Source organism: Aptenodytes patagonicus, chromosome 13, assembly GCF_965638725.1.
Source record: "Aptenodytes patagonicus chromosome 13, bAptPat1.pri.cur, whole genome shotgun sequence".
NCBI classification, from domain to species: domain Eukaryota; kingdom Metazoa; phylum Chordata; class Aves; order Sphenisciformes; family Spheniscidae; genus Aptenodytes; species Aptenodytes patagonicus.
The window spans coordinates 10166427-10304793 of NC_134961.1; the positions used below are offsets into that span (position 1 = coordinate 10166427).

Here is a 138367-nt window from a genome sequence, read left to right on the forward strand (position 1 = left end):
GGAGCCCTGTCTCCAAGCGGCACCGAGGCTTTTGTTTTTAATTACTTGCTCCGCCACGTTCAGAGTGTGACAATGTAGGGGAGCCTGCCAGGACCGGCTGCTGGTGCCACTGTGCTCATACCACAGTGGCTGGGAAAGCTAATAGGAGTTGGGATGTCTTGGGCCAAGCATCTGTGGCACAGCGCTGGGTCAAAAACAGAATAAATGGGTCTAGCAATGAGCACAGCTCTCCACCGTGTCCTGGGAAGCGAGCTGGATCACATCCTTCCCTATCGTGATGCTCTGACAGAGGGAAAGCATGGCCAAATCCATCTGTACGGCCCCAACGTGTGGCAGGGCAGCCCCCAGACAGAGCAAGGAGCTGCGGGGAATGGGGCACAGCCGGCTTTCGCCTCCCTCCCCATGCCGCAGGCTATCTCCAGCCTCCTGTTAATGTTTACAAGGTAGGTCTGGCGTCGTCTGTCCAAAGACCAGATCCCTCCCCGGCTCTCCCTGGGATCCTGCTTCCTGCTGGCCGGGACAGGGCCGCAGGACGGTCACAGGGAGGAAAAACCCGGCTCCCCACTGCCTCCGTAACACTATCGGCCTCGCTCTCCCTCCAGCCATCTCTGGCTCCGCTTCCCTGCTTGCGGGCACAGGTACGCTGGGGTGAGCTCCTGGGACCTTGCCAGCACGCCGCTGCCCCGGGCATCTCCACTTACAGGCGGCTCCTGCCAGGCGGAGGTGGGGGGGGGAAGGTATTTTTAGGGCTGTTGATCTGACACCAGCTGAGTTTCCTCTGCTGTGAGGTTGGGGTTCGGGGAGAGGGCAGGAGAGGAAGCCGCCGGCTGAGCTCCTGCTTTGGGTTCCGTGTTTAATTGGACCGAGGTCATTCCCTACCCCTCTTATCTGTGGCAAATATTTTCTTGCCTCGCACCAGTTCATGCTTACAGTTTTACCCCTAGGTGATAGTTACCCAGCAGCTAAAATCTTTGTTTATTAACAATGCACCAAGAAGCATCTATATTGTTAGAGCTCTGCTTGCAGGTTGTTGGGTTGTTTTTTTTAAAACCGCTATTGTTACACTTGGGAAAAAGCAGCTTTCCATAGATTAGCAGAAATAGAGGCCAAACATGGCAGTTTATGCATCTGTTGGCCTTGAGATATGAAGCTGCCCTATAAATAAGAGCGTATTATTAGGTTGGTCCTTGCTGTCTGGAGCTGCGGGGTACACGGTGCCCATACGCCCTGGCCACCATCTGCACTGGGAATGCTCGGTGCCTTGGGGAGACCGGCTTCAAGGAGGGCAGACCTGTCGGGGAGATGCTGGAGCACTTCAGCATCCCCAAAGGGCAGTAGCTCTGCCTGCTCTGCCTGCAGCATGGCAGGCTTGCTCCCTTGTGCTTAATTCGGGTGCGGGAGGGACCACTGGTTTCCCTTCAGTTCTCGGTATTGGCATTGCTGGCACACTGAGACCCCCATGATCCCGAAATGGCCGAGGCTGGCCAAATGCCCTGGGTGATGCCAAACCTCTGGCCTCTTGGGCAGCCCTGGGGTTTGCCCCCAGCAGGCCACGCATGAGGAAAGGAGCCAAATCTGGGGGGGGGACCACAGGGATCCCAGTGTTTTCTGGGGTCCCGAGGAGGACATCAGTGTCCTGATGTCCTGGTAAAGGGCTCTTTATTATCATGGGTGAGGGATGAGTTTAACCCCTAAGTCTCTGGTTCCTGATAGAAAAGGGTCCTGAGCCACACGTGTGAACTCACAGGGACACAAATGCAGGCAGGTCTTTCCCTTTCAAGCAGGATAGTGACCCCTGAGGAAACCAGAAGTAGCAAGGCTGGGAAGGAGAAGCGTGTGTTTTGGGGGACATAGGGACTGCATACACCTCCTGGGAGAAAAGAGGGTCCACTCTTGAAGAACGTTTGCATTTTCCTGCTGGGAGAAGCAGACCCAACCATGGTGAATAGGCTGGTTTGGGTGATGGATGCCCTGGAAAAAGCCTGGGGAGATTAACCTCAAAGGAGGTTTGTCCACACTGCGTGTGCTGGGAAATCTGCTGGGAGCTTCCCCTTCACCAGCTTACCTCGGTCCTGCCTTCCTGTGCCGCTCCCCTTGCCTCTCTCTCCCTGCAGATGAGTAATGCCACACATGCCTTGCCCTCTCCCATGGCGCCCAGCGCCTCGGAGCCCGGCACAGCGGCCAGGCTGGCCTCAGCTCCCCCATCCTCGGCCCTCATCCTGCTCACGGCTGCCCACAACGACTCTGAGGATGGCCGGCAGCTCTTCCTGACCACGACAGCGGCGCAGGTCATCTCTGGCATCTTCGTGTGGTCAGCGCTCATCATCACCTTCTACCAGGTACAGGCTGGAGCGGAGATGGGGCTCAGCACTGGTGTTGACGGAAGGGCAAAACTATCGATTGCCCCCAAGTTCATGGCAAATCACTCAGTTCCGGATAAATATTTCCTCCTGTTGCTGCCCGGAGGGGATATCTCCGCTGTCGGGAGCCTGGTGCTGGCAGCTCGGGAGGGTGGACTTTGCCCACGCACTCCCCAGGCGGCTGCCAGAGCCGGGAGAGGCTACGGGGCATCGGCACTGCCCGGAGGCAACACCCAGCGGGGTTTCTCATCTGGCACGCTGGGGTCTGTGCCTTTGGGGTGTGTGCCGCCGGCTGCCTTGAAATGTACTGCCAGTGGGCATGTTTTTGGGTGCTGCATGGATCTGTGCTGCTGAAGGCAGCCCTGGGGCAAGCTGGTGCCTCCGAGCGCTGGGACATGGCTGTACGGGGGCTGGCACAGAGGAGGGCACACTCCTCGCACAGCGCCAGGGAAGGGACCCAATTTCCACGTGTTTTTGTGGAAGGGATTGCTCTGGGGACCAGGATGGAGCCCGTCTCACATGTCTGTTCACTGCGGTGGGTCTGTGGTGGAAAGCCAGCGGTGCTCTCATCCCCGGGAGGAGGGTCAACATGGGACAAGCCTCCTGCAGCCCTCTGGGCTGGGGGCACCTCTGGTTCCCCTCCTGAGCAGTGGTAGCCACAGCTCTGCATGCTGGGCACTTTGCAGATCTACACGCACCTGAGGAACTACACCATCCCCAAGGAGCAGCGCTACATCATTCGCATCCTTTTCATTGTGCCCATCTATGCCTTCGACTCCTGGCTCAGCCTCCTCCTCCTCGGCAGCCACCAGTACTACGTCTACTTCGACTCGGTGCGCGACTGCTATGAAGGTGAGCGCAGCCTCTCCTTGGCAGGGAGGCTGATGGCAAAGCAGGGCTCTCATCCTGCTGACCTGTGTCTCTGGAGTGTCCTGGATTGCACAAAGTGGCAAACCTCCATCTCTTTCACTTCCCACTCTCCCTTCCTCCGTAGAGAGGTCTTCCCCTTCCTTCTCCATCGGCAGCAGGGAGGGGATGCCCCACGGGTGGGGGGCACCAAGCTGGTGCCTTTCTGCCGCCTGCCTGCAGGCTCAGAGGGACCCCAGTGTCATGCTCCTGGGGAAAGAGGTTTTCTGGTTGCCTTTGGGGTAGAAATGCAGCTTCTCTAAAGTGGAAGGTAGATGTACCTAAGAAATTGGGGAGTTGGGATGTTTTGAGGTGCAGGGGAAGCTCATCAGGGTTGAGGTTGCTCTTCTACCTTGTTGCTCTCCCCCTGGGGAACAGAGGGGTGTGGGCACGTGTATTACTTCAGGTATTACTTCAGGTTTGGAGTGTATGAAAAATAAGTGATGGGGATGTTCAAGAAAACTGTTCAAGACCTGCTTCTTGCTGGCCACCAGCCGCTTGTGCTGCCCCTTAGCAATTTTGAGGTCCTTCCATGCAGACGGTCCCTGGCCATTGCACTCCTGCCTGGGCTTGTCTGGGTGTGCATGGAGGCCAGCTCCACGAGCACTGCTGGGACGTCCAACTGCTGCCACATGCACGCAGGAGCTGCTGTGTCTGCAACAAATCCTGTGCACATGGTGCGGTGCCTCTGACTCCGCTTGGAAGTCAGATGGATTTGACCTGCTGCTCCTCTCGCTGGGCTCCCACCCACCAGTGTCCCAAATTCTGATGCTGTGCCAGGGTGGATGAGAAGACATCTGAGGAGGAAGGGATGTAAAATGTAATAACACCCCCCTCCTGGATCTCCATCAGCCCTGCTGATCATGTCTGCCCTTGCCTTGCCAGCTTTCGTGATTTACAGCTTCCTGAGCCTGTGCTTCGAGTACCTCGGAGGTGAGAGCACCATCATGTCAGAGATCCGAGGGAAGCCCATTGCGTAAGTCCCAGCATCCCACAAGTTACTCGGCCCTCCACCCGCCTTCCCTATCCAGCAGCCCCAACAGCATCTCCTCGGCTTCTGCTTCCAGGTCCAGCTGCTTTTATGGGACCTGCTGCCTTCAGGGTATGTCCTACTCCATTGGGTTCCTGCGCTTCTGCAAGCAGGTGGGTACCCGATGGGGTGCATCAGCTCTGCTCCCCTCCAACGAGGGTTCTCCAGGCAGCAGGTCCCTTCCCCGCTGCCCTGCCGAGAGGGCTCTGCTTCGCTGCTCTCCCGAGACGCTCTTTTTGTGTTTTTTTTTTCTCCTCTGAGAGAGGCAGCTTACCCAGCTCGCAGGCACCTGGCCAGCAGCAGGGTGCAGCGCTCGCTGTCCTTGCCTCTGACTCACTGCTGAGTCAGGGTCTCCTCCCACTGCAGAGCTGAGATTGCCATCTCTGTCCAGTCCCAGGTTAGCCTGGACGGCTCTCTAACTCTCCAGGGCTGCGCTGCAGGCTGAATCCTGGCACAGGTCTGTCCCCAAGCCACCCGGTCCCCACCCTCGGAGTGGCTACGCTGCCTTTCAGGAGCTGCCTTTTGGGAGCCCTGCTCCCTCCTGTCTGCAGACCTTGAGCTGGTTCATATTTCACCCTGCAGCATTGGTCACTCCTGTGATGGAGAACTGCTCTCTCCTCTGTGTCTCTGTCCCCAGAGCAGAAGGGTTGGCTCGTGTGGAGGGGCCGGGGGTGGCAGGAGCTGCAAGGAGAGCAGTGGGACATCCCTGCTGCCCCCGGGGTGCACCATGTCTCTCCCCTGTGCAGGCCACACTGCAGTTCTGCATCGTGAAACCCCTCATGGCGATTGTCACCATCATCCTGCAGGCGTTCGGAAAGTACCACGACGGGGACTTCAAGTGAGGATGCTGGGTCAGGCTGGGGAGGGTGAAGGGGACAGGACGGGTCCCTGCTCCATCACAAGGGACAGGGTGTCCTGCCAGCCCCCTGCCCCAGAGAGCTGCTCCATGGGTAGTGAGAGCACAGGGAGCACGAAGCGCCGGGGAATGGAGACTCACTGCCCCCAAATAAGAAAGGGACAAAACTCCTGTGAGCCATAATAAAAGAGGTCGCACCAACAGAGGAAAAGCTGAGAGCGGCCCCCTGCTCCCCCCTTTCTCCCTGCCTCTCCTTCCCCTCCTGGGCTGTGCTCTCCCCCGTGGCAAAGCCATGCACTTCTCCCCCTCCATTTCTTCCTTCTTTGCCTCTGGTTGTACTTGCTTCGCTTCCCGCAGCCCAGGGCAGCACCTTGCTCTCTCTCCCCGCAGCGTCCAAAGTGGCTACCTCTACATCACCATCATCTACAACTTCTCTGTCAGCCTGGCACTTTACGCCCTCTTCCTCTTCTACTTCGCCACCATGGACCTGCTGCGCCCGTTTGAGCCGGTCCTCAAGTTCATCACCATCAAGGCAGTCATCTTCCTCTCCTTCTGGCAAGGTGGGTCCCACGATGGACAGCCAGCACTTCTCCTCCCATAGCCCCACCCGACCCGGGGATGCAGCACCAGAGCTGATCCCTCTCCCTTCCCCTGCACAGGGATGCTGCTTGCAATCCTGGAGAAATGTGGGGTGATCCCTGAAGTTCAGATCATCGATGGGAAGGAGGTGGGAGCTGGGACAGTGGCTGCTGGCTACCAGAACTTCATCATCTGCATTGAGATGCTCTTTGCTTCCATTGCCCTGCGCTACGCATTCTCCTGCCAGGTGTACAGAGAAAAGAAAGAAAACTCAACAGGTAAAACTCTTCCTCTCTTCTTCCTTCCTTCATCGGTGAATAAGGAAAGAGGAGGCACTCCCCCTTATAGCATTACCAATGGGATGCTAAAAGCCATCAGAGGAGTTTCCTTCTCCTGTGCTCCACGACTCCCTTCTCCCTCTTCCCTCATGATACCCACAAGCCACAGCGAGTGGATAGGAAAAGATACCTTGGTGTGGATGGGCAAAATTAGGGGATTATGGTATTACGGCACATGCTGCTAGAGAGGTTTCATCCTCTTTGAAACATGGAGCTGGAGTTGCCTTTCTTCTCCTTGGCGCTCGCCACCACAAGCTGATGTGGCCCATGATGAGGCCCTGATCTTGAATTTCTAAGGAAAAGTGTCACACCAGTCTTGGAGCGCTTGAGCTTGTTGCCTGTCTACCCTCCTGCTCTCCCTGTTTTTCAGCAAACCTTGCCCCGATGCAGAGCATCTCAAGTGGGCTGAAGGAGACCATAAGCCCCCAGGACATTGTGCAGGACGCAATCCACAACTTCTCGCCCGCGTACCAGCAGTACACCCAGCAGTCGATGCAGGAGGCAGAGCGCAAAGCGCCGGGGGAGAACGGGCATGTGGCCTCCAAGGTGGAGGGACCAAGCGGCAGAAAGAGCAAAAACATTGAGAAGAGAGTGCTGATCCTGTCGGATGAGGAGCTGTAGGAGATGTCAGAGGGGACGGTGACACTGGAGAGGTTTAAACCCATGCAAATGGGAGCTGTCTCGAAGCCAAGACAACCTGGTCTAATCAGAGTATCGAGAAGCCAGGAACTCTATCCAAAAAGCCAGTCTCTCGAAGGGAAGATGCAATAACCCAGGGAAAGGTTAAATCAAATAGTGCCAGCTTCTGCTGTCCCATCTCTACTGGTGTTAGGGATGAGGCTGTCTTTGCGCCGGTGACTAAGCAGCCCTCAGCTGTGGCCTGGGCTTTGCTGCCCCACTGCCAGCGTCTTGATGCCAGCCCCTTGTCCGCGCCCACGCTGGGGGATGCCAGGCATGGAGGGGAGCCGGGCTGCAGGACAGACCAGCCGCCCTCGCCCTCCTCTTACCTGCAAGCAGTGCTGAGGCCTGAGAGAAATGCTTTTCTCAGCACGGTTCTGCTCTAGTTTCTCCCAATTTGAGTAAAAAAAATTATCTCGAAGGGCCCCGTGGAGAAAACCAGCCCAGGAAGGTGACTTCACTTCACCTCAAAACCCGGTAACGATTGAAAGACGTCATTCCTTATTTTTACATCTCTTCCCCTCTCCTTCCCCCAGAAAAGCCTACATAGTTGTGCAGAAGACCTCTACCAGGGAGGAAGAGTAAGTCCTCCTCTTCTCCCTCCAGCTGGGGATGCAGCTGTCTGAGTAACTCCCCCAGGAGCAGCAGCAGGACCTCACTCGGGGCTAACATGGGGTCTCACAGCTGCATTTCTGAGAGCTGCCGGTGACAGAAGCACTTGTTTATGTCTAAGCTGACTTATCTCTGAAAGGATCAGAAGTTAAAAGGGATTCCAGCTTCCTTATCAGAGTCTTTATTAGGGAACCAGACTGTGACTGGTGGTGGTAGGAATGCGCTTATTGGGAACTGTCTGTTCCTCCTAACCCCTTGCTATTTACCGTCCCTGGGCTTTGCCCAACCTGTGGGAAGGCAGGCGGGAGCTGAGCCCGGCTGGGTGACGGTGGCAGGGATGGAGAGGAGCTGGGGTCTGCTGCCGCTCGGGGCTGGACCACTGGCAGAGGAAGATACTGCATGGAGGGATTTTCCCCATATCAGTGATGAGGAGTGCACATCCTTCTGTTAAACTTCCTGGTTTTGTTTTGGTTTTTTTTCTTAATTTTTAGTCCAATTTCTATTCCCCTGTTAATCAGATGATCCCTGGGAACTTACTTAGGCACTGGCTGGGCTGTTGTTTGGGTGTGGGAGCTGGGTAGTGAAAGAAGGAGGGCGAGTCTACAGCCTCAGATTTGCAGTCGCGTGGCAAACAAGGCTTAGAGCCATTTTACACACAACTCCTAGCGTGTTTTTTTTTCCCTGCTCTTAAGCTGCAAAATGTAAATCACAACATGAAATTATTTTATTTATGAATTTTTTTTCTAATAAACAGCAATTTCTATCACAGAGTGAGCAAATGTTTTCACTTAGCTCAGCAAGCAAAGCCCACGATCTGCCTGTTCCTGCTCTAATGCTGATGCTCTTAAGCTCAACGCCCTCCTTGCCCCTCGATGCTGGCCCAGCAGAAATACCTGCACACGCAGCATCCTGCACATTTTGGCATTCCCACGGGATTTGTGCCCATCTTTTTCACTCCACAAAGAATGTGTGTGTCCCCCGTTTCCTCTCCTTACAGTGCACCTCTTCCAACCCTCGCCTAAGCTGTGGACGCAGCAGTTCAGAGCTGCTGGATCTGCTTTAGCCCAGCTAAGCCCAGACCCCAGCAGCAACAAGACAACCTCTATTATTATTAGAGAAATCTTACCGTGCTGGAAGCCCAGACTCCACACGAGCAGCCTATAGCTCAGCCAGTCTTGCAAGTCCCTCTGCTCCAAAGCACCGCTGCTCATACCTGCTCAGCCGGTGAGACCACTGCCACTTTTCCTGCAGTGAGGTTCATAAACAAGAGCCATACGCTCTGTGCATCCAGGCATCCATCCAGGGTCCTGTGCATCCTGGGAACAGGACCCTCCTGCCCGCCAAGTGCAGCCTCGATGCTCAGGGACGAGGCTGCCTGGCTTTGTAACACAGCCAGCACTGAAGCAGGGACATCTCTCACCTGAACATGTTGGTCTTCTCCACCGCTCTGGGAGAGGGCCGGCCACAGCTGCAGAAACAGAGGCTGCTCCAGCTCCCGGGGCGAGGACAGACTGCAAAGGTGATGATGGCGCATCTGTCGGCGAGCTCGCGGCTGCTGAGATAAAGACTTGCACAAGAACACAGCAAGAAACGTAGTTGTACTTCATTGCACAAATGATCAGCTCTGGTGCATAATGGGCTGCATTCATTGCTCTTGCCAGCAGGTGCAATTCCCACTGCAGACAATAACATTTGCCTATTTATGTCAAGCCCTGATTACTGTATTGTATGTAAAACAGGTCTTTCTTGCAAGCAAAACAAGGGGGGGGGGGATCAGCTGTGACTCATCCAAGTCAGCAGTGTGATACCAGCCTGAAGGAGCCGTGCTGGGCTGGACACCAGCTGGCTGCTGCGTCGTGCAACAGCAGGCAACGCTCCCCTCTCCAGCAGGCGTGAGCTTGGCCTCCTGGTCGTCCTTTTTCTTGGAGAGGGGAGAGAGGCAAGAACTCACAGCTCAGGCTGGGCGCCGTCACGGCCCTCAAACCATTATGCTGTCAAAACGCATCCATGGGGAACAGAAATACCGACGGTGGTGTAGGCTGAACGCGTTCCCCAGCAGACACAGTCCTGTGCTCCTCCGCTAACACGTCCCCTCCACCTCTTCAACAAGGACGCGGGGAAAGCTGGCAGCAAGCACACGGGTGACCTACACAGGAGCCCGGCTGTGCCTGGAGCCACGCCAGCAGGCAGCCTGGGAGGAACAGGCTTTTCTCGCTGCCAGCAGCAGGCTCCGGTGGTCGGCAAATTTGTTTTCCAGTTGTCGCCTGTCCTCAGGCTTTCCCCAAGGACAAGGCTGGGCTACAGCTATCCGTTGTCCCGGTGCTTTTTGGGCTTGGGTCAGGCAGGTTTACAACCTGCTCTTGTTGGGGATGCATCCTCGCAGAGCACACCCTGCCACCGCACCCATGAGAGCTGGGGCCAACCACACTTCCTACAAGCGGAGGGGAAGGAAGGTGGCCGCTAGCGCTGCAGCGGAGCCAGTGCTGTCACGCACAGCTGCTTGCCTCACAGTGCCCGGTCGGAGGCAGAGAGGCTTCTTTTTTTGGGTGCTAGCACCTACCAGCAAGTCGCTGGGCCCAGCTGCTGACAGGCAGCAGACCGCCAGACCTGCATCGGAGAGCAGGATTCATGCTTTTGCAGCCCTGCTCAGAGACCCTTCTCCCCCCAGCTCTAGGACTTTCTCCTCCCCTAAGCATGGCGAAGATTGAGTTTCCTTTCACTGCTGAACCTCCACCTGGCCTATTCCTGGTGCCCTTTTCCTCCTAACTCCATCCCTCTGATAGACACAACTGGCCCACCTCCCTCTCTTCTCCCCTCCATCGTCACCAGCTCCTCCCTGCCGTCTCTCCAGGCAGGAGCTGAAGCAGCTGATGATGACTTTCTTGCTCAGCACAGCAACTGCAATCGCCCCCCAGGCTTCACCCATGTTCCTGCTCAGCCAAGCCTGCCTGGCCCCACCTCTGGCACCTAATGACCATCCATTACCTGCTGACACACAAAGCCCTTTCAGCCCTGCTTCTCTCCACTTTGCCCTACCTCTAATTCCAACTTTGGCCAACGCACCCGTCTGCCTCCAACCTATTGCCTCAAGCAGGCACAGGCCAAGCATTTTCCTCCTTCAGCTGTCCCCTAAAGAAAATCTACCACTTGGAACAGGGGATTAAAGCTAACATGGCCCCTAGGAGCTTACTGGCACAAGGTACCTACCACCTCTTTAAAGCCCAAACAGGGAAAAACAGAAAGATGAAATATTGATGTAAGGGGTTAAAGCAGTTTATTCACAAGCAGTCGCATAGGAAAGCAGTGAAGGGATATTTCACAACCCAAAGGAGAGGAGAGCGTCTCTCTCCAGCACTGCAACCTGTCTCACAGCACACGGTCTCCAAGCCAAGAGTGGCCTTGCGCAGCCAGCTCTCAGCATCACGACTGCAGGCAGGTGCCTGCTGCGCTATCGGTCCCCGCTTCTGCTACCAGAAGTACCCACTGATTATACACAAAGGTGCAGCCTGGGTTAGAACAGATAAACTGGTCTGAGCATGGGATCTACCTGACAAGCAGCTTGGACAAGAGCGATCCCTTGAGCATGTTCCAAATACACCAAGGAAGCACCACAGCAAGGCTGGGAGATGGGCGAGCTGGCTACACCAGGCTGGGTCAGATGCTTGCAAAAGCCTGAGCAGCCGTCACGCTCGCCTTAGCCCAGCCTGCCTCCTAAAAACACATCGCTCACCAGCAGCGCCGCAGCCGACAGTCAGCTGTACGCTGCACCAGGGACAAGCGGGCAAAAAACCCCGAGGAAAACACTCCACTGAAGATCAATGCAAGCTCCAAAATGCTGACCATAGACCAGGGCAAGTCTGAAACCAGAAAATGCTTTATTGGAAAGGTACAAAAAAACCAGTCACTGCAGCTAAATTTACAGCAATAAATTACGTTGTGGCTGTCAAGAGAAAGTAATGGACACATACACAGGGCTATCCGCCTTACAAACAGGAATCCACATTGCTTGGTATATCAATAATTTATTTTATAATAAAAAAGCAGCACAAAAATAAATATTGAAATGAAATTACTGAGTAACCACAGAGGATAGAATGAGCTTGTGATAAAAAACAACTTAAAACAGAAGACTTCTATCATTAAAAAAATGAAAGCAAGTATCCACCATCTACGGAAACACCCCAGCAGACTGAAATACAGACGAAGGAAAACAAATCCACTTTACAAAAGTTTTTTGTTTTTGTTTTGTTTTTTTTTTAAATAAAAACAATCATGACAATGAAGTTTAAATGATTCGAGAGAGAAAAAAAAATGCCACCTTCTCCTCCTCCCCGGGTCTGAGCCGTCCAGTAGCCTGACCGCTTCGCACTCCTGTGGCATCATGCCCAGCCCTGCCACAGCTCACCTCCGCACCGCCTCACCCGCCAGCACCTCGTCCCCTCCCCGGCTGTCCCCAGAGCTGCGGTGTCACCCAGGTCTCTAAGCTTGCGCTTTGCGGTCTCCTCCGGCAGACGGTAGAGTTGGGCAAGAGCAGAGACGCTGACTTGCTTCAAAGGGATCTGGAGCTGCCCTGGAGGGAAAGGTTCCCCACTCCCAATAGAGAGCACAGCAAACACATCTACAAGAACAGAGATGTCCCTCCCGGTCCCTGCCCAACGCTTTCATCTTCTCCTGCCTCCCACCCAGCCCGCGGTTCCCTCGTCACACTGCGGATGGGGAGCAACCAAAGAAAGGCCAGGCCCAGGGGAGAGGATCCCAGCACTCAAATCCAGAGCCCCTGCTCCTCAGTGGGGCCGGGGGGGACAAATTAAGAGGGGCAGAGAAGGGAGCCCCGGCATCCAAACTACTGCAAAGAGACAAGCAAGAGGTACAGCTGCAGGGGAGCGCTGCTGAGCTGCCCGGGGAACTCTGCAGGCAGCAGCCAGCTCCCCACACAGCGCTTGCCCTGGGTGTCAGGCTTGCAAGTGCAGGACGGAGAGAAAAACAAAACAAAACAAAACAACAACAGAAACAAACCAAACCCCAGAGGAATGCAATGCGACAACCCCAAGCTGGAGGGCCCTCCAGGGCGGAGGGTGGAGGAGCTGGGTCTCCAACGCGGTCAACAGCTTTCGGGTCATTCCTCCCTCCACATTACCTTGCAATTCTGAACCCTCTGTGGAAGTTTAGCCAGGACATTTCATTCCCCTCCAGGTCACCACCCAGGGAGCCCTGGACTGGCAATTTCTTTTAATAAAGATTTACAGTATCAAACTTGGAAAAAAAATTATTTTTTTTTTACGAAAAATCTGTACGATAAAATGTATATAATTATATATTTATATATATATTTCTCTCTCTTTAAATATTTCCACGTGGTCCTTATGGATATCCAATATGGATTACCTACCATGGCTATGGTATCAACAGCTTTAACAACACCCAGGCCTCTTGTTCTTTATCGAGTGACCAGAGATTTAAGTGCCTACCAGCACTAAACTAGCAATCACTTGGACAAGCCTTTGGCACCCTTCCAAGAACTGGAAAAAAAGGAATACTTGGCCGCAAGGGAAGTGCCACATAAAGATATGTTTCTCAACTCATTCCAACAGCAAGAAGACCCCACGGAACAAAGTTTGACCTCCGTCCCCCTCGGTGCAACTGGTCTGATTTCCCCAGTGGTGGGGTCAAGGGCAGCCAGAGGGTGTTCTATCTAGCCAGGAATGTTATGGAGCTCTGGAGCTGTTTTAAAGACTGGAAGCATTTGGGCATTTTCAAGTCAACTGGCCTTTTTCATTAAAGTTTTCATTTAAAGCCCCAACAGTGCCAGGAGTCTCCATTTTGCCTGTTTTTGGAGGCACCTGTAAGGTCTGGGAAAGTTTCCAATGTCTGTGAGCTGGAGAACATGAGAGGACCAGGAAATGACAGTAACATCTTTCTCTTCCTCAGCTTCTGCTGTGGGAGTCAATAACTGGTACTGATACACAGGACATCGATCTGCCTGTTTGGAGATAGGGAGGGAGTGGAGGAGAAATGAGGTAACGCTAAGTGTCATCCAAACTCTACGTGTTGGAAAAATCACTTGAAGGAAACTCCCTGCTCCCCTCCATAACACGTGGATCTGGCAGGGGTAACGAGCCTTCAGGAAGCATTTCACTTACACCCTTTCTGGCTCAGTAAGGTCACGGATGTCGATGTTGAGGACTGAATGAGAACCAAGTCTGAGGTTTCTCTTTTCATTAACCTATTTCACAAAGGACCCTCCTGGGATATCCAGAGACTCCGATGACAAGGTGAGAAAAAAAAAAAGAAAGAAAAAGCAAGCTAACAACTTCTTCCAAAGACAAGTAGGGCTTCACTAAATTTCTACAAACTTACTGCCATTCAAGGCAAGACAAAGCCTCAAACAACAAATTATACTGTGTGTCAGATGCCAGTTCACTGCCCCCTTTGCAACAACAGTAGCACTTGATTATTCTCTTTCAGTCCAAAACACTCGTGAATTCTCTGTGATCTTTGTTTTCCATTCTGGAGCCCAAATCCTCTAAGCTCTTCTCCTCATCTTAAACTTCAGCAATCTCATTCTCTTCTCACCTGCATGACAACAGGCATCGTCCATTCCACAAGTCTCTGACCTGCCCTGCAAAACTCACAGTCCCTTTTCTTTCCTACTTCAAAAAGAAAAAACAACAACAAAACACACAAACACCAACATAGCTATTTTTTTTTTTTTTTTTTTTTTATACAGTGACCTGGAAACATTCATCTTTTCAGCACTGCTGCGCAACAGCAGAAATCTCTCCTTTTGGCTTCCCACCTCCTGCCCATTGCTGAGCCAGAAATCCCTCTCCCAAACCACTGCTCAAAGCCATACGAACGACTTCTCGATCCCAACTCTTCCGTCTCCTACACACACACCGATATTCCATCCTGCCCTCCATGTGTCTCTCGGGATAATTCACCCATTCCCAAGAGAAAGTGTCAAGTTTCAGGGTCACATTCACACAGGTTGTCTGAACACTGAGGGTTGTTCACTGTACTCTTTGGATCCCAACTTCAGCGCCTAACATGCTATGGAGAGGAAAAGACTCTTCCAGCTCCCATCCGACCTCCCCATAAGCCCTTCTCTGGTCAAAGACTGGTGAGCCCAGCTCTCCGGCTGGGATGTTCATTGCTAACCTACCAATGCTTCTGTCAAAGAGGAGGCTCTATAACTTCTCTCCTCCCGTCTGAACGCTATTGCCCTCTAGTTACACTTCAGTGCTTTAAAAACGTCTTTCCGAAATACTCTGCACAAACCCCTTCTCATAGTGCTGATCCCAGCAGAACTGTCCCACCTTCTCGCAGCCAGTTCTGCCTCCACCTGGTAATACTCGCAGCATTTTTCTTCCTCGCCTCCCCTTCTCCTCCCCATCACACAGCTCTTCACAGCATTTACTGTGCTTCCTTCCCTTAAGCTTCAGGGAATCCAGAAAAAAAAAGCCGCTACTTCAAGACTGCGGATCATTTGGAAGAAATAAACTGCATAAATATACCCAATTCACAGACACACCTTAGGGAAGGAGCTATCGGGAAGCTTGGGCTTGGAATAAAGGAGGCTGCAATGTAGTTTTTATAGGCCACACAGGTAATGGGGCATATTAAAATATGTAAAATACATATTTTTCCATATTTTAACAGCATGGATTGAAAACAAAAGGTTATTTCTAATGGGTGTGGTCAGACCCAAGCATTAGTCTCCATCATCCTCCCACTCCCATCCACTCATAGCAGGATGAAGTCTAATCCAAAAAGCCTATATCCCTGCCCTCATAATATCAGATGGAAGTGGGGAAGGTAGGGGAGACCCTTCTTACAGGGAGTAGGATGCCACTAAAGGAAACTCTTTTTTCCATACATTCATCTCACATGATGATTTCTATGGTCCACCTGTTTCCTGGCTCTTGAGCATCATTCAACGAAGACTCCGGAGACTCCTCAGATATCTTCTCCCAGCTGGAAAGCTGCCCACAGCTGAGAAGGGTTTGGGGAGGCAGGGGGAAAGGAGGAAGCAGATCTTGCAACTTGTACTGCATACAGAGCTCAAATCCTGGACACGAGAGGTTGATGGAGCCACCGAGTCCAGATAGAAGCAGCCAGTTAAGTTCCCTTTGTAGGTTTGGGGGTTTTTTTTTTTCTTTTTTTTTTTTCCTCTACTTTTTGCACTTTTGGAAGAGAATTGTTAAAATGCCAATTCTTGACGTGACCAAGGACTCCGGAACAATGCATAAGAGCCTTTTCCCCTCCCCTCTGAAAGGCTGCTAGTTGCCCCCCCCGAGGGCACTAGGATGCTGCTGAAAACGGCACAGAACTGGATGAGATTTCGGCTGATTTCACAATGGTGATGACACTGGTGGTGGCAACTTTGGTCGGGGTAATAGGCCCTCGCGCCACAGTACGAGCAAAGGTCTGGAGTGCTTCGTACTTGGAGCGCAAGGCGTCCAGCTCTAGCTTCATGCTGCTGTTTTCTCTGGCCAGCTTCTCCACCTCTTGCTGCAGCTCAACCCGCTGCCTCTCTAGCTCCTCTTTCTGAGTCACGCGCTTGATGCGGCAGCTGGCAGCGTAGCCCCGGTTCTTCAGCGTGCGCCTCCGCTGCTTCAGACGGATGACCTCCTCTTTGGTGAGACCCCTCAGGTGCTGGTTCAGCTCCCGTACGGACATTGACACAAGTTCATCATCACTCAGCACTGGGGCATTCTCTCCTGACTCCTCCTTTACCTGCAAATACCAACAGCACAAGGTAGCAGCAACCCTTACGTGAACAGCTGTTCTGGACAGCGAAAAAGAGCCAGGCCACCCCTCAGCAATGTGACACCTGGAAAACACCCCCGAAGCACTGTAGAGAGCACATGCTCCACTAAAACATCTGGGTAAAACATGGCAGAGATCTGAGCACTGCTGTTGTCTGGGTTTGGGTAACCCTCTTAAGCCAGAGAAAGCAGTGAGCCTTACATACCCAGTATGAACTGAACAGCAAGATTTTTAAGGAGATAAATGTAAAGCAGACTGAAGCCCTTTGTGTTCCTTTGTCAGGACCCAGAATTCATACTGAATGCTAAAGATGACACCTTTTCCCAGCATTATGCTGGGACACCAGTGAAACATCTCAAAAGCAGAATAGCCACTTGTATGCAGGGTTTAATTCAGCATTTTGTGGCTTTTCGTTGAAGACTGCTCATCCAAGTAGTGAACAAAACCAACCCTGCTTGGCTTCAAGGACCACAGCCTCATTTGGTTTCCCTGGTGCACAGGCCAGACTCCGAAGTTACATGAGAAAGACACCAAGGCCTTGTGCCTTTTTCTCAAGCAGGTTTGCTGCCACAGTTATTTTCAGAATCACAGAATCATTTAGGTTGGAAAAGACCTTTAAGATCATCGAGTCCAGAACCTTTAAGACATCATCCTTTTGTCTCTTCAGAGACTGCAGGACATCTGGAATGAAGAGCTAAGACACTGGAAAGAAACTGCAACAACGTATGCACAACCCCACGCGCAGAACACCGCCAAGCCGGTATGTCCGAGACATTTACTGTCTCACGGATCTGAGAGACACCAGCTGAACATGTCCCTTCCCCAGTGCCTCCCAGTCCTGAGAGTAGAAGTACTTCATTGACAGGCCTGGGAGCACTGGTTTCAGGATGCTGCCCCTACCTGCTATAGTCAAAAGTCTCTTGGATAGCAACTGGGACACTCTAGCCTCCATGCCGTCCCAGAGACTTCAGACTTCCTTCTGGGTATCGCCGGTATTCTTCTACCCTAACCTTTCCTGTAGATAGTGGGAAACTGTATAGGCACCCATTTGTAGAAGTTTCTCAAAATGAAAAAGAACAGTCACGTACGACCGACATCACACGGAGCATGGTTCTGCGACAGCCTCCCCTGCCACCCAGCATCGCCCACTCAGCCTTCTTCCCTACCTTTAATGCCTTGTTCGGTTTGGGATTAGTCGTCATAACCTGAGCACAGTCTTCCGGACAGAACCGCTCAGAAATTGCAACTGGAAAAACAAAACAAGATTTGCAGGTTACAGTAGTCTCAGAGATGAAGGTAGGAAGATACCCAACACACAGTCCAAATCCCCAACTCGACCGCCATTAAAAGAAATAACCACACAGTTGTTTAAAACACTGGGATGGATTCAGAGATCAGTTTACCCCATTCAGATACAAGAAAGAGAAATTTGTGTTGATAAGTGCATTGCTTTTTTAACGCTAAAGATCTCATATTTTGCTATTAACTATGCTAAGATTAAGCAATGAAGACAGGGCAGGGAGGGGGGGAAGGACACCAGCTCCCGTCTGTAAACAAGTTAGGCTAACCACCATACACCACCTTGCAATATGCCGCCCCTTCTCAAAGGGAGTGCAGAGTGCGGCCTCCCAGGCCCAGTCACTCGCTCACCTCCCTCCAGAGGAATCCCAGACACTCAGAATGGCCTATTAGGAACTGAATTAAGAGTTACCTCCGCTCATAAAAGGCACTGAAAAGCCACAAGACAACAACTCCCTTCATTCTTATTTTGATTATTATTAACCCGGCTCAAAATTGAATCAGCAACCCAGAAAGAAGCTGCCTGGTTTGTAAGCTGCTTTCAGTGCCGTCCCCACCCAAAGGAGACGCTACCAGAAAACCCAAACAACAGAAACAAAAGCCCCCCGATAACAAAGCAAGGCAGGAGTTCACCTCTCCCAACGCACCAAGACTGTTGCTTCCCAATCCTCTCGGCCTCAGGCTGAGAGCTGACCTGCCTGATATTTCTAGTGATGTGGAGGCATGTCCACCGACAGAGAGACCATCCCCTGCCGAGATGCTGCCCTTCACTCTCACCTTAGCCGGCGACTACACCCCTTCGATCAGCGCCTTGCAGAAAATCCACCTGCCCGCACCTCCACCCAAAACCTTCACACCGCGGTGACGGCAGCACGGTGGTCCATCAGGTACCTACCGCGAGAGAGGCGACCGCAGCCGTGCCACCATCACAGTCTCTGCCTATCGCTCCCCCAGCGGGGAGGGTGCGAGGTGCCGGCCCCCCCCGATGCACGGCGGCGGGCGGCTTCGAGGGTTGCACACCCAGTGGCACCGCAGAGCGCGCAGCCTGTCTGGCGGGAGTCCTCTCTCTCTCTCTCACCCCCCCTCTCCAGCCCAGCCCAAACCCTCCCCATTTCCACGTCTGCATCGTGTCACACATCCTAATCATTCATGAAAAATCCAGCCAAAGCATCCCAAGCATGATTCCCTTCTGATAGTTGCCATGGTGACCTTGGGAAAGTAGCCAACCCGGAGACAGTCGCCATGGAAACAGAGAAGCCCAAAAGCAATAATGACTTCAGGTCATGTCTGTGCAAAGACATCACGAGGTCGTCGGAGAGTAAACAAACTCATTCATATCTGCAAACAGGGGGTGGCGGGATTTGGGGGGGCACAAAGGTGGGGTGCAGGGAGCAGCAGGAGCCGTGAGGGTGAAGGTGCTGGCTCAGCCCGCGCTGCTGTCACTTGAATTTTATCAGTCAAGACACCTCACTGTCACATGACTTACATAAAAATCAAGATGAAGAGCATGGGGGGCGGAAAAAAAAAAAAATCCTGTAAGTGCAAAGCTGTGAGATACTATCCTAGATATTAGGGAGTGTATTTAGGCGCCTCCTCTATTTTTAAGCCTGAGACGGCACAGCACTCCATGTCTGGAGGAGGGACAAGGACAGCCACACAGCACACAAGCCAAGATGCTCCGTGATGAATGGACCACTTACAGCAACTGGTGTGCGCTACGTTTTCTAGAGCATCACCGAGTCCTTCCCTCCTCTCCTCCGGCACCGAACCCCACCCCGGGCACACCTCCAGCAGCCCCTGCCTCACCGGGACCACAGGAGCAGGCTAGGCATGGGGCAGGAGAGCAAGTCCCAGCTCCCAGCAGCTGCCTCTGAGGGACGGGGATGCGCCTGACCTCTGGCTGCTGCCACACTGCGTGTTTTGCACAAGGGCCGACTGCAGGCAGGCAGGCGGGCAGGATCTCCTGCGAGCACAGGCACCTCTTCAGACCCCAGCACTGCCCTCTCGCCGTCCATCGCTTCCCCTCCGCGCCGGGCGTTTGCCGCCCACCCCTACCTCCAGGCCGGAGGCGCAGACGTAGGCGCTAGCACGGAGGAGGAAGGAAAAAGCTCCACGTCTCAGCCAAACGGTCCCAGCAAGTTCAGGAGAGCAGAAGCGCTGCCAGTGCGTAAAGGAAACGGCCGGCAGCCCCCTCCCTGCAGACGCACAGCGCCGCGGGCCGCGCAGGCAGTTGGTGCCATAGTTATGCAGTGAGTCACCAGCTGTTTACAGAGTTTGAGAGCTCACATTCCCACAGCATCAGAAACTCTTCCTTCCCTCGGCATCCCCCCCCCCCCCCGCCCCTCGCCGCCCCCATCCCTACAAGGAAAGGGGCACGCTGCCGTCCCACCCCACTGGCGGCACTCCGTGCTGCTAAAACCGGAAAAGGAAAGTCAAAAAGGAGGGGGAGGACGACGACAGACCCGTCACACCCACCGATTACACAAAAACCCTTTTGATCCTCACCCAGCGCGCCTTCAAAGCGCTTTCTACACCAGCCGATGGAAAAACTGAACAGGGCCGCTTGGCTGCGTGGAGATGGAAAGAAATGTAAAATATCATGGAAAACAAGAGCCGAGGGGTGAGGTTGCCTCTGGTGGGGGTCAGCGTGCGGGCTCACCTGCCATCCCGAGCAACGCTCCAGCTCCCCGTGACGAAACCCCTTCTGGTCACCTGTTGCTCCACGTCGCCAAAGCAACATCTCCTTACCCTGCACATTCCTCGGCGGATGGCACAGATGCCTTTGCGCTCAGTACAGGGTCTTGTGCTGCACGCCCGTCTCCCCCTGCACACCAAAGCACCCTGAATGGGCCGGCATCCCTCCGAGATAGGCTGGGATCCATCCTATTGCACCAGGGGCGATGTGCCAGAGGCGCTGTTGGCACAGAGATGAGCAAGGAGGTTCAGGGCACCATCAGAAATCGCAACGCTGGGCCCTCTTCAAACAAGGGTGGGAGATGGGGCTCTGCCCCAACCCTAAGGGCAGGATTTGGTAGCTCAAGTAGAAACACTCAAACAGGCTCAAGTCTCGCACTCAGACACGAGTGCCAGGGTGAGTCTTATCTCTGCACTAGGTGAACCCACAGGTGTGGTCCGGGCTCCACTTGAAACTGATACAACAACACTTGCAACCCTCACCAACAGTCCTCCAGGGCCTCGGGCTCCGTCTCCATCTCCCCACCTACAAAATCCTTCCCATCAGGACTATTTGGGACTATTCAGCTACCAACAACAAGCAACTACAATTGGCATGGCATCTCCCACAGTTAGAAGACAAAACCCCATGACAGAATCGTAAGCCATCCTGCAAACATGTCATATCCAGCAGCGTCCCCTAAACATGCCGCACAGGGGTCTTCTGGGACCCTGCCTGCGATTTGATTACTAGCACCCTTTTAGTCTTTACCCTATTCCTGCCCTTCTTTTCTTAATTGCGTTTGCTGCATCACATCTAAAATTAGGAGCTCAGCTTTTTGGAACAAGGACCGCATTACATCTCTATTCTGTAAGCTGTACGACACACTTTGAACACTACATAAATAAGGCAGCGAGTAGTAATACACCAACTGTAAGGGGCAAAGGCTCTTCCAGCGCAGCTCCATGCTTGTATTTAAAGCAAGTGTTTTGATTGCGGGTTACATAAAGAGCCCTTGTAATCCTGCAATAAAGTTACCCATTGACAGCCTTGCCAATGCCCTCTCCCTCTCTCAGACGATTCCTATGCCCCTTGCAACATCCTCCCAAAAACCTGGAGGTCTCCGGCTGACGTCCCAAGCCTGATTGTCTCAGCTTGGACCATCTAGAGATCCCCAGCTCCTTCGCTTTTAAAGGGGAAGACAGCAGAAAGCCTGACTCAGGCAGAGGTAGGACAGAGCTTTCCATACAAGGCTTGCAATTAAGAAAGAAAACACGCCAGAATGAGATTTCAGACTTTCCACGCTACAGGGCTTTCAAAGCGCATTACGCATTAAGGAATTACTATAAAGTCATTGCCGACACCCGACAAGTGCGGATGAACTCGAATTTTAAAACTCTTTCTACACTGAAAGACAAACCCTGGCCAGAACATGAGTGCCTGGCAGACAGCCCTGCTGGTGTTTAGCTTCCATCCTCAGACACATACAGCAAACTGAAAACATGCAACCCTCACCTTCAGCCAGGCCAGCGATGACTTCCAGAGGGCAGAAAAACAGCATAAGGTTCAACCAGCGATGGGGATCTCTGCCATCGCGTCTCAATTCAGCACCGACAGTTACGCAGGGAATGCTCTACTCATTCCCAAACGCAGTGATTTAACTCCCAGGCAGCCGTTTTAGTAAAGTTACCCAAATTTCTCATTTATCCGCAAGTTATTCCCAGCTCCAGAGCGCTAGCCAAACAGATGTGCCCACCAAGGATAACATGAGAGCTGACAGGTGAAGAGAACTACAGATGCTTAAATCTTCCTTGCCGTGCCTCTGCCACTCAGAGGCACGACACGGATTGCCAGCACATTGCAGCATGGTAGGCAGAGCACCATCCCTCTCCCCATCATTCAAAGAGCCATTCTCCTGCTCTGACAATCTTCACACATCCTGTAAGGCAGACTGACACTTGTCACTCATTTGTAATGAGAGCGGGGAGGGACGGGCTGATGGTATGAATCAGAGAGTAGAAGCATATGCGAGGCAATATATTTGACAAGAAGAGAGAGAAGACACAAGGAGGGGGTGAGTCACTGTTTACTGTTCTAGAGGAGCTCCACACAGCCCTCGCCCAGCTGGCCAGCTTTCCATTTCCCTTATGGATCGGAACCAGCATCCACCAGCAAGGAGGAGATTCAGAAACCTTCAGAGCACATTTGAGAGCTGCCAGGACACGGCTCTCTGAGGCACTCTCTGGGGAAGCCTGGACACGGATCAGACAGTCTTCAATGGTTTGGTAAACAACCTAGTCAGATGCTGCAGAGAGCCTGTGGTTAGGAGCAGAGGGTACAGAGTACCAGGAGGGTACGCTTGTGTGTCACCTCAGAAAATTCATGGAGGAGGTGGCTGAAGGGGAAAGGTATGTGGCAGACAGCCCCGGTACCGACAAGCATACAGCACTTTTTCCATCACGTGCTTATAAAACGCAGTGACAGAGCTACACTAGAATTACACCTCAGCATCACTAGTCCAGAGATGCATCTCACCCAGACAGCCAAGCTGAACCACCAAGCAACAACGTGCTTAGACACACAGACAGATCCTGGGGCAGAGCTGGGATTCCTGACTTCACTGCTCCTGACCCCACATGCCAGCCACCGAGTCAGACGTCTTCATCGACTGCTAATAATGGAACATAATGGCATCGCTACTCAGGGTCCTGCAATATTGCAAAGCAGCGGGATTCGCTACACAACCTGTCCCTCCGCTCGGGAGCTTAGCAGCAGCGTAATTGCTCTCATTACTGCCTTTTCCCCCCCCTCAGTTCTCGTGTTGATGGTCAGAGCGCTGCATCGCTTTGTGCTTGCTTCATGCTTGGAAGACTCTCTGCCCGAGTTTGAAGATAGCCTGAAACAATAGCTCAGACAGAAGTGGAAACTGCCTGTTCATCCCTACAGGGTGCTGAGCCTGAAACTTCCTTATAATTGAAAGTGCTAGCGCAGCTCAAGTATTTCACAGCTGGATGTTTACAAAGATGATCAGTGAGCAAGCTTATCCCACAAACCCTGACTGCCGCGGGGGCCAGCGCTCCCAGCTGTCCTTTCTTTGCTTCCCAAACATCTCACACAGCTAGAGATTTTCAATACCAAGTTCTGCAGCATATTCCACGCCATTAATCATCTTCCAATGTTAATGGAAATAAGAGTGTATCAAGCTGATCTGTATTTTTCCCTTTCAGGAGGCACACAGCGGTACTGAACTCCTTGCCGCAACAGATTGCCGAGATTGGCGACGGCGCAGAAATGAGGTAAAACATGACAAAGCATGCTGCCCTTGACAGGCAAGCAAAAAAAAAAAAAAAAAACAGCTAACAAATTTCTGCCTCTGGTTCAGAAACACTTGTGAGTACAAGCCTGGCATAATACAGCCAGGGACATCTAACACAGCTCAGGTGCAAAGCCCTGACAAGCTCAGAGCCCGCAGAAGCGGGCAGGGTGTCCTGACAGTGAGAGTCACCGCATGCCCCAATCTTGCGGCAATCGCCCCGTTGCTGCCGGACCACCATCCAGCACCTCCGCCGGGTACGAGCAGAGTTAACTCCGCTGCCGCGCAGCCCTGCATGCTGCCATTGGGCAACCGCGGCATCCATCACCTCTAGGAAGTGACTGCAGGAGGAAGGCTTCTCCGCAGGCAGCACCGCGTACACACGGAAGGAGAGGGGAAAAGCGGAGGAACGCGCACCCGTTTCATCAGTGAGAAAAATCACAAGGTAAATTCATTTGCTGCTAAAACCCTGACAGTACCATGGCACAACGTGCCGGGCTAGGGCGCAGGGCTGCGCTTCTCAACGTACAGGGCTTATAAAGACTGAAAGTGCAAGAAAAAGGCGTGAAGCTTTCCGGGGAAACACTTTCCTCTTACCGGCTCCCCCCGCCTCCGCAGTCCCAGCTCAGCTTTAGGACTACACTGGCGAAGGAGGGGGTGGCCAGGCGAAAGCGAAAATGGAGGCCTTTCCCTTTTCTGTAACAACTTTGCCCAAAGGGGGCTCGTTCCTAATTTGAGACCTCATGGCCTGCTTTTGGCAGAATCTGTAAAATAAATCCTCCGCGGAGCAGCCCACGAGGGAGGGGAGCGGGCTCTCAGCCTGAGGAAGAAGAGGAGGAAGGAGGTCTTTCTCAAACAGACCCTGACACACAGTGAGAGTTTGGAGATCTCAGTTCCCCTCGCTCGTGGCCTGGATGTTTCCCCAGCTCATGCCGCTGCCTTCACCGGGAGCTCGTTAGAGGTTCCCCCACCCACCCCGTTTCTGACTAAATCCCCAAACCGACCGGCACCCACCAGACAGTCACGCGGCACCGCCCGCTCCCAGAAAGTCACCGTCCCCTTTCCTCCCACCAGCATGTCCCCGGCAGGCCACGGAGCACCCCGTTTTCAGGGCTTCCCCCCTGCACACACATCCCTCCCCACAGGCTCCGGGACCAGCCCCAACACACCACGCGCTTCTCCCTCTCTCAACCCAAAAAGCAGCCGTGCTCGGGGGAGATAAGCCCCCCCTCCCCTTCCCGCCGCAGCCCCGACCCCCCCCAGCCCATCCGACGGGGAGCGAGCAGCCCGGCCGGCGTTTCCCACCGGCGGCTGCTCCCGCCCGATAACGCGGGGCGGAGAGCGGCTCACCGAGGCCGCCACCACGCCTGGCCGCCACCGCACGCCGCTGCCACGCTGCCCGTCACCGGCTGCGCCCCGGCTCTCTCCGTACTACAAAAGCAGCTATTTTTAGACGGCGGAGCGCGCGGCGTCACAACAGGTTTCCTCACATGTATTTTAAGAACCATTCAAAGGCAGAGGCAGGCTGCGCGCTCATCCTTGGGGGGAAAAAATAAAAATAATAACAAAGAGAGCGGAACGCGTCACCCAGGCGCAAACCCGCCGTCCCCTCCCGAGGGGTCCCCAAGCCCCGCGTCCCCAGGGGCGCGGGGGGAGCCGCCGGCCCCGTCCCGCCGGCGACTGAGCAAGGCTGGCCCCGCGCTGGGTTTGAGGCGGCGGGGAAGGTGCGACCGCCGGTCCCCGGCGCCCGCCGAGCCCCCGCCCCAGCTCCCCGGGCGCTTCGGGGCGGCCGGGCCGAGCGGCCGCCCGGCAGGCGAGGGCAGCGCTCCCCCAACGCGGGGCGGCCGCCCCCTCACCGCCGCCGCCGCCGCCCCGCCGGGGCCCACGTGCGCGCCGCCCGGCCCGGCCCGGTGCGAGGGGCGGCGGCACCACGTGCCCGGCGCGGTGGTGACTCAGCACTTTTACCTCAGCCGCCCCGCCCGCCCGGACCCGCCCGGACCCAACCGGACCGAGCCGGACCGGACCGAGCCGCCCGCCCGCCCCCGCCAATCGGCGGCAGCGCGCGGCCGGCCGCCCCCCCCCCCCTCAGCTCCAGCTCCAGCTCCAGCTCCAGCTCCGACACCGGCCCCCCCGCCCCCGCCCCGCCGCGCCCGGGCGGCTCCTCACCTGCGTGCCGGCGGGAGCGCGCGCGCGCGCCCGGGGCGGGGGCGGCGGCGGGGGGCGGCGGCGGCGGGGGGCGGCGGGGGCGGCGGCGGGGGCGCTGCGCGGCTCCCTCCCTCCCTGCCAGCGAGTCCCGCGGACAACAACAAGCGCGGGGCGGCCCCCTCCCCCCCGCCGCGCCGCCGACCAACCAGCGCCCCCGCCGCTTCCGGCATGGCGCGTCACGCCGCGCGTCACCCCTCCCGGCCCCGCCCCGACGGCGACGCGTCACCCCCCTCGGCCACGCCCGCGCGGTTCATTCATGGGGAAGGGCGCGGGGAGGGGGGCGGGGCGTAGCCGCCGCCGTCACGTAGCCGTTCCCCCCGCCTCCCCCCGCGGCGCGCAGCGCCGAGCACCGCGCCCCGGCCGCCCCCTCCCCGTCGCCGGGCTCTCCCCGGCTCCGTGCGGGCCCCTCTCCGAAAGCTCCCGCTTGCCCGGAGCAGCCCCGATGGAGGGGGGCGCGGCGTGGCCGTGGGGTTTTGCACCCCCACGGGTGGGTGGGTTTGCAGTGGGCCGGGGCAGGCGGCGGCGGCGGGGGAGCGTGTCCTGGACACCATGAGGCTCTCGGGAGTGATCGGAGGCTATTTTGGTCCCCGGGTTCCATGAGGCGGCTGCTGGCAGGGCTTGCCCTCTTCCACCGGGCACCGGACCAGCCTTCGCCCCCGCGCTGCTGGGTCCCAGAGCCCCCCGAGCGCTGCTGGAGGGCCAGATCCTGCCCCAAGGGCCAGATCCTGAACCCAACCCTTGCTCTTTGCTTGTGCGATTGCAAGAGCTACTAACAGCACCCTGGCCCCAATGGCATGAGAGGCGTTTCGGACCCCAAGAGCATCCAACAATGATGAAAAAAACTGCCTCAAAAAACTGTAATAGCATGGCTGGTTGATCAAACCCGACTGCCTCCATCGAAACTGGGCTCCCTTTGCTTTTTTGTGTTCGTAACTATATTAGAAAGTCTGTGTCAGCCCCGTGCAATTTGTGCTTCCCAGCCTCGGGGCCAAATATCCTCGCTGGAGCAGATCTAAGGGCCATAGTTGAGGCTTTGAGTAAGATCCCATCTTTTGCTGCTCCCTGTGCACAACACGAGCTGCAAAACACGGGGAGCCCCATGTCTGGCACAGCCCCACGGGTCCATGCGGCCGGAGCGAGCCCTGGCTGAAGCGGGGTTTGGGCAGGCGCACCTCCCTGCTGTTAAGGAACCCCTAGTTTTAATTGGAACTGAGCTAATGAGGTTGGTTAAACCTCCCAGGCGGTGGCATGAAGCTGCCGCCTGGTGTGACTGCAACAGTGTTGGCCTTCACCTCTCCCAGATTTGCAGACTCGGGTTGAAAACCTGCCCCAGGTGCTGGGACGGGGTGAGCTCAGGGTTGGAGCGCAGATTTCAGCCATCCCTGTGGTCCCCGCTGATGCCTCTGAGGTTTGTCTCCAGATCTCCTTTATGTCCTGGGGGGGTTCTGGTGGCTCAGAGAGATGAGACAAGCAAGGAGAGGGGTGCTGGTGGTGGGAGCCTTGGGGCCACCGACGTCCCGAGCACGGCCACCCACCCCCATGCCCTCTCCAGGCCGTAATAACCAGGAGTGGCCAGAGCTGTCCTGCATCATCCGAGGCTTCTCCCTGAGACATCCATGAGATGGTGGTCCCCGACGGCAGGAGGGATGGGCTGGCTGCATCCTGGGTGGGGGGTCTCACGCTTCATGGTGACAGCCCCACGCATGGGGCACACCAGAACTGAGGTATTTTCCCCTGTCTCTGCAACAACATGGGTTTGATGGATCACATACGGCATAGGGGGGTCGTGTCGCCTGAAATTCTGTTTCAGAGTGAATCGTCCTGTTCATAACAGCTCTTACTTTTGTTTTCATTCCCTGGGGAAAGCAACTCTGCTCCAAAGGTCTGTTGTCCTTTGCTGCTGACCTTTAGACTGCAGTGGCCTTCGATAGTAAACAACGAGCAGCTCTCCAGTCCCAAGAGTGGGAAAGCCTGGGCAGAGAGTGTGCAATTATATACACTCGTTAACCAGATGAACAGGAGTGCATGGGAGAAAGGACGTCTGGTGAAAACCTGGATGGAAAAAGGGCTTTGTTTTGGGAAGTGTGGGGTTTTGTGGGTCTAGCCCACCCGCTGTGTGCTCAAAACACGTCCGGCATCACGATTCCCTGAAGCCACGGTGCAGGATTCAGCACAGGCACCTCTTTCACGCCGCTTTGAGTAAAGTGCTCTCACCCTGAAAGGAGGGTAGAGGCATTAATAGTCTGGGTTTTGAGACCCTGCGTGCATCCAGGCCGGGGAAAATCTAAAAAATCACTAATCTCCCATATTCTCCACCTCGGGGCTTTCGAGCAGCATTGAGTGTAGATACATATATTTAAAAAACCCCAAAAAACAAAAAGCACACGAACGAGAGGAGCGAGCTGCTGAGAAGTCGCCGGAGAGGCGTGTGTGGAGGCGCTGCTACTAGAGAGGAGCGGTAGGAGCCGGGCGTCTTGTAGGGTTTTTACGGCGGAGCAGGCAGAGCTGCAGCGGCTGGGAGCCCTGCCTGCCGCCTGCCTGCTGCCTGCTGCCCGCCTGCTGCCCGCCCGCCGCCCGCCGCCCGCCGCCTGCCCGCCCGCAGCCACAATGTCAAGAGGACACACGTGTATGCAAGCGCCTGGCATGGCCGGAGCGGGGCCCAGGCAGGCCGGGCAGGGGGGTCCCGGGCGGCGATGCCTCCCCGTGCGGGGCTGGGGACAACCTCCCCCCCCCCCCCCCCAGTGCCACCGCTGCAGGGTGACATCGCGGGGCGGCTTGGCATGAGCATGGGTGCATGGGCTGGTGGCATGCCGAGGTCCCCGGGGTTCGCGTGCCGGGCACGACGGTGCTCGCCGGCCGCGGCGGGTGGGTGCTGCCGCCCCCTGTGCCACCCACGCGTGGGGAAGCGACCGGCGATTGCATAAGGCTGAGGTGCTGCGTGGGGCAGGCGCTGCTGCTCAGGGGTGGCTTCGGAGCCGTGCCCCGGCCGGTTGAGCCATTTTGATTCCGGAGCTGGGGGGAGGGCTGCCGGGGAATAAAATCTGCTTTTTGGGGGAGAGCCGTTTTGCTGAGCTTTTGCAGATTGCAGGGCGGAGGTGAGCAGGGTCTGAGTGCCTATGGCTTGGGCAGGAGATGGCGAAAGAAAGTTGTGTCTCTTATCTAAGGTGCTGAGATTGCTTACTGCACTCAGCAGGAGCGTGGGGGTCTCCTTCGCTTACAGTCCGGGAGATGTTTGCCTGAGAGATTGTTAAAATCAGATTTTATCAGTGGGAGGCAAAGACTGACGGCATATTCCCTGCCATCCCTCACCCAGCCCTCCCCGGGGCTAAAAGCTCTGACTCAGGGCTTTGGGCACTGACAGAGAATGTTCAGGAGCGGAGCGGAGGATGCTCGGAGCAGAGGATGCTGTTCCCAGCACCACGGCTCTGCTCCGATGGGCAGAGGGAGCTCGGTTTTGCTTGCAGCTTCCAGAAACGCTGCAGTCCATAAATTCAGACCTGGGAAAAACTCCTTGAGGGGCTGCTCTGCCACCCCCCAAGAGCAGGTGGGGTTCAGGCAGATGGCTCTTTGTCCCTTGGGGCTGCCGGAGAGTCGTGTGGCAGCGTCTCTCTGCACTCCAGCAGGGTCACGACCACCCGACCCTGGCAAAGCCATCCTTTGCCAAGTTTGCTGCATGCATCTTAGCTGAGGGCACAGACATGGTGCAAGGTGCCGAGGCAGGCAGACTCTGTCTGAACCGTGGGTGCTGGGAGCGGGGAAGCCGTCCTTGAGGCTCAGGCGAGCTCTCCCTCTCTGACTCCTTCACACCTGCCTCCATCTCCCCCTCACTCCAGTGCCAGGACGATGAAGTCGTACCAGAAGCTGACGACAGCGGTGCTGCAGCCAGCAGCGTGCCGGGTGGAGGAGGAAGGGGCCGCTCAGATGTCCGCTGGCCGCGGGAAGCTGGCCCCGTGGTGCGTGGGCAGTGGACTGCTGGTGGCCGCCGTGCTGCTGAGTGCCATCACCGTCTGGGTGCTGCGGCAAGTATCGGAGGGCTGGCCCGGACCCACGCTGCCCCCGAAATGTCTCCTGGTACCCGAAAGCCACCGCTTTGACTGCTACCCTGAGCGGCACGTGGTGGTGACCCAGGAGCTCTGCGAAAGCCGGGGATGCTGCTTCATCGAGAGCCCCCCGCCGGCGGGGGGCAAGCGGGGGGTGCCCTGGTGCTTCTACCCCCCCGACTTCCCCAGCTACACCCTGGATAGCCTCAACCAGACAGCGCTGGGCATGGTGGGGCTGCTGGTGCGGAGGGAGAAGGCCTATTACCCCCGGGACATCGAGATGCTGAGGCTGGACGTGGAGTTTGAGACAGACACACGGCTACACATCAAGGTGAGCTCCCCGCTGGCTGCCCTCCGGAGCTCATGACTGTGCTCCTGCACCCCTGCGCCCTCCATCCCACAGGTGACCGTCCCCTGCTCAGACTGAGTCTGGAAGCTCCCGTGCTCCAGGCATGGCTGTATGTAGCCTCAATGAGCATCTCCAACACTTTGCCCTCTTGCTTTGCTGGTCTTAAAGTGCGTTTTCTCCCTTTTGCAGATAACGGATGCGGCCAACCCGCGGTACGAGGTTCCCCTCGAGGTTCCCCGGGCGATGAAGAGAGCAGAAAACCCCATCTACAGCCTGGACTTCTCCCGGGACCCCTTTGGGGTGCTGCTGCGGCGCAGGGCGACGGGGACAGTGCTGTAAGAACCCCCCTCCTCCGCATCCCACAGCGGGTGGGGGAAAGCTCATCCCACCCTAGGCAGGCTCCAGCATGCCTTCCCGGAGTTTTTTCCTTAGGGAAAACCACACTGCGGGATCTCCAGCCAATAATTACTCTTCGTCTTCATCTTTCCAGCAGTGCTCACGTGGGGATGCGGCAGCACGTGGCTTCCCAACCCCATGGGCTGGCCAGATGCTTGCTGTGGCCGTGGCAGGGCTGGGTGGGATCAGCACCTCTCCAAAAACCTCCCAGTGCCCTAATTCCTCGCCAGGTCCTACAGCAGCCAAACATTGTGCAGGTCCCCAGCATGTCACCAATAAGGGACCTGGTGGCTCAGGGAAAGGGCCACTGAAGGGTTGTGGCTTTGCCTGTTTCACCCTGCTTTTGGGTTTCCCTGGCTGTCCAAGCTATAGGGACACCCACAGCTCCAGGCTTTTTGTGGAAAAGGACTGCGGGTGACTTTGCTGCACTGCTCTCAGTCACCTCCATGCCTTTGCCCACACTAAGCCGTTGGTGAGCACCAACAGCTGGTCGATGTATGGCCAGGGTGTTTCGAGATCCCATCCTTTCCTCCTCCTTCCCATTTGTTGGTGCCTGTGGTCCGTACTTTACTTGGGAGCTGCTTATCAGTGACAACAGGCTGAGAAGCCCCACTGCCGCATCGCCTCGGTGGTTAATAATAACCTGGGTGGAAACTTCTGGTGTCAAAGGCAAGGTTGCACCACGCTGGGTCAGGCTGTTTCAGGCTCGGGCTGTGCCTCACGTCCAGCCAGACCTGAATTTGCCACCTGGGCCAAGGTGTTGGAGCTGGATGCAGGGTGGGACATAGGCTGCCGTGCTGGCCCTTGGGGTGCTTCAAGAGGGAAGGGGTCAATTGTTGCTGGGCAAATGGATCCAGATGGATCCCAGCATCCCCTCTTGACTCTTTCTCTCCCTCGGTGTCACCCTGGCAGGCTCAACACCACTGTGGCCCCCTTGATCTTCGCTGACCAGTTTCTCCAGATAGCCACATCACTCCCGTCCAGGTTCCTCTACGGGCTGGGGGAGCACCGTGGCACCCTCCTACACAGCCTGGACTGGAGCACCCTCACACTGTGGGCACGCGACGTCTCTCCCACGGTACCATCTCCCCCTCCCTGCGGGGGTGCAGGGGGCAAGGATGGGGGTACCGCTCTCCAGTGCATTGGACAAGCCCTGGGAAAACATGGCAGGGGGGTGGGCAGCAGCACTAGGACAGGCAGGGGGTGGTATAGGCCGACGGGCAGATATGTGCCGGGGAGGATTTCAGAGCAATTGCAAAACGCTCTTGGCACTCCAAGGGCCCCCGGTGTTTTCCGTTCCACCCTGCCACTCGTGCAACAGGTTGCGGTGAGGCAGGAGGTTTCCCCCTCGCCCAGCCCAGCTTGGTAGCAGCCCCCAAGCTGTGAGGAAGAAGCAGCCTCCCATGGCCTTCAGCACCAGCTCTGAAACCACCCTCATCCCTCTCCTTTGTCCTCCATGGGGGATGACAGATGCCTGGTTAGGTGCTGGCAGCAGATGCAACTCGGGGCCATTTATTCGCCCCTGGTGACGTGGGGCTCTCCTGCTTTGCCCGGGAGTTGCTCTCTCACCTGGCACCTCCTCTTTGCAGGAATCATTCAACCTCTACGGCGCTCACCCCTTTTACCTGCTGATGGAGGAGGGCGGAGATGCTCATGGGGTTTTCCTCCTCAACAGCAACGCGATGGGTAGGTGTCCCAGGGGACTCCGGCTGGCTTGTCCCTGGAGGATGACCCGGCAGGTGGGGACAGATGGGAGCTGCCGGAGTGGCCGGTTCGGGAACTTGGGGCGAGAGGAAGCCGTAAACGGGAAAGATGTGGTTTGATGGCTCCGTTATTGAGCGTAGCCATCTGTTTCCTGGCTACGGTGAGGCTCTTTAGCAACTGCCGAGCAGTTTAACCACACACCCAGCTGCCGAGTTGCCGTCGGAAAAGCAAGTACCTCGTGTGCGGGTCCGTGCCCGTTCCCCCTCCGCCCAAAACGGCCTTGCCACTAGGCCCGGCGGCGTGGTGCGGCTGGGGCGCAGCCAGGGATGCCGTCTGCCGCCCGCGCTCTTCCCAGCTGTGCTCCGCCGGCTGCGGCCGTGGGATCCGCCCATGTGTGCCAGCTGATAACACAGCAGCTCCCGCGGGCTCCTGCTGTGTCGTGGATGGCACCGGCGACCACCCATCCCTGCCAGCAGCCGCCACTTGCAGCCAGCTGGGCTGATGCTGCGCACACCGGGGCTCTCGTAGCTCCAGCTGCGCTCGGCTTTATTGCAGCGATGCTCCTGCGGAGGAGCTCGTGGGAGATGCAACCACCTGAGCTGAGGTTTGAGGGCTTGTTCATGTGAAAAGCTCTTCCCAGGCCACATGCTTGCTCATACAAGCAGCTCACCATTCACTTAGGAGGGGATTTGGGGGGAGGATGTGAAAGAAAACCCTGCCTGCGCTTGGTCTTTAAGTGGAAGTGGGGAGAACGGCACAGCTTTGGGCTTAAAGAGCAAATTTTTAAGATAGTGAGCTTTCTTGCCGCGTAAACCAGCGATCTCCCTGGGCTGCGATGATTTAAGCCTCCAGACACCCATTTAGCATCTGCTGAGCGCAAGGCAGGGGTTTTTCTGTTCCCCTGCTGGAGGCTCAGCGCTGCCTGTGGTGCTGCCTGGTCCCTGCCACGGCGGTCGGGGTCTGGGGGTTGCTCCCCAGTTCTCACTGGCTTTTTCTCTTCCCCCTCCTGCAAAGAGGTGGCCCTGCAGCCCGCTCCGGGCCTGACCTGGAGGACCATCGGGGGGGTGCTGGATTTTTACATCTTCCTGGGGCCCGATCCCAACATGGTCATCCAGCAGTACCAGCAGGTGATAGGTAAGTGCCTGCACCCTGACGTGGCCATCTGCGGGCACCTTCCCCGCACCCCCGTCCCTGTCTCACCCCAGCTTCACCACTGTCCCCAGCCCTCCCAGCTGGGGAGGGGTCAGCGGTCTCCAGCCGTCCCATCCCCAGCCCTCACAGCATGTCAGGGGTCAGCGGCCACCTCCTTTCCCCCTTCTCCCCCTCCCATCCTTTTGAGATGCTGCTGTCATCTCGGGACACCCTGTCCGTGCTCCTGCTCTCTTGCTGCAGGTTTTCCGGCCATGCCGCCCCTCTGGGCGCTTGGTTTCCACCTCTGCCGCTGGGGCTACGGATCCAGCAATGAGACCTGGCAGACCGTCAGAGCCATGAGGAACTACCAGATTCCCCAGGTAACCGCCCAGACCTGTGGAGGGGGGGTCTGGACTCTGTCACCCATCCCTGAGCCTCTGTTCTGCAGGATGCACAGTGGAATGACATTGATTACATGGACGGGTACCGGGACTTCACCTTCGATCCCCAGAAGTTTGCCTCCCTCCCCTCGCTGGTGGAAGACCTCCACAAACATGGGCAGCACTACGTTATAATCTTGGTACTCCCCTTCCTCTCCCCCTGTGCTGTCTTTGCTGCAGAGCTGGGATGCAAGGCAGAGGTGTAAGGGGTGCTCGCGGTCCCAGCTGATCATCCCTAGCCCCGGGGATTTTTGTCTGAGGTCGGTCCCCAGTGCTGGGCAGGCAGCTGTAAACTGCCACTGGAAATCCCCCTGATGCAGGGACCGCGGAGACACAGGCCAGGTTCTCATGCTGTGCTCCTGTCTGCTGCAGGAGTACAAGGATACGCCTGTCCTCCATGGGCAAAAGAATGGAGGAACTGTGGGTCAGGCTGTTTAACTCATGGGTGCTTGGCTCGGGTGCCCCCACATCCCCACGTGAGCTGGGATCTCATGACCCAGCTATGATCTCCCTTCTTCCCTCCACGAGGAAAGGGGGTGTGGGTTCTGCTTGCTGGGGGCAGTGGGGACCAGGGGGTCCTGGGGAGGGAAAGGTCAGGTTCCCTCCCTGTTGAACTCCCTGTTGTAGCCCAAGCCCGGCCGTGACCTGACGTTTCTTGCATAAGCACAAGATTTCTTGTATTTGTGTCCCCCGCTCCCCAAAACGCCCTAACGGGTCCTGGGGACTTGCAGAAGTGGCATTTTAGAAAACATGCCTGGAAGTGTTGAAGCAAGTTTCTGTTCCCCTTGGGGGAAACAGCTGCCATGTGTGGGCTGTGGCTGACCCCGTCTGGGTTGTCTTCTCTGAATCACACCGGCCTGGGCAGGGGGAAGGGGCCACGGTCTGCCGGGAAAGGCGCTAACCCTCTGCTCCGTCCCCAGGATCCCGGCATTAGCAGCACCAACCCTCATGGCTCCTACTGGCCTTTCGATGAAGGCTTGAAACGGGGCTTGTTCCTAAACACCACTCAAGGACAGCCGCTCATCGGGCAGGTGAGGAGCTCCGGGGGGAAATCCCAGCCCAGCGGGGTTGTGCAATAGCAGGGTTGGGATTTCATCCCTCATGCTAGAGGGAAAGCCAAGCGGCCGAGGGATCTCTCTGGGATGATTGCCAGAGTCTGGCTCAGCCCTCAGCCTCACATGTCACCTCCTGGCATGTCCACCGGCCCCAGGAGCCAGCTCCTGCCCCGGCAGAGGCACCAGTGGAAGTCATATGAGCTTAACGGGGTTGGTGGTGCCGCTCGAGGCCGGTCATCTGATTTCTCTCCCTTCCCATTTCTGGGGTGAGGGGAGGTTGTCCACGATGGACACGTGCCTTCGGATCTGCTCCGCAGCGGTTCTCTCCCAGTTTTCCCCCCCCTTTCCCAGCCATTTGCTCCCATCAGCTCTCCCTCGCCATCTGCAAGGAAGGGACTTTTAACGTAGCCTGAAAACATGGGGAAAAATTAATCAGCCAGAATTCCTGGAGTGAGGCAAAGCATGGAGAAATCATGTCTCTTCCCTGATGTGCCCTGGCCTGGGTGGTGTCAGGGCTTGTGCAAGTGGAGGCAGAGCAGCTGCTCCGTAAGCCACTGCTGCCTGCCTGGCCCTGTGCCCCTCGCCCAGCTGCGGGGGTGTCCCCCGCATCCCGAGGCTCCTGGGTACCACGGATGCAGGAGGGCTGCTGCGTGTGCAGCATCCAGGACTTGAAGCAGTCGGCTCAGGGATGCCTTCTGGTTTATTGCCCATTTCAGCCCCCGGTCCTTTGACATGCTCACAGCCCCCTGGCACCCTGTTCGCCACAGCAGCCCGCCATGAGCTGCCTGCCCGCTGAACCCGCGGTTTTGTGGTCTCCCCGCAGGTCTGGCCCGGCTTCACTGCCTTCGCAGACTTCTCCAACCCGGACACACACCAGTGGTGGCTGGAGAACCTGCAGCACTTCCATGCCCATGTGCCCTTCGATGGTCTCTGGATCGTAAGTCCCTCCTTGCCCTCGGGTCACTCCTTGCTGGCGGCTTGGCTCTTGCCGGTCCAGCAGGATTGTCTCTCCCTCAAATGCAGCTTTTCCAGGTCTATCCACTAATCGCCAAAACCTCCCCCTTGAAAATGCTCCACAATTTTCTTTGGTTAGGACATGAATGAGCCATCCAACTTCATGGATGGGTCTGAAGACGGCTGCCCCCCCGGAGAGCTTGACAGCCCACCGTACACCCCAGGTAAGGAGGGAGATCAAATACAAGGCTGGGCTGGTAGGTACCGCATGCTTTTTTGAGGTTGCTGGCAGCTGAATGCTATAGGAGAAAACCATTTTTAAGAGACATTGTGCCTCTGTTTTGCACCCTGAACATCTCCATCCCTACCTGTGTGTGCTGGTATCCATGCCCAAGCCTTGCACACTTGTCAGGACCATGTCAGGGTGCAGGATGGGACCATCTGTGTGAGCTTTCGGCGCTGGGTTGGCAGCAATGGCTGGCTTCTGTGTACAGGAGGGCTGGCCCAGCGCCAGCAAGCGTAGCAAGCGTGGGGGGGTCTGCATCCCCAGCACCCCCCCGCCCCCACCTCATGCCAACGGGGGCTCTCCCTCCTGGCAGCTGTGCTGGGTGATTCCCTCTCTGCAAAGACCGTGTGTGCCTCGGCGAAGCAGAAAGCCTCCGTGCACTACAACCTCCACAACCTCTACGGGCTGATGGAAGCCAAAGCCACGGCAAGGTACCCAAGCATCCCGCTTCCCGCCGGCCTGGGGATGAGATGGGACAAAATCCTGCTGCTCAGGGCTGTGTGGGAAAAGGACAAGGATTTGAGCGCCCGACCCAAAGGGGAGATGCTCTGGCTGCTCACGGCCTCCATGATGGGAATAACCCACCAGAGGAGGGGAGCCAGCGCTGCTCCGGGAGGGGTGGGTGGATGAGGCCAGTCATGGCACTGAGCCTTCCCCGTACCACTCGGGCCGACCCTCCGGCACTGCAGGGCTGTGGTGGGGCCGGACCTCTCCCTCCACTTCTGAGGGATAAGGTGAACTCCTGGTGGGTTGCTCTCACCTCCTGCCCCTGGCTCTCCACGTTGTCTTCCAGCGCATTGATCCAGATCCGGGGGAAGCGCCCCTTCGTCATCTCCCGCTCCACCTTCCCCAGCCAGGGCCGGTACTCGGGGCACTGGCTGGGCGACAATCGGAGCCAGTGGAAGGACATGTATTACTCCATCTCAGGTGGGTGGGGTGGGCTGCACACAGACACCCCCTATCAGCACCCCCAGCTCCATCGAGCTTTCTGCTTGTTTGGAGAGATCTCCAAAACTCCCTGCGCCCTGCTGACCGTCCCTGCCCTCAGGGCTGCTGAGCTTCAGCCTCTTTGGCATCCCGCTGGTCGGGGCGGACATCTGTGGCTTCTCCGGCAGCACCTCGGAGGAGCTGTGCACCCGCTGGATGCAGCTCGGCGCCTTCTACCCCTTCGCCCGCAACCACAACACCCAGAACGAGAAGGTCGAGGGCAGCGTGCCCGGTGGGAGGCATCCCAGGGGTGGGATGCGGGATATAGGATGCGGGAAGGGGGATGCAGGATGGAGGATGTGGGTATGCAGGATGGGGGATGGGGGATGCGGGATGGGGAATGTGGAATGCAGGAGGGCAGGGGCAGTGAGGATGCCTGGTGGGGATGGGGCGGCTGCTGACTCCCGGCATCTCCCCCAGGCCCAGGACCCGACGGTGTTCAGCCCCGCGGCGAGGACAGCCATGAAGAACGTGCTGCTGACCCGCTACTCCCTCCTGCCCTTCCTCTACACCCTGTTCCACCGTGCCCACCTGCAAGGGGACACCGTCGCCCGGCCCTTGTTCTTTGAGTAAGAGCATCCCTGCCGGGAGCTGGGGAGATGCTTAGGCTGGATCACAGAGAAGCGGCCGATCCGAGCAGCGTCTCCGTCCCACCGCAGGTTCCCCTGGGATGTGGCCACCTTGGGGCTGGACAGGCAGTTCCTGTGGGGCCGGAGCCTGCTGGTGACGCCAGTGCTGGAGCCCGGGGTGGAGTCGGTCACGGGCTACGTCCCCCGAGGCGTGTGGTATGACTTCTACACGGTGAGGAGCACCGCGGCACTCAGCTGTGGGCTGGATGGTCCTCACTCAACCGTCTTGGGGCTGTGGGTGGGAAGCCGTGGCTGAGCCCAGCAAGCCCCGATGGAGGAACGGGTGGGGATGGCTGCTCCCTGGCCCCCCGCCCGAGCCCCCCGCCATGTCCCCAACCCCCTCACACCCGTGTCTCCCACCGCCTGCCCAGGGCTCCTCAGTGAACAGCAGCGGGGAGATGCTGAAGATGTCAGCTCCCCTTGAGCACCTCAACCTGCATGTCCGGGAGGGTGCCATCCTGCCCACCCAGGTGAGCACCCACCCGTCACCTCTCCGGGGGCTATCCACAGTGTGTGTGTCCCCACCAGCACCTCAGCTCCCAGAGCCCCGTCCCGGGTGCTCGCAGCCCTACAGCACCCATGTCTTTGAACCCCAGAAACCGGGGACCACCAGCGAGGCGACCCGAGGGAACCCCTTGCGCCTCATCGTGGCCTTGTCCTCGAGTGCCACCGCCTGGGGGGACCTCTTCTGGGACGACGGCGAGAGCCTGGACACCTTCGAGCGGGGCAGCTACTCCTACCTGGTGTTCAACGTCACACAGGTGGGATGCGGTGGGGAGGGCAGGGATGGGGGGTCCCATGGCACCTGGCCACCTTGAGCTCATGCTGTCCCCTCCTGCAGAACATCTTCACCTCCACTGTCCTCCACACCAGCACCGAGGCCACTGAGGTCACCATTGGCACACTGAGCATCTTTGGGGTGCGGGAACCACCCAGCAAGGTCCTCCTAAATGGCCAGGAGAAGCCCTTCTCCTACCTGGACAACCAGGTACAGCCCCATCTCAGGGTGCCCTGTCCTGGGGGTCCCCATCCTGGGGGTCTCCATCCCTCCTCCCCCAGCCCTTGTCACAGGGTTGGTGGCCGAGGAGGTGGGTGAGGACTCCGGGGTTGCTCTCCCGCCATGTCGGGGTTCAGGGGGAGTGGAGCTCAGCCAAGCTGGGTGGGGAAAAGGATGCTCTGCATCCCCCCCCCGCCGAGGCTGTACCCCAAAATGTCTCCTCTCCTCCCGCAGGTTCTCACCGTGAGTGACCTTGGCCTCAGCCTCAGCCAGGGTTTCTCCCTGCAGTGGCTGTGAGCAGGAGGCCATGGGGTCACCCCCACTTTGCCGAGACCACCCGTCCAGGAGATGCTCGATGCTCTGGCCCTTGAGGCCAGGATGCTGCCATGGAGGAGGCGGTGGGGACTGTCACCTGCTGCCGTGCGGCCCCCCTCCAGCACGGCTGGGGATGGGGGGCGTGGGGCGGGGGCTTGGCCACCGGGTCCCGGGTGGGCGATGTGGGTCGAGGTGTGGGCGCCCGTGGTCCCTGCTGCAATAAAGGCACATGGAGAGCTTGTCCTGGGAGCGTGACGTGGGGACAGGGGTGGTGGCATGGGGGGGATGAGGGGTGGGGGGCAGCCGGTTGCTGCGGGGCCCCCCAGTTTCAGTCCCTGATCTCAGTCCTCCCGATTCCATCCCCCCAATCTCAGCTGTTCAATTTCAGCCCAAATCCAAGCCCCCCCAATTCCAGCCCCCCATCCCAGCCCCTTGACGCCCCTCTCTGATCCCAGAACCCCCACTCCCAGTGCCACCAAACAGCCCCCCAATCTCAGCCCCTCCAGCCCCCCACCCCGCCTATCCCAGTCCCTCTGTCGCCTCAGCCTGCCCCAAAAGCCCCCTCACCACCCCAGCCCTCGCCCCGACCCCAGACCCCCCATCTCCCCCCATCCCGCCCCGGGCTGCAGTTCACACTCCGGCCCGCTGGGGGGCGTCACCGCCTCCCGCGCCGCGCCCTCCCGCCACCAGGCGGCGCTGTCCCTCGGGGCGGGGCGAGAGGCTCCGCCCCGGCGCTGCAGTCCGGCCGCGGGAGCGGCGGGGGATTTCCGCTTCCGGGTGGCGGCCCGTCAGCGGGGGCCTGTGCTCGGCGGCGTCATGAACCGGCCGAAGGCGGCCGCCGTGCGGCGGCCCAGCGCCGTGCCCAAACCCTCCGGTGAGTCCCGGCGGGCTGCGGCCGCTTCGCCCGGGGAGGGGCCCGGGCCCGGGCCCGGGCCCGGGCCCGGGCGGGCGGGGGGGGGGGCGGCTCCGGGGGCCGCGGGGCTCCGGGGGCCGCGGGCCGGTGCTGTCACGTCTGCCCCTTGTCCCCCTGCAGCGCACCCGCCGCCGGGAGACTTCATCGCGCTGGGCTCCAAGGGGCAGAGCGGCGAGGGCAAAACCGCCGTCACCCTGCTGAAGCCGGCGCCCCCCGGGCTGCCCTCCGAGCGCAAGCGGGACGCGGCCGCCGCCTTAGCGGGCCCGGCGGGGCTGACCGGCTTGACCAAGCGCCCCAAGCTCTCCTCCACGCCGCCCCTCAGCGCCCTGGGACGCCTGGCAGAGGCGGCCGTGGCGGAGAAGCGAGCCATTTCACCCTCCATCAAGGAGCCGTCTGTCATCCCGATTGAAGGTAAGGCCTCGCCGCGCTTCTGCCGTGACAGGCAAGCGAGGGTGCAAACTTCAGTTTTACCTTTCCCTGGAGCTTCAGCCCGGGAGCCTTTCTCTGAGCCTGTACGCTAACATTAATGTGCTGTCCGTAAGGGTTTCCCCTGCTGGATATAGGGCTGAAGTCACAGTTTTGTCTCCTCTCCTGTTTGCATTGGGTTGTGTTCACCCCGTCTGATAGCTGTTTAATAGCAGCGTCTGAAAGACTCCCTGAGGAAATCTCTGGGTCAGGGTTGTGCTATTTTATTCATGTATTTCTTTAGTAGGCTCTGGATCTGAATGTTGCTTGCTTTTTGAAGTGTCATTCCATTTTCTGGTGTTTGATACATTTGCAGAGGAGTATTCTAGCACGGGCCAACCGAAACGCCCCGTGATTGTTTTGTCAGGTGGGAAACAGAACTTTTAATAGCAATCGGGTAGGGAAAAACCGTTGCAGGGACTAAAGGTGGGCAGGTTCACGCTTTGCTTTCCTGGTGACTGGCCCGGCCAGCATCTCGGGGCAGGTTATTTTGCGTGAGGGCAAATACTGATGCCTGTGTGTTGATGATTGCAGTTGCCCCCACGGTGCTGCTGGATGAAATTGAGGCAGCAGAGGCTGAAGGCAACGACGACCGTATTGAGGGGGTGCTGTGTGGAGCTGTGAAGCAGCTGAAAATGAACAGAGCCAAACCTGATACCACGCTGTATCTGAGCCTCATGTACCTGGCAAAAATCAAACCAAACATATTTGCCACTGAAGGGGTTATCGAGGTGAGCGCTGTGCCGCATCAGGACTCTTGGGCTTACTGACGTATCGTTGCTGTCAGCTTGCGAGCATAGTCGCAGTTGCTCTCAAGCCAGAACGTAATCTGTATGTCCTTGTAAATACCGTTGCTCTGTGGCAAGCTGCTGCAGTTTGTATTTCTTCTTCTAAAGTTTTTCTGTATGTTTTCTTGCAAGATGGCTTGATTACTTTTTTTAATTTATTTTTTGTGGATGATATTCCAGGCACTGTGCAGCCTGCTCCGAAGAGATGCCTCTATCAATTTCAAAGCCAAAGGGAATAGCCTCGTGTCTGTCTTGGCCTGCAACCTTCTCATGGCAGCTTACGAAGAGGATGAGAACTGGCCAGAGATCTTTGTCAAGGTTGTTGAACCGAGGGGGCTTCTGCCAGAATGTGGGCAGACTGGGTAAAACTGGCCAGGGTTGGGAAGGCTGCGTGTGTTGGGGCAGGATAGAAGCAGAGGATTTATTCCCGCTGCAATGGAATGCGGTATCCAGTGGCCTGTTGCCCAGCGTGTGCAATGCAGCTGGGGGAGGCAGAAATTGGAGACTGGGGCCTATCCTGTATTGACAAGGGAGAAAACCAGAGTCCTTGGCTTTTTAAAGGAAAATCTCCACTGGTTGTTGAAATGCTGTGGTCTCCTTTGCCTTTTTGTTGCCTTATGTCTGCTCTTTTCTGAGATGCCTTTGACAATCTATGCTGATATAAGTGTTCCAGAGACTTCTTACTCTCTAGTTTGTCTATGGGGATTAACACAACCCGTTGATTTAAAAAGGCTAAGCTTTTAAAAGACCAGCTTCTATATTTTGGTGGTAGAAGTTGTTGTAAAATCTTTGCTAAAGTTTAATCAGCTTTGCTGCTTGGGAGGGTCGGTGCCCAGAAGAGCTTGGGATGTGATGGTTTGGTTTTTTGCTCTTATGTGACTTGCCTGCAGTCATCTGGTCTCCATTTTTCATCCACGCAACGGTTATGCTACTTTCCTACTTCACAGCTGTATTTTGAAAACAAATAAAAACTTGGGAAGCTCGTAAATACTCCTCTGATTAACCAGTACAAAAAAGGCTTGAGCGTGGTTTGTGTTCTCTTCCGCTTTCTATTCTGTAGGTTTACATTGAGGACTCCCTTGGGGAGCGCATCTGGGTGGACAGCCCTCACTGCAAGACATTTGTGGATAACATCCAAACAGCTTTTAACACCAAGATGCCTCCTAAGAGCATGCTTTTGCATGGGGAAGTTGGACGTAGCGGAGGGGACCTCAGTGCTGGTAAGAAGATGTTTAGGAAGTGGGAACAAAGGGGTAAGGAGAGGATGGAGCCTGGTGAGCTTATTGACGGGTGAGAATAGTTTGTTACTGGATGGAGTCACATAGACCAGGCTTTGAGTTCCAGGCATTGCTTTTGCTCTCTTTGGGGCGCTCTCATTTCTAGGGGATGTTTGAGGGCAGGCGGTGAAAGAGGCCTGGAGAATGTGCCTGTATGTGATACAGCGTGAAGAAGTGACTAGTTGCGGCCTCCTTCAGTGTTGCCAAAGGGGATCCTTGAAAGAAGCTGAGCACATAAGAGCGTGAGCGAGTGATCTTTAGAAAGAAGAGTTGTCTCATGAAGCGTGCTGTGTGCTGGTGTCTCTTAGGGAGTAGTCCACACCCTTCCATGACGGAGGAGGAAGACAGCCAGAGTGAGCTGCTGATTGCAGAGGAGAAAATGAGCCCAGAGCAGGAGGGCCAGCTCATGCCCAGGTACAGTGCCGCCTCTTCTTCTCCTGATGTAGCCGTGTGGCAGATCTGTCTGTGCTCACCCACTCTTGCAACGCTGCGGCAGGGAGCTCCCTCTCTGCACTAACTATCCTGCGGCACTTGCTAGAGGATGTTGAGCATCAGATACAACTGGTTCCAGGAGAAAAGAGTAGATTTTTTTTGTTTGTTTCTTTGTAACACATACCACAAACAAGAAAGGATGCTGATCTCTGGACACAGCAAAGTGTGACCAAGCTGGCTTGTGTGGAAGTGAATAAAATGCAGTTTGTGTGGCCCAGGTATGATGACCTTGCAGAGAGTGTGGAGGAATATGTCCTAGACATGCTGCGGGACCAACTCAACCGGCGCCAGCCAATGGACAATGTCTCCAGGAACCTCCTTCGACTGCTGACGGCAACCTGTGGCTACAAAGAGGTGCGGCAGATGGCTGTTCAGAGACTGGAGATGTGGCTGCAGAATCCAAAGGTAAGGACAGAAGCTGTTGAAGCATGACTCTTCTGGACCTGGTCTGGAATCCAGCCAGGAGGGCCGCGTACTGTGTGCCAGTTACATTTCTGATCTGTGATGGCAGGTGGCTGTAGCCTTTCTGTTCTTCCTCTGCAGTTGACCAAGCCAGCTCAGGACTTGCTGATGTCAGTCTGTATGAACTGCAACACCCACAGCTCAGAGGACATGGAAGTTATCTCCAACCTGATCAAAATCCGTCTCAAGCCAAAAGTCCTTCTCAACCACTACATGCTGTGTGTCAGGTGAGTGAGTGACCGGGTTTGTGACGCGAAGAGAAAGCACTCTGGAAGATGTGCCCAGGGCCTTGGCGGTCTCAGTGGCTCTGTGTAGTGGTTTTAAATACCAGCTTGGACCACGGGGTGTTCTGTGTAACATTTAAATGAATTTCATTGGCCTGGAAGTCTTTCAGTAGTCCTTTGATGTTGCCGGACATACGTGCTGCTCCATCCTCTTCACTTTGTGTATTAAATATTTCAAAGAGAAATCAGAACAGTGGGTCTAGCTGCAATGAAACCTCAGCTCTGATACCTCTGGTCTTCCCTTGCAGAGAGCTGCTGAATGCGCACAGGGATAACCTGGGCACCACAATTAAGTTTGTGATTTTCAACGAACTATCAAATGCAAGAAATCCCAACAACATGCAGATCCTGTATACTGTGCTTCAGCATAGCTCAGAGCAAGCTCCGAAGGTATGTGTAGTGTCTTGTGTGACTGCCGGTGATGCCAGAACCCCACCCAAGAGGTTTAGTTGAATTGAGGCTTAAATGAAATCTTTCCACAGACAACTGTGAGATCTGTATCGTACTGTTTTGAAATTATATTATTGCACTTGTTAGGAATAAATGTGGATGGGCATTTTCTAACTCCCACATGCTGGGTGACCAACCTTGTGGTAATGAAGTTTCATGAGAGAAATGTTGTTATAGCTCCCTGGGGCTCTGAAGGACAGGCGTACCACCAGCATTGCTTCCTTGTGTCTTTTCATTTTGTGGATGCAGATACATTACAATGCACTGAAAGTTTTCTCTTTCTGTATGGCCTCAGTACCTAGCAATGGTGTTCCAGGATCTTTTGACTACTAAGGACGATTACCTGCGGGCTTCACGGGCTCTGCTGCGGGAGATCATAAAACAGACAAAACACGAGATCAACTTCCAGGCCTTCTGTCTGGGTCTTATGCAGGAACGGAAGGAGGCCCAGTACGCAGAAATGGAATTCAAGGTACCACTTTCTTTGACCCTTGAGCTGCTGAATGTACCAGTGGTGTTCTAGGCTCTTCTGTATCTGTTTTTCTGGCTGTTCTTTTGCTCTTTGTTATCTGAGTGAGTCAGTATTTGTGTCTCACATTCCATAGCAGTGCTCCCACATCCCATTCCCAAACATCCATGATTGTAATTTTTGATGATGAGACACTTCTCCAGAAGGCAGCTTTGGGTATTGCTGATTCAGCTCACTTTTTTTTTTTTTTTTTTTTTTTTTAATTAAGGAGCGGTTTGTCATCCACATAACTGATCTGCTAGCTGTCTCCATGATGCTTGGTATCACAGCCCAGGTGAAGGAGGCTGGAATTGCTTGGGACAAAGGAGAGAAAAAGAGTAAGCAGAACAACCTAGGTTCTCTCTGAAGATGGGCAGCTTGGTAGATATCTTCTGGCAGTGCTGCGGTTGGGGGAACGTTGCAGCAAGAGTTAGGAAGGGGTGTAAGCCTCGATTCTGAATAGAGGCACGGGGGTGCTTGCTGCCATCCTGAGGCTGACAGAGTTGGCAGATGTGGCGTTTGCGTGGCTGGGTGAATATACAGGTGCTTTTCGTATCTATGGAAGCAGTGGTTGAGAGGCTGGGGAAAGGGGACTGTGTATGGAGGGGACTGAGGAACTGGGTCATGCCTGGAGGGGCAGCCGTAAGGATTACCAAGTACCTAATGCTGAGAAGACAGGCCTTTGGGGTAGCACTGAAGAGACTGCCCAGATGTCTTCTTCTCACAACGCTAATTCGTCCGTGCTACATCTCGAGGTTTTGTTGCAGTGCGCATCAGAAAGCGAAGCACGTGTGCTTGTCAGGGCTGGGATGCTTAAGGCTGTCCGATATACCTCTTCCCAGTTACTGTTGATGCGTCGAAGCTCTGGTTGCTATCTGCTCTTGAAACAGCCACCCTCTCCTGCTTGGCTCCTGATGGGGCTCTGATACACGTGTAGTTTGTAACCTTACTGTTTTTCAGACCTGGAAGTGCTGCGCTCTTTCCAGAACCAAATTGCTGCTATCCAACGAGATGCTGTCTGGTGGCTTCACACGGTCGTTCCATCTATCAGCAAGCTGGCTCCAAAGGACTATGTGCACTGGTAAGGGAGTCAGCCTGGTAATCTGCTGTGCATAACCAGTCGCTTTCCCAACAGTGTATGACGTGTTATGAAAAACCATGCATATGCCAGGGTTTGGTTAGATTTCTCTCCCCTTATCAGACAGGGAGCAGAAACAGTGTTTTAGCAGGGTTCAGGCTGGGACTGTCTCCCTCTCAGGAATTCCTGCAGATGCATCCTCTTACCAGAAATATATGATAATGGAAAATATTTCTGATTTGTATTATTTGGGTCCACCCAATGGGGAATTTCCAGTTACCTGACCAGGCATGATCCCTATAGACCCCTTGTTGTTCTTTTGGCTGACGTGCTTTTTCAGGCTGTATGGTTGAGGGCTCTGTACATAGTGCTGTTTTCTCTACCTGCTTCTGGTTGTATCCTGGGGTCTGGCTCAAGGCGTTACTGAGGCAGGTCAAGCCATAATTAATGGTATCTGAGATGTGTTCACTGGAACTGTAAACACCCAATGCCCATACTGTATAGTCCTCTCTGTTGTGATTTGAGTTGTTACTTTTGCTAGACTAGCTTATCTGAGCGGGCTCCTTCATGTGTAGGATGGGAAGCATTAGCAGGAGTCTGGGGAGACTGAACTGTTGAATGTGTTCTTGAGGCTCCCACCAATGTAAACACCATGCTTACTGTCCTCTTCACCTCTACAGCCTCCACAAGGTGCTCTTCACAGAACAGCCAGAAACCTACTACAAATGGGACAACTGGCCCCCTGAGAGTGACCGCAAGTGAGTGTGTGCCCCGCCTATAGCTGGGTACAGGTGCAGAGCTGCTGTAGCTGGAGGCAGAGGAATTGGTGTTCTCTGGTGTTCCTTATATAGCTCTGTGTTGGAGATGCTTGGAACTGTGCTTAGATTTTCTTCCTCTGTTACGTTGCCTTAAAATTCAGGGATGTTGCTCCATTTTCCATCTGTTCCTCTTCCTCCTTCATTCCTGTTCCCTGTGCCAAGCTGTTCTGTATCTTGATGCTGTAATTGTAAGAACGGCAGCCCTGCACTGTATGGTTTGTACTGGGGTAACGTTAGGGAGCTCAGACTCAAGTAGGCTGAAGTGCAGAAGTACAAGGCAACGCAAGCAATACTCCATAAAACAATTTGTTTCAGGTAGTTGCATTTGGAGCTGGAGACCAGGGAAGGGGTTGTAAACTAAGCTGTGATTTATCTTCTGCTCAGATGAGTTCTAGGGTCTGTGGAGGGTTTCAGCAACTCATGCTGCTGTCAAAAGAAGCATGATTGATGTCTCATGTGTCATGCAGCTTCTTCCTTCGCCTCTGCTCCGAGGTGCCCATCCTTGAAGACACACTGATGCGGATCCTTGTGATAGGTTTGTCACGGGACCTTCCTCTTGGCCCTGCAGATGCCATGGAGCTTGCCGACCACTTGGTGAAGCGGGCTGCGGCTGTGCAAGCAGATGGTAAGATGGCACAAAGCTCCAGCCAGCAAGTGGTTACTTCTGTCTACATGTCCTCTTATTGCCACACAGGGCTGAGGTGGCTCCTACCACGTACCAAAGAACCTTTGCATCACTTAAAGCATGTTTTAGTCGTGATGGCTAAGCATTTGACTCAAATGCTGACATGTATTGCTGTTGCTTTCTCACTAGAGAAGCTTCTTATTTTCTCCTACTGTTTCTCCCTGTTACTAATTTTCTGTCGTGGAGTGTTTGGGAAATTACTGGTTGTGTTGAGGATGAGGGACTGTGAATAGCCACCCAAAGTTTTGAGTTAGCGTTTTTAAATTCAGTTTAGTCCTTTATACAGACCATAAAATTAATAGAAATTTTTAGGCCATCAGAAAATAAAAGGGTTGGAAGTTAAAGTAATTAACCCACGTATTGTATGCTCCTCGTAATTCCATTATTCAAACACTATTACAGAATATCAGTTACAAAAACAGCCTTAACTCTTGCCCCTTTAATGAATTCATTCAACATTTGTCCTGAATTCCTGCATTCTTGAAGAGTATGTCTGTACAGTTGAGCTATACGTGTTTGTGTCAGAGTTGAGGGGGTTGTCAGAGTTTGATTCTAAAGCATCTTGTGTGCTCTTAGTGCTGACGGGTTAATAGCAAAGTCTTAATCCAGATCTAGTCAGCGCAAGTGGAATGAACTAGACTTTGCTGTTGAATATCCTGTGAAGATGTGTCCAGCCTCTCAGTATAGCATTTTAAATGCTGCACCATTTCAAATACTGGAAGTCTCAGAGATAAGTTAGAGCGAATCTGAAAACTTTCAAGAAAGTTGAAATGCATTTTTAGTTCCTCTGAGACCCAGAAGTTCTGAGCAGATTCACCACTTACCTGAAGGAGTATATTTGAGTTCTGAAAAAGATACAGGTATCACATTGGATGCATTTGGGAAAAAAACCTGCTGTTATGAAGAATTTAAACCAAATTGCAACTGAAAAGCTCAATATCCTTATATATTGACTTGTAGCTTTTCTTAAGTGTTGCTGCTTCTTAAGTGTTGTTGTTCTTTTGTTCCTGTAATATCATAAGAACAAGTCCACAGAAACATAGTTGCTTGAAGTAAAATTTTTGTTATACTGTGATGCTTTTCTTGAAGGACTTTCAGTCAGGTAGACGGGTCAATAACTTGCTTAGTCTTTTCTTCTCCTCCAGATGTTGAAGTCCTGAGGGTAGAAAGAATCCAGCTGATCGATGCAGTCTTAAATCTGTGCACTTATCACCATCCAGAGAATATCCAGCTACCCCCAGGGTAAGGCTTATACATAGACAATCTTCTTGTGATCTAGCTCATTTTCACCTTGTGACTAACAATACTAGCTCACAGATTTTAAGATGCTTTTCGCTATTACAATTTCTAATAACAAAATCATGAGGAAACTTCAATGTCAGGTTCAGGTGGGAATTTTTCCAGGGCAAGTAAGACCGGAGTCATGGAATGGACTTTCCTCTGCAAGCACTCTGACCTTTCTGCTCTAGAAATTTTCATCTGAACCCTGCTGTCCCTTCTGAGAGAGGCTTCTTATTTTTGAAAGCCACTGAACTGGTGTGGCTGAATCTAAACAGTGCATGATTAAGGAGAAAAGCAGCCTTGAGGTGGGCTTCAGTAACCAAATCCAACCACTTGTATCTCTTGATGGCTTTTGCAGGTACCAGCCTCCAAATCTGGCTATTTCTACCCTCTACTGGAAAGCCTGGCCTCTTCTGCTTGTAGTGGCTGCATTCAACCCTGAAAACATTGGTGAGTGTGGACATTTCCAGGATGCTAGTTCTGCTGCAAAAATTGGCCAGAGTGCTGTCTGCTGAAGTGTGGTTGCCTGTGTTCAAGGCATGTGCTGGGTTGGTGAGATAACCGCAGTTAACTAACTGTGTATTCCCTGTGTGTGCAAAAATACACAGTGTAGGGGTTTAGACCAGCATGTGGCTGGAATCATGTTGTCTGTGCCTAAGTGTGGCGAGCTGTTCCAAAGTGAGTTTGTTGTGTGTCTCCCCACCTTGGAGTGTGTTAGAATATATATAAAGACCCTCACTTTTTTTCCTGTATCCCTGATTGCCCTTCTCTGCTGCAGGTCTGGCTGCATGGGAAGAGTACCCCTCTCTAAAGATGCTCATGGAAATGGTCATGACCAAGTTAGTATGCTTAAATCCCTACATAAATCAAATAGGCCACCGAAAACACATATTTCTGAATGAAGTTTGTGCCAGCTGGCTCCTTCCTTTCCAGTGGGACCGGTGTAAAATAAGCTGGCTGGCAGCAACACTGCAATTTGAGTGGGAAAGGTGCCTTCCCCCAACAGAAATATTATAAGCAAGGGAATAAAGCTGAGAAAAAGGGAGGGATGACTGTGATGTGCCTTGCTGAAAATGTCTTGGTCTCCCTGGCCCCATTGGGAAGCTGCCTTGTTTTTTCTACGTTGCCTGATGGAGCCGAGATCCTGGGGACTTTCTGACTGTGATTCATGAGTTTTGAATAGGTCAAGATAACCATTTTCTTTTTTAACTTATTTTCTCAGTAATTATTCCTATCCTCAATGTACCTTGACGGATGAGGAGACGCGCACAGAGATGATTAATCGTGAACTTCAAATCTCCCAGAGAGAAAAACAGGAGATTCTTGCATTTGAGGGTCATCTGGCTGCTGCATCCACAAAACAAACAATTACAGAGAGCAGCAGCCTCTTGCTGTCCCAGCTGACAAGTTTGGACCCTCAGTAAGTAGCTTTTTACAATCTGGTGCCTTAATGAAATCCCAGTTAATGCTAGTCAGGAAACCCTACTACTCATAGGGTGGTTGATGTGGGCAAGAAGAGCTCTGAGATTTGGTAGCCTGCGGGATATGTGTCACATTTGGTCCTTGTCCTTTTGTTGCCACCTGCATGTGGCCCTCATGCACTACTGAACTGACTGATCCTCATCAACACCAGAATGAAAGTATGTCTGCCTGCAGATAACTTCTTGTTTCTCTGGCAGAGGCCCCCCACGCAGACCTCCACCACACGTCCTGGAGCAGGTGAAAAGCCTGAACCAGTCGCTTCGCTTGGGCCACCTCCTGTGTCGCAGTCGTCACCCTGACTTTCTTCTCAACATCATTCAGAGACAGGTGGGCTCCCTTGATGGCTTGGCTATGTTGGGATCTGATCCCTCGTCTCTGAAACTTGAGCAGTGAGGGGCCAAAGGAAGTTAATTAAGATGCAGGGGAAGGTGGTTTACTGCTCAGGAATTAAATGATTAGTGTGCTGCATCTATGTTCTGCTGATCTTGCATTGTTATTCTCTTGCTTCCTAGGCCTCATCGCAGTCAATGCCATGGCTGGCAGATCTGGTTCAGTCCAGCGAGGGCTCCTTGGACGTCCTACCTGTGCAGTGCCTTTGTGAGTTCCTGCTTCATGATGCTGCTGATGAGTCGACCTCAGGTGAAGAAGAAGAGGAGGGCGAGAGTAAGGAGCAGCGTGCCAAGAAACGCCAGGTGAGTAGTCTCCTGGAGATCAGTTCTGTTATCTACTTTCTGTGCATACTGGATTTGATTTCATTGGAAAGGCCAACTTCTTGCTCCACAGAGACAACAGAAACAAAGGCAGTTGCTTGGACGGTTGCAAGACTTGCTGTTGGGTCCCAAAGCAGATGAACAAACAACCTGCGAGGTGCTTGACTATTTCCTGCGACGCCTGAGTTCCTCCCAGGTGGCCTCACGGGTCTTGGCCATGAAGGTGAGCAAAATGAAAATCTTCTTGACTAGGGTTTGTCAGAAGCTGAGGGCAGAGTTCTAGATTCTCGTGAGTCCAGAGCCAGTGCAGTGAAATTGTTTCATGTCATCCTTCTTCAGTAACTTGCCTCTATCTCCAAACCCCATCAAATGCACTTCTACTCCCTGCTGCTCAGAAGCCGCCTTTGTTCAACAGCCAAGTAGTACTTTTCTTAAGACAGAGCTGGATTTTGCTATCTTTCCTGTGAAGTTCAGGTGTAGACTCAGCAGATCATGTGCTACATGGAGTAATGGGCAGCAGCTGTTGTCTGTGGGGAATGTAAATGAGTGAGTGCCTGGTGCTCTAGAGCATAGTCAAGGCAAGCAGAATTGCAGAGGGCTCAAAAAGATTATGCTTACAGAGGACTGAAACTTCAAGCAGGGTAGCTGTCAAGCAAACACATTATATGAGATACGAAACCTGTTGTGTGCTGCATTTGGATCATTCCATGATGTTTGAAGCTTGTTTCTATTATATTCACTAGTATGAAACTAGTAGTCCAGCTGTGGCTTCAAATGCAACAGCTGTGTCCGTGTGACTTCTGCAGGGCCTGTCCTTGGTGCTGTCAGAGGGGGGACTGCGTGATGGAGAGGAGAAAGATCACCCCATGGAAGAAGACTCTGGCGATTCTGAACTGCTGCAGGGATATCAGTGGCTGCTGAGAGACCTCCCGAGGCTGCCGCTGTTTGACAGTGTTAGAGCAACAACAGCTCTTGCCTTGCAACAGGTAGCTGTTAGTAGCTGGAAGGGATAAGTGACCAACTTATTCTTTGTTCTACTCATGCTAAGACGAATCTGAGCAAACTGCATGTGGGTACGGTATCAACACGTTTATATGCTTGCAGAAGAATTTTTCTTATGCTGGTGCTTGTTTTCATTAAATTCTGGTTTCTAATGAGAGGAATTCTTGTTCCAGGCCATCCACATGGAGACAGATCCCCAGACCATCAGTGCTTACCTGGTGTACCTCTCCCAGCACGCCCCAGTAGAGGAGCAGGGACAGCACAATGACCTCGCTCTGGTGAGAGGCCAGGTTTCTAGGGCAGAGGGATTGCACAGGGGAGACCTGGCATGTCTCAGGACAGTGGTAGGCATGTGACTTGCTGTACCAGCACGATGAGGTTCTTGGGAGCATGTGAATCTGATAACTGTGTGTTTGTGTTTCTGCATATGTGTTGGAAGGCAACCTGTGTCTTTGGTTTCACATCATGAAATGATATAAGAGCAATAACCTCCAGTCCAGCAGCCCATCTCAGATGGTATGGGGAAGGCAAGAGTGTATAGTGATTTGAAGGAAATCCCACCACCTGGCAGTGTTTCACAAGTAAGCAGGTCCTAAACCTGCAGTCACATATATCTGGGGAGAGAATGGGAAGTCAGGAGCCTTAGTGGTGGGATATGCACTCTCCTATAACCAAAATTGGATTTCTGATAATTTTTTTTAAAGGTTTTGGTGATTTTTTTCATTTGTTTGTTTGGCTTTTATACAATGATTTTTTTTTTTCATTGTTCTATCTCTGGGTGCTTTTTTTATTGCTTTTAAGTCCATTGAACTACATCCTTTGTAACAGTCTTTTGGAGATTGATGCATGGATCTAGAGGCTCATGTGTTCTTTCTGCCTGCATAGATCTGTTTAGATACGTGGAGAATGTTAAATGATAAAAGTCAGTAGATCTGTTTCTTCAGAGAAATGCAGATTTTTACTAGATAAACGCTCACTTTGTAATGGGATGCATCAGAATGCAGCTGCGCTACAACAGGGAACACTAAGGTATCACAAGATGCATGCAAAAAAGTACTGGTGTTTTCCCTGTTGTGATGGTTCTACTCTTGACTCTACACATTGATCTCCAGAGTGGCATTAACTGGGCTGATGATGGAAACTGGAGAATGTGATGCAATGAAGCAGGAGGACCCGGCTGTGTTGTTCTGTAAAGACCTCATGGATCTTTTCCCCTTGCAGGATGTAGCCCGGCTCATAGTGGAGCGCTCTACCATCATGTCTCACCTCTTCTCCAAGCTCTCATACTGTGCTGAATCAGATGCAGTGCTTGTGGCTCTTCTCTCCATCTTTTCTCGCTACATCAAACGCATGCGCCAGAGTAAGGAAGGCGAGGAGGTGTACAGCTGGGTGAGTTCCTCCCTGCCTGCCTTAAGCAAGTAGAAGAAACTGGATAAATTAACAAAAGAGAAGCCCATTGTGGGTTACTGAGTATGTAGAAACTACATCTGGTTCAAGAATTCCCTGATCTGACAATAATTGGAGGTTGGCATAATATCAGAGCCAAGTGTATGTGTACATAAAAAGCTTTTTTAACTTCCTTAGGTATCTTTTGTGGCCACTGTTGGAGATATTGGGCTAGGGGGAACTTTGGTCTGACCAAGTTTGTCCATTCTCACGTTCTCCTTTCATCTGCATCTCACAGATCTCATTCTTCTTTCTCTCCCCACCTTTGTTCATCGTGGTTTTTTTCTGCCTTTTTCCAGTCAGAGTCCCAGGATCAGGTGTTCCTTCGTTGGACTAGTGGGGAAACAGCCACTATGCACATCCTTGTGGTTCATGCAATGGTTATTCTCCTGACACTAGGGCCACCTCAAGGTTAGTGAAGTATGCTCAGATTTATTCAAGGGGTCATGGACAATACAGAGAGCCTTTTCTCTGCCTGCCATCTCCTAACAGGTCAGACTGGTGTTAATCCTTCTACTCACAGACTTATCCCTTGCAATGTTTGTTTGTAGCTGTGAGATCTATCAGAATATTGCTGCACAGAGTGCAGGATTTGCAGGCTTATTTTTTTGCCTTCTGCAGACAGCAGGAAATATTAAAATGATGGTGTGTCCCCCCCTGCTAAACAAGGATTCAGAGACTTACTGTAGTGTGAGAACTGGGCACTCAGATATGTAGTTCACATTTCCACTTGATAGTGTTTATTCCCAAGTTGTTTCTGACCTTTGAACAAGAAAGTGTTCCAGTGTGTTGATTTGCATAGAGAAGGGTAGGGTGTTCTAAGTGCTTGTGAACATGGGAGATAATTTTGTATCCACTCTTAAGCAGGGGATGGTGATTTTTATACCTTACTGGATATATGGTTCCCGGAGAAAAAGCCCCTTCCTACTGCTTTTCTGGTTGACACCTCAGAGGAGGCTCTGCTGCTCCCCGACTGGCTAAAGCTGCGTATGATCCGCTCTGAGGTCCCCCGTCTTGTGGATGCAGGTGAGCCTGTGGGATGTTTGTTGGTGTTTCAGATCCTTCCGAAAGGAAAGGGAGAGGCTTCCCCGCTCAAGTCCTCTGTGTGCCCAGCCATCCTGCTTGGATGCCTCTGGGTGAGGCCATCAGTCAGTGCAGATGCTGCAGCTGAGCAGGGAGCTTGGATGTAGAAAGCAGTGTGTCTCTGGATTTTGTGACAGTTGCAATCTAAACATACATTCTTTGCTACGTCCCTTAAGGCTGTCAAACAGATGTACAGAATATGAGCTGGTTCCGGGCAGGGAATGTTATGGGATGTCCCAGGGTGATTCCCTACTCAGCCATGATGCGTAGTTCATGTACCAAGGGTTTGAGAACGGATACAACCTCGCTAACCATCAGACCCCACAGGTTAATCCTCACAGCATGAAGAGCAGAAAGGTGAAAGCTGAGACTGAAGAGGAGGTCAGTGCCTTTGGTAGAGCTCCTTACTGCAGCGTGGAAGGCAGTTCCTCCCACTCTGATCCAAGTGCTGCTGAATCTTGCTGGCTTTTATAGGCAGTGACTATTAATTTTGAAGTAGGGGAGAGAATCTGTATGACTATTGCACTTTCTGTGTATTTTAAAGCAATTGGGGGACTTTGAATTGGATCCCATCTTTGTTACAACAATTCAGATTGAATTAAGCTACACAGTCACCAGACAACAGGCACAGCACTGCTTCCATAGGACACGGTGTGCTTGCAATGTGGAGAGCAGTGTCTGAAGGATGTAAGCTATACCTGTAGTTATTTTTGTCTTTGCACAGCTTGTCAGTGCTCTTCTTGGTATTCAGAGCTTTCATCCCTTTCTTACTAATTAAATGACAGCTCTCTATAGCCCGTGATTGAATTATTCAATAATTCCTGCCTGCAGCCATCAACAGATAGTGTGGAAGTTATTTTTTTAATGCGAATGATTGGGTTCCTGAGGTTTTGATCAAATTAAACAGAAGATCAAATTAGCCAGTGAGTGAATTAACTGGAAGATGCAATAAGAAGGCGATGATTCGCACAGCAAAGAAAACATAGTAGGCAGCTGTCAGACTTCTGGCTTTGGGCTCTCTGCAGCCCTGTCATTAACATGTCACTGTTGGTCCAGCCAAAAGCACAAAGATCAGGTAATAAAGATGACCCTCTCGGAGCAATTCAGAGGTCTGAGGACTCAGTGTTTGTGTTTTTCAGCCCTGCAGGACCTGGAGCCACAGCAGCTGCTTCTCTTTGTTCAGTCCTTTGGAATCCCAGTTTCCAGCATGAGCAAACTTCTGCAGTACCTGGATCAGGCAGTATCTCATGACCCACAGACACTAGAGCAGAACATCATGGACAAGAGTAAGAGCTTCATAGGAGGCTGACTACGCATTTTACTTTTTCTTGAACAGTTTTCACGAGTATCTCCTGTGAATTCCTTGGAAAAATCCAAACTAGTTCAGCAAACTCTGTGCATAGGCTGCTTTGGCAGCCTGTTGTCACTGTAGACACCTCCCTAGAGCTTGTCTGGATGGCCCTTGGCTGTATTTCCTGAAGTAGAGAAGGATTTTCTGGATTGGATTGTACAGAGTCTAAAAAGTAATTTGGAGGCTAACTTGTAAAAGAAACAAGGCTTAAAAGCATCATGTTTACAAAGTCCATGGGAACAGCAAATTCCCTTTGCTGCGGGAGCTGTACAAACAGCAACCAATTCTGTCCTGCTTTACTAAAGAGGACGAGATGATGTATGTGTTCCTCCTTTTTCAGACTACATGGCTCACCTTGTGGAGGTTCAACATGAGAGAGGAGCGACAGGAGGCCAGACTTTCCACTCCTTGCTCACTGCATCCTTACCAGCCCGACGAGGTACTGCCTGGGATAGCCTAAACTTCTGAATATCAAAGTCGTCTTCCAAACTTACTTCCTCCGTTGCTGTTGAGAGGGACAGGAAGAGTTGTCTTCAAAAGGGGTTGTGTTGCAATATATCAGCAAGCTACAGTTAGACACCAGTCCTTGCTAGAGTTTTTCATTCCTGGTGAAGGGAGAAATTCCAATATTCTTCGAGTTTACTACAATGAGTTGTTCTGAGTGATATGGAAAAATAGGTTTTGCTTGGCCTCAAGAGAAAAGCTACTGAATTCCTCGGTAGCTAGAGCTTGTAAAGTTGAAGGTGATCCAAGTGTTGGGACTCCAGATGCTAGCTACCATAACTGCATTTTTCTTTCTTTTCTTTTATCCCTCTTGCAGACAGCGCTGAGACTGCAAGGTCAAAATCTAGTCCCGAGAACTCTCAAGGCCAGAGCCGAATCCGGGCCTTAAGCCAGGTCCAGGTTCTGGGTCCAGAAGATGATCTAGCAGGCATCTTTCTGCAGGTACTGGTATAATCTCTAGCTGATCAGCTACTTCCCTGCAGGACCTTTACAAAATGCATTTCTCTTATACTTGCATCTTCTGACCCCTTCCTCCTGCACTGTTTGCAGGCAATGAGGTGGCGCCACTACAGCCTGCTGGAATTGATACTGGAAGGATTTTTTTCTTGTAGTTTGAACATGATGTGGCTTTTGATCATGCCTAATACTGTCAGTGCCTACTAGCATGTTACTGTCTCTGCACCGTGTTTGTTCTGTGTATAGTGCCTTTCTTCTCAGCAGTGGATGGAGGATTTGTGAAATGCTTGCAGGGCCTTGGTGGCAAAGCTGTGTGTAAACAGCATTTGTACTCTGGCTTGTCTGCTTGCAGAGCCTCCCTCTCTCCATTGACTCCAGAAGGAGCCTACAGGGAATTAATTGGCCAAGTTGGTTGCCTGTAGTATGGTGATTCCCCCACGGTGTCAGTATTGATAGTCACGTTGGGGTTGCATAGATGCTGTGCCTGTTCCTGTACCAGGTGCTAAAATATTGAAAAAGCTCTGTCAGAAGGTTCCAGTTAACCCACAGTCAGTATGATTGTACAAGGTAAATCAGTCCTCTGCCTCAGGATGTTTATTGTATAGCAAGTCCTTTCATGTGCTCTCATAAACGTATTTCCTTCTGTATCCTACTAGCTTTTCCCACTAAATCCAGACCCACGATGGCAGAATTCAAACCTGCGCCCGCTTGCCCTGGCGTTACAGCAGGCCCTGGGGCAGGAACTGGCTCGCATCCGCCAGGGGAACGCACAGGTGACCGGGATCACAGCACGACTTCTCCAGGCAGTAGCTGCACTGATGAACTCGCCGCACAGTGGTACGTTGGTGATGGCAATGCATCGTAACCACTTCATCTCCTGCCCACTGATGCGCCAGTTGTACCAGTATCAGGTGAGTGGTGTAAGATGAGAATTTTTGTAGCATTTAACAAAGAGGGGTGAGGAGGAAACAAAGTCTGCAGTGCATCTGCTCTGCTGTGTGCAGACCCTCCTACCTGTGTGATGCTGGAAATGGAGCCTGGGGATCATGACACAGAGGGGCTCAAGTTGCCTGGACATAGGCGTCTGGATGCAGGCTGGCCCCATCAGCCTAGCACTGCTGAGAATTGGGGCTTACATGCAGGGTTAGGTATACCCTACCTAGTCTGGTAACTGTGCAGTACTGTGGATTTGCAGCTGTGGGTCTCCGTTGGTTTTGGGATCTCTAGTCTGTGCTGTTTTGTAGCACGGACATGTCTTGCAAGCCAGGGTGTTTGCAGACAACTTGAGAGCTGAAGTCTGTAATTACTTGAAGAAATCTTCAGAGCAGGCTGCAAGTTATTCAATGAAATATCTCATTCCTTTCATCATGATGAAAGAAGGCACAAAGTTACCCCTAGTTTTGCTGGGAGAGGTAGTGTGTGTGTGACTGAGTCTTCTGCCTTGCATTTGTACACTAGAAGCTGCTGCTTTGATTTGAGTGAGCTGCGGTCCAACAGAGTAGGTGTGCTCTATGTATTTCTGGCAGTGTGTGCCACTATCTGCATCTTTCCTACTATCTTTGTTGTATTCTTGAAGTGTGTATAAGCAAGTCTCTTCTGCTGTTCTCCCCAGCGCTGCATGCCACAAGACACTGCCTTCTCCTCGCTCTTCTTCAAAGTCCTCATGCAGATGCTGCAGTGGTTGGAGAACCCTGCAGTGGAAGACGGCCCTCTGCGTGCTCAGCTGAAGGCCTTTGCTGTGCAGTACTCCTCAAGGCACAGGATCAGTGACGGTACTGGCATTGTACAGTTTATGGGACTCAGAATAAGACAAGAAAGGGACAGAAACAAAACTGCACCCAGAGCAGAAAGTGGGGTGGGCTGCCTTTTAGAGAGGTGTGCTTAGGAGTAGCGAAGAGAGGTTTTTTACTGTGCTATATAAACTCCATGAGGATGCAGACAAGTGATTTAGCTCTGGGGGTTTGTAGTAGACACCTGGTAGCATCTCACCAAGCACAGCAGATCTTTCAGGGATAACTTCCATTTGCTCAGGCCAGGAATTCTGTGCTAGCTGTAGTCGTGAAAGATGAGCATGCAAGAATGCCTCTGGAACAAGGTCACATCATGACTTGTAGAGTTGTTTATCATCTGCTGCCTGTTGGGAGGAGGAGTCTATAACCAAGAGCTTAGGCATGGAAATGGGTTTGTGGTTATAGAGTTTTCTCTTAGCCACATGTCCCTGTAACATGCAGAAGAGTTGTCAAGGGTTTTGGTGGGAGTAAAATGGCAGTAGAGTGTAGTGTGTTTGTATGTTTGAGTAGTTGTGCCCTGGAGGCACGTGGGGCTTCTGTAGAAGGGAAGCCTGATGTGGGGGCTGGCTTGGCCCTGTGATGCCAATGCTGTGATTTCTTTGCAGTTCGAGGTGGCTTCTTGCACCTCACAGAAGCTCTGACTTTCCGTCATGACCCTGACTTGATCAGCTCCACGGTACGTGCCATCATTGCAACCCTGAAATCAGGAGAGAAGTGTAATGTTGAGCCGGAGCTCATCAGCAAAGGTATGGTTGTCCTTCTGCTCTCCTTCCCTGTTGCAGCAGCAGGCTGAACTGCCAGCCCAGCAAGGGAGTGCCTAGTGTGCAGGCTGTGGGAAGCTGCCTTCTGCCTGGATCAGAAAATGTGAACTGATTTAAGCTTGGTCCTATCTTGTATCAGCTCCTTCCCCTGCACTGGCATGTGGGTTTATAAACTGTGATCTGGGGCTGGGATTAAGTCTCTCAGCGAACTGTTGGGTTCCACTAACAAAAGGAGAAATAGAAGCCTACTATCCCAAAGAAAAATGGCTTCCCTCTTCCTTACTGAGCCAGGCTCTCAGGAGTGCCGGACTGATTGCCTTTATGATACTTTTACAAGGTTCCATAGCTTTCACCACATCCTGAAGTTAATGAGTGCATCTTTCTCCCTCTGCTAGTCCTTCAAGGTCTGATTGAAACTCACTCTCCGTACTTGGAGGAACTCCTGACTGTCCTCTTCTCAGCTACTGTTGAGACCACTGCCAGGTTTCCTGCCATGAAACCAATTGCTGTGGTGAGCTCCTTGTTGCTCCAGGACAAAGAAGAAACACCAGTGAAGAAGGAGCTGGACAGTTGCAGGTGAGCCTAGGCAATGATAAGAATTCACTGGTAGGTCTGGGTTCATGACATGACCACTGATACTGGCTTTGTTTTCTCCTCAGTACTGAAGCAGCTTGGCTAGGGCCCTCCTCTGGTCTTCTTAATGACTGGCTGGAGATGTTGGACCCAGAGGTGATCAGCAGCTGCCCTGATCTCCAGCAGAAGCTACTGTTCTCCTGGAACAAAGTAAGAGTTGTTTGGTAGAGGGACTACTGTGCTGATACCACTTTTCTGGGGTGCTGACTTGCACCTGGAAACAGGCCAAGGGGTAGTTTTATGTTTTGCCACATGTTGCTATACCAGTTCCAAAGCAGTACAGGCTGACTAGGAGGGGAATTCTGGTACATCCTTCTCAGTGCAAGGCTTATGTTTCATCTTTTCTTTATATTTCCTCAGCTGTGTTCTTTTCAGGACTTTGAAGTGCATTACAGACACAACGTAGTCCCATAACAGCCCAGCCAGCTGTGTTTTTATTTTTGCAGGCAGATAAATAGCTTGCCTAGAAGTGCTATGCTGAAGCTAAGACTAAAACTGAATTTCACAGCTGATGCCGTGTTCTGTTAGAAAGTACTGCAGTTCAAATCCTAAATCCACGTGTTGTTTTCTGTGCTGTCTGCCTGCCTGGATCCTTCTGTAATATACATAGTATCTCCCACATCCACGTTGCAGCAAGGATCTGTTTATTACATCTTTTCCTTCTTTGGTCCTTTCAGGCAGGGTCCCAGGTGCCCTCCTTCCACCCATATCTCTTGGCTCTTCTCACTCACCAGTCCAGCTGGACCACGCTGCACCAGTGCATCAGGCTTCTGCTTTGCAGAAACCGGGAGCAAAGGTGAGTCTTGTTTTTTGGGCCTAGCAAGGAGTTTTGAGTTGGGCGACTCGCTGTGTCTGAGAGAGAACAAACAGAAGCTGAGAACAAGAGCTGCCACATTGCACGGTGCGTCTGCCAGGAGATGTAACCCAGCCAAAAACAGGCTTTGTGAGAAGGATGCTGATTTCAGTCATGCTGATTTGTGTACCTTGATATAAATATTACCTGCTGTTTGATGGAAGCAGCACGTAAAGATTTGGCTGTGTTCTAAACAGGAAGTGCTAATCGCTGGGTAATCCATCTAGCATTGCCCTTGTTGATAATCTTTATGAACATGGGGTTTGAAAGATGGTTTGGATAGCGAACTGACAGCAGTCTCTGTACCTGGGCAGGCTCTGCTGGATCTTTTGGTTATACTAAACTCCATTACCAGTCTTTCTCTAACCCCCTTCCTGGCATCTGGCTCCCAGTTCTGATCTCTGGAGCAGCCCTAGCTCTCCAGCTTCTCTACGTTGCTGTCAAATACGGAAGTGCCACTGTAGTAGTATTTTGCTTAAACTTGTTACGCTTATGGACCAGGAAATGCTAACACCTAATAGTAGTAATTCGGGACATGACTAAACTAGCAATACTTCTAAAGCTGGCAGTATTTCAGTTTGCTTATTATTATATTATTGATCTCTTGCTCAGTAACAATTTCATTCATTTCTGCAATCCAGGATAACAGCCAGGATAGGATGTTCTGTACGCTGGGACAGTAGGGTCACTGGTCTGATTGTACCAATTGTTTGCGTTGATGACCAACTTCTGGGCTTATGGTGCAAGATTCCGTGTAGCTGCCACACTCTTGCTGAATGCCATTTGTTCAGCTCCATACCCTGTGCCGTGCTTATTGCAAAAAATATTTAGTCATAATCTGGGAAGAGAACCAAACCCCTTCTCGGGACTTAATGGATCCTATTTTTACATTTGCAGATGTTTCTTTCTTCACAGTACTCATGATGTTTAGAGACACTGCCATGTGTTTTGTGCTGCCTGAGGGCTGCGTTGACTCTAATTGCAAATCTGTCTTCTTTTGTTTTCTGGCAGGTTTGACCCAACTGCATCCCTGGATTTCTTGTGGGCCTGTATTCACATTCCTCGGATCTGGCAGGGAAGGGACCAAAGAACTCCTCAGGTAGTGGTTCAGTTCTTCCAAGATTCCTCTCTGGATGGAGCGAGAGGTGATGCTTTCACAGTGCCTGATTTTTCCATGGCCCAAGAAGTGGCTGGAGTGGTACAGGTGCAGCATGCCAAGTTTGCTGCCTGTACCTCAGCTGGTTACTTAGCTGCTCTGCTATATTACATATTACAGTGGCAATTTTGAGTCCAAAAAGCTGATATGAACACACATAAGTTTGCCCACTTGGCATTTTCTCTGCAGCTCCTGCAGCAGTTGCCACTATATCCGTTAAACGTCTAGGCACAAGGCTACAGTGGTGAGCAAGCTAAAACCCAGTGTGGGATAATTCCCATTTCACCAAGAAAAGGGGGTTGCGTCTCTTCTCCACAGAGGAATTTCTTTGGTTTGGTGGCTGAATTATGGTTTCTGTCCCATTGCACATGCTGAGTTGGAAGTAAATGAGTTCAGAAGTAGAAAAGGGGTAAAGAGTTGTCATTTGGGGCTGTGATGCATGCTTTCAGAGCTCTAGATATGGGGCTGTTCTGAAGTCTAGTCCTAAGAGATGTTCTATTCCAGTTGGGGAAAGTGTGACTAGAAGGAACTAAGGATCTAGGGATTCAGTTTGGATTAATTTTGGGTGTTCTCTTGCATTACAGAAGCGCCGTGAGGAATTTGTACTCCACCTAAAGGCATCAGAATTGATCAGCATGGTGGAGTTGATCCTGGCTGAAGCAGAAACCAGATACCAGAACACGGAAGACGCCTCCTGCACACTCATCCAGTCTCGACTGCCTCTGTTGCTTAGTTGTTCTCATGGGGACCTTGAGAGCATCAAAAAAGTAACGGAGTATCTGACCAGCTGCATCCAGCAGTGGGGAAGCAGGTGGAATTGCAAATGGGGAGCACTGTCTACTCTAATTGTAGTTACTTGTCATTTTAAGTGGTACTTGGACCAGGAAGGTGACTTTTAAAGTTACATTTCAAGGCCCTTTTGCTTTTAGGACTTCAGGACAAAATGCTTGCCATGGTTTGGGGTTTTTTTGTTTTCTTTTTTTTTTTTTTTTTAAGTCAATGATTATTTTTAATTACCAATTCCTAACATGGGATTTCTTGTCTACTCATCCCTTGAATCACTGCTCATAATGCATCCTGCTTCTGACCATTATGATTGCTTTCAAAGCTGAATGGAGACTAGATTGTTTCCTAACAGCTATGTTAGCACTGTGGGAAGAATAGGAAGATGGTGTATTTGTGGCCGTGAAACAAACTGACTTAATCCTAACCTCGCTTATGGTGGTGTTAGAAAAGATACTGAGTAATCTCAGTTGCCATTGCATTGTACTGCCTCCCAGTACAGACTATCCAGGGATCTATGGAGGGCAGGTGTATAGAGAACAGACTGGCTAGTCTGAATAGTTGTGCTTCTGACTGCTCTTCCAATTGGGATGGGGATGACCATGAGTACCATGTGCAGAAACTGTTCGCTGAAGATGTAAGCAGAGCTTTCTTGTCCTGTGCCCCTTTGTAACTGCAGTTTTCTAACTCCAGATGGCCTAATGATGGATCCCTGTAGACTGTGGATGGATCCTTGTAGACTGTGAATGATTTGAGTAGTTCAAAAGAAGCAAAGACTGAAAAAACACTGATTCAGATTAGTGGTGGCTGCTCTTTTACGTGGTCTGTTTGCCATATGCAAGAAGGTTGTTACTAATCTGGTGGGTCTGGGATGCTTGCGGGTTGAACTAACGTAGTAACCAGTGGCTGACCTCTCCCTTTTTCCTTCAGCTCTGTGGGAAAATGCTGCCAGGACCTTCTGCTTCAGATATACCTGCAACTACCCGAGCTCCTTGTGCCTATGCCTGAGATGCTTCTCACCAGTGAAGGAGCCAGAGACAGCAGCACTTGCAAGGTAAAGTTAGAGGCATAGGAAAGCCCCCTTCCCGTTGTGTACCCAGAGTGGATGCTACCTTGATGACCAGTCTAAAAGGACAGGACTGGCAAAAGCTTCCTGGGTCACTTTGGTTTCTTTACCTTGCTCTTCTGTTGCCCCTTCTCTGCCTGCACTCTCAGGTGTGGAGAGTTCAGGTGCAGTTTATTTTGCAGCGTCCTGTAAAATAATATAAGCTCCACAAGCTTCTGTGTGCCAAAAGCTTCTGTAAAGCACGAGTGTGCAGGCGTCTGATCCTGCTTTGATGTCTGTAGGGACTGTGGACTTCAGATCCTGTGCCAGCTGGAACGTTGCATCTACTCTCAGATTCTACCTGAAAATAATTTCTGTTAACCCCCTCTGTAGTTGGAAAGGAATTGGGAAACACTGCTGAAGAGCCAGGGGCTTGACTGTGCTTTAAACTTCTTAACTGTTTACTTTTCTTCTAGCTCGATGCCCTGGTTCACAGATTCATTAACCTCCTCGCAGACACCAGTGACTCCAAGTCATCAGAAAGCCGTGTGTGGGATGCCAATATGGCCTGCAGGAAGCTAGCTGTGGCTCATCCCATCCTGCTTCTTAGGTACCAGTCTCCCCTTTCACCCCCTGTGTGGCTGGCGTTCATTGAAAAGCATCCACCCTTGTCCTAGAGGGGGAACAAACTTGCAGCAATCATGATGACTGTGACAGAATACGTGTTCGTGTACAAAAGTCAAGAGAAAGGGCAGCAAAGTTGTATCTCTTATAATGAGGCAGCACCTCTTTTGGCTCCGTGTCTGTCCGGAAGCAGTCCTCTTGGAATTGGAGACTAGAGAACAGGACATGGGTGGGAAATGGGGCTTGCCGATTCTGTGGATACAGGGATCAAATCCAGAATCCTGGGAGAGGATAAGGGACGCTTCCTTCCAGGAACTGAGGTGTAACAACATGTAACTGTTTCTAGGAAGAGGCTAGATCTGGATTTTCCTGTGTTTGGCGTTTCAGGCACTTGCCAATGATTGCAGCACTGCTGCACGGCCGTGTCCACCTCAATTTCCAGGAGTTCAGGCAGCAGAACCACTTGACCTTCTTCATCCACGTCTTGGGGATCCTGGAGCTGCTCCAGCCGCAGGTCTTCCAGAACGAGCACCAGGCAGCACTATGGGACTGTCTCCTGTCCTTCATCCGTCTGCTGCTGGTAGGAAAGTCCCTGCTCCCCCTCCATCCGCGGGCTGACAGCCACTAGAGGGAGAAGCTCAAACGCCGGGCCAGCCCAGCTCTCTCCCATTTGAAGGGAAACCTTCATATACCTAAGAACAAAAAACTGTATCAAGTATCTTGGAGAGCTTAAAGAGGAGGCAGGCGATCAAGAAGCTACTCCCTGGTACCCAGAGGTGCAGGATGGGGCGGTGCATCACTGCTTTTTTTGTTAACTCTCATCTTCTCGATCCTTTCTCAGAACTACAGAAAATCCTCGCGGCACCTGGCTGCCTTCATCAGCAAGTTTGTCCAGTTCATCCACAAGTACATCACGTGCAATGCCCAGGCAGCTGTCTCCTTCTTGCAGAAGCACTCGGATCCGCTCCAGTAAGCTTCCTTACTCCAGTTAGCCCATGGTGTTAGCTCATGGAGAGCTTGCGCAGTCAGGCTGCCGTGAGCTAATCAGACAGAAGGCAGCAAGAGGATGTGACAAAATAGCTATTAATATGGCACTTTTTCACCCTTAGCTCCCTTAAGTCTCTATTGAGATGAGCAGCATATCCCTTTTTATAGGTGAAAACTGAGCCCAAGGAAGTCAGATGATGATTTCAACTTACATAATGGCCTAAATGTCCTACTGAGGCGTTGTAGTGCCCTGCAGTCATTTCCAGAGGGCCAGCAGGAGGGTCTTTTCCCTGAGCGGTGGCTGCAGGGTCCCACCTGCAGATATGGGGAAGAATGCGTTTGAATTCCAGTTATGATGAAAGGAAAAATCTTGTTTCTGCTTCTGTTCTGAGAAACTGTTCATTTTAGTGTACATATATGTGCTGTTACTTGTCCTCGTGCCCTTACTGCTATTGAAACCTAAACATGCCATCTCTTCCCCCAGTGACCTATCGTCGGACAATAGTGACCTAGCAATGTTGAAGTCCCTCCTGGCTGGGCTGAGTCTGCCTAGTAAGAGCGGCATCTTGGACAGGGGCTCTGATGAAGAGAAGGATGGTGAGTCTGAGTGAGGGGAAGAGTTATCCCAGCTGGTGAACCTGCAGTATATTTTGGAGCACAGATGCTTTTGTGGGCTGTATGCTGTGCTCGTTCTTCTTGTAACAGCCCAACGAAAGGGTATTTAGAGTGGAGAATGGCACTTGGATACTCAGCAGTTTGGAACCAGTGTCTGGGATGGGTTAATTTGTTTTCCTGTCAGTGGTATCACTACTGGAGCAGAAGAACAGCTCTTAACAAGGGCAAGTTTCATTGTTGTGGATTTTGCCTTCCTCAGCCACACTTGAGGACTGGCCTGTTAAGAGACCCTAAGGGTACATCTGCTTCTTGCTGTTTTCTTTACAACTTGCGTGGGAAAATTATTCGGTATTAAAACAGCTCGGGAAGGTTCCTTCTCTTTGCGTCAGCTGAGGGGTACCAGAAGGTGCAATGAAGCTAGAGACAGTGCGAGAGCCAGGAATTGTATTACAGTGTTGCTGGTCGGCTCATGATACACCACTGTACTGGTAGGGAACACTGGACCTGTCTCCCTGTTAAAACTACATAGACTGTCAGGAGTGACCTGTTCTCTCTCTCTCTTCCCCCCCCCCCCCCCCCCCCCCAAGATGAAGCAGCAGCTGGCTCTCTCCCCCTCGTCAGCGTGTCTCTCTTCACTCCTCTCACACCAGCTGAAATGGCCCCGTATATGAAGAGGCTCTCTAGAGGCCAAACGGTTGAGGGTAAGTGAGGACCTGCAGAGCTGTACAAAGGCGCAAGGCAAATGCAGACAGATGCCAACCCTGTTACTTATCTGTCAGCTACAGGCTAATTTCCTGTTTCGGTCTTGTGTTTGGAAGTCTCCAGCAGTTAGGATGTGGTTTTGTTTTGGATGAACTTGCCCATAACCTTCTGTGATTCTGTGACAGAGGCTTCCTATGACGCTGTTATCACTTAGCTCGGCAGTGTTGCAACTGCCTTTGCTTTGGGGCTCTTCAAGGATCTTGTAAGTGCTCTGGGACATAGTATGCGTAATTCAAGGAGCACTGCAGTTCATGTTGAACCAGGTCTGGAGTGCTGATAGGAGTGCCATTTTTTTAATGATATAAAAATACCAAATTGATGAGAAGCAGGATTTTGTTAGAAATCCCCAAATGGCCTTCGTGGAAGAAAATCGTGTTAACCTGGTGTACGGGAACAACATGCTGCTTCTTCAAAGGTCTTCTGAAATCACAGGTGTCCAGTGTTCAGACCTAAGTTGTGGTATTGGGGTGACAGTTTTCCTTCCACAGTAGAAATAGGGGGAAGAAGTCCTGCCTGGACACTGTTTTTAAAAGAAGCTTTCTGTGAAGATCTTTCAGTTACAGAAGAAGGTGTTCTGGAATTGAAACCTCACACCCCACTCCACTCCTTCCCCTGCCTATGGCGTGACAGTGCTGGTGACCTCTGCCTGGGCAGGTTGGGATGTGCTGATCTGGCACATGACCTACCTGTTCTCAGCCTTTTTGAAGAATGCCTTTATTACTCTAGCTCTGTGCACAGGTGGGAAAACTTGACTGCTTGGGAGATTGGATTTGTAGGGAAAAAGAAAAAGATCTTTTCCTGGGTGAGTGAATTTTAGTCACCCCTTTCAACCTGTGTCTTCCACCAGACATCCTGGAGGTGCTGACAGACATTGATGAGATGTCCAGACGGAGGCCAGAAATTCTCTCCTTTTTTGCTGTGAGTATTAGTGTCTCAGACTGCCACTGGGAGGAAGAGATTCTTTTCACCAGAGTCTGTGTTGCACAGCCAGCTTAAGTACTATCCTTCCTCTGCTTTTTGGGTGGTTGTTGAAGCATCTTAGGAGAAATTTATCTTCTCTTAGGCCTCCTGACAGCAGGCAGTATTAACTTCCCTGCCGTCTTCTCTCTATTGCATACTGGGTCTGTCATCATCCACTTTAATTTCTCTTTATGTCAGATGGAGAATTAACCCTCTGTCCCCTTCCCAGTACTGGGGCAAGGAGGGAGCTCTGTCGAAAACAGTGGAGCCTAGGGAAAACTCAGCTGTCCCACATGGAATAAGATTACAGGAGGGTGCTTTAAAGTATTCAAAAACAGGATAATCCTTCTTACAGAGAGGGATTTCCTGGCTCAGCCAGTACCTGCTGGATGTGTGTTGGGCTGGATTGGTGCTGGAGGGGTAGTAATGCAAGTCTGAGGAGTCTGTGCTCCCTGGATGGCCCTGTGATCCTCATTTGTGTATCTTCTTTCAGACAAACCTACAGAAGCTGATGAGTTCATCAGAGGAGTCCTGCCGAAATCTGGCCTTTAGCCTGGCTTTGCGCTCCATTCAGAACAACCCCAGGTGAGGACCACTGGAACTTAGGCTATCCCGAGTCACTGATGGGCACTGGCTGCCCATCTTGCATGCCTGTTGATGGTGATCGGGACTGTACTGACACTGTAATGTTTTACTCCCAGCATTGCTGCAGACTTCCTTCCCACCTTCATGTACTGCCTTGGCAGCCGAGACTTTGAGGTGGTGCAGACAGCACTGAGGAACCTGCCTGAATACACCCTCCTTTGCCAAGGTAAGTTGGTATCTGCCACCTTTGGTGCATTCTTGGCCTCGCAAGGGTCAAAGCTGGGCTCCTGTGCTGGGAACAGCCTTCCTGGGAAGCTGCCAAGGGCCAGTGTTGCCTAGACCAGGCCATCAAACATGCAGGTGATCTGTATCAATAGTGACTTTGGTCTGAGCATCCCAGGGGAGATTTGCCATAGAGACAAGGGAGGCTTCCTTGAAGTAGATTTGCTCCTTTAGGATTTTCTCCGAGTTGTGATCCCTCACGTGATCACATACCCACAGAGCTATTAGAGGGTGGATTGTGCCATGTTCTTATGGAAGGAGAGAATTTCTCGCACAGCTGCAAACGTTCATCCCAGTGTACGTTGGTGGATTGCTCTTGCTTGTACGTTGGAGCTCTTGGGTCAGTCCTCATGCTGTCTTTCCCTTTCACAGAGCACGCAGCAGTATTACTGCACAGGGCCTTCCTGGTGGGGATGTACGGCCAGATCGACACCAGCTCTCAGATTTCAGAGGCCTTGAAGGTTCTGCACATGGAGGCCACGATATGAACATGTGGTTCTGGGAGCTCCACTTCCAGAGGAATTAATTTAACTGGACTCATCAGCTGCATTGAAGCGCTGTAAGAAGACAGTGTATTTTAACCCATGCGCTGGAGGATCAAAGAGGTGATGTAGCAGGCCAGACTGTGCTGGAAAAGGAGAGTGTGCTGACTGAAGATCAGAAAGGGGCAAGGATCGATCTGTCTGGCTAAGATGCCATTATTGTGGGAGAAAAATCTCCTGAACATTGTGCCAAATGGAGCACTTCCTTCACTGGGTCTTGGGGCAGCGCCTGTTGGTTTGTTGTTTGGTTTTTTTGTCTCTCCAAGAAGGCAGAGCTGCTGGGAGAGCAGAAGGGAGCACTGGCCCTTGCACTTGAAGTCTCTGCGCTCTCTGTGTTGGAGGGAACATGCAGATCTGTGCAGGGGGAGAGACCGCTTTGTTTTCTGGGGGTGGGTGTTTTTTTTTTTTCTTTTTTAATTAAAATTCTCTTTGTTTCCATTGTGCCTTTCTCTGCTCCGTGCTGCCTTGGGTGTAGCTTGACATCCCTCTCTCCCTGTTCTTCAACCTCTTGTTATTCTAGACAAAGCATCTCTGGAAGACCTGTCTCCATGGCCAAATGCTCGTAGAGCCATCTTGGCCTTTTACAGTATATGCAGGAAATGGAGGACGTTTAGAAGGGTCAATGGGGTATAATAGATGAGTTTGGTCAGCAGCAACTGCTGACAGGACAACTTTTAAGAGGTTCCTTAGAAAACTTTTCTTTAAAAACAAATAAAGTAAACTTCTTGGTACATTTGCAAACATCCCAGCAGCTGGCCACTGTCACAGTGGAGTCTTCGAACAAGCAGCTGGGTTTCCTCTTTGGGATCTGCCAGTTCCTCCCTGTGACTCTTCTGACCACTGCTCTCTGGTCCTTGTCTGCTGATAGGGGTGATAGCTTATTTGCCAGCTGTCTGAGGACAGAAAAGTAGGTGTCTTCCCTCTGCTCCAGAGAAACAACTGCCTCATATGCTCATTCTCCAGTCTCACTTAATTCTAGTCACCAGTTTGCTTTCATGTCATTTGTCTCTATTCCTCTGACACTCCACTTGTTAGGAGAGAATCTTTGTAGTATTCTAAAGACAAAGATCCTGGAGGAATTTTATAGATAGCTGTAAATAAGTCTGTATCTCCTTGCTGGCAGTGGGGACAGTTGTGACCTCGTGGGTGGCCAGGTGGAGAAATACTGTCCATTCTTGCAAATGAGGAGTGCCACGGCTGAGCACTTTTCCTAATGTGTCAAAATATGAATGAATGTCCGGCTGGCTCTGCAGAGAGAGGGAGGAGAAAAGGGAGAGCTCTGAACCTCCCATCAACTGTCAGTAGCCTTGCCTTTAAATAAAGAGATTAGAGCCATCACTTAAGGATGCAACATGGTCTTTTCCTCAGCAGCGTCTGCTTCGCATCCGGAGCCACTACTGTGGCAATTAGTTACATATAAATTATGGGGAGGAACAGCTGAAGAAGATCAAGTCAGTGAAATGGTTTTCCTGAGGGGCTCAGTGACAGCAGGATTAATGCCTGTCTAAAGGGTTCCCAGTGAGATTACTGGCTCCTCTTACCTTAGTCCCTTATCAGACATCATTAAGGTACTGCTCAGTTTGTCAGAGCAGGGAGGTAGTTCTTCTGGTGCTGCTGTGGGCCTAGAGCAACTGGGAACTTGTGGGGCTGGCTGGGAAAGGGCTTTTCACAGGACTTTGAATCGAGGAGCAAGGAAAATGTCTCAAAACCGTTACCACACAAAGACAGCGAGTCAAACAAAGTAGTGGTGCTTTGGTGAAGATCCTCCCTGCAGGTGGGGCTTTCCAGAAACCCCACTCCAGGGCTGTAACTAGAAACATTTATGGGCAAAAACAAATTGCGTGGTTGGCCCCAACTTCTACTCTCTCTGTTGGGCGACACCTACTGTGAGCAGACCAGCTCCAGGAGACCTGGTTTGGAGGAGTTGGGGATGTTTGGATGTTGGCAGAACTTTTTAATGACCCCTCACAGCAGGACAGCCACACTTTGCAGAGCAGCGGGAAAAGAAATGTCTTTGAGGAGGTGGAAGGAGCATCTCTTTATCAGCAGCAGAAATCTTTTGGGAGATCAGGAAACAAATTCAAAGGGAGGGAGAGTGGGTGGAATTTATTCTGCAGAGCTGGGCCTCCCCATAGATCTCCCAATACAAAAAGCATCATCTGTGATTTGTTGATCTCTCTGCTTTTTGCTGTATTGAAGGTTCCCACCATCCTCTGCTTGGACCCCGTGGAGCGGAGCAGGTTGCCCTGGCTTGGAGCGCATCACTGAAAACAGATCAGGGCTGAGAACGGGGCTGTCAAGGGGGTCACCTGGCAGTGCAGAGACAGCTCAGGGCAGGAGCCCGTCCCTCCTGCCTGCAAAGCCAGCCGTGACAGCTCTAGAACAGTTAGCGACGGCGTTACTGATGCCCTGGCACTCACCCGCCTTTTAATCCGTGCTCTGTAACTTTCATCTCTGCCTGGCTGAGCACCTTCTCTCCTCCCATCCCTGCTTAGCTGACAGTGTTACCCTTCACAGATCTGCCGGGCTCCTTCCGGGGGCTGGGGTCATCTCCTCTGTCTTCAAGGAGAGCTGGTGCCTTGCTCAGAAGAGGAGTGGTGAGGAGGTTTGCAGCGTCATTCCCAGCCAAGTCCATGGGGCCTCCATGACTCACCCAGTGGAAATCACTGCTCCTGTCTGCATTCCAGACAACACCTCCCAAAGTGGTGCAAAATCCCTGCCTAGACACTTCTCTACCATGATCTGCTGTAGTCAAGAGCTTCCTGGGAGAGCCATGGGCTGCCAGGGCTGGTGTCTGAGGGAGTCCACGTGGGGCTGGGGAAAACGCTCAACACTGGCTCGTGGGGAGGCTTTCTGTCTCCTCAGATACACTGGGAATCCCATCCCAGCTCTAGGGCAGGCACGGTGGGGAAGGGAAAACTGGCCGCAGGCTTGTTCAGCGTCCTGTGGCTGCAGCCAGCTCAGGGCAGGGCTGGCACAACCCCTGTGCGTTAGCTGGCCCTGCTTTGGTGCCTGCATGGCCAGCGCTGGGCAGAGGTGGTAGAGGGCTGGGGAGCGAAGAAAGCCCAAGAGGAGCTGGGCAGTCCTGGAGCAGCCAAGGGGCTGCCAGCACCAGCTGGCAAGGATGGGGCAGGAATGCAGGAATAGCCGAATCCAGGCTGGGAACAGGCCCCAGCGTGCCTGGGTGGAGGTGGTAGCACGGTACAGGCAGGCTGCAGTGGGAGAGCCAAGGCTTGAGAGGAGGGGGACATGACACCTCCTCACCCATGTTGCGATGGCGTTCATGTTGGGTCCTCTCAAAGCCCAGCTGCTTCCCCACAGAGGTGACCAGGTCCCACCTCCATACCCTGCAAGCATCAGGGGATCACAAACCCCCTGCAAACACCAGGCAACTCTTGTGATCGTTTCCTACCGCAAATTATTTCTTTCTGCTGCAAAGATCAAATGTTTTTATGACCCATGATCAAAACATCATGTTTTTATGACCCAGATGTGGCAGCCGTGGGAGGGAGATGGACACTTGTCCAGCATGCGTATGATGGACCTTCACTGCCTTGGCTGGGCACAAGTAGGCATCTCTAACCTGACCATACCCCATTCCTGCCAGGCCCGGTGTGGCTGGGAGCATGACCCCTTGCATGTGCTGATGCCCCGGAGCAGGGGTGCAGCTGTTTCACACAGCTCCGGGCAAGGCTGTGCATCCCAGGAACCATGAGGGGTGTCCTGGAGCACCACGTGAGTTTGGCCGTGAGCAGGGCATGACTAACCGGGGAGGTGCCTGCGTGCTCCTGACTCAGTGGCAGCTGCCTCCGGGGCATGCTTGATGTTGGGGAACTGGAAGAGTCCCAGCACTGAGCTCAGAGGCATATCTGCCCGACCCACTACGTCAACAGCAGAAATGCAGGGAGAGGTATACAGGTAATGGCCAACAAATGGGATTTCATGGTTAAAGACATCAACGTTTTGCCAGCCATTAGAAAAGAGGAAAGGTAGAGAAAGAGAAGCCTCCCTTTGCAAGGAGCAGCATGCAAGAAATCTCGTGCAAAAAAGGGAGAGGAAAACATCTGCGTTACTTATCATCTGTGTGTAAATGTGGGCTGTGGAGTTGTCGTGGTTGTCCGAAACCAGGACAAGAGTCTATTCCCGGGACTGCTCCCCGGGGCCCTGCCATCCTCTTCCTCCAGCCAACCTCATCTGTGACCTCAGTCAGTGACAAACACAATCCCGGCCCTGCCTGCCCTCAATTAACTTCCTTCTGGCCATACCACAGTTCAGGACGGTAGGATTCACGCTTAACTCGAGGAGTTGTTCGCTAAAAGCTAAAAATGGTAAGACTTTGGTTAGCTTTGGGTATGTTAAAGCCAGTCCCACACCAGCTAAGCAGCCTGGCTTCTATAGGGGTAGCATTTGCCTAAGGGTGGACTGATTTTTAAACCTCTGTATTGCCTCTCCATGTATTTAGATAATTTGGCCCTAAAGCACCAGAATATAGAGCTTGCATCTTCCCCTCCTTCTAAATTCAAGAGACCTTTATAATAACATATCTGCCTGTCCTGTGTAGCTGGTGGTGCCTTGCCTTTGGCGTTACCCTGTTTGCATGAACAGCATCTCTAATACAAGAAGATAGTGGGCAAAAGAACATCAAGACCCCCCAGCAACAATTAAAAAATTCATTAAGCTACAATAGGCCAGTCATTTCTGGGTAATTATTAAGCTGTAAGAATTGCTAATTGTCTTATTAGCATTAAACAATTATGCAAATAATGGAAAACATACCATAAGAGTAATAAAATTACCTCCCTTTCTCTTTTTTTTTTTTTTAAACAATAACGAGATTTAAAATCTAAAGTGATGCTTATGGTTTTGCTCTCCAGGGTTTATTGGGAACATCTTTGAAGAGGAGTGGAACCTCTAAGGGCATTCAGCACAGGGCGAGTAGGACATCTTGAACCACATCTACCACGAGTCATCTTGCAGGGCTTGTAGTGCCACCGCAGCAGGCTGTCCCCCCGTTCTGCACCCACTGCACCACCCAGGCAGCAACACAGGGACACGCAGGTGCCGATGGCTTTGGAGGACCACGCAGTGGTCACGCTGCTAGGCCAGGACTGGAAAGAGAGAGAGTTTGAATTTTGTACTATCATAGACTTCCTACAGGAGTCCCTGTCCTCCCCCAAATAAAGCGCACGATGTTTCAAGTTTGGTCTGGGTGAAAACAAGGCAATTTGTAGTTTTTCACATCAATTCAGCACAAAAGTGGAAAGTTCTGGCCTTTAAAGTTATGCTAGCTCAAGGATTTTATTACTATTAAGTTAGTAAACTGAGGTAAGAACCATCCTCTCTTCTAGGTGAGGTTCCAGATGGATTTCGGAGGTCAGCAATAAGCTGAATGCCGAGCAAGTGCCTTTGTGTTCCTGTAAAACGAGAACAAGACGTTGTTTACCCCCACCGCCAGGAAAAGGAGACTTCACTTACTCATGTCCACAATGAGCTTGGAAAAGGCAAAGTGCTTCTTTGCTTCAGCATGTTAACACTGTTAATCACTAACAAATATTATCAGTTTTCCAGGCTTTAAACTCTGCTCCGCTGATAAGACACAGCATTTCAAAGCAGCCAAGCCAGCTCCTGCTCCAGGGTGGGTCCTGCTCCCATGGTGATGCCATGATAGATACGGGTCACCTCACCCAATCTCATGATCCAAACAGGTTTTGATCAGCAAAACGCACCTTCACTTTCACTTTCTGGTAAAAGTGGTGAAGTTTGCAGCTCCGGGAGGACCGGAGGGAGCGTTCTGCCACAGCAGTGCAAAGATTGGAGATCACCACCGCCCGTTTCAGCTTCCTCGGAACAGGAGGGGAGGTCACCTTCTGAAACAAACACTATCCCCGATCCCCTTGGAGAGCTGCTTTTAGCTCCCTGAGACTCTCTGGTGACTCACCAAGCAGCTGTTTATGGCCTCTTCATTTTTTCCTTCTCACCTGGTGTGTAGGATGCAGCATGTGAGCAGTCTCCCGTCCTTGCTGCCTGGAAATAACTTTCTGACATCAACGTCTAGCCTGTCCCACACCTCACTGTTTTGGGGGACAGGAAAGCTGGCAGGTCATCTTGCCAGCAGTCTGGAGGGACAAAAACGGAGAGAGACTGGTTTCTTTTTTGATGTGACATCGTGTTATACCTAGGTGACAGGACACACTTTGCTCTGATGCTCACTATTTTTGGTCCTTTGAGGTTTTAGGATAATGGATTTACCATTTATGAGCTTCTCAGAGGTACGTGTTGTGGAGAGATTTACCAAAGTGCCTCTTTCTGTAACTTCACATTTCACTTTCATCTTCTTTCAGTGGAAATTCGTGTTCAGGCTTGAATTTTGTAATAACGTTTTTTTCTGCTACTTTGCAGGTCAAACTAGCCAGACTCCGAGGAGTCACATTTCTGTGTGAGTAGCTGTGAAATTGTTGGGGCTTTCTTTTCCCTGGCTTGGGCCTTTCCGTCTCTGTGGAGTCAGCCTGGCTGCCTTCTGGGAAGAGAGAGCCGATGAGGCATGTTACTGATGAGACACATACTTTTTCCTTCTCATTTTGAATCCCTCAGTTTAATACAAACCATTGGCATGGGAATGTATGAGAGCTCTTGGCTACGACACACACTTCCTATTGTTGGGAGTGAACAGCCCTGTGTACAGCCCGCAGCAAAATTAGGAAGTCGCTCAATTTGATCAGCTGATTTCCCACAATAGTTAAAAGATGTGATTTTTGCCTATGACGTTGCACCCTTTTATGACAAAGAATGCATGACTTGATTCTCAGCTTCATGAGGCCCCACGTTGTCTGATATAAGGAATCAACCCTTTCCCCCGCCCTCAAGTCCTCAAGCTAACAAACGTTGGTTGTTTTTCTTTGGGCTTTAGGGTGGTCCTAGTCATATATTTAAGTTTTTTCTCTACTAACGGTAAAGTCCAGGCTGCTGCGTATGGGAACCAGGATAAATTCAAGAGGTAATGGCAGAGGGTGATCCCCACTAGTCATAGCAACCGTCAGGAAGCACTCAGTATTTCTCCATTGCAGTTCGGTATCTAGGAAGAGAACTGAAAAGGACTGTGGAAGAGAAAGAAAAGGAGACGTGTCTGTAAGTAAAGAAGAATAAATCACTCCCTATCTGTGGACTGCTGCTCCCTAACAAGCTTCCAAACACGCCTCAGGAGGGGATCTAGATGAGCAGGCACTGCATTCGCAGGACGCGCTCTGCTCCATGAGCTAGCAGTGCATCACAGGTGGGAAATTTCACCCAGCAGCACTGGGAAAAGTGCAGTGAATGTGGGCAAGGTCCACAAAATGGGCTGAGGACATATAAGGCTCCTCCAAGGAAAAGATGTAGAAGGGAAAAATACAATCCAGAGTAAGGATTTGTAAGCATCATCCCACGAGGAACGTCCTGGGAGAACAGCAGTTGTGGGTAATAGGTAGGCAGCTGCACAGGCAGCTCTGCTCCGTTCCTGCCCTGTTCCTCCCTCTAGTGCTTGTTAGTTTACCTGTTGGTGCATTAAAGACTCATCATAGCTATAAACTCCCGCAGAGCTCTCCTTAATCACCAACTAAGAACACTGCACAAGTCGCTGATGCCTGTATTTTGAAAAGCCATTATTGGGCCGGGAGTAATACTATTACTGCATTAGCGAACTCCTTCAGCGATGTCATTTTAATCACCTTAGCATATAATGTGGACCTGATTCTTCTGGTGTACCAAGGACTGTACCTCCAACCTAACCCTCTCTCGGGATGCACAGCTTGGAGCCAGCGACTGATAGTTTCTTCTTCTGGTGTCTACAAGCCTGGATGCCTTTCTGATAAGACTGTCTCGGTCAAACACAAATGACCAGGCTCAGTGCAGGGAGGGACGAGGTGAAATGTAGTGGGCTATGATATACAGATCGCAGCTGCTCTCCGAATCCAGCCTGGCTTTCCACTCTGTGGGTCTGTGTCCCCTGCCACCCAGCCCCAGCTGCCCCTTCCCAAAGCACAAGGTAATGAGAAGGGACTAACCGCATCGACTTATTAAGCCAGGTTTGTCAGAAGACAGATTGTTATGTTAAAAAAATATATTAAAAAAAAAAAAATAATAATTCCCTGGGCCGTGCCCCATCTGGGCCATTAAATCTGAAAGGGGTAACTACCGCTGTTTCAAAGCTGGGCTCAGAAGCTGATTTTCACTATTTGTACTACTAGTTGGCAACAACTCCATTTTCAAACACCATTTTCTTCTCCTCGTTTCCCAGTGCTGCACTATGTAGATTGCAAGCACGGCAGGGGGATGCACACTGCTGAACAAAACAGTCTTTGGGACTTACAAAAAGAAACCCCACAAATGCATTTCCTAAACCCATTGCATGCCCTTTATTTCTCATCAGCCCCTAAATTACCTGATGACAGAGGATGGGAAGGGCTGCCCATCATTAGGCAGTTAGCTTTTTGTAAATTATGCAAATTTTATCAATCTAATGAAAAGATGGTATAGAAATCATAGAATCATAGAGCCATAGAATCATAGAATCATAGACTAGTTTGGGTTGGAAGGGACCTCTAAAGGTCATCTGGTCCAACCCCCCTGCCGTGGGCAGGGACAGCTTCAACTAGATCAGGTTGCTCAGAGCCCCGTCCAGCCTGACCTGGAATGTTTCCAGGGACGGGGCATCCACCACCTCTCTGGGCAACCTGTGCCAGTGTTTCACCACCCTCAGTGTAAAACATTTCTTCCTTATATCTAGTCTGAATCTACCCCCCTTTAGTTTAAAGCCATTCCCCCTTGTCCTGGCACAACAGGCCCTGCTAAAAAGATTGCCGCCATCTTTTTTATAAGCCCCCTTGAAGTACTGATCGGCTGCAATAAGGTCTCCCCGAAGCTGCCTCTTCTCCAGGCTGAACAACCCCAACTCTCTCAGCCTTTCTTCATAGGAGAGCTGTTCCATCCCCCTGATCATTTTTGTGGCCCTCTTCTGGACCCGCTCCAGCAGGCCCGTGTCTTTCTTGTGCTGAGGGCTCCAGAGCTGGACAAGCTCAGCTTTCAGGGCTCCAGCGCTGCAAGTTTCCAACTTGCAAGAAAGCAAGCATCTTTTTCGAGGGAGGGGAAAAAAACAACTTTGAGTTAATCCAGCATTTCTTTTGATCAGTCCCTTGGTAGTCTGATTAATTTTGAGTGCAGATGTTCATGCTTTCCTTCACAGAATACACCCAGTACTCAGGAGCAGCCTCACCATGCCGTATTTCCTCCTTGCCACACTGTTCTTGTTACGGTTGTGCAGCAACATATGCTAAGGCCTTATTACAAGGGATTCCTATAAATGGCATAAAGGATTAATAATGTATTTATAACACAACTTTGTTTTAGTATAAAGTGATCTATAAATTTGTAATAAATGTTTTATAATGTTTTTGTAGCCTGTTATAAATGATAAATGGGAGACTATAGATGCCACATCAAATATTCATGCTGCATTGTGTGCATTATTATGCCGTTACTGTTCAGGAAACCATTAATAATAAAGTGAATGGAGATGTAAAAGTTGCTGACATGCCCAGCAAGCCATTTATAATGAAATGTATAATCCTTACCATAAAGTAAATACATTGGCCAGTGATTGTTGATGAAATGGAAACACACTGAATTATTTGTGAGGTATTTAGATATTAATGTATATTATCCATATCATGTCACAGAAATGCCATTAATATATTATATTATATGTATTATTAATTATTTTTACCTAATTTATAGGCAGCTCTTAAAGTGTTACCTTGTCTCTTCTGCAGTTTTGTCAGCCGCACGAGACCTGGCGAGTTATTTTATGTGATGCCTGTGCCGCGGGGCAACCGTAATGAATTGGCAACCACGGTGCTGCCCCTGGCCGTGGCCAACCCAGCCGGCGCAGGGCCGCAGCGGGTGGCCGCCCTTTTGGCTCCCTCATCCAGCCACCCCGCTCTTCCCCCTCTGTGGGGAAAGGGGACGGAGGTGGCTGCAGGGGATGGTCGACAGCCGCTGATGCCCGATGGGCTGCCCCAGGCCGGGCAGACCCTCTGCCCACAGCCGGCCTCCCTCCTTCCCTAGCCGGGATGAGGCCTCTGGGCGGCCATGCTTCGTCCTCCCTCCTCCTCCTCCTCACGCCTCCCCTGTGTGGCTGCCCCTTCACGAAGGAAACCCGAGTTTTTTGTGCGTGTCTGCGAAGGAAATTTCCTTTGTCCCCACGGCAGAAGCCCAACGCGTGGGATCTCGTGTCGCGACAGGGCCGTGCCGGGGGTGCCGCTGCCCCCAGCCGCTGTGGAGAAGCAGCCGCCCCCCTCCCCACCCCCCCCCGCAGGACCGCCGGGCACGTCCAAAACACACACGTTTTTCTGTCATTTCTCCCCCGCCTCCGCCAAGCTCGGCCCCGGGGCGAGGCGGAGGGAGGCCCTGAGGGGCCGCCGCCGCCCGCCCCTCGCCCGCCCCTTTCCCCGCCTCCTCCCCGCCGCGGCCGGCCGCCACACGCCGGCAGCCTGCGGCTGGGCTCGGCACGGCACGGCGAGGGGCTCCCTCCTGCCCCGCCGAGCCGCCCCGGGGCACGGGGCCTGCCGCCGCCTCCCCCGGCCCGTCGAGGCCATGGCGGCCATCCAGAACCTGCAGCTGTGGTGCAAGCAGCAGTGCGAGGGCTACCGCGATGTCAGCATCACCAACATGACCACCTCCTTCCGCGACGGCCTCGCCTTCTGCGCCATCCTCCACCGGCACCGGCCCGACCTCATGTGAGTACCCTCGCCGGGCGTCGAGGCCAACGCGTGGGCTGCCGGCTCGGCGGGGCCGGGACCCTCCGCTCGCAGCTGACGGCCCTCGCTGGGCTGCGGTCAGCCCGCCGTTGAGCTGTGGACTCCAAGCCCTCCATCCACCGCGGGACCTCGCCTTCCCCGCAGACGCAGCCCTGACAGAAATGCCAACTCCTTGGGAGATGCTGTGGGCGGGCGGCCATCGCCAGGAAGCTCAGCTAGCTCCCACACTGAAAATCTCCAAGCGAAGACCTCCGCTCTCCCTGCCTACGTGCTTTTTTTTTCCCCTATATATTTTTTTTCCCCTTTCTTCCCTCTGTGGCTGAAGTATAAATACTTTAAATGCGTCCTTTCCATTGCAAAACAAGTTCAGGCACCAATTTTTGGGGAAGCATTTCCTTCTTTGCTGTTTGTGTTTGCTTAGGCTGGGCTTTCCTCGCTCAGCCCGACGGCAGCTCAGCTGCTCAAGAGTCGGGAGGCAAGGGCGATTTAAACAAAATAAAATAGAAAGGCAGGGCCCGGCAGCCACTGGATTCCTGAACATCAATCATTTTTCCCATCTAGACTCTGTCTGTGGGAGGGAAAGTGTTTTCCAGCCCTTGCTGGTGCCCTGTGGGTTTTGACCTGTCCCTGCCCAAATGTTAATGTCTGGGAAGGTGAATCGCCAAAGGGAGAAGTAGATCCTGCTTCCTAGTTTGGTTTTTTTTACTTCTGGGCTCTTTGGACTTTGAGGTGGGGGGGTTGAGGGGGAAGGTCAAGGCAAGGGAGCAGCGCAAAGATTGCCCAGGAGTATTGCTTTAAGCATTAGGTCTTTCCCAGTCAGATGTGTCCAGCTGGTGGAGGACCAGGTTGGGTTTTCTGTACTGTGGTTCTCCTCCTGTTCCTTGAATTCTGCCTTTTTCCTCGTGCTCCCAGGACAGCCTGCGGCTTGGGTTTGTGTGCAGAGGTCTCTCTTACAGGTGTCTTGCTTCTGGTGGAAGCCCAAGGAGAAGATCTCCTGTTTCTCTCTCTCCTCTGTTGTTTTGAAACTTGGAAGAGGCAGGAGCAGGCTTGGGCAGCGGGAGGTTAGTGTGGGAGCTTCAGGCACACTTTCTCTGTGGCCTCCAGTGCTTGGGCAGTCACCATGGTGTTGCTGTGTATGGCTTCCTGACATGCTGTCGTGTCCACGTGACTCCAGATATTTCCTTTCCTTCCTTTGATTCACAGTCCCAAAGGTACAAAATACCAGGGCAGAAAGGCTGACGTGACCAGGAGGTGCTCGTAGAGGGACCGTGACTGCTTCCTGGCTGACTCTGCAGCTGGCCCATCCGGAGCATGGGTGTAAACAGGGGCTCAGCAACTTGAGAACTGGAATAATCCTGTTGACCAGTTCAGTGGGTTGTTTATAATGCTTGAACTGTGCATAAAGGGTTGTGGATAGACGTATTTTAAATAAATTCTCCTGTGTTGAAGAGGGAAGATGTTCCTTGCGGCGTCTCTCTGTTCCCATTCATTTTCTTTTACGATGGAAATTCTGCCTGACTTTATTCAGGACCTTACAGAAGCTCTTTCTGACTTGGACCAGCTCAGCAAAGACTGCCTGAAGGTTAAAGTAAGAGAAGCTTTTTCAGTGACCTCCCTCATCAGTGTCAGTGGTGTAATGCAGGAAAGCACCAGCTGTATCCTTGGCTGGGCAAAGTCCTGCTGGAAGGAAATTATGCTTTCAAGGTGTTGGTGGCCAGGGCTGCCGGGTGTCATGTTGTCGGATCCTGGGGCTGAATACTTGTGCAAATTCTCCATGTGTCTGTAAAAGCTTCTCCGAGTGTTGGCGGTGCAGGAGCCACCGGCAGAGAAGTGCGGCTGGGTGCACGTGTGGCTGTGACTCCTGCTTCCCAGGGGCTTGAAGTGGTTTATCCTGAGCTCCTCCCCTTGCTTTTAGCAAAGATCCTAGATGAAGATTAAAAGCATCATACTGAAAATAAAACTAGAAAAGGACAATTGGTGTTTGGAGCACCCGGTGTGTTTGCAGCAGCTCTGCTATATAAATCACTTGCAGAACATGATTCAGTCACGGCATCAGAGTTTTGCAACAGTGTGTTCTCTGTCTTTGTTTACACAAATGACATTCTTGGGCTGAGGAGTGCAGGGGATTTCTCCTTGCAGGAGCCTGAGAAATTCCCAGGAAAACTTCAAGCAATTAGAAAACATGGTCATAATCATGGGCTTCTCTTGTGGGGTATGTGGCTCAGAGGACACGCTGGTGGGAGTCTCTCCCCCCTTCCTGTTTTCTTGCTGGAAAACATACGGAAAATATGATAACTTCTCTCAAACTTGGCTGATGTCGGTTGGTATGTTATCAGTGAACAGGGCAGGCTGTGTAAAATTAGAAATGCATTTCCCACTCACTTCCCACTCATCCAAGGATGCTCTGGGGGAGTGGAGATGCACACTGAATTACCATGGAAATTCATTTCTCTTTTGTCCCAGCTGAAGCGTGCTTCATAGGCAGCCCCAGCCAGGCATGCACACTGTGTCAGGCAGGTCCCAGCCCATTTTCTGGGATGATTGCGGAGCCCTGAGGATCCTCTCATCAGAGGGACATGAAGCCTCATGGTAGCATGGCAGGAGGCTGAGGTCAGCAGCTGCCGCGTGTGAAGGCAATCGCTGTGTAAGCTCCAGCCACAGTTTTAGTGGCCTTGGCCTGATAAGTGAGGTAGAAGAAGCAGGGAGGCTGTGCACACTCGCTCAGATATTAATGCCAGATGTCGAGGAAAGGTTTTGATTAAGCTCCTTCTCTTCGTCCAGGATCTTGCTTTATCCCAGACTGTGAGCTGGTGTTCAGCAGAATTGACTGGTTGTGAAATCCCCCTTGGCGACTGAGCAGCAGTGGGTGCCCATTCCTCCAAGCAGCATTTCCTGGGCCGCTGTCAGCTCAGCGGTGCAGGATGAGGCCGAGACTTGCCAATACGGACAGGGAGGGCCCCAGCCGTGCTGAGGATGGGTTGCCCGCAGTCTCCATCTCCTTAGCAAAAGGCTGGGGTAAAGCAGAGCTGCCACCTGCTTGGCCTCTGCAGGGTTGTGGTTTGTGTGACAGGCGTAGGCGAGGGGAGGATGGTTCTGGGGTCAGGGAGTCACATCTGTTGTTAGTCACCCCCAGCAGTGCACTGCAGCTTGCCAGCAGGACCAGAGCAGTGTGGAACAGGCACTGCTGAGAGGAGGATGAGCACGTGGGGGACATCTTCCACCTGGGATTCCCAGCCCTGTCCCCTCTCCCTAGGTTGTTTGCACCTCCAGAAAGAACACAGCTGAAAGGTCCTGTTCCCAGCAGAGCATGCTGGATTTGAACCCTCTGTTCAAGGACTGTGAGCTGGCAAGGGGTGCTTCACTCTTTTTCAGTGATCCTTTTGACTGCACATATCTTATTGTCTATAGAGAAAATAATACAAAAGTGCCGAGAAGCAGAAGCTTTTTTGGTACTGTCATGGCTCTGGGATTTTTTTTGCTCAGTCTGCTGCAAGGTCAAGTTTCCAACCAAGTTAGCGCTTGCAGCAGCAGAGATTCCTCCTATGGAAGCACATGTGCTTGCAAAGGACCGTGGTGTGCTTTGCGAGCGCTGAGTCTGTGCAGCTGGAGCAGTGGGTGGTCACGGAGATTTGTGGGCATGAGAAATGCTCAGCCACTTTTTGCTAAGAGAAGGATTTTTTGGGGAGCTAAAAACTTCACTTTTATTCCTGTGCTAGTGAACTCCCCTCTGATTTGTTTCCAACACTGGAGGCCCTCTCTTGGGTCAGATTTATATTTCTCACCTCTTCCAATTAATTCAGTTGCCTGTGTTTTCTCAGCGGAGAACTCTTACTTCTCCATTTGTATTAGCTTTGCTTTCTTAGGATTACATTGGTCCAGGGAGCTTTGATATTCCAAGATAGGAGATGCACCAGCAAGATTAATTTCCGAAAGAAATATTATATGTAAGCAGTTCACCTGACTAGCCAGGGAAGGAGTGATGCCGAGAGGGCAGGAGGCTCTTGAAGTGACCAAGTAACCTGGTTGTTTGCACTCTCCTTCGGGGCACAGAAGGGGATTTCAGACATTCACCATCAAGAGATTCGCGTTTTTAGGTCTCTCTTACATGCCACGCAGTGTGAAGCTGCACACACACACTACGGTAGCAAACAGCATTCAGTGTGGCTGAAGGCCACTGACTGACAATAAATAGGTAACTCCAGTATGTTATGTCTTATGTGTCAGCATGACCAAGGAAGCTGGAGTTCCCCTTTGCTCTTGCAGGTGTTTTCCTGCGTTCAGGATGTCCCTGCTACGGAGACTTTATTTGGGAGCAGAACTGGGAGTGGGGCAGAGAGCTGCAATCACCTCCTTCAAAAAGCTGATTTCTTGCCTGACACAAACCAGGATGATTGTATCTATTGTTTCACTGAAACTTTTTTGGCTTGTGATTATTTTTGTTGCTCTTTTTAATCCATTGTCTCAGGGAAGGGAAATCTCCGGGCAGGAGCACTGCTTGAAGAAAAACCTCTGCAAGTCTCTCTGATTTTGCACAGGAAAGAGTATATGATTTAGAGGTGGGATGTGCCTTGTCTTTACATGCTTCTTGGGGGAGTTTGACCTTTGAGGCTTATCTGTCGTTCGTTCTCTCCTTATCCCACATAGCAATACCAGATGCGGGAAGCAGGGAGGAGGCATAGGCTGTGTCATGATGGACAAACCGGTTTGAAGGCGCCTCTCTTATTTACAGTGTAATGCTCCACTTTCTGTACTAAGTAGATAAAGGACCTGGCTTGCTCCTTGCTGTTACAAGTCATGGAAGAAGTTCCTCTGCTGCGATACAGATCATGTGTTTGTCTCATGAATAGGTCGCTGCGAGCCAGCTTTGTCCTGGCTTTCACACGGTTATCCTGGCTCCTCTCAGAGGTGAGGGACTGGCTAACAAGGGTAGGTCCACATCAGTTATAAAGGTGCTACGTACAAAAATGCAAAGTTGGTGCTGTAGCCTTTTCTGTTTATCAGTGAGAATTTCCTCTCTGGTATCAGCCTTTCGCTTAGTTCTGTGCCAGCAGGTACAAGGATTGTAAAGTGAAACTGGGTTATCAGAAAGGAATTGTTCCTGCCCGCTTGCCTGGGCAGAAGGAAGCAGTGTTGGAGAGCAGGGCTGCCAGCCAACGGTCAGTTTTGTATTCCCAGTTTAGCAAGTAACAGTCAGTTTAGAACAAAGCTGATGGTGGCTGTTTCCTAAGCGAGGGACACGCTCTGCTATGGGTGAGAAAGCACGCTGTGTTGCAGCTCTACTTCCAATACCACAAACTCGCTCTCCCCCATGCTTTTGTGCCTGTCCTGCCAGGTCCCAGTTTCTGAGTTCCCAGCACAGTGCAGAGAAAGGTGGCATCTGGGCTGGACCAGAGAGGGGGAGAGCAAATCTGGGGAGAGGGAAAGAAGGAGGTGATGTCTGGGGACAGCAGAAAGGAAGAAGGATTGTTGACTTTGGCTTGTAACTGCAAACAGTAATTGTCTCTTCCTTTTCAGTTATTGGTTATGATTACAAATTAAAAGTGACAGCCCTAGGGAAAGGAGAATAAGATTTCTACAGGCAACTTTGGTGTTATCAGCCGCAGTATTGTGTTGTGGGCAGAGGTATTTCCCAGGCAGATTCCTGGTGCTGGTTTTGTGGAGCTCTGCCAGAGAAGAAAAGAGGATTTGAAACCAGAACTTGTGTGCTGGTGGAATCAGCAGCTTCTGAGATCAGAGGATATGAGCGCGTCAGAGAAGCGTGCGATACATGCAGCGTCTGAGGTATCCACACCTCCTCGGGGCTGTGTGGAGGCAACTTGCAAGACGGGAGGAGAGCATGGATGTAATTGTTTGGAAAGTACTTCCAGGGAGAGAGCGTTGCAAATCTGGCTGGCAGGCATCAGTGTATCTTTTTGAGGTGGGAGAGGAGCAAGGCTTTTTTTGGGGAAAAAAAAGCCCCCACACCCCATGAGTTAGAGGTTGCTCCTGGCTGTCTCAGCAGAACCCCTGAATCTGCATGGGATGTTTTGGCATCAGCACATCCTGTCCACGGGAGGCTGCGGGACTCAGCCCTGCAAGGGTAGATGTGCCAAAAATGTGTTGTGCTGCCTGTGGGCAGATGGCTGTGCCTGCTGGGTCTTCTGCATGTCTCTGCCCTGGGAGGTGCAGCAGGTCTGTGACTGTCTCAGCTGGGATCTACAACACTGCTCCCTCCGGAGCGTCTCTGAGAAGGCAGGGTGGGAGGAGGTTCTCTGTCCCCCAAACCAGTGAGGCTCAGAGAGGTTCAAGAAGCTGAAAGTGAAGCAGCTTGCTCTATATCACCCACCTGAGATTTTTGTCTTCTTTCTGTATTTCAGAAACTTCAACTCACTCAGTAAAGAAAACGTGTATGAGAACAACAAGTTGGTAAGTGACTTTTAATGTTTCACTTTTGCTCTAGTCTATGACCTGGCACCTTGCTTATGTGGTTTAGCAACAGAAACCCTGCAGATGCAGTGTGCTGAGTGTGCTGTATTCAAATCCTTTGCCTTATTCTGCATGCATCCAACCTTCTGATTTGAACGGCAATGTCCAGGCTTGCTGGCTGCTTGAAAGCACTCTCAGACTGTTCACACTTCTTTGCTGGCTGCACAGTGATGCCTGTGTCCAGTGTGTCCTGTGGCAGCAGGAACTTGGACAGAGATGGTGGAGGTCAAGACATGGAACTTCTGCTCGTTCCCGGTGCAGGGAGTGAAGGCTCTTGGAAGGTGGAGATGTCCTAAAACCTCATCCTGCCTGGACGCTTCACTCCAGGATGGGATTTGAGTTTCTCTTGTTCTCTCCACGAAGAAAGTAGAAGTTGGGCAGGCCAACACCCTCCTGTACTGGATTCAAGCATGGGCTTAATGCTCCAAGGAAAGATTTTTTCCCTCCGTCTCTCCATCGCAAAGAGAGAGGCAGCAGATTAAAATGCTTCTCTTCCCTTGGCATCACTCCACACAGCTTCATGGCTGCTTGGCAGGAGATCGGGATGTGAATGAACCACGGCAGCTCACTCTTGTCTGGACTGGAGGAATGACATCCTCTGACGCAGTGAGCCATCTGAGGTGGTCCTTGCCTCCGGGAGAGCTAAACTCACCTCCCCACACTCCTTAGCTTCTGCTCCCCTTCGGCCCTGGCCGTGTTCACAGTACCTGTGACGGACCCCCCCCCTCAAGCTGGGGCTGCAGTATGTGAGCAGTTATTCGCACTCTCTGGGGTTCAGCCCTGCATGTTCCTCTCCTCTAGGTGAGGTTCAGACCGAGCGTTTTTGCCCGTGAGGTTTGGTATTTGGCAGGCATCAGGGCCTCTTTGCCATGGACAGTCATCCCAGCCAGAGTGCTGTGAAGCCCTGAGTGTTGCTCCTTCCCCAGCCGGGCTGATGGTGTCTGCTCTACTGGCAACTTTGCTTGTCTCTGGGAAAGGAGCTGTACAAGCTGTCTCCACTGCTTTTATTAATGAAAAGCTTCTTTGTGCCTCTCATAAAGAGTTGCTCCCCTCCTTTGTCGCAGCCTGTGTTTCTCCCCCTGCCCCCCCCTCCATTTCTTAGTTTCTTTTATGTCCTTTATTTTGCTCTCTCTTCCTTATTCCACCTGCTGTAGGATGACTTGTGTGGGTTGCCCTTTCACTGCTGGTATGCTGCTGCCTTGGCTCCGCCGTGAGCGGGGTTGACTCCTCCACCTCCTTGCGGGCTCCTGGGCTGGCCTCCCCCCTTGGACTGCTCTCCATCCTAGCTCCTACACTTTATTCCTTTGGCTGTCCTTGGGATACCAGTGGGTCTGATTTCTCCCAGAGTTATTGCTCTGTGATTGTTCAGACCCTCCTTGATGCCTCACTATTCAACAACTTCTTTTCAGCGGCTGTATTATTCAACTAAAAAAATCTTGTTTGGGCTGCAATTTGCCATATAAGGTCTTCTGCCGAGGAAGAATGTGTCACTTCTCAAGTGCCAATAAAAACAACCCCAAACCCTAGAGAAATTTCAGTTGGTGGCATTGTTTTGCTAAAGATTTCAAAAATATATAAAGATGAGAAAGGTTTCTAGAGATCCAGTTCTTTCAGTGCTAATAGATGGTGGTGTGGCGTAGCTGATACAGCGGTAGCCTGTGTCAGAGGAAAGCTGTGTCTGGCCAGCTCAGATGTATCTCTGATACACCGGCCTCGAGTGTATCACTTTGCCTCCTCTATGCAAAATGGGAACAGTGACACTTACCTCCTTCGTACAGCACTTGGAGCTGCACTGATGAAAAATGTTATGCAGAAATAATGTGTTGCTTCTTTAAAGGCCAGCCTGGGCAGGCAGGTAGAGGAGAAGGACAACTGGGCCATGTTAGGTGGTGATCTTGTTGGATCTCCAGGCAAGAGCAGTTCCCAGGAACACGAGGATGCTGTAGGCACAGGGGACACTACATCCTAATGCTGCTCTCTGCATTGCTGACCTGGTTCTGGCCAAACCAGTTGTGTGCATAAGAGCATCCTCCTCTTTGTGGTCCAGGCGGCCCCTCGCACTTGTTCCGTGCCTGTTGCACTGGTCTCACCTATGGCACCTTGTGGCAGGAGGTGGCATGGCCTGTGTTCCCGCTAGACTGCACACTGGGAATGTCCAGCAGGAAAACTCCACTGGTCAGACCAGTTGTGCAGCCAGTGCAATGAGGAACACTCCAAAGAATATATTAAGTACCAGATTATGAGACAGGCGAGTGCCAGGCTGGGCTGGCAGCCGGGATGACGCACCGGAGGTAACTGGCTGAAAGCGTGCTTAATGTTACATTTTTACTGGGATACCCAATGGAAAAAAATGGTAATTATCTTGCTGAAAAATAATGGCTGTTTGTTTCTTCTAAGCAGGAATAGTTGGCTTGTACACCAACGCTGTTGTGTGTCTGTGCCAGAGGTCAGATGCGGAGGGTTTTAATATGTTCGAGTCTTTCTTTAACCCTTTCGCTGTGGGGTTCAGCAGTAGCCTTCCTTGTGCCTTCGCCCCTGCAAGTGCTGTTTTCCTTTGCCGTGTTGGCATTTCAAAGGGGATGCTCCAAAAGGGGAGGGAAGGGATTTTTTCCTATAAGCCAGGAAGGAAGAGGACTGGAGAAAGTCCCTAGTAAAAGCCCTACACTGAGTTGAGCAAGGGCAAAGTTGCTTTATGGATGTTGCATTTTTTTTGTCCTCTAGTAAAGGCTCTTGTTCAGAGGCAAAAGAAAATAGCTTTTCCCTCCTTTACCTGACTTTGATCTTGCAGTTTCAAAGTGGAGGGGACCACAAAGAGGAATATTTGCCCCAAATACATGTTAGGCAGCATGGAAATGGTTACGCTGGAAGGGAGCTAGGTATCAGGAATTCTTCTGCATTATTCCTCTCTTCCCCCTCTCTAGTCTGGGAGAAAGAGCTCCCTCCTGCAGCTCAAGATTTCCCCTTTTTCAGATGGGGAAGAGCAGGCAGTAGGCAGGAAGCATTAACATTTGCACAGCACTCAGAGATAGAAAGCTGCCTGCAAACACCTACCAGCGCACCGTTAATTGGGGAGCGCTCCGGGTTGGGCTGGAAGCCTGGAAGCGAGTCTGCCAGCCTGGACTGACACATCCCCTTCTGCCAGGCCTCGCTCTCCGCAGCTGTGCATATCCAGATAGAGGCAGGCTCGAGGAAGAGCAAGGGAAGCCCAGGTGAGTTCCTGTGCAGTGAGCTACGGCCAGCTTGCCAGGCCAGATTTTTGGCTCCCTGCCTGAATTTCTCAATGCGATGGCTGGAAGCCATGACTCCGTTGGTTCCTGTAACGGCCATACGATGTAGGAGTTAAACTGGTGCAGCTGTTCCCCAGTAGAGTTATTATTCGAGTAGGGCTGTTTGCAGTGGAGTTTCTTACTTCTGATGAGGAGCAGCTCTGCTGCCAGGGCTGGACAAGACACCCCCCCCCCTTTTTTTTTTTTTTTTTTTTTCCTTCCTTCTCTAGGCATTTCGAGTGGCGGAGGAGGAGCTGGGGATCCCAGCCTTGCTGGATGCAGAGGATATGGTTGCTCTGAGGGTACCAGACAGGCTGAGCATCCTCACCTATGTTTCCCAGTATTATAACTACTTCCATGGACGGTCTCCTAGTAAGTACCATATTCCCTGGAGGGGTGGGAAGGATCAGGGCTTAATTTTATGCTTTCCCTTGCCTCCTAACAAGCTTGGAAAAGCAAAATAGGCTGCACAGAGGCCTTTTGGTACCAGAACTATTTAAATGGAGGATCTGAACTCTTTACACACTGGCCTACAGTAGCACCAGTGCTTTTGGAAGGGCACAGGGCCGTGCCTTGTCTTTAAAACTAGTGCCTTAAAATTTAATATACAGTCTAAAATCTCTTACGGTTCAGCCAGACAGGAGCAGTGAAGGTTCCCCTCCATGGTCCCCACCTCAGCTTTCCTTTCTTGAGCACCTCCATCCCTGCTCCAGTCCTTGCCACACCGGAGGGCTGGTGAGAACACGGAGTCTAAGAAGACTGAGCTTGTCTGTGAGGCTGCGCCAATGTACCAGCATGTACAGCACAGCAGTACTGACATAAGGAAGTAGAAGAAAATGACCCCCTTAACTGACATAATTGTGATAGCAATTCTTTCAAACATAAAACAGGCCACAGAGCTGCCAAGGCATTATATTCACGTACTGGAGAGTTTATCTGGGCTCAAAGGAGCATTATTGTAGACTTGGTTTATATTTGGCTTTAAGCTCATACAAAATGAAATAATACAATAAACCAATTTCACAGGTTCCTCCAGAGGAAACTTTAGAAAGTGGGACATGAATGACTTAACTGGTTAAGGTGAATCTAGATAGAGAAGACAGATATGTATTGAAAATGTCCTACATCTTGGAAAGAAAGCACAGTTCACTCTGAGAGCTGCCTTTAACATCTAAACTCTTCCCCCTTCTCCACCTCTTCACACATTTAAGCACGCTTTTTCTCTCCCTCTACAACCTCTTCCCTCCCCCCTCTTCATTTTTTATTTCTTGTTTTAAAACCGTTCCGATTGAAGTCAAACAAATTACATGGTGTTTGTGCCAAGTGGTGGGAATCTGGGTCAGTTTGGGGTCTTTAACCCCTCCCCCCCCAGCATCTTGCCTACCACGTCATCAAGCACAGCGCATTTTTATACTCTCTAGTGTCCCACAAAACACTCTGGTTGCGTTCCTGTTGCTGGGGTGAATGTGAATGTCTGAAAATGAGCCCAGCCAGGAATGCGCCCTCTGACACCAAGCAGACTCCTAATACCATGGTCGTGCCCTTTGAATGGGCTCCAGCAGGACCATGAAATAAGCAGGACACAGGAGGCCAGAGAGGGCCAGCGGCCAATATTTTATTGAGGTCAGGTGTTTACAGAAGAGCAGAGCTGAAGCCACCCATCTTTGTGCTGGGCTTTGGGAACTCGAAAAATGGCACAAGTGGGAAGTGAGAGGGCAGCCCGAGTCTCAACCGTTTGCTGGGTCGGCTGTCACCAGTCCCCTGGTCGCTGTGGTAAAAGAGCTGTGAGTGTTTATTTGGATAGCTAGCTTTCTTGAGAGAAGACTGCTGGGAACTGGGCTTCCTCTCTGCTCCCTACACCCTGCCCAGAATCCCTCTGTATTTACTGAAAAGGGTATAATCTCTTTTCAGACGGGTGGTCATTTAATTGGTCGCTCTTAAAGCGAATCTGTGGCTCAAATATCCCACAAGGAACACAGAGACATCTCATTCAGAATAGGAAGAGGTGCAAAAATAACATCCCTGTGAGACAGATGAGGGGTCTCGTCTGTAAAAATTGTGTGTGAAGCCTTATTTCCCAGGAAAGTCTCCCTGCACTTCCCAGGGCACAAGGCATCGTTCTTTGCTTGGCTGAAGTGTGTTGGGGATTCTCTTTTCTCCACTTGTTGTGAATTTAGAGGGTTTCTCTCATCTGCAAAGAAAAGAGGATTGGGCATTTGCAGGCTTCTTGTAGCAAGTCCTGCTGGTTTCTGCATCAGCACCACCATGGCACCCCCAAGTCTCTGTTGTAGAATTACCCATTTTTAGTGGTCATTTCTGCATTCGACAAGCCTGTTTGCTCCATGAGAGTCCCAGCTGGGATGTGGGGTGGACGACCGCAGCAGTGAGGGTTCAGGGTGTGTAGGAAGTCTGGAGCACAGCAACTTGAATGAAGCAAACCCTCCGTGCTTCAGTTTCTTAGCTATAAAACCTATCAGCAGTGCCTGTTTCAGTGGTGATCAATTCCAGCCAAACTGTGGGCCAGGTACAAACCCAAGGTCTTGTTCACACTGTTGACCGATGGTGTTTTGTATTTTTCCACTTTTTCATTCCCGTCCATGGAATTCCCTGAGAAGAAAAAAAATCAGCAGTTTCAGCTACCAGATGATTCCAGCGTATGTTAGTAAAATTCACTTGTTGACTCTTGCCCCTCACTCCACTACAGAACTGCTTGTGAAGGAAGCCTGTGTCCCCTTGTATGCTTTGCATGTTCTCCATCAGGCACCTCTGGATCTTCTTATATTGTAAATGACTCCTAAGCTCGTGGGTTTTCCTTATGTTACCTTAAAATTTTCCCTTCTTCCTTTCTTCCAGTTGGAGGCATGGCTGGAATCAAGCGTCCCTCCTCTGAACCTCAGGAGCAGCCTCTTGGGAAGAAAGCTGTTTCAGAGCCTCCTAAGCCAGTGCCACCAAAACTGCCCCCTGCCCACCCACCAGCCAGAGCTAAGCCAAAAGAAACCTCCCCAGTCACCACGGTAAGAAATGTGTTCTTTAAACCTTAAAAGTGTTCCGTGAGCTAGAGAGTATTATGCTAGTTCAAGGCTCCTAGTGGTAAGGACTTAGTCTCTAAATTTTCTGCACACTATGGGGGATTTAATCCAGAGGTCTGGTTACTGAACAGATTCAGGTGGGAGTCATTGGAAAGCCAGCTGGGATTTATCTAGTGGTGAATAGGATGTGGGTGTCTTAGGACATGGCTATACTGTTCCTAGGTCTTGGGGATGGAGATTTTTAACAGAATGTATTATTTTTGCTAGAAAACATTGATTAAATTCTTGGAAACAGTTTCAAAGCAGAGTAGGGACAAAAACAGGGTGGAAGAAAGGAAGGTGCTCTCTCAAAAGGGTAAGGACGTTTTCCAGCTAATTCAAATCAGAGACCTTTGCACTTCAGTTTCCCAGAGACGGACAAAACACCCTGGTCCTCTGGCTTTGTGGGAACAAGTCCTCCTTACTCTGTCCTCCCAAGGGCTGTTCCATTTCGTATGAATACGGGGTTAGTGGGAGCAGGGATTTTCTGGATATCACTTCTCTGTCCTAGCCAACTGGCTGTGCACTTCAAATTCTTGCCTACCTGGGAGATTCGTAGCTGTACGCAGGGCCACGGTGCTGCCTGCTTACCCACTGCGTTTCCCCACAGAAAGGGGTCCTGGCAGAGAGCGGGAACATCCCTAGCAGCAGCTGTGGGATCTGCGGGAACCATGTGCACCTGGTGCAGCGCTACTTGGTCGACGGGAAGCTCTATCACAGGAACTGCTTCAGGTACAGCTCTTCAAAGTGGGGGCTCAGGCCTGTGGGTTGCAGAGGGGCAGCCTCGTTCCTTTGGGACTGGAGGGAGAGTGGTGTGAGGCACTCAAGGTGATGGAGGATATTTTTGTCAGAGTGGAGGCAGCCTGGGCCTGCTCTTGACCTGTGCATAGGGGAGACTCTTTGCACAGGTCTGTTTTCATCCACACCTTTCCTACTTCAAGCCGTGCTGTCAGCAGCTCCTGTTTTGGTGCCTGAGGAATGTGCACACGGGGTCTGCTCACTGCCAGTGTGGTACCTTCACCCTCCCTGTGCTGACAGTGGAGATGTGCCTGTACTCTCGGCTGTGTGTCAATGGCCTCCCAGTGCTCTGGAAGATGTTTTCTGAGACTTTTGTATCCACAGGTGCAGGCAGTGTTGGAACGTGCTTCTTCCTGGAAGCTACAAAGCTGGGCCTGAGCCTGGTACGTTCATCTGTACCAGCCACCAGCAGCCAGACAATGTCCAGATCTCTGGTCTCCGCAGCACTGGGAACAAACCTGAGAGTACCCCAGCCCCTACTGCTGCCAGGGCGTTCCAGAAAGCAGCAGAACCCAAGAAGCTGGAGCAGGTGTTGAAGAAACCCAGCCAGGAAGGCCTTGGTAATTCAACCAAGCCATCTGTTTCATGTTCTGGAAGCTCTGTCTTCAAAGGTGTAAATACTCCGTGGTCCTCTTCAGCTGTAAATAAATCAGATGACTGCAAAGGTACCCTGTTGGGAAATAAAACAGATCACCATGAAGGTACCTCATCAAGGCCTCTTTGGACAACCTCCACAACAAAAACACAGCAAGCCCGAGAAAATTTTTTTCGGTCATTAGAGTCCTCCAGCAATAAAACCTCTGACACTAAAAAACAAGTCCCTTCTTCTCATGGCACTGGTAAAACTGCCTCTGACAGTACCACTACTGAGATCAGTCCAGTGAATGCTGAGAAGGATCAGGCACGTAACCATATTATACAGGCTCTGGCTGGATCAAACGCCTCTCCAAACAGGCCAGGAGGACTCAGTTCCACTGGCTCCTCGGTGTCCAGCAGGTAAGTACTATTCCTTTTCCCTTTTTACTCTCAAGATGATCCTTGGGATAACTTGGAGAAGTCCCTGCATCTTTCCTTCCTTTTCTCTGACTGCTTTTGTGGCCGAGATTTAAAGACATGTAGAGGGACTCATCCAAATCTTTGGAACAGAGGCCAATAAAAAGGTCCGTCCTTTCAAAAAGACTCACTAGGTTGTTCTTTTCTGCAGTGGCAAGTTTTCTCCCACCAGTTCTCAGTGGCAGAGTCCAGCTCCAAAAGCACAGTCCAGCAAAACAGAGTACACAGCACTAAAACAGGAGAAGATTAGAGACCCTCTGCCCAAGAGCCAGGCTGCCAGCAAACCTATTGACTCTGTGCACAAACCAGAGTCGAAAGGCATCAAAGGTGAGGATGACTGGTTCGCATACAGCTCTGCCTGGACGCAGCATACTGACTTTATGCCTTCTTCTTGGACCGGTACAATGAATGTGTCAGTGACTCCTATACTTTCTGTCTGTACCACCACATAAGGGTTTTCTGAGTTCTGGGGCTCAACACACCTCCATTTGTCCCTGTGCAATTGCTCCCTCTAGCACGGCAAGTTTTTTTTCTCTGAGGATCTCCAGGTATTTGAAGTTGTACTAGCTGCCATCAAATGTTGGGATCATGGTGGAATTCAGAGGCTTAGGTAGACTTTCCCAGATGGGAGACCTTGCCAGAACTTCAGGATGATTTCATGATTGCAGTTGGGGCTCACCCAGCCTCCTTGTCTGTTTTGAACCAAGCTTCAACCATGGTGACTGAGCAGTGGGCTGAGGGGTCCTGGGAGTATCCAGTGTCTCAAACACTTCCAGATGGCCTGTCTTTTTTTGGGCCAGAAGCAGTATCTGTCTGCAGTTTGCTGTGAGCTTGTGGGTTTTTTGTCTCCCCTCCCTTCCTGCCCCATCCTTTGGTCTCTGAGATCTCAGCTGTTTGTGTTATATTGCTGTCGAACATGCCTGTTCATTTACGCTGTGGCTGTGTTTCTGTAGCTGCATAGGGTTTAAAGCATTTGAACTAAAAGGGACAAAATGCCACCAAGGTTATTTACTACCTATTGTATGCAAATCTGCCCACGTTAAACTTGTTGAACTGATGCTGGTTTGCTGCAATAACATCATAGTATCTACCCCAGTGCATGGCTTATCTCCTTCTCCTAAGATCCTCCTGAGACACAGATCTGGCTTGTTTCTTTTTATTGGATCTGATATTATCTTCCTATGTCTCTTCCTTTAGGAAGCATGAATGTTGGTGAAGACAAGTCTGAGAGCCCAGCAGAGTGGAGATCTCGGTTGAAGCCTGTAGCCAACAAGTGAGTGTCATGGAGCCAATGGGTCTCCATGACAAGTGAATGGGGATGTCCATGTCTGCAGCTGTGTTTGTTGCTGCAGGTCTGTGTGCACATAGGAGGGAAGACCTCCTGTGTTTTAATGCTTCTGTTTTCAACAATTTGATGGAAGAGGCAAAGGCTTTCATTTCTGGGGAGGGAAAGCATATTTCAAATTGCTGGACTCTGATTAGAAAAATGTGACCGTCCCGGATGGAGATCCAGCCCAGGATGTCCAAAACGCTTCCTGTGGACCATTCTGCAAGAGGGATGGTTTCCTACCTTTGTCTTTCTTCTTTGCAGAGACCAAGGTGGCTCTAAGAAACCTACTGATAACTCCCAGGTGGGAACAGGGATCCCAGCACACAAGGAGACAAAGCCAAGTCCATTAGTTGTCCCATCAGCAAAGCAGGACTCTGGTATGAAGGATATAAGCTTTGCCTTCATTTTGCTAGTCAGGCAGGGGACAGGCATTAGTGCTGCAAGGCACATATAAGGAACATGTTGGTGGAGACTGTGCCTTGCTTTCAGGGATTTTTGCTCTCTGCACCTGCTTTGGCCCTGTAGTGCCTTTATTTGGAAAGCCATCCTTGCCCAAGGAGAGGGACTCGGTCTTCACAGGGTGCCCTTCTTCTGCGAGACAGCTAGCAAGATTTCGCTTACTCTCTCTTGCATAAATGTGTAATGGTGAGAAATCTTGGTGATGGTTCCCAACCGTTTATTCTTCTCCTCCACCCTTCTCTCATACTCTGGCCTTGTAATCAGTGGTTACTCCCCGTTTCCTTTGGGCTTGTGCCCCTCGCTATCGTCAAGAGAGGAGAACTAGGACTAGAAATGAAGGTGGCTAGTGGTGAGTGCCAGAGATGCTGGGCACTAAAGGGATTTTTATGAGGTGAGGGTTGAAATTTCTTACCCCAAACCTGTCTGTATTTCTTAATCCAGCTTCATCTGGTGGATTCATGAAGAAGTTGATTCCCAGCTCAGATCTTATCAGGAGCTGTCAGAATTCAAAGCAAGGCTGGGAAGAACCTGGGGGCTCTGCCAAGAAGGAGGAAGAGGGCAACCAGTTGAAGAAAAGCACTACCACATGTAAGGTCTCTTCTGCCTGCTTAAAGGCACTCTCCTCTCTGCACTGTCAGGGGACAACCTGAGTAGTCAGTATGGGAGATGTGTCCCCGAGTTTTCTGTGGCTAAGCCTGTGGCTGTTGTCATTGGGGAAAAATCTGTGTCATTAATTTTTATTAGCCAGCTTGGCCTAAGCAGGAACCAGCCAGGCCAGAGAATTCAGTGGGAAGGGAAGAAATTAAAATAGGGATTTGCCAGGGTCATTGCCCTGTCATTCTTTAGACTCAAAGCTATGAAGAGGACCATCTCCTAATTTGGGGAACTGGGATCTAGTTGATGTCTCTGTTCCTCTCCAGTTGAGTGGCTTTGAGAAATGAAAGGAATGCAGAGAACTGTCAGCCAGAGACTCCAGCTGGCAGGACCTATGGTAGCTGCAGCCAAGGCTGCTGCTTCTTGGACTTTCAAAGATGTCCCAACCAGTTCTGACCAGTTTGTCCCTACCCTTAGTCCAGTTTTACTCCTGTATGTTCAACCACAGCTTTACTGTGTACCTCTCCTTCTTTGCCCAGTTGTCCTTGCTCCTACATATCCCACCACAATGCAAATGAAATTTCCTGGAACTAACCTGATGTTTGCTGCTGTCCTGTTTGCTTGGCTTGTTTGTTTTCCCCTTTCCTTACCCCATCTGGCTCTGTCTTATCTGTTTGGACTAGAAGGTCCTCACAGCAGGGCTCAGCCCTGACTCTGGTGTTTGTCTCGGAGCAAGCAGGATGGGTCCCAATGGCTTGGTGGCCTCGTGTTTTGGTATTTGTTAGCTGGTTCCAGCATTGTCCTTAGCCTGCACCTCTGACAGCTATGAAGCATTCAAACTCCAATTGTGTTGTCTATTTTAAAAGTTTAGCATGCCTCCACTGCCATAATTTTCCCCAAACTTTCCATCTCCTTTTTCCTCAGACTCAGCCACAAGGTTCAGCATTACATCTTTGCCAGGAAGCGAGCTGTTAAGATAAGGGAGGCTGGTTTTATATCCGTCTTTTTAAAGCTTAGTGATTGCTATTGGGGAGTGCTCACTATGGGCAACTTTCCCAGCAGTCTCCCCCCATTTTTCACGTGTGCAAGTCTGCCATCTGAAAGGCTGTTCTCTTGCTGCTGCCTGTGGATTAAGGACAGACTTGTTGCTTCTCTGTATAGGTTTCGACCTCAGCACTCAGAGAGCTGCTGTGAACAGTCAGCGACCATTCCTACCCTTAATCCTGTGTGTGTTGCGTGGGGCTGTGGATGGTGAGCATTTCTGTAGATCATTAGTTTCTTTGACGTAGGCAGTGTTTTCTGTTGAGAAAGGATGCTCCAGGGTTTTCTTGCCAACTGTCCTACTTCCAGTTTGCAGGCAAGCAGCCAACCCATCCTGTCTCTGTCAAGACAGAACTTGAAGATATCAGGGGATATCAGACACTGAGCTGGTCAGGAGAGTGTCGTTTTACTAGCTGTTCCCCTCCAGTGACCTTGGCCTTCTCATGATCAGTGGTGCAGCTTTCTGCCTTGGTTGGAGATGCTGCAGAGATCACCCAGGAGGAGCCTGGAGATGCAGGGCTGAGCTGGGAGAGGGAGGTGTTGCTCGGGCAGCAGCAGCAGGCTGCTCGTGGCAGGCCAGGTCCCTCTTGGAGGAACCTTTAAGAGAAGTGTGAGTCGCAGGTAATGTACAGGGCAGCAAACCAGCAGTATCCAGAGGGAAGAGTTACCCTGACAGAGGCCAGCAGTGCAGGGACAATGCAGCTGATTGCCGCATCCGGCATCTTCTCCTTTTGTACTCTTCCTAGAAAACGCAATAGAGCAAGGACTGGGCAATTGGAGAGCTGTCCTTGAGTTCTTCCTCGAGTCAGCACCAATTGCCAGAGACTCTCAGGGGGCTCCCCTACTCTGTCTGTCCTGTCTTTCTCCTTGTGTGTGCTGAGCCTGCACCGCTGTTGCCTTTCTTACAGCCCTGCTCTTTTGATACTAGAGTTTTCCTTCCTTATCACATCATCCACATACACCTCTGTTCTCTCTCTGTGGTAATTATCCAGCCCAGCCTCTCGGGTATCCAAATACCTCACACTCTTCTGTAGTTATCCTTGCAGCACAGTTGGGCAGAGGAAGCTGAGGCTCAGTGGAACAAATACACATTGCTTAAGGATTGATTTTAATAGGTGTCCAGGGCCTAAATAATGCTGTGTAGTGGGGCCTAAGGGACTTCTCACCTATGAAAAGTTTTGTGGAAGGAATTGAACCTTAGTTTCCTGAGACCTATGCTAAGGTCCCCTAGATCATCTTTGTTTCATCAGTATTTACTGATACTTCTTTGTACAAGAGCACTAGAGGGGCATTTTTAAGTATATCTTGGTGTTTCCTGCGCCAGTAACACAGTATTTCTGTTCTATCCTTTGGAAGTTAATAAGGGGTGCCTTTTGCCACAATAAGTATCTTTGAGTTTTAACAAGATAATGAATGAACATGGAAGTCAATATTCTCAGGTGCAAGGTCCCAAGTCACACCTGAGTTAGGTAACTGCCTGTGCCCTGGGGATGAAAGCAGCACCCTGCGACCAGAGGGTATCTGAGTGTCCAGCCACGAGGAGTAAATCAGGCTGTGCTGTTTCCTGCGGACACATCTCCACCTCAGTCGGGTGTGCCAATGCATGCGTGTCATCAGTGCCCTATGTTGGGTGGCAGGGACCTGTCGTGCTCTCTGGTGGTGTAGGCACTGTCCCACACCACAAAATTATTTAAAGTTTGTTGTGGTGTTCTTTGGTTTTTTTTCTCCCTTCTAGTTAAACCCTCTGTTCCGAAAAGCATCCAGAGCCCTGAAGCAGTGTCCCCAGTCAAGGTATGGCTGGAAACCAGGCGTAAGGGGAACAGGCTGGGGTTGTTGGGCATCCTGCTGGAATGCTTGCCCAGATATATCTCAGTTTTTCTTATTGGGAGGGTTTATTTGAATTCCCAGGGAAAGGGTGAAAGGCTCTGGGGCAGAGACAAGATGGAGAGACTGCCTGTTACCTCCCATGCAGGGGGACAATAAAGGCTGGAATAAGACAGAGCCAAACAAAATTCTGGTAGACATAGCATCCCCCAACAAAGCAGGGGGAATGTCTGTGGGTTAATGAGCGTGTGAGATGTTATCACTCACAGCGAATGTATGGCAGTGGTGTAGCATTGCAGTGGCCACCGCTCTGTTGTGAGCAGCCAGCTCTGCATCTTTGCTGACCTGGCTCATCCAGGACATGGCTCTGCAGTTGGGCTCCTTATGTCATTTCCCATCTCTGCTGGGGCTGTGACCTCAGCAGGCAGTCTGAGGGCACTAAGCTGTATTTGTTGCTACATTTGTTTTCTTAGCTGCACCCAGACTACCTCCCTGAGGAGGAAATCCAGGAGAAGGTGCGTGACATCGAGAAGCAGCTGGATGAGCTGGAATTGAAAGGAGTGGATCTGGAGAAGCAGCTGCGTGGCTGCGAAGGAGGTAAAGGAGACTGGGGCCAGCTCTGTTATGGTGGGGAGGTGTGAGGCTCATGTTCTACCCCTGGGCATTCTTGACTCCATTTCTAGGAGCTCATGCTATATGTGAGACACCAGGTTGCCAAAGGTACATGGTATAGCAAGATAAAGCCGTGGGAATTTTGAACCCTCTCTGGCTGTTTCCTAACCTATTGTTTGAGCAAGGTCTTGTGTTTATTTGGCTGAAGATCAGGGAGTTTTGGGAGTGGAAGGCTGCTATTGATCTGGCTTTTGGATCCTAAGCCAGACTGGCCGTCATGGCTTGCTCCAATTTCGCAGGGCTTAGTGAGTTCATTCAGAACGGCAGAGTTGGGCCGGCCACATGGAAGATGAGCTGGGTTCCCTGTGGCAGAGTATCTGTCTTCCTTCCTTCAGTCTGCGGGGGTGGTCTGCATTCTTTCCTTTGTGCCCAGGAGTACCAAAGATGATCTGTTTTCACTTGAGGTTGGCTATGGCTAATATAAGTTATGCTAGGCTCTCCCTCAAGTGATTGTGTGTTTGAGTCAAGGGGAACTGAACTGATGCAGCTTCTGGAGGTGTCTTGCCCTTTGTCTCCTTTGCAGATGAGTCTGAGGATGCCCTCATGGTGGATTGGTTCAAACTGATCCATGAGAAGCAGCTGCTGCTCAGACAGGAATCGGAGCTGATGTACAAGTAAGTACAACCAGAAATTCACCCATCCGCTTGTGCACTTCACCTGTGAGCAGTAAGCAGGGAAGGACAGGGAGCGTGGCAGCCCAAAAAATGTGCCAATTGGTGGGATGAGGGAGGGCTTGAGGACAGCTCTGGGAGAACTGCCTGAGGTATTAGCTGATGGGCCTTTGAACACTGATGAGCACCCAGGGTCTGTGGTGAAATTGTGGGGAGGGAAACCTTACAAATGCGATGGAGGAAGATTTTCCCCAACCCACCAGCCCCTACCCAGGTGCTGGGCAATGCAGAGATGAGGCTTTAGCATGATATGAGAGGGGTCCAGTACTGGGGCATGGAGGGGCAGTAACTTATCGGTTCTGTGGTTCTTTCCAGGATGAAACAGCAGAAGCTGGAGGAACAGCAGTGGAACATTGAGACGGAGCTGCGACACCTCATGAGCAAGCCAGGTAAGGACCGGCTGCACTGAGGGTCCTGCTGGCCCCTGGCTGTGTGGAGCCCTCTGCTCTGCGCACCAGCCCTGGGATGTCCTTCAGATCTGAATGATGCTGCCAGGGATTGCAGTTTCCCTGGGGGATCTCTCCTGACTGCACTGTTGAGCTGTCAGGTGCAGACTCCCTGTAACATCCAACCCACCTGTGTTTTCTGAGGGGATGTAAAATGTGCCCCTGAGTGCGAGGTAATAAAATTTGGGCCTGTGAGAGGGGCTTGCTGGAGCAGGGTGGAGGCAGGAGCCACAGCGGGGAGGTACTCACCTGTAGCTGTGAGATGGGCTTCCCTTGTCTTGTGCAGAGGAACTGAAGACACCCAGGGAGAAGGAGCGAGAGAAGGAGCTGCTGGAGTCGTACCTAAACACAGTCAATGATCGGAATAATATTGTGGAGTGCCTGGATGAGGACAGACTCAGGTGAGGGCCCTCAGATGGTGGGAGATGAGCCAACATCAGGGATGATTTCATTGTACTTCCTCCACTGCCCAGGCTGTAGGGGTGGATGAATGGCTGTAATCCAGACTTCTGCTCCATGAGAGGTGGGTGGTGACCTGTCACCAACCATCTTGTCCTAAATGCTGCTTCCTTGGCAGCTGTTAGAAACTGAGGTCAGGACCGCAGCCATGTTTAGCGCTCTTTCCAGCTAATGCTGCTCTGAGAACAAGGGCTGTGAAAATGTAGAAGGCAGGGGGAAGAGAGGGAGAGGCTGGAGATGGGGAGGATGGAGGCAGCACGGGAACTGCAGAAGGGCTCTGGGAACATGAAGCCAGGAACGCGTTCGTCTGCTGCAGCAAGTGAAAGAACTGTAGCTGAGAATTGGATCCTCCCCAAGTTCAAAGGAAGACTGCTGTGTCAAGTAGCTGGATTTGTGCCTCCTGTTGCTGAAAGCAGCCTCCATTTCTTGACCTCAGGGCACTGACTTCAGCTCGAGGATTCTAGTAATGCCCAGGCTTTTGGCTCTGGCCTTGCCCAGGCACAAGGAGATAGCAGGGTGTTTGTCCCTGATTGCAATGCGAGCACCTCTGCAGCACCCCAGGCTACTGGTGTCTCAACCTTTATTCATCTCCTCGGGTGTGGTGTTGTCTCACAACTCAGTGAAGTCGGATGATTCATAGGCCAGCTGGGGGAAGGGACTCCCTGCTGCAGTGCTGGACTGCCACAGTCTGGAAATCCCCACACAGGCCCTTGCTTTCAAGGGAACCAGATGCAGTTTGTTAATGTCTAGGACTCCTCTAACTTTTTTTTTTCTTTTAATCTGCACCCTTCTCAGGGTGTGCTATGGAGGTCAGTCATTTCTGACTGGGGGAACAACAGTAGTCTTTACATATTTTTCAGTGTCTACTACCTTGTCATGAAACATAGCGAAGTTTTCTAATGCCATGCTGTTCCATTACAGAGAACAAGAGGAGGACCAGATGTTGGCAGATATGATCCAGAGGTTGGGTAAGGGCTCTTTCTACTCTTACAGAGTAGCACTGGGTGGCACTGGGGCTGTGGGTCTCAACCTGCTCAGTCTCTGCTCATTCTCCTGCAGATGGATCTCTTGAAAGCCAGGAGCCAGAGAAGAAGAAGAACAAGTTCCGCTTGTCCAAAATATGGAAGCAGAAAAATAAGAGTAAAGCGCAGCAGTGATGTTCCCCTGCCCAGCGGCCTAGAGAGGGATGTCAAAGGGATGTTCCTTCCTTGCTGCTGCTTTCCTGGAGTCGTGCAGGACTGTGATGAGGCTCCTCTGCTCTCTGACATGGAGGCTGCAGGTTTGCGGGCCAAAGGGACTGTGAAACTCCTCTGGCCTTGGCATGGGGCCCAAGGACACCTTTCCCAGATTGACTTTTAAGACTGTTTTCCTTCTTTAGATCTAGCTCAGAGCTGGCTTCAGCCTTGTTGGAAGCTCAGGAGGGCAGAGTTCAATCTGCCCATCCACTGCTCAGGTCATTACAGTCCTGAATGCAGGAGCATGGCACTGCATGTTGCCCCACGGTGCCCCATTCATGCCAGCCAGGGCTGTGCCAATGACGCTGCGCTGGTCTGCTAAAGGACAGCTCTCCCTTCCTCCCTCCCTGCGTTTGCTGTGGCTCTCTGGCCAGGATCAGAGATGCAGAGAGGGAGGTGCTTTGGGGCATAGGAGATCGAGGCCCTCCTCCTTACTATGCCAGTGCAAACTGGAGCTGCAGGCTCTACAGCCAGGGCAGGCAGAGAGCAGAACCACCTCCGTATCTATGGGGTGGGATGTCCTAGACCCAGAGGGGTTTCAGTAATAGTGCTCTGTTTCCAGACCTCCTTTTGGGAGGCTGGTTTCTCAAAGCCATGAGGGGTTGCTCACTGCCTCATTCCCTCTGTGGGGGAGATTTGTAGCTTCCTTATTTCTCTGACTGCACAGTGAAGCAAGGTTTTCACTGTCTGTGGCCCATCCTGCTGAAAATGAACAGAAGTCTTCTTTTAACAACCTGATGCTAACTGGGAGTGGAAAGGAATTAATGGGTTTGCCTCACCCATGGGTCTTCTACATGGGACCAATATTTCAGTTCCTGAGGCTCCGTGCCTGGACAGTCAGCGCCCTCAAGGGGTGCTGCGGTTCACCTTGGTGGGACCAGGAGAGTACGAGCAGGTCCTGAGCTGTTGGCAGTGAGTCTTCCTACTCTTCCCCCAGTCCAGAGTGACTGCAGCCAGACACCTGCCCTGTGCGGCAGCATCCTGTCTTCCCAGTCAAGCTGGGGAGCAGGGATGGAGACAGGCAGGGAGAGATCAGATTAATTCATGATGCCTCTAGCTCTGGTATGTGTGGACTTCCCTCCTCCCTCCAAGCCAGGTACTTTGAGGTTTCTCCGGGTCCTGTTCTCCAGCAAGGCCTGGGATTTTGCAGGGAGGTTTGCTGCCCACTGTGCCCGGTGGCAAAGCGGAGGCGATGCACCCCTTACCCACGAGGTGGCAGTGGGACTCTCTGTCCCAGGCAGCCAGTCCTGGGCACCGCAGGGGTGTGCTCGGTGAGGTACCAAGTGCCCGAGGGGGTTCCTGGTGCCCACAGCGTGTGCCATGTGTGTACATGTGGTGGGTCACCCTGTACCTGCATATGCTTTTGTCCAGTAAAGAATTGCTGGAGCAAATCCCAGAGTCCCAGCATGAGTTTGGATGTGGGTTACTGGGTGCGGGCTGCCCTAGTCACTGCGAGCAATGACGGTTCCTCTCCAGAGATGAGAGTGCCCGGAGCCATGGGTGGTAGCAGGAGTTTGGCACACCTGTGACAGAGAGGCTCCTCTGCCCAGAGCTTGCAGACCAACTGCGGGTCCTGGGAGAGCAGCAGAGCCAAGGGGGAGGTGCTGACCCTGGGTGTTGGCATGCTGTGCCTTGCCATCCCGGTCTGCTTGTTGGGAAGCAATTCCTTTCCCGGGGTTGTGTGTAAAGATGAGGGGAGGGAGGAGGGCCCCTCTTCCAGACCTGGGCATTAGCAGCAAATCCCCAGAATTAAACCTGCCTGCATGGGCTACCAGCTGAGAGGGAGGGAGCTGAAACCACCTCTGCTGAAGGAGAGAAATACCCTTCCTAATGAGTGGGTCCCCCCTCCTACAGCTATCTCAGGCTGTCGTTATTGCTGGGCTTTTATCTTTTCAGGCTCAGATTCTCCAACCTCAAGAATTTTAGTCTGTATGGATTTGGGGGTCCAAAATCATCCAATCCTTCCCTCTCCAGGAGACACGGGGCAGTTTAACCTTTGCCCATCTTGAAGGCAGGCAGGAGACGGGTCTATGCAGGACCATGATCACAAGGCGCTTAAACTACAACCCCCAGGGCCCTGCAGTGGCAACGAGTGCATGGTTTGACCTGCTGTAGGGTTTGCTTTTGTGAGAATGCCAACTGCTGCCAGAAAGCAGGCACCCATTTTACCTGCTAGCTACGTGCTTACTTGCCTACAGAAGAGGTTTTGAAGGGAAAACTCTGCTGCTTCTCCCATCTAGAGTCTGTTGGAGATGGTAACCTTGGTCTAGGGGATTTAAGGCTCACCTGGAAATGCTATGTGGGTTTAAAAGGTTTAAGTGGTCTCCTTTTAGAGAAATATTGAGAACAGGAGTGGAGACAGTCAGGGCCCCCAGCCTTTCTTGCCGTGCCAAGAATGGGAGGTTACGGAGTGGTGTGAGGCTGACTCCAAGATTTACCTCAACTAATTCTTCACCAAAGATGAGCGGATAAATAGTGGAGTAGTGATCCAAATGGATCCTGCTCAGACACCCAAACTCTTGTCTGCACTGATGGAGCACTATCTCGTCATGGCCAGGGTCTACCAGTACCAAGCCCCGCACAGCCTGCCCAGCCCTGCAGCTCCTGCACACCCAGACAGCCGCTGGTTGTGAACGCGAGGACAACCCAGCTTGTTCCTCCTTCATCTACCTTGAATTTGGGACTCACAGGATTTGCATTTCCACCACTCTCCTAATCCAAGGCTTGAAATGAGCCCTAGCCGAACTAAGCCATTGGCTAAGGTGGAGAAAGGGAACGGCTTTTTTCCAGCTGGCTGCTTTCGGCTGAGCCGATTCCCCTGCCTGACCCCCGTTTGCTCTCCCTGCGCAAGCAGCTTTGCTCACCCCGTGGAAGTGCTCCAGGAGGCAAAGCAGGAGGATTTGGCCTTGGGACTGAGCTGGGAGGGAGGCGTTGGGAAACCAGCTCTCGGCTGCCTCTCCGTAGCGGTCACCCCTGAGTAATTAGGCAATCCAGGCACCATCCTGTAACCAAACAGGAATCAAATTCCTCTCCGTTCTCCACGGGAAAGGAATGTTTGTGCTCTGCTCCAGCCCCATCAGATGCCGAGCCCCGAGGTCAGGCTAGCAGGGGGTTGACTGATACGTTGCTGTGTGCATGTGGGTGTCTGCATTTTGGTGATGGCTGAGAGCTTAATTACTCTTCTAGGTCAGCTGCTCCACTTCCAAAATGATTTTAAGGGGGCTGTGCTTCCCACTCATTTCCTGATGGCCTCTGGTCAGGTTCGTGGCCTTGCCAGCTCCTGGATACCCGGAGTGCTGCCACTGCTTTCTTTGTAGCTGAAGAGGAACGCGGAGGTCTATACAGGGCCTGGGGGCTGCACCCCTGAGCCTCTGCCATTTAGGAGGCTCGTGGGGGGTCTTTCTGCAGGCTTGGGTTGACGGGGAGGCTGCTGTCTGCTCTTCAAGATTTGCAGATGAAGCTGTGATTAGGCAGTGTGTGTGTGTGTGTGTATGTCTCTCTCTTCTGCTGTTTTCTTTAATTACAATCTCAGAGGTAATTTCTGACGCATCATTAACAGTTCTGAGTAAACAAGGGGAATTCTCCAAATTATTCGCCATGAGCACAAAGGGAAATTGGCTTTCATCGTCTCCCTCTTCATCCAAGGAAGAAGCTGATCTGCAGTAGGCACGGGGAGGAAGGCAGCGTCGTGGCTGCCCTCGGATGTCTCGAGTCAACTGGAGACAGAGCAGCAACCCATCCAGTTTATCCAGCTGACTGAGAGGCCAGCTCTGCCTGCAGCTTTTTGTCCCTACTGCTGAGCTAAGTGCTGGGGCTCGTTGCAGTTGGGACTGTAAGTGCAAAGTGCCTCTTGCCTGAGAGCTTTGTGTGCTGGTTTTGAGTGTTCACCTCCTGTTTCCAGCTGGATGAATCAGTACCTGAGCTGCTCAGGAGACAGGACAGACCAAAAGTATCCTCAAGGCTGTGTCTCAGCATGGAAGGTGACAACCCGGTCCTTGGCTGTTGGGGTGAAGGGTAATGACTGAGGCCAGCGCGGGGTTGGGAAGGGAAGGAAGGAGCGCTGATATGGAGGGACTTGGGGCCTGGGAAACTAGGTTTGGTCCAAAGCAAGAATTCAGAGGGATGCTGGTGTGCCCTGTGAGAGCAGCAAATATGCCTGGCAGCTGGGGTGGGAGGAGGTGGCTGGAGAGGACCTCTTTGCTGGGAGTCCATGGGAGGGCATTCCAGCCTAGGGCAGGGCTCAAGGGAAAGGGGCTTCGTTAGAGGGGTGGCACATGGAGCTCAGACGAGGCAGTTGCACCCGTTGGAGCACCCACACCCCTCCCCACCCCGTGCACCACGCTGACAGCGCCTTCACCTATGCTCCGGCACAGTGGCAGTGCATCTGCGGTAGCAACCAAGGGAGCGAAGGTTATTTATATTCATGTTGCAGCTCTGCCAGCCGTGACTGTTATCTGCCATGCATGAATATTATTTGAATACCGAGTTTGTCGTGACTATTCTTCCGCGTGAAACAAGGGATTTGCTGTGGGATGGGAGCCCTCCCTCCGGCTGTCAGTCAGGAGGGGTTTCCTTTTCCTGTCTCGTTGGAAGCCGCGTCCCCAGCAAGGTGAGACAGTGGACACTTTTTCTCTTGTTAATATCCATGTCTAATCTCCTCTCAGAGGGGCCCTTTGTCCTAGACTGTAGCCAAGATGAGTAATTCAGGGATAGATGAGACGCTATAATTGGTTTGTGACAAATTAAAACATTTTTCCTTCAGAGCTGAGAGCAGGACTGTGGTCTGGAGCTGTCAAGCGTCACAGGGGAGGGCGATTTTCAGAGTAAGCGCATTGCAAATTGGCTCCAGATACGCCTTGGAGTCTGAAATTAAACTCCAGCTGGTGACTCTTCTCAGTTGGGGTTTTATTTTAGGGGGGGACAAAGGGAACATGTGCGGGGAGGGGACAGCCTGATCAATAAAGAGAATGTGACTGTTCTTTGCATCATGCAATGAGCTGGGGACCAGAGCGAGCCGTGGTGGGGATGCTGGGGAGCACCCAGAGGTGTGATGAGGGTGAGCCGGCCAACAGCTGGAGCCCACCGTTGCCTGCCTTTCCTCCATGCTGCTCTCAATAGTTCCTCCATCACATCCCAGCAAGGAAGGACCATGACAGAAAGTTGCAGATCACACCGTCTCTTCCCCTTCGTCACGAGTGGGTGCCAGTGTCGTGATTTAACCCCAGCTGGCACCTAAGCCCCACGCAGCCGCTCGCTCACTCCCCCCTGGTGGGATGGGGGAGAGAATCGGAAGGGTAAAAGTGAGAAAACTCGTGTGAGATAAAGACAGTTCAATAGGTAAAGCAAAAGCCGCACACACAAGCAAAGCAAAACAAGGAATTCATTCACTGCTTCTCATCGGCAGGCAGGTGTCCAGCCATCCCCAGGAAAGCAGGGCTCCATCACGCGTAACAGTTACCTGGGAAGACAAACGCCATCACTCTGAACGTCCCTCCCTTCCTTCTTCCCCCAGCTTTATAAGCTGAGCATGATGTCATATGGTGTGGAATATCCCTTGGGTCAGTTGGGGTCAGCTGTCCCGGCCGTGTCCCCTCCAGCTTCTTGTGCACCCCCAGCACTCGCTGGTGGGGTGGGGTGAGAAGCAGAAAAGGCCTCGACTCTGTGTCAGCACTGCTCAGCAGTAACTAAAACATCCCTGTGTTATCAACACTGTTTCCAGCACAAATCCAAACCATAGCCCCATACTAGCTACGATGAAGAAAATTAACTCTATCCCAGCCAAAACCAGCACAGCCAGGTACAGAACCTCCTCAGGAGCTGCAGGCTGGTCCTTGCCCTGTAATGCTTGTTTTCCTGGGCTAAGGAGAGTCCCTCACCTCCACCTGGAGAGCAGGGGACCAGCTAAAAGTCAGGAACATAGAGGTGATCAGGACAGACAGTTTGATGAAGTACTTGGTTTGACCCCAAGGTGTTTATGAGCTGGTTTTGGGCAAAGGAATGGAGGTGGGAGGAAAATGACTTCCTGATGCAACTGCTCAGTGCTGCTTAATGGAGAGTGCTACAGCAGTGGCATCTCCACCTTGCAATGGAGATGGATGGAGAATGAACAGCAGGCTTGGGAAGGATGTGGGTCTGTAAAGGGGGTTTAAAAGAGTCAAGAGGAGTTACCATGTGGGCTGGTTTGTGCGTAAAAGGCGGTGGGGAAGGAAGCTCTGAGATTGGAAGAGTGGACAAAGTCCGGAGGACAGGGGTGTTGGGGCTGGGCTCGCCAAACTGGTGGGGTGGAGACCACAGGCAGGTTCAATATGGGAATGGGTCAGATGAGTGGAAATGAGGCCTTGAATTGTTTGTCTCAAGATTTTGTATCTCATACTGAAGAAAAAGGAGACCAAGGAAGGGGTGCCATGAGTTTTCCAGGGGGGCTGTATCTCGAAGTAAAGGAGACAGTCTGGAAGAGAAAATTGTAGGTATCAAACCAGGGAAAGCAACAGGGAGTTGGAAGAGTTCAGACCCCGGAGGTGTCAGGTGAGGAAAGGAGGAGGAGGAGATCTGGGCATCTTCTAGATACGAAGAGTATAACTAGCAGTCCAGGGTGGCAGGGGGATGGTGACGGGGAGTTGGAGGACTTGGAAGGAAAGATCACAGGATCTAGTTTAGCAATGAAAAGTGCATAGATGCAGCAAATCCTGAAAGGCAGGATCAGATGGTGAGCTGTGACTGGTGTCACTGGCATTAAGACGTTAGCTAATCCGGTTTAAGGGGATAAGCCCAAGGAAAACTGTGGAGACCTAAATTGGAGCTTGTCACTCTCCTGTGGAAAGCAGAAGTGTGGAGGAGGAGGATTTGCTGAATGAGCCCCTGGATAGTTGGTCAGAAACAGAGGGTGGCTGGAGGAGGGGTGTGAAGATGAAGAATCGGGAGGTATCAGGTGGGAAGGAATGACAGGAGTCACCGACAGATGCACAGGGTAGAGAAACCATTCACTGTGGCAAGGAGAGGCCATGGGACAGCCTCCATGGGAGGCGGCCAGGGCAGAAGATGATCTGCGGGGTGTGGGAGGGGAATGGATGGGAGAAAGCAGGGAAAACCTGCTTAAACGGAGATGCCTGTGACTTAGCGCAGCGAAGGGTTTGCCGTATTTCAGAATTCACACTCAATTTTACCATTGTTTCTTACTGTAAGTGTGATATTGCAATAGAATAGCAAAAGGATAGATCAAGTTCAATTGTCTTGCTGATGAGGGTAAAATAAATACTTAGCTGCATACTTTTTATCAATAATGCTGGATATATTTCAAAAAGGAGATGGGGTGGCACTGAGAGTTTGTAACTGGAGATTACAAGCTCTGGAAAAAATCACTGGTCCTGTTTCTGTCCATATATAACTTCTCTTGTTACAATTCGTCCAGGAGCCTTCTGGGCTGCACAATCACTCTTTTAATAGCTGACCTATAGCCCATCCTATTGGTGAAACTGGTAAGGTAGCAGCAAATCTATGGAAACCCAGTGATTATGGTCTGGGAAGCTTATATGATGCATATCAAAGCCAGTATGTGAATTGCGTAAGTGTGATGTAGGTCTGGCACTAATGTGATAAGAGTCATATCAAGGGAATAACTTAATTAACTGGTCTTGATCAAAGAACTATATGAATTCAATAGCCCAGTTTTCAGCGCTAAATGATGAAGTTTAGAAAAACTGTACTTGATGCAATTATCAATTTTCCTGTCCGAGGAGCTTTGAAGTGGCATTAAGAAGGGACAGTCTGTTGTTCCATTTAGGACAAGTTTCTCCCTCCCTCAAGTGATCAGGAGGCAGAGAGGCTCCCTCTCCTTTTCAAGTGCTCATTTGAAATGGTCTGAAGCATAATAAACACTGGATGCCAAGGGGAACGGTGTCTCAGCTTTCACAAGTTAATTGTTTCAGACGGTGTAAATCAGGAACTGTCCTTTCCCTGCCAGCCAGAAAAAATTTCTTAATTTCCCTACAGCTTTCATTTTGCCCAGGATTTTGGGGGGAAGTGGTCCCGTTTAACTTCCAACGGTCTTGGACCTTTTGGTGCCTCTGGCATGTCTGCCCGGCTGCGTGCTGTTCAAACAAGATGCTGGGTATGAGAGCAAGGAAGGAGTTAGGCTGTAGAAAGGCTTCTAGAAGTCTTTGAAATACCAAATGCCATGTGTGTTTATCCAATTCGGATGTGTCTGTATGTACCACAGTGTTTGGTGTCTATCCCACAAGTTGGGTTTCTGTGCTGAACGACTCTTCATGGTCGTTAAACCATAAATCGTTTAACCATTCCAATGGTTAAACATTGGACCAGGCTGCCCAGGGAAGTGGTTGAGTCACCGTCCCTGGAGGTATTTAAAAGACGAGTAGATGCGGCACTTAGGGACATGGTTTAGTGGGCATGGTGGTGTTGGGTCGACGGTTGGACTCGATGATCTTAGAGGTCTTTTCCAACCTCAATGATTCTATGATTCTATGATTCTTTGGGCCTGAGGGAGGGGGGAGTTTCTGGCCAGCCTGAATCACAGTGGTCCAGACTTGGACATTTTGTCCACCTGAGCTTTTTCTTCTTGATGGGTCCCTCAGCTGCCAGCTCAAATGGAGTTGGGTTTGCGCCTTGATTAACCAGTGCCTATAAAGCATTGATATAGTGTCTGGAGGATATGCACAGAGGTGTCCTGCCACAACTCACTCAAGCTCAAGGAGGCGGATTTGCCCCTGCTACAGGACTGATGCACCCGAATCTGGCTGCAGGGAGGGAGGATGTGCGAGCGCTCTGCAGAGTGAGAACATCCTGGTCCCTTACTTTGAATTCACTCATAACCAGTGATAAAGTCAATGCTGAAACGCTGAGTCAGAGGGAAAAAGCTGTCCTCTGCTACAGGGGCATCAACCCGTGCCACAGATCAAGGGGCAAACAATCCTGGAACACAGGGTTATATTGAGTCCGCTGTTCCTTTATTTTGTCAATGTTTGAAAAAAAAAAATTAAAAACGAGAAATCAAATGTTGAAACATCATGAGGAGTAATAGTGAAAGGCCTGTTCTGTAGAGGGGTAGGATTTTAATGGACTTTCTGAGCAAAATCTGGCCTGTGTATTTGGTCCAGGACTAAAAATGGTGTCAAGGTTAGTCAATGAGATATTTGACTGATGAAATCCACCTCGTTACAGAAGCTGAGGTTTAACCTGCACAACTCTGCAGCTGTTCTAAGGGAGATGGGGAGGTGGGCAGCCCTGCACTGCACCCTGCGTCATTGCATGGGCCCTTCTCTGTTGATGGCTTCTCTCCCCTCCTTCGTGTCCAGCTGGTGTCCTGGAGGCTCACCCTTCTCCTTAGGCAGAGTCAGTGCGGGAGACGGTTCCTTTCTCCACTGTTACCTTCGCAGACCTCAGCCAGGTCTTCCAGAGAGGTAAGCCAATGTGTTTGGATACACTTCCCAGAAAAGGATATCTAAACCTTGTTCACCCACCAGTGACAGTGATGGGAGAAAAGCCCTACTGCTTCCAGCTGCTGCTACCTATGGGCAGACTTCCCCACTCTTCTCCATGCCCTGGGCACTGTGTCCTTTCCACCGGTGAGTACCTCATTCCCAAGGCAGGGAGAACTGGGGATGTGTCGTGTCTGCCAGGTATGGTGAGAGGCTGCTGTAAAAAGCTGAGAAGCCTCAGAAAGGCCCTTGGGAAGTCAAGGATTAACTCAATTCCCTTACGGCTCCAGGACTTCCCGCTGCAGAGCACAGATGGACTTGGGTTTTGCTCTCTGAAATGAGGTGGTTCCTCCTCCCGGGCAGAAAGAGGGAATGATTTCCAAAGGCAGCAAGCCCAAGGTCCGCTCACTGGGGTCTTCCCCAGAATAGGACCAAGCAATGGAGGTGGGATGATTCGCTCTCCGAGCCACACCGCTGGTTTTTCTCCAGGAGATGGAAGGAAGCTGGGTGCTGGTAGCCGGGAGGTGAAGCTGCAGCTGGCCACGCCGGCTGTGAACAGTGAGGGCAATTAGAGATCAGAAGAGCTGGGGTGGCTTCGTCACATTTCCCTGCTGCCGTTCTGGAGGTAATAATATAATTCATATCAGAAGAGTTAGTGGGCTGAAAATGAATTGGAGAAATCAATCCAGAGGGTATAAATGAATTAGCATGTAAATGAGGACACTTGCTCTACATAGTTTAATATTGCCTGCAGCTGTAAATAATTCCAGGGATGGAATCAAAAGCCGCAAACAACTTCATTTTTGTGCTCCTCCCCCGTCCGGGAGCACCTGCAGCTATGACCGACCCACCCTTGCAGAATCGTCGCATTGCAAGGGAATTAAAGGCGATGAGATGTATATACATTTTTTTTCCTGATTGGCCATTATTTACAAGGCTGCTGCTCCTGGTTTCATGCACCAAGTTGCTGTTTGTGCATCACATGGCAGTCCGAGTGGCAGGGAAGGGGGAGGCGGGGTACCGGCTTGCAGTGAGATCTCATGCAGCGTTATCATGATCCACCCCGATCACCCCATGGTGTGTTGGTGTGTGTGTGTGAAATAACAATTTCTCACCAAGACCTGCAGCAGGAAAGGCTTTGATTGGGGTGGAGGACTTACCCCTCCTGGGGTGTCTAAAGGTGGGAGAGGTGGGTGCTTGGAGAGCGGGAGCCAGCCGGGGGAGAGGCTGCTTAAATAAAAGGGTGCTTGGAGCTATCTGCAGAGACGGCATTTCCAGGAGAGATGGAAAACCATTTGCACTAGAAGCACGGTGGGACTTTGAGTGCTGTGTACAGTCTGGAAAACTGGAAGAGGCTCAGAGATGGGTCATTAGAGTGGGGAAGGTGTCGGAAAGCCCCTTTATGAAAGGCAACTAAACAATCGCAGCTTATTTAGCCTAACAAAATGAAGGCTGAGAGGAGATGTGATTGCACAGGCAGATAAACACAAGGGAGGGAGAGGAGCTAGTTAAGCTAAAGGCCAATGTTGATACCAGAACATGCAGATACAAACTAGTCAGTAATAAATTTCAGAGGGAAATGAGATGGAAGTGTCTAAGCGCCAGAGCAGAGACTATGGATGAGCGCTGGAGAGTCCACACAACAAGGCTGCTCTTGCACTGGCGTTTGACTGTAAAATAGGATTATAGGAGCAGGTCTCTCGAGATCAGGCAACTGCATTTTGTGATCCGGGAAGTCCTGCCTGTTGCCAAAAGCCCCTTTAATATTCTGGCAGGGGAAGGATGCAGATCTGAGGCGGGCATATGTCTCATTGAGTGACTCCAAGAGCGGTTGTTGAGAGCTTTTGGAGTGGTGCTGATGACAGGAGGTTAAAGATGATCCTCGACAGTCTTTTATCAGTGCTTCCCTCTTGTTTTTGACACTGACGGATCACTGAGTTCCCTCTTTCATCAGGTTGGAGTTTCAGGTTCTGCACTAACTAGATCTCCCAAGTGGACTGGAAACACTGATTAAGATGGATAGAGTGAAAGCAAGTCCATTAAATTGTTAATAAAGAATATTACACACATACCTTAATCTGCAGCTAGCCTGACACTTTATAAAAGTACATTAGGATATAATCCAATTGAAGCCACAATATCGAGAACATCTTATCTCATCACAAATTGAAATTATATCATATTCCTCATTTCTTAAATTAAAAAGCTAAAACCTTTTAGTTTGCTCTCATATGCTTGTGTAAAACTTAATCAGTGGTTTTAACAACATTATTTTTCAATATGGGCCATTTCTGCTCTCATTTATTTACAAGAGAGAACTTCCTGGTAGGAGAAGTGATTCAATTTGCAGGAGGATACATCAAGCACTTAAGGATTTTGTAGGGATTGATTGATTATTTATCGTGTTATCTTGCCTGGAGACGTCTGATATGCCTGTGCTTTTGCTATCTCTCATTCCACCTAATGCTCTTCCTTTGCATCTTGCTCCCCTCCAGTGCTAAGGGCGCTTTTCCTGCGTGCGTGTGTCTGCACGAGTGTGTTGGAGGAAAAGGGGGTCAGGGAAGGCAAGGCTGAGGCTGTCTCTGTTGGGACGAAGATGCTGGGCTGGGCAGATATGAGAGATTCATTTCACTGGAAGATAGCACAGAGGCAAGAGAGGTTAAAGGGTGGTTTGAAATTCTGCCGGATTTTAACTGCAGGCTGCTGCGCCGCTCAGCCGTAGATCTCCAAGTGCGTCAAATATGTCCTTCCTCGCAGAGGAAGGAATTGGGGCACAGAGAGGCTGTATGGTTTGCTGGAAGTCCCCCCAGGAGCAGAAAGCAGCCCTGAAGGGCCGTCAGCCCTGTTGGTGGCTGGTCACCTCAGGCCACACTTCCCAGGGTGGCTGTAAACACCTTCAAGTTGCCCAGCGAAGCCCCGGGTGCTGTCCGGGAGCCTCTGGCACAGCGTTTCCTGCTCAGCCGAGCTGTCCTGGTGATGCGCTCACTGCCAATGGCTTGTCCACGGCTCTTTGCAAAACCACCATTGTCCCTACGCTTGTGATGAATCTGGTGTCCCAACAAGGCCAGGCTTACGGTGCGAAGAGGAAGGGACCACCTCTTCATGCTTAAAGGAAACGGCTCTCGTAGCAATAGCCTCGCTGGGTGGGGGATGCTAATTGTCTCCCACTGTCTTGCTGTGGCAGGAGGGTTCATTAGCGATGGCACGTCCTCCACGGAGGTGTCAAGCCCAAGGCCAAAGGGGAGACACGCAAAGTCTCCATTTGAGGAGGGATGACCCCCAGCAGCCCTGCAACAGGGCTGCAGCCTGAGCTTCATCTTGAACGTTGGCCGCTTTTTGGCACTGGGTCATGGTGGGTGAAGGAGGGATGCTGCCCACGGGGGCTCTTGGCCTCACATCCCTGGTGGGGCTTTGGGGCATTGGATATAGCAGGAAAGAAAACTTTTTTTATTTTAAGCAAGAAAACAATGACAGTAGAGACGCCAACCAAACCCTCAACTGTTTGGACTGTGGTTGTCTTTCTGGCAGGGGGAGGCACTGGGAACAAGGACATTTGAGGTTTATTCTTTTCACTGCTGAAGATTTTGGCAAATTGCTCTCCCTGCCACAGTTTTCCCTGAGCAGTTTGAGATCAGCTGGGTTTATTCTTTTATAAGTATTGGAGTGCAGGAATTGCTCTCTTCTGGTGAAAATAAATACAGAAATCCTGAAGCACGACTCCAAAGAGAGATGAGCCTGCGAAAAAGCACCACACTGGAAAGAGAGTACGTTTGGTTTGTCTTATTTTTCTTTTGCTTTCTGGGCTTTTAGGGTTCCTGTTGTAGGAATTGCACCAAGATGACAAACTAGAGAGGTTTGAAAAATGGAAACACAATCCCCTGACTCCAGGAGCTCAGACTCAAATATCAACAAATACCTCGGGATGCACTCGTGAGTGCTGGTGGAGCAGCTGACTCGGTGAGCGTGGAGGTGAACAACTCCAGAGCCCCACAGAGCCCCGCGGTCCTGATTTGCTGAACCCAGTGGAATAAATTCCCGTATAGGATGATCTGTGTGCACGGGCCCCTGCAGGATCAGGACCAACGTTTGCAAAGTGCTGTGAGATGCTTGGATGAAAGGGACTACAGAAGTGCAAAGTATTACTTTTTCATGATTACTGCAATTGCTATCCTTGGGGCTGTCCAAATGTTGTTGTTCCAAGTGAAAATATAAAACCATTTTGGCACATTTCTTTTTTGCGTTGTGATAAATAGAAATGCAGGAGGAAAAAAAAATCTCCTCCTAACAGTGAGAGAAGGAAAGCAGTCCCTGTGCAATTTGTTACACATCTCATATGTCTCTGACTGCTAGCTGTAGAGATATTTAGAGGGAGTATTTAGCCAACCCAGTGCACAGCCTCTGGAGTACCGGCTTCTGCTTTGGTCCATGCTTGGTTGAACCTTTACAGCAGCTTTATGGTTTTTCGACTCAGCATTTCAGGAGAGGCTTTGATTCTGGAGGATGCCAACTGCGCCGAGTGGGGCTAAGATGATTAATCAAATTATTTGAAGGGTGTTCGCCAGAACTGGGAAATGACCAGTCTCCGTCCTAATCTCCGGATTGAGATGTCAAGCTGGCCTCCAGCTCAGAGCACTGAGCTCGCCAGGAGGCAGAGGGTGGAAAGAAATCTCCGGCAGCAAACAGCCTGGTGGGGCTGCCCGTGGTGGGGAGGGATGCCGGCCGTCAAGGGCCATGGGGTGGTGCTGCTGGGTGGGCTGGGTGAGGCTGTGGGGGCCTTGCACATCAGGAAGACCAGACAAAGCTGCTCCAGCTGCTACGGAGCAGGAATAAGGTCATGGTTATCCCTCAAGCTGCCTTCCTCCCACCGAGCTGCAGGGAAGGAGGGGGAATGGCCGGGATGTGCTCTGCTCCTGGAGCTCCCAAATGGCCACGGGGTATGGGCTCCTTTGGTCCCACCCTGATTTTAGGTCTCTGCTGAGCAGGACGGACGAATAAGTGGCCTGGCATGGAAGAGACACAAGCACGAAGTCGTTTTGAACTTGGTGCCAGTGTCAGGTGCTTAGAGGAGCTGGGGCTTTGTTGAAGTCTTGCAGGGGATGGCTTAGGGTGGACAGTGTGGGACCATGCTGACGGGGCTGGCAGAGGGGTCCGCGAGACAAGAAACGTGGTGGGGAGCAGGGACTCAGCTCCGACGATACGCTTTTCTCTTCAGGGACCAGATGGGTCCATCACCCATCTGCTTTTGCTTTCAGTAAATGTTTGGATTTATCCACAGTTAAAGATGAAGCCAGAGCACCCGAGAAGGAGAAGGCACATGCTGCAGCAGCACAGCACGGTGAAGCCAGGACTGAGTTGAACGCTGTGGGGTTAAGAGGGAAGCCACCCGCATGAGGACGAGGGACCCCCTGCTGCCCTCCTTCCCCTGCCTGCCCTGGGGCTTGCAGGCAGATGGGCTTTCCCCAGAGCCAGGGAGAGCACTTGGCACTGCTGCATAGGGAATTGCAGGTCTCGACTCTGCTCTCCAGCTGTCTGGGTGGCCAGTGTCCCTGCTTCCACGTGAGCCCCAAACCGTGCCGGGATCCCCTTTGCAGCACGAGCTGACAGCGCCTGGAGCGTTTCATGGACCAAAGAGCATCCTTACTATCTGCCCTCCCCACCACGCTCGATGCCGCTTTCCTGTCCACCGCTCAATTCTTCCTCGGCAAACACCTCTCGCCATCTCTCCACTTCTCTTCCAGCACCAAACCAGGGGGGACTTGCCCTCGGCCGGAGCAGTGCCGGGGCTGTGCATTTGCAGAGCCCCCCGCTCGCCATCTGCGTGGCGCAGCACCGGCGGATGCTGGCTCCCGGCCAGGTCACGGTGGACCGAGCTGCCGGCAGCCCCCAGCCTCTTCGCCGGGCGCCCCGAGCCCAGTGCCCACGGCACCGCAGTCACGTGCGGCCATCAGCTGATGGGGAGGATGACTCAGCCAGCAGCTGTCGGGCCCCTAAAATAATGACAAAAACAATTAGCAGTCCAAGCAGTAGCCTCTCCTTAATTATCTCCTCCGAGTTTAATTAACTAGCTAAATTATCAGCAGTAATGTAGGCATTAATTATGTCAAATTACAGTGTAAAAATCACAAAGTGTGGAAAATGTCAATTCAGCTGTGCTCACCTGCCGGGCTGAGACAGCGCCGGTGACAGAGGCTCAGCCCGGCGCAGGGGTAGGGGCTGCTCCCCCTCTCCAGGGGATCAGGGCCCCGCCATGGCACCCTCGGCAGGACCGGGGGAGATGCCGACGCCGATGCTGACAGGAGCCGGTGGCACAGTTTTGGTTGGGAGCTGTTGGGGGCTGCCTGGATGGGTGCAAGAGTGGGGAGGCAGGAGCATTTTGGCTCTGGCGGAGGGAGGGAAAGGAGCGTGGCTCCCCAAACCAGATGGCTTGGATGCTGAATTATTAAATTATGAATATTAATACAAATCAGACACGGAAGAGGTAATAATTTTGCTGCCCTACAGAAATAATTAACATAATTTTGATAAATTACATGATAAGAGAATCTTAAAATTGAGGTAGATTTATCTTAATTAATATCTTGGACTTGCTCTGAAAGGTAAATTGTTCCGCTGGGGACCGGGTGAAGAAGGGGCCCCTGGCTCTGTGAGCTGGACCCTTCCCGGGGTTAGCGTGGGGGTGGGTGAGGCAGCCCCTCCAGGCTGCACCCCAGCCCTGGCTCAGCCGCAGAGTGGGTAGCGATGTCGGGGTTATTCCCACCCCCATGGGAACACCAAGTGACTTATTTCAGGTTGCAGGGGTCAGTCGGAGAGCAGAGGTTTGAGCTGGCATCTCCAAACTCCCGTGTACCCAGTGCCACCCTCCGCTGGGCTCTGACGGGCGTTTTGCTGTGTCTCTCCGTGGAGGCAGTGCTGGGCGTGCACCGAGGTCCGAGCCCGTGGGATAAATGGCTTCACCAGAAACTGCTGCCCGAGTGCCCCTTGACTTCGCTTCGGGTGCCTCTGCTTGGGCACACGTGCATCGCGACACGCGTGCCCGTTGTATTCATCCATCTGTGCCGCTGCACACACACGAGGGTGGTTAGTGGCTTCTTGTTTTCACAATTCAGGCAATAATGTGGGCGTCTTCCCTTGTCCACGTCTAACCAAGGGCTGGGCATGTGAGTAAAACCTCATACGAGTTCTGTGTTTGCACACACGTGGTTTTTGTCCTTCCCAGTGTATCCTTAACACCTTCATCCACACACTGGAAACGAACACGCTGTGGAGGCAGGAGGATGCTCCCTCCCAGGGCCTGCGGAGCAGTGTCTGTGCTGCACATCTCCGACAACACCGCTCCAAGGGACCGGGGCAGGGCTGCGTCCCAAGCAGACAGAGACACACCGGGCAGGTACAGTGTGTTTGTTTTCTGCAGGTGAACAAACAAGAGCTGTGCGTGGCTGAACCAAAGTCAGTGGAGACATCCCGGGGTGGAAGTTAGCCTGGAAGGGAATGTTCAATTATCGAGTGATTTGCTTCACCATCCATCATCGTGGTATTGGGCTGCTTTGCCACTGGCCCACATTGTTTTCCTTCAGCTTGCGTGACTCCAGAGAAGCCCATGTCCCTCTCCAAGCGTGTGTGCAATGAACGGGTAGTGCCCTTCCTCTTTGCCGAGCCATGGTTATTGCCAGGATCTTTGTCTTGGTGCTGCTGCTGATCATCAGCTCAGCCTGCAAAGGTGCAAATCTGCCCGAAAAGGGTGTACGGATGGGGTGTGGAGATTGCTTTATGTTGCATAAAATTTTGCACTCAAATCCCAAAGTCATTCAGGAGAGTGTAACGTCACACCTTTTAGCAGAGGTGCAGCCCAGAGCAGACTCGGAAGCGGTGACTTAACCCCTGAAGCAGTAGACATCCCCCAGGCATAGGCAATGCATGTGCTGGTACGGATGTGCATATGGAGATCATCAATAGCTTGTGGCATCAAAGCTGCAACTCAAATTACAGGGCTAATTGCAAAATTAAATGAAATTATGCTTTACGATGACATTTTTGCAATACCAGTTCAAGCAATCTAGGAGAAGACGTTATCTGCACATTAATGGTGTCCATTTAAATGTCTGGAGCGGTAGCTCCACTGCAGTTATATCTGTAGCCTAGTTACGTTTCAAGTATGTGTCTGCCGAAAAGGCTTATGGCTTGGTTACTTGATATACTTCTGACATGGGTGAGCAGGAGGAGTGTGAGGAGCAGCCAGGAGAGGCTGTTCTCAGGAGGCTTCGGTCTTGGTCTCGAGCTCGAGAGGTTTTTAGATTCACATCCATGCGTTTGCCAGCTTAATTGGCAAAAGCTTTAATTTTTCAGAAGGGTTAGAAATCTTGTTGATCTCTTCCCACTGGCAGTATTTAAAGCGTCAACACTTTCCTTTTTCAAAGAGCTGTACAAATGTTAACTAATACAGCCCCAGTTAAGCATAATCTCTAGATGGGGAAACAGAGTCACACGCTGCATGAGTCCCTTAGCCTGGACAGGGGAGTTGCTGGGTCCCCGTCCCGTGCTTCATCCAGAAGGCGCTGTCATCTCTTCCAAGCCTTCCCCGCTCTGCCCGATCCCCTGGCCTTGCTGCTGTAAAACCGAGCTGTATTTCATGTTTTTTGGCTGGGCAGAAAATAGCAGGAAGAAAAAAATCCAAAGCCACTGACTGCCGTGACGCCAAGGCACAGGATGGAAGCAGAGACTTGTCATGATGTGGCAGCATTGGTGCATCCAGATGGTGCCCGGGATAATAAGGGATATTCCTGGGGCACAGGGAGCAGTAGGAACCAGTACTGGGAATATCATTCATGGAAAATACACAACAGGAGAGCCTTTGCCTTACTGGGAGCTTTTAAATACGGACCAAGTGCTGCAGCCACAGGTTAAGGTTTTTTAAGCAGAGTCAATGCTGTTATGGAGCATGTGGGCCAGCACCCACCACGGTCACCCTGACACCCCTTCTGCTCCCCACCCAGCTTGCAGGGTGGCAGAAGAGGGAGGTTTACCTTGGGGTTCCCTCTTGCGTGGACCCCATCTGACTGTCCCTGCGGCTGGAGCTGTTGGCAGCCCCAGCAGCAAAGAGGGATGTGAAGCCACGTGTCTGGACGGTGCTGGAAACCCTGTTAAAACAAGGGCACCCTGCTGAGGGGCACTGGATGTGGCTCTGTGCCACACGCCACCTCGGCTGGGTCCTGCCGGGGCTTGTCCAGGTTCACCGGCCACCGGCCACCCACCGCAACTGGCTGAGCAGCCCTTCCTCGCACGCATACTGATGGGTGCCCAGCTCCCGCGGCAGGGTGGGTGCACCTTTGGGCTTGTATATACACATATCTAGACATTTTCCTTGCAACAGCAAGTTAGAGCCCTGGCTCTGGTATTGCAGGAATACCCCGTGTGCATCCGGAGTGTTTTTCAGTAGGCGAGTCTCACGCTGTGTGTAGATATATGCATGCACACACGCACGGGCGGATGGACGGGCACCAATGCCTGCTGCATCCAACGATTCAATTTGAGTCCAGCCTTAACCCCTTCACCGCTGCAGGAGGCATGTCCTGGGGCTCGGTCCCATCGGGAGGGGGGACATGCTGCCGGTGGCACTTTGACAGAGCCGTTGAGATGGGAAGGATATGGCTGGCCCTGGGGGGACCGAATTGTTCAGCTGTGTCAAAGGTAGGGGGTGGAGAAAGGAAACTGAAGCCCAGTGTAATGTAGGGCACAAAGGAGGGATTTTAGGAGGTCTGGGTGGAAGGAGGGTCAGATGGAGAGTGGGGCTGGCAGGACTCCCCCCTTAAGGCAGCAAACCCCGAGCTGTAGGAGGAGGGTGTGGAAGGTGGGGGAAACTGAGGCAGGGAAATAGGTGGACACATACAGAGAGGGACGGTTGTTGGTGTGACCGCCCTGCTTCTGCAGAACAAGGACAGGTTGTGGGGGCGAAGGACGTTTGTATGGGGTGAAGGAAGCCAAGCTGAGACAGCAGGAGAGCGCAGGAGCCACCCCTACGTGTGCACACACATGGGTGTGAGCAAGACGTTCCCACCTGGGAGAACACATTCACGAAGCAGAGCTGGTGGAAACCTCATCCTTCCCCTCCCCTCACAACCTCCCCTCTGCTGGGGCTGAAGGTGGGGAGGCCGGCTCTGCTTCTGCCTTTTGTGGTTGCTATTTCCACTTTGTTTCAGGTTTCTCCTCTGTTGGGACTTTGGGCCTTCCCGTTCCCCAGTAATTATATAATTACTTCACAACATGCTGCAGGAATAGTCGGGGAGATGGCTACAGCTAGCACAACAATGGTGACAAGTAAAACATTAATTTCTGGAGTTCTTTTAATTAATTCATCAGGAATCGTGCTGTGCGGGATGATTACGTTAAAGTGTTTAATTACAAATTTATATGTAATGATGCACTTTAATTACTTTGGACTGGTACAATATTATTGGGCCCTTTTCCCAAGATTCCTGGCACTGGATTTGGGCTGCACATAAGCAGTGCCATGGATGCTTGTGCCTCTAAATTATTTACATGGCATGGGAGAAATCCGGTCCTGATTGATGAGAGCAAATTCTCCCCTTAGCTGAACGGGAGCGAGGGCCATGGGGAATCCAGAGAAGGAAGGTCAGCATGGCGTGTGTGTGTCAGGCAGAACATCAGGGCATTTTTTGTTGGAAGAATCGAGGTTAATCTGGTGGAAACTGAAGTGATAGAGAGCCAGATGCGATAAATATTTATCAAAGGGACCGGTGTCAGGATCCTGGTTCACCGACGCAGATATGTCCCGGATGGATCTCACAAAGCAGCACAAGATGCTGCTGCAAACAGCCCTCGCCAAGCGCGTAGGGTGGTTTTCTCCAGCTCCGCTCCTTTTGCTTGTCCCCCTTTCCTTTGTCTTGCCTGTCTTTGTGTGCACATGTGTGTGTGTGTGTGCATGCACGCTCATTTTCTTTCCCTTTAGGCTCCCATTCTCCCCTCGTCCCGTCTCTATCTGCCTCCGTGCATGGGGAGCATCTGTCATTCTTCTTTCTCCTTTGTCAGTGTCCTCCCAGGCTAGACGGAGCCCAGAGGGGCAGCCACGCTGTTAGAAAGGCCTGTGAGCTAAACCGCTTCAAGTTAAGTTTGAGGTTGGCCTGCCTTTAAGCTGCTCTACATGCAAAATAACCAGTTAGGTGATGCAGATACGTGTGTGTGTGCATGTATATCTCTCTATATATCTCTGCTGCACGGAGTAATCCGCAGGGCAGGCACTGCCTTGCTGTCGTGGGCTTGCAGTATCTGGCACACGGGGGTCTGGCAAAACCTGTTTTGTTTTGCTTGAGTTTGGAGAGTGGGATCTGGCAAGGAAGAAATCAGACGATTTCCTCTTCAAGAGAGAGGGAAATAGAAATCAGCTTCGGGTACGTTACGCTGATGGACGCCGGCAGATGCACCGGTGAGGTTGGGTGTAGTGTCACTGACACTTGTCTTGCAGTGGGTTTGTGCCAGTATAACTGCAACCAGAATTTGCTGGCAAATAGCAGCAAATGGACCCTGTGAAATGCTCTGCTCCACTGCAGCCGGGACTTTGCATGCTTATTTCTTGTGCAGTTGCACAGATGATGCACTGCTTTGTCTAGGACTGCAGGGTCCTGAGGTCCAAGCCATTTAGTTGCGTTACTTGACTTTGAACACACAAAAAAAAGTCACTTGCGGTAGCTGGTGTCGCACTGTCTTTTTGTGTGGGTGCAAGTTGTTTTTATTGGCGAGCTGGTTTCCAGTGGACCTGGCTAGGGAGAAATGGGAGTTTTCTTGGGAGATGGCAGAAGAAGTGCCAGGGCAGAGGCAGGCGATGGTTGCCCTCATGGCCAGCACCCGTTGCCTGTACCCTGGAGCACCAGAGCTCAGCGGCTGCTTTGCTGCAGTTGAATTAAGCTTCAGCCCTCTGTGGTAGGTGCTGCAGCCATCTCATCTCCTCCGTACAGACAGACAGAACAAGTTTCAGAGCTTCACCTCGCTGCTGGGCCCCGGCAGGATGGTAGGTGAGAGCAGCTTCAGTGGTTTCATCTCCTGGGGATCTCGGTGCAGGGAGACTGTGTTAACTGTTCCTTAATTCGTTTTTCTCAGAGCTTTGCAAGTCTTTATTGATTCCTAGCTATTTTTTTTCATCCCCTTTTCTAGTCTCCATCTCTCCCACCTCTTCCCATCTTGCCTTGACCCCTCTTGAGCTGCTCCACCATCTCAAAGCCATATTTCACCACAGCAGTCCTGTGAAGGGAGTTTGTTCTCCCTTGCTGGGTCAATGGTAGGGGAGCCCAGGTTTGGGAGGGTAATGCTGAGGAGCTGCCATGGGAGGAAGAAGGTCGGGACATGGACCAGGAGCAGCCAACAGCAGAACAGAAGGGGATTTAACAGAGGGGACTGGACCCCCATCTGCTCAGCTCTGGACCCAGAACATCACCTCACCTGCAGAAATGGAGTAAAAATGGATCTTTTGGTAATCTCTGGGTGGCTGCTGCCTGGAGGCATGTAGCTCAGATGATGCCCAGTGACAGCCCCGGGAATATTAGTTGCAATTCAGTCTACAGCCATGGAAAACTTCACGAGGAAGGAACAAAAGAGCTCCTACAGGGCTTAGACAGGCAGGAAAGCTCATTGCCAGGGTGACTGGGAATGAAACTTAAACGGAGAAGGGTGCGGGCTCACTGGGTCCCATCTGAAGCGCTTGGTGTTCATCTGCTGGATCATCAGATCATTGATGTGTGAAAAAATGGGGTGCTGTAAGGAGCTGGTCATGCGAGGTTTCCCATGTGAGAGCTCACAGCCAACACTGTCCGTGCTCATGCTGTCAGCTGGGTGCAGCTCCTGGGGATGTTCATTACCTTCCAAAAGGTGTCAGGGCTGTTACAAGAGGCAGTGTAGCTCTTTCGCCGTTAGCAGGGATGGCAGAGGGGTTCGGATGCCCTCCTGACAGAGCAGGCAGCGCCTGGTCCAGCTGATGCAGACCTGCAGCACGGGAAGGCTGCGACGACATCAGTGGGTCATTTCCTAGTGTTAGTTATGGATCCAGATTTGCAAACCAAGCCTTTCTCTGAGTTCCTGGCCCTCACCACGCAGTGAAGATGGAAAGGAGCATGATGACCACATCTTCCAAGAAAACATAACACAGGGCACGTGGGATAAACCCTTGCAGCATGGGATGCCCACCCTGGGCAAGCAGGAGGCCAACAACTGCGGAGCGAGAGAGGTCCTGGTGAAGCAAGGCCGTTCATGTGGGCTTCACGTGGGAAAGAGTCCTGCCAGGAGCCAAAATATGCATCGCCCTGCTGACTCACAACAGCTGCTGCTCCTGATGATGCTATAGCTGAGGTGAAGGGGGAAAAACCCTTTTTTCCCATGGGAAAACAGGGTGTTTGCAAGCCCAGCTCGTTCTAGAAAGTTTTGTCTCCTGCATAACTCCTCCTGTGACAGTCAGGCTTTGCAGAAGCTGTCCCAGCAGATGGAAATGGTCCCTTGCTGCACACAGAGGGGAGCGAAGCACTTCTCCCCTGCAGGCTTCCCGTGCCCCTTTCCTTTGCAACTGTGTTCATAAGATGGAACTGCATGTTGGCAGGGAGCTGGGAGCACTGGACATCTCAGTGAGTGCAGAAGTGCTTCCTGCCACAGCTCAGGTGTTTCCAAGCCAGATCTGGTCCCAGCATTCGGCATTGCACGTGCTGGGTCATGCAAGCCTTTCCCTGGCAGTCTTCAGAAGGAGGGGTTTTGCGAGCCATGGCAGGAGCAGGGCTTTCCTGGAGGGTGGGTGGGAGACATGGGGCTGCCATCAAGGTGCAGGCAAAATGTGTGAGCACCACGAAGACCAAACCAAACGGACTCATGTTCATCCTGAAATCCTAGAGTGGGACATATTCTGCACATGTCTGTAGTAGCTGTAGACTCTGCATGACAGAGTTTGTTAGCCTGCCATGCAGGCTTCGGATGTCCCTTTTTCTTTTTTTATTCACGTTGACATTAGTCCAGACATCCAGAAATGGTTTTAGTGCTGGTACTTACCGTGGGAGGAGGAGACAGGGTGCTGCACAAATATACTCCTCTCCCAGGTGCATCATGCTGGTCAGAGGCACAGGGTAGCTTTCCAGGGCAGATCCCCCAAGCAGAGATATTCATTCTGCCATAAATAATTCCCATTTGTGGCTTTTCTCCTGCCTGCACTGGGCTGGTTCAGGTGCTGGAAGCAGAGGCTGCTGCCTCGCCGCAATGTGTTGGAGACCTGCACGTTGCACTGGGGAGGGCTCCCTGTGGTGCCAAGGAGCCTCCCGGTGCCACCTCCCCACTGCCTGGGGCTGGGGGGCTCCTGGGGGGGCCATGGAGATGATGCCTGAGCTGTTTTAATGCAGCTGAGGGTTGCCAAAGGCTCCCCTTTGCATGGAGTCAGGCTCCCAGCAAGAAACCCCCCTTAGCCCCCAGTCCCTTCTCCGAGCCCCGTCCCCAGCGGCATCACGGCACCGAGTGTGGCTGGCACCGTCCGTCCGTCCGGGCTGCCAGCGTGGGGAACGGCTCCTCGGGCGGCAGGCCTGCCAAGGCCAGATGGTGTTTGTGAGCGGCGCCAGGTCCCAGCTGAGCGCTACCCGGCGAGACGCGTGCAGAAGCTGCCGCCGCAGCCGGTGCTGCCAAACCTGCGGCATATGCTGTGCTCTGCCCTACACCTGCCGATGGGCAGCCTCCGCGCGCCGTTCGCGTGGCGGCGGCGTGAAGGAAGAAGGAAAAGCGGCAGCCCCATCTGGAAGGAATTTAGCGGATAAACAAGGGCGGTGAAACCCGAAAATGAAAAAATCAAAAAAAGAAGATGGCGCAGGGGGAGCCACAGCCACCCCGGTAAGATCATGGGGTGCAGCGGGGTGCAGCGGGCGAGTGCTGAGCGGCACCCAGGGGTGGTAGTGCATGGGCATGGGGTGGCCGGGACATGTTCCCCTTTGCACAGGGACCCCCATTTGCACCAAGACCCCCGTTTGTCCGTGCGCAGCCCGGGACTGGCTGCCCTGCCACGTCCCCACCAGCCCCAGCAAAAGGTGCCGGGAAACTGCTGGGGGATATTTAACTTCTTCTCAGGAGAAAACCCCAAATGATCACGAGCAAAATTGATGGGAGAATATAATTTCTGCCTACTTTGAATTTACTTTGGTAAACTGTACGCACTTGGGGCTCAGGTCTATAATTTATTGAAAGGAACCAGACTGGAAACCAGCTTCATACTGTGAGTAATTTCTAGCGTCGCTGTAATCTATCATCAGGAGACAGGGCACTTTGTTTCTCTGAAAAATTATTTTTATAGTTGGCTTAGTAACAACAACAATTATTATTATTAATATTAATAACTACTTGTGTAAGGCCTTTCATGCACGGTTTAGAAAGTGTTTTGTACGTGGGTCAATAGGTGTTAGCTGCATCTCACGGGAAGGGAAACCGAGGCACAGATTTGGCCACTGCCTTCCTTAGGCTCACTCTGGCGTGCAGCATCCTCACTCCCAAAATACAGCTTGGACCACTGGATGCTGCTGCCCTTTGTGTATTTCTAAAATATTTGAGGGTTTAGTGGTGATGCAGAAGCAGATCAGGAAATTTTTTTCTTTAAAATTTGGGTCTACTTGCATTCAAAAAATTAAGAAAACTCCAGAAAGAAATCGCCCTTTCCATGCCTTGGTGGCTAGAGCTGATGTGCAGGTTGTCCTCCGTGTGCTCCAGCTCATTCCCCGGGACAGCAGAGAAACAAGGACAACATCTCAGCTCGGAAATAGTGACTCAAACATTTCCTTCACTTAGTTTTAATGTAAGGGAAGTAGAAAATCTTAAAAGCCTTTGATTTCCTCCAGAATGCCTCCCTGGTGCCTGGCCTGTGCCCCTAACACCATTGTCTGGATCGCGAGGACAACTGCCTGGATGCAAAAAGCAGGACCCATCCCCAGCTGCAGCGGTGCCAGGGCTGAGATCCGTGGGACGCCCGTCCTTAACTCACCATCTTGGCTTATTAAATAACATGGTGCCACTTCACAGGGATCTCCCCAGTTCCACTTTCCAGAGCGGAAAAATGCCGTTTCTGGGTAGAGAGCAGCAAAGACCTGCTGCTGAAAATGCATTTGTGTGCTGGGGATGGGGGGAGAGCCCCCAGCCCAGCTCCTGGGGTGGAAGGACGTGGATGGGGACACCTCAGTGTCGCCCTCTCTCATCCTCTCCACTGCTTAGGCCACATGCAAACTAAACATGGTTGTTCTGGACACGTGTGAACTTACTGTAATTTAGAGAGTGAAACTGCTTCAGGTGGAAATTGCATTCTTCTGTGGAAGTGGTGTAAACTTTCCATCCATACATCGTTCAAGACACTATTTTATCTGTAACAAGTGAGCTCTTCGGCTGAACTTTATCCCTGTCTCTTTTCACTTCTTGCTTTGTAGCAAGAATAATAATATTTAACATTTACGGAGCACTTTACATCCTCAAAGTTCATTTGCAGGTATTAACTAATGGGGCCTTGGGCCGCTCCCATGAGGTGGAGGGGCACGGCAGCGTTACCTGCATTTGCAGGTGGAAAATTCAAGGCAGGAGAGGAAGTAGGGCAGAATCAGGACTGGAGCCTGGACTTCTTGCCCAGCCCCAGGCAGCATTCTTCAGTGCCTCACTGTGGCCCACCATCTCTGGGTTCGCTTGCAAAATGTTTACCTCCAGTAAGAAGAGTGGGTTAAAAAAGAAAACCAGAAAAAAATCATTTTTTTCCCCTCCATTAGGAATTTTAGCAGGTTTTTGGCATTTTTTCTTTATTTCTTTAATGCAATGAAAAATGTTCAGAGCAGAGCCATGTTCCTTAATCCTGTACAGTGGTAATATAATCTGCATTTGTTCAGAGCCATTCAACCTGAATCATCCTTGAGCACCGAAGCTGACGTGCAAGCAATGCCTGGCGATAAATCCACCCACCACCTCGGTGTAGGCGCTGCCAGTTAAAACACAGCGAGACAGCCCAGGCGCAGGTGGGGCAGGGCCAGGGCACTCATTCCTTTACCCAGGAGCACATCGAACTGAAGCCTTTTCGGAAGACGCCCATTTCTGCTCAGTTTGCCGTGCTGAAGTCGGATGTGCAGGATTTACTGTGCAGGTACATAAGCCCCGGACACATTTTGCCTGTGCTGTCCGTCCATCCAGGGTTTCTGGACGTCAGCAGTTCCAGCAGGGTCATGCAACATCTACGTATCCCTGAAAAAAATCCCCTTTTTCACCTGGAAAAAAATTCCAGGAAGGTGTGTTGGAAGAGGCCTGGCGCATGGTGGTGGTGGTAGTTAATTACCCAGTATCCCGGTGGGACTGAGCTGTCACTGTCACCGTTAACGCTGGCGAAGCACAGCCACGAGGAGGGCAGCGCCACAGCCCCACTCACACGCAACGCCAGGCATCAGATGGAAAAGCGAAGTGTTTACACTGCCAGACCCATCATCTCTGCCTGCAGAAGTTAGAGAGGAGGGCAGGCAGCAGCTTGGGGAAACCCGGGGCGCGCGTAACATTTTTTTTCCCCAGTTTTCTCCCGTTTCCCAGACTTTCGAGGGTTTTGCTCCATCACGGGGTGAGGAAGCCAACAGATGGCACTGTGCTGTTTCTGGAGGAGCCCAGCCTTGCTGGAGGCCAGGCGCGGGATGCCCGAATGCTGGAAAAGCGTTGCACTTCAGGGAAGTTTCTCCCGGTGCAAAGGCAGAGGCGAAGTCTCCCCGTGGCCCTTCCTCCACCCTGAGCTGCTGCTGATTTGGCCCAAAGCGCGATGCAAAGCGGATACGTTTGTACACAACCTTGGGACATTATCTGTTAACAGGAAAAGGGATGCAAAACCATCCTGCAAACCGGGCGAGTGTTAGAAAAGTTCAAATTCCCATCGAGAACATTTTTCTCCCTGCATCCTCTGTGGCAGGCGTGGGCAGATCGGACACCCTCGGCGCTGTGCCAGTGCCCAGCTGAGGAAATTCAATTGTGGGGAGCTGATTATTTTGGCAGGAGGCGCAGGGTTCCTTGGGAGCACGGCTACATCAGCTGGTAGTCGTCCTCATCTGGAGTTTGACTTTAGCCCCGGGGGCTCCTGCTGTTTGGGACCGGCGGAGCAGAGGTGAGGGATGGGGTGATGCTGGGGGTGGTTCCTCGCAGTAAAATCCTGCCTGTTCTTTTCATCAAGCCTCCCTTGTGCAAGACTGCCCTTCATTTTACATGTCCTGCAGGTTTGCACTTGCTGCTCTGGGAGCAGAAACACATCCACAGCTCCCTGTGCCTCGTAGCAGGGTTGGGTGGGTGGTTTGGGGTGAGTTATCCCCACCACTCAAAACGTGCCTGTTTTCCAAGCTGAATCTCTAACTCCTTTCCAGCCCAGTATTGCGAAGTCCTGTGGAGCCATTCCCCAGTGTTCCCAGTCCTACCTGGTGGGAACCACTGTCATCACTGATGTGCTGGGCTCCCTTGTTTCCAGCTCCTTAACAAGCTTGCGTGCCCCAAGATCTCTTCTCCCTCCTGGAATGGTATCACATCCTCCATTCAACAGCAAATACCTGTGATGGGGATGGGGAAAGCTGGGCTCCAAACCCAGTGTCGGGAGCTGCTCTTACTGGTAGCTACATCTGAACAGGCTTAGCTGTCAAGGTGGGGGCAACTCAGAAACATGGCCTGATTTTCTTGCCTTAAGCCGCAAGACCTTTTCTAGTGAGTGGGGACAGCAGTGATTGCGCACCACAGCTCTGCACCCTGCAGTGCTGTCTCTCCGCCTCGCCTTCCTACAATTTGCCATTGCTCTTTTTCCTCCCTCCCTCTTCTAAAAACCCTCTCAAGGTCCAATCCAAAGGAGGTATGCAGAGTTTGCCGCCAGGTCCTGAGCATCCCTGTCTCCCGCGGAGCCCCCGCACACCCTCCAAGGACGTGCTCGGCATCGCCGCTGCGCCCAGCCACCCCCTGCACGTGGCGGGCTTGACCCCGCTGCCATCCGATGCCGCCTTTCAAATTGCTGAAGTCACATTAGGGTAAGTAGTTATATTAGGCTGACCTATGCCTTGTCAATCTTTACATCATTCAAAGGCAATTTAGCCTATTCATTCATAACAAGAGGCTATTGATTGAATAATCTCTGTTATTAGCGTTTGGGTAGAACTTGCTCTTTGGTTTATTTTATTATTGTTTTTGTTGGTTTGCTTAAACCTGCTTCTGTTTTGCCCTGCTGTAACTGCCGCTGCGACTACAGTAAAGAATATGAGCAGATACTTGATTAAGCCTTGCAGAAATTATTACAAAGCAAGGCCTCTTTCCGAATGCACATATTTCAGAAGAAATAGCATAAAGAAGCATGCACGTGTGAATTCCTAGAATCTGCAAGCACAATTTATCCTTGCAGGTCAATAGCTCATATTGTCTGCTCTGCCAAATTGTTCAAACATATATAATGCTCTCAAAACATTGCTTAATTAGATTCTAGAGAACATTGACACACAAACAAAAGATATTAATATCAAGGATTTCAGCATCAAATGTAGTTTACACAGATCAAAGAACATTTTTGGTGCAAAGAGGTTATGAATGTGACAGGTTGTTACTCCACAAGTGAAGAATATGACAAGAGAGGGAAGCAGTGATCAGAGAGTGGAGCACAAAGAGGAACGAGTATGGACTCGTGAGGGACACGGGGAAGATAGATAAAGCTGCAGAAACAGAGAAAAAGGAAGATTACTGGAGAGGCAGGGAAAACACCTTACAGAAAACAGTGACAGACTCCGTGGTAATACCCCCTAAAATGGACACGGAGCTTTTTGGGGGTATAGGATTGTGAATCGCTGCTGTGGGGTAGGATGAGACTTGTCCTCTTTCATAGGGATGGCATGTTAAGGGCAAGATCCAAAACTTGAAAATGTGTTTGTAGGCAGAATCTTCCTTGAAATGAATGACTAAGGTCTGAATGGAGACTTGGTCCTTAGCTGGGAGCCTTTTGCTGCTTAGCCACTTGATGTGGTCTGTCCTGCTTGAAATTGGGATGAGGCAGTGAAGAGGTGAAGGAAGGGGATGTGGAGATGAGCTGGAAGAGTCGCGAAGTGACAGGTCTAAGGTGGGTTGTCAGAAGATGTGCAGTCCTAGCCAGGCCTGGGATCTTGGGGGGCAATGAGATAGGAAAGGGGACGAATATAGTTAACAATTGTCTGTCCCGAGTTTCACAATAGCTGCTGAGAACAAGTGACATGTCTGCATATGCCCTGTGTGGGGGAGACTGATGGTCTCCTTGGGATGTGGATGTCCTGTTCCCATCACCTTGGAATAGCTACAGGGTCTGGGAGCAGCTTCGTGAAGCCTTGGTGATCCTGGGACAAACAGGACTGCCCCAAACCTGCAGCCTGAGTTGGGAAAATTTTCAGTCTGGTCAATGGGATCTTAAATCAGCTCATCCACAGCACCTGGAACAGAAAATTACTCTCCGGTGGCTGCCTGGAACAGAAGCAAGGAGCTGGAAAGAAAACATGGGAAATGGATGTAAGGGTAGGCACAAAGTAGCAGGCCAGGAAAACAAGCAAACAGCTAGAAGAGCAAGCCAAGGGGAAGTCAATAAAATTGACTTAAAATACATATGAATGGAAAAAAAAAAATTAATAAGCCAAAGCTGTATTTAATGTCAATATTGTTGTAGTAGTCTGAGAAATCATGAATAAATAAAAGCAGATGGTGGATTGATCATACAACACCAAGAAAGGCGCTTGTGAAGAATATTTTCTTCTCAAGGCACACAGACTCATATGTGTGTTTCTCGTTTGCTTTAATGGGAGTCATGTTTGCAAACTCCTGTGTGTTGAGAAACAGGTAAACCTCAGTGGTTAAGGCTTGTTTTGACACAATTATTTTCTTATTCTCCTGGAAAGTATTAACTTCTGTTTCAAAAGTGTTCCACCTGCATATTACGCTATATATCACAATGACCTGCCAAATCCACTGTAAATTATTAAAAAATACGCTTACAAATCAAGGACTAGCATTTTAAAGTGTGGATAATTTGCAGCATTATTGAAGAGTACCCTCTCCCTTCAACTTTTCCCAACAAGCACTAAAAGCAAACTGTCCCTGTCGCATCTGACAAGGGAAGGATTACCCTCATGCAAATGCTGGCCGAGCTGCTGGGACCTGCACCTCGGTCCTGAGAGATGCTGAGTGCTCTCAGAGCCAACCACATTGAAAAAGCTCAGCTCCTTGCCCAGCTTTGCATCTATTGATTTTTCTACCTGGATAGTGCATCGTAATATCCCATTTAAAAAATTGGGAAGAGAGGAAACTGCATCACAATGAGCTATGTATTCCTGGCACAGAGGGCTCGCTAGGTCCTATTCCAGAAGATCGTTTAAGCATGCACTTTCTGAGAAATCTTATTTTTATTAGGCTCTTTCATTAGGTAGGTCCTTAGTTATACTGCAGTTGCAGAGACCAAGCAATTTGTCTGTCTGTCTATCACTAGTTCTCATTGCCATGGTATGTAGCCTTCAGAGACTAAAAGAACATCCTTAACGTCCCCATGAAAGTGCATTATTTGTCTTAAAATGTAACTCCTATTATTAAAATCAAAGTGAGAGCAGTAAAGAAGTGGCCAGGTACAAAATCATCAGAGTATGTTCAATTATGTGCCATTTTTAGCCCAACTTTATCTCTCCTCGTCAATAGGAAAAACAACAACTTTTGAGTTTCTTCTCAGAGAGTTGAAGATACAGCTGTGCCAAAGCACGGCGTGGGTGACGTGTCCCACTGTCGCTTCAGAGGGGTGATTGGAAAAGGGTGCGGAGGCAGAGCCATGAGAAGAGCAGAGAGGTGTCCCTATTGCATGGAGTCGCTCAGTCCATGGCCACTTTGGGCCACTGAGCAGGAGTGGTGCAAGCTGGACGGGGCTGGTGCGCGGCTCAGGAGCAGGGCTGCTTCAAGAGCACGCTCTTGCTGTCTGCTTGTACCTTACTGACCACGTTTCTCTGTACCTTAAGCAATTCATGTTTAGAAAACCTCTGTTGTAGCCTTCAAGATGGGTTGCTTTGCATTTTGATCCCTTTCTGAAGCCGTGGGGCTGCCAGGAAAGTTTTGTCTACTTCAAGTGAGTTGCTGTGGAGCACCCATACGTGGTATGGCCATCATGTACTTCGAGAGATGCTGAACCGCCTGCTGATTATGGTCTGATCCTGTAAACTTGCTCTTTGGTCCCCAAGACAGTGCAGAGAAAGCCAAGAGCCTCTTCATTTGTCATTGTCACAATTTGCATCTTGTTTCAAACCTGGTTTTGTGGATCACAGCCCAGGCGTTCTTCTGTCTGTCTGCATAGTGCCTATAACAGTCACGTCCAGTTTATGGCTTGTGCTCTTCAAGTGTTTGACAGTTCTGGTTTATCTGACCCAGGAGTTTTGTTTTTCCCCTGGAAATGATTAGGTGGTTGTGAATTGATATGAGGAGCTATCAGGAGGAATAGGCAAGAACAACATCAATGGTCTGTAGAAAACACAGGAGACCTATATCATCAGGTATTTCAGAAAGGCATTTGGGGAGTTATTCTCAGCCCTTGCTAGAGGAAACAACTTGCAAAGCTATCAGCTCGATTGCCACTGGACTTTAACCCAGCTTATAAAGCCATGTATGATCCAAGTGTGTACACATGCCCATGGTAGCCACGTGGGCAGGCAGCCCATGATCTGCTTGGTCTTTGCAAACCTCAGCTGTGAGGTCCTGGGTATGCAGGCTTGTGGGATCAGAGGTGGAGGCTGCCTCTGCCTTTAGTGATGAAACCAAAATTCCTGAAAAGCAGCAGTCAGGTGCAGGACAGACTATGTAATACTGAATCAATATGCTGCTAAGTGTTGGCTACTCGTGGCTGTGGGCACCCTCAGCTGGGGAGCATCAGCAGTCTGGGGACAGGAGACCCTTGTGTTAAATCAACAAGTAAGAAGATCCAGTCTCCCAGAGAAAAAGAAGGACCAGTCCCTTGTGACAAGATGCAGACACGCAACATGGTAGGGAATGGCGCTGCCTGCCAGGCAGAGGTGGAAAAGGCTGAGGGGGGATTTGGCTGAGGTTTAGGAAATCCTGAAGGCAGCAGATGAGCTGGACGCAGAACGGTCATTCACCAAATCCTGTAATAGAAGAACGAGGGGCACTCGATTGAAAACAGTAAGAGATTAAGTTTGAGATAGATAAAAGAAAGCACTTCTGGACACGGCAGGTAGTGAACTTTGGGAACTTGCTGCCATGGGAGGAAAAGGGGATTAGACAAACTCATGGAAACACCTTCATAAATGGCAGCTAAAATCCCTGGGCAGGGATGCACCCTCCAGCATCGCTGCCAACACAGCTCGGGGAGCTGGGGAGCGCAAGGGGGATGGAAAGTGGATGAGGTAGCATGCACTCCTTAAACACCATCTCCCGCTGTGCCCATCATAGACAGCGTGCCGGGCTGGACATCCCGCTGGATGGAGCCAGCCAGGGCATCCCATTCACCAAGCTTTCTGGCATGAGCATTTCTGCTGCAGTGCGCAAACGCCGGCTTGCACAGGGGTTGGCACGCTTCCCATGCCAGGCGTGCGAAGGCCATTGCCCCGCAGCTTATTCTGCATCAAGGGGCAAGTGGCACAGCTGCTGGTGGTGGTGTTCACCCCCCATCCTCGAGGCAGGGGTCTCTGCCATCCCCCCACTCTCCATCCTTCCCGTGCCATTATGAGCTCCAGCGATGGCAGCTGCCCAGAGAGTACCTTGCCGCTACAACATAAGACACATTGATCAATTAACTCAGTTGCTGGGTTTCGCTTTTGAATCAATTAACTGGAACTGAAATTAACTAAAAATATCCTTTGCTTATTAACAGACTGAACTAATTGCAATAAAAGGTGGGGGGGGGAAAGAAACAGAGATGCTATTTGTCACAGCGAATCTCTGCCCTCATCTTTATTGCAAATATTCCTCATTTACTAGGTGGACTAATGACTCCACAACCTCCAAATCGGTAGTGTCCTCCCACGATGAGGTGGCTGCATTTCCCACCATCCCCAGAACATCCCGGCTCTGTGGGGCTTGGATGGGGCCTGGCCAGGACCCACTCTCGTCTCCACCAGCCCTCCTGCTCCGGCTTCTCCGCGGGGCCTGGCAGTGTGCAGCCCTCTTTGTCTCGCCTTCCTTCCCTTTGTTTCTGGCTCCAGTTCTTTGTTTGCCTGGTTCTTCCTTTTTTCTGTTGTTTGCATCCATCATTCCTCTGTTGGCCTTTCCTTCCTCTTTCCTTCTTCACGCATGCCCCCACACTGTCCCAGGGATTTCCATCCGTCCCCTCCAGCCCTTTCTTTCTTCCCATTTCCACCATCCTCTTCCCCTTCCCTCCATCCGCAGTGCTATCCCGCCCCTTCCCTCTGTCTTCCCAGCTGCAATTAGAGCTAATCAGATACCTGAGCAGCTCTGCAAAGCTATTAGTGGCTTCCCGCTCATCCCCGGGGGAGGTGAGCAGAGCTGGACAATTAGGCTTTTCCATGCAGCCCCCAGTCTGATAAACACAACAAACAACACAGGGCGATGGGCACATCTCCGCCACCGGTGGGACCGCGCTGGGCATGTCCCAGTGAGCATCCCTGGCCATGCTGGCTGTCCCATGGCACGACCTGGCACGTGGGGTGCTCCCAGGGAGCACGCTCGGCCGCCCTCCTCCTGCCCCTGCTCCTGCCCTCGCTCTGGATCACCCCGTTTTAGGAGCCCAGGGGGTGCTTTTGGTGGGGGGGTGCGGCCTCTCCTGCGGGGCCGATGCGCGGTGTTTGTTGCAGAGAATTTCCCCACTCACTCCGCAGCCCAGCGCACCCCTCCTGCTGCTGGATCTATGAGCTGTGTGTGTGTTTTGTAATTAAGCAGTTAATTGCACTGGAGTTCTTGATTAGCTTTGGGGGATGGTAATGTTCTAGCAGGATGAGATGTTGTGTACAGTTCAGAATCATTTACAGAAATTGGAGCTAATTTTGCTGTCTGTGCTTATTACTGCATTAATTTAATTTGGGTTGCTTTTAGCTCATTAACACATCTAATTAATTCGTTGACATCACTATTAAGATGTCTCTTTGAAATTGGCGTCTCCAGATAATCAGGATGGAAGAGGCTGACAGATCAGGCGCGAAGCTGACTGGGAAAATGGGGAAGAAAAAAAAAAAAGGACGACTAATGAATTTTCCATCAGAATCACACGGTTTGTCAGAGTTGGTATCAGAGAGGCAGAGACAGAGCTAGCGAGACAGAGAAAGGGCATGAGAGAGACAGCAATGGTAAAGGGAGACTAGTTCTTTCAAAAATATTATATTTGTTAGGAGAGCAAGCAAGACGCATGAGAGGACAATAATATTCTTTAGCGAATCGACATCAAGGCTGCATATTTCTTAGTTAATTTTCCTCTCTCCCTGGTTTTCCATTGTGGCCTTTTGGCTGTTTTCATTTTTTTCCACACCACAAATGATTTTGTAATACCAGTGCTGGGGGCTTTGATGGACCGATTGGGCTGGGAGCTGTGCGATGCCCCTCCCGCCGCTGCGAGTCCTGCTCTGCCGGGGACGGGGGAAGGCTGTGGGGATGGGAGACCATCCGTGCCCCATGCTGCGGCGACTTCAGGGGATGGATGGACAATTGCAAGCAATTAAATTACTGTCGTTTAATGAGTTAGCACATATCAGCAGAGCCTTGCTATCTGGCTGTATGCTGGCCCGGCTGCATTCGTGAAATAAAACAGCTTAGCTTAAGCCTGCCTTCATGGTGGTTGTAGCTAGCAGAAGACAGATGTCTTATGGGTTTGGAGGGGCAGTTGTGGCTCGCTGGTCTGGGTGGAAAGTCACAGCAAGAGTCTAGGACACTGCTGGAGGCTGGGAAATCATCTGCATGGGAGCAAATGTGAGCAAACCCAGCAAAATGAGGCTGGCAGCAAGGAGGCAAATA

At 51.6% G+C, this 138367-nt stretch overlaps 5 protein-coding genes across 17 annotated transcripts in view; 4 read left to right on the plus strand and 1 right to left on the minus strand.

Moving 5' to 3' along the window:
• TMEM184A (transmembrane protein 184A) overlaps positions 1-8122 on the plus strand; it is a 9065-nt gene extending 943 nt beyond the window's left edge. The window contains exons 2-9 of the mRNA XM_076351216.1: positions 2115-2339; positions 3047-3212; positions 4152-4242; positions 4334-4409; positions 5043-5134; positions 5543-5712; positions 5812-6009; positions 6440-8122. Of these exons, the coding sequence (XP_076207331.1) occupies positions 2115-2339; positions 3047-3212; positions 4152-4242; positions 4334-4409; positions 5043-5134; positions 5543-5712; positions 5812-6009; positions 6440-6690 (1269 nt within the window). The 3' untranslated portion in view covers positions 6691-8122. The remainder of the gene's footprint in view (positions 1-2114; positions 2340-3046; positions 3213-4151; positions 4243-4333; positions 4410-5042; positions 5135-5542; positions 5713-5811; positions 6010-6439) is intronic.
• A 3093-nt stretch (positions 8123-11215) lies between these two features.
• On the minus strand, positions 11216-25618 carry MAFK (MAF bZIP transcription factor K). Of its 6 annotated transcripts, none has more exons than XM_076351370.1 (3): positions 25581-25618; positions 17295-17374; positions 11216-16095 (listed from the first exon to the last, which is right to left on the minus strand). In XM_076351370.1, exons 2-3 carry the CDS (start codon positions 17328-17330, stop codon positions 15661-15663), a joined length of 471 nt encoding a protein of 156 aa, XP_076207485.1. In that variant the 5' UTR covers positions 17331-17374; positions 25581-25618; the 3' UTR covers positions 11216-15660. The 6 variants fall into 6 exon arrangements, with proteins under 6 accessions (XP_076207485.1, XP_076207487.1, XP_076207490.1 ...); XM_076351372.1 differs by lacking the exon at positions 25581-25618 and adding an exon at positions 24765-24785; XM_076351375.1 differs by lacking the exon at positions 25581-25618 and adding an exon at positions 21617-21632.
• Positions 23801-39141, plus strand: LOC143166719 (lysosomal alpha-glucosidase-like). Of its 6 annotated transcripts, XM_076351369.1 has the most exons (20): positions 28227-28282; positions 29453-29990; positions 30198-30343; positions 31317-31482; positions 31994-32090; positions 33123-33242; positions 33501-33619; positions 33688-33819; positions 34600-34710; positions 35558-35671; positions 35828-35912; positions 36288-36405; positions 36768-36901; positions 37023-37174; positions 37382-37530; positions 37621-37762; positions 37962-38060; positions 38187-38351; positions 38432-38578; positions 38822-39141. In XM_076351369.1, exons 1-20 carry the CDS (start codon positions 28227-28229, stop codon positions 38882-38884), a joined length of 2853 nt encoding a protein of 950 aa, XP_076207484.1. In that variant the 3' UTR covers positions 38885-39141. The 6 variants fall into 6 exon arrangements, with proteins under 6 accessions (XP_076207481.1, XP_076207480.1, XP_076207484.1 ...); XM_076351366.1 differs by lacking the exon at positions 28227-28282 and adding an exon at positions 23801-23859 and having other exon boundaries at positions 37962-38351; XM_076351365.1 differs by having other exon boundaries at positions 28207-28245; positions 37962-38351.
• Positions 39142-39715: 574 nt separating this feature from the next.
• INTS1 (integrator complex subunit 1) lies at positions 39716-69251 on the plus strand. Of its 2 annotated transcripts, none has more exons than XM_076350715.1 (47): positions 39716-39776; positions 39936-40226; positions 40815-41011; positions 41249-41386; positions 42129-42288; positions 42654-42759; positions 43056-43242; positions 43381-43526; positions 43832-43973; positions 44329-44505; positions 44771-44879; positions 45502-45622; positions 46300-46377; positions 46905-47062; positions 48268-48364; positions 48762-48853; positions 49182-49242; positions 49626-49823; positions 50083-50212; positions 50398-50577; positions 50669-50818; positions 51402-51581; positions 51771-51875; positions 52819-52986; positions 53343-53454; positions 53908-54069; positions 55266-55412; positions 55818-55916; positions 56298-56422; positions 57094-57348; positions 58050-58209; positions 58833-58973; positions 59384-59564; positions 59648-59771; positions 60299-60417; positions 61486-61573; positions 62215-62441; positions 63344-63467; positions 63935-64068; positions 64470-64662; positions 64924-65051; positions 65554-65666; positions 66272-66385; positions 67294-67364; positions 67900-67991; positions 68108-68217; positions 68646-69251. In XM_076350715.1, exons 1-47 carry the CDS (start codon positions 39719-39721, stop codon positions 68759-68761), a joined length of 6564 nt encoding a protein of 2187 aa, XP_076206830.1. In that variant the 5' UTR covers positions 39716-39718; the 3' UTR covers positions 68762-69251. The 2 variants fall into 2 exon arrangements, with proteins under 2 accessions (XP_076206830.1, XP_076206831.1); XM_076350716.1 differs by having other exon boundaries at positions 53911-54069.
• A 10119-nt stretch (positions 69252-79370) lies between these two features.
• Positions 79371-107754, plus strand: MICALL2 (MICAL like 2). 2 transcript variants are annotated; one of them, XM_076350679.1, is made up of 17 exons: positions 79371-79584; positions 85962-86010; positions 89567-89708; positions 92190-92350; positions 93015-93136; positions 93527-94198; positions 94407-94582; positions 95453-95528; positions 95847-95962; positions 96486-96632; positions 99415-99470; positions 99977-100100; positions 100699-100789; positions 101162-101235; positions 101579-101693; positions 102673-102719; positions 102811-107754. In XM_076350679.1, exons 1-17 carry the CDS (start codon positions 79442-79444, stop codon positions 102906-102908), a joined length of 2409 nt encoding a protein of 802 aa, XP_076206794.1. In that variant the 5' UTR covers positions 79371-79441; the 3' UTR covers positions 102909-107754. The 2 variants fall into 2 exon arrangements, with proteins under 2 accessions (XP_076206794.1, XP_076206795.1); XM_076350680.1 differs by lacking the exons at positions 79371-79584; positions 89567-89708 and having other exon boundaries at positions 85964-86010.
• Positions 107755-138367: the final 30613 nt, after the last annotated feature.

Bases quoted from the DNA above. Each gene is read 5' to 3' on its own strand.
- MAFK (XM_076351370.1), bottom strand. From the start codon at position 17,330: ATGACGACTAATCCCAAACCGAACAAGGCATTAAAG. The intron at 16,096-17,294 runs GTAGGGAAGAAG...TGGTATTTGCAG, and splicing joins AACCGAACAAGGCATTAAAG to GTAAAGGAGGAGTCAGGAGA.
- LOC143166719 (XM_076351364.1), top strand. From the start codon at position 28,227: ATGTCAAGAGGACACACGTGTATGCAAGCGCCTGGCATGGCCGGAGCG. The intron at 28,283-29,452 runs GCAGGCCGGGCA...CCCTCACTCCAG, and splicing joins ATGGCCGGAGCGGGGCCCAG to TGCCAGGACGATGAAGTCGT. The intron at 37,763-37,961 runs GTGAGGAGCACC...CCGCCTGCCCAG, and splicing joins TGTGGTATGACTTCTACACG to GGCTCCTCAGTGAACAGCAG.
- INTS1 (XM_076350715.1), top strand. From the start codon at position 39,719: ATGAACCGGCCGAAGGCGGCCGCCGTGCGGCGGCCCAGCGCCGTGCCC. The intron at 41,012-41,248 runs GTGAGCGCTGTG...ATGATATTCCAG, and splicing joins CCACTGAAGGGGTTATCGAG to GCACTGTGCAGCCTGCTCCG. The intron at 42,760-43,055 runs GTACAGTGCCGC...TGTGTGGCCCAG, and splicing joins GAGGGCCAGCTCATGCCCAG to GTATGATGACCTTGCAGAGA.
- MICALL2 (XM_076350679.1), top strand. From the start codon at position 79,442: ATGGCGGCCATCCAGAACCTGCAGCTGTGGTGCAAGCAGCAGTGCGAG. The intron at 95,529-95,846 runs GTGAGTGTCATG...TCTTCTTTGCAG, and splicing joins TTGAAGCCTGTAGCCAACAA to AGACCAAGGTGGCTCTAAGA. The intron at 100,790-101,161 runs GTAAGTACAACC...GGTTCTTTCCAG, and splicing joins GAATCGGAGCTGATGTACAA to GATGAAACAGCAGAAGCTGG.